At 35.1% G+C, this 119,761-nt stretch overlaps 7 protein-coding genes, 1 long non-coding RNA gene and 2 other non-coding genes across 15 annotated transcripts; 5 read left to right on the top strand and 5 right to left on the bottom strand.

Moving 5' to 3' along the window:
* The first annotated feature begins 2,021 nt into the window (after positions 1-2,021).
* Positions 2,022-6,125, top strand: LOC101254071 (protein ENHANCED DISEASE RESISTANCE 4). The gene is made up of 3 exons (XM_004235402.5): positions 2,022-2,303; positions 2,623-2,758; positions 3,062-6,125. Exons 2-3 carry the CDS (start codon positions 2,638-2,640, stop codon positions 5,740-5,742), a joined length of 2,802 nt encoding a protein of 933 aa, XP_004235450.1. The 5' UTR covers positions 2,022-2,303; positions 2,623-2,637; the 3' UTR covers positions 5,743-6,125.
* A 256-nt stretch (positions 6,126-6,381) lies between these two features.
* LOC101253462 (aarF domain-containing protein kinase) lies at positions 6,382-14,063 on the bottom strand. Of its 3 annotated transcripts, NM_001324300.1 has the most exons (11): positions 13,905-14,019; positions 13,726-13,834; positions 12,719-12,861; positions 12,092-12,205; positions 11,807-11,995; positions 11,539-11,694; positions 10,736-11,001; positions 10,558-10,655; positions 8,107-8,285; positions 7,417-7,533; positions 6,382-6,815 (listed from the first exon to the last, which is right to left on the bottom strand). In NM_001324300.1, exons 1-11 carry the CDS (start codon positions 13,968-13,970, stop codon positions 6,639-6,641), a joined length of 1,614 nt encoding a protein of 537 aa, NP_001311229.1. In that variant the 5' UTR covers positions 13,971-14,019; the 3' UTR covers positions 6,382-6,638. The 3 variants fall into 3 exon arrangements, with proteins under 3 accessions (NP_001311229.1, XP_025885573.1, XP_069150927.1); XM_026029788.1 differs by lacking the exon at positions 12,719-12,861 and having other exon boundaries at positions 13,905-14,063; XM_069294826.1 differs by lacking the exon at positions 7,417-7,533 and having other exon boundaries at positions 13,905-14,063.
* A 634-nt stretch (positions 14,064-14,697) lies between these two features.
* LOC138347764 (uncharacterized) lies at positions 14,698-15,540 on the top strand. The gene is made up of 2 exons (XR_011220295.1): positions 14,698-14,868; positions 15,111-15,540. It is a non-coding gene; the product is annotated as an uncharacterized lncRNA (long non-coding RNA).
* Positions 15,541-50,829: 35,289 nt separating this feature from the next.
* On the bottom strand, positions 50,830-50,901 carry TRNAC-GCA (transfer RNA cysteine (anticodon GCA)). Its single transcript has one exon. It is a non-coding gene; the product is annotated as a tRNA-Cys (tRNA).
* A 2,017-nt stretch (positions 50,902-52,918) lies between these two features.
* Positions 52,919-54,256, top strand: LOC138347665 (protein FAR1-RELATED SEQUENCE 8-like). The gene is made up of 2 exons (XM_069295968.1): positions 52,919-53,189; positions 53,277-54,256. Exons 1-2 carry the CDS (start codon positions 52,919-52,921, stop codon positions 54,254-54,256), a joined length of 1,251 nt encoding a protein of 416 aa, XP_069152069.1.
* Positions 54,257-54,322: 66 nt separating this feature from the next.
* On the top strand, positions 54,323-55,021 carry LOC138347666 (uncharacterized). The gene has a single exon (XM_069295969.1). It carries the CDS (start codon positions 54,323-54,325, stop codon positions 55,019-55,021), a length of 699 nt encoding a protein of 232 aa, XP_069152070.1.
* An 801-nt stretch (positions 55,022-55,822) lies between these two features.
* Positions 55,823-63,954, bottom strand: LOC101253759 (MLO-like protein 2). 3 transcript variants are annotated; one of them, XM_004235175.4, is made up of 15 exons: positions 63,696-63,954; positions 62,269-62,326; positions 62,032-62,186; positions 61,036-61,152; positions 60,698-60,758; positions 60,373-60,461; positions 60,181-60,255; positions 59,997-60,091; positions 59,844-59,893; positions 58,761-58,801; positions 58,481-58,654; positions 57,970-58,005; positions 57,832-57,899; positions 56,435-56,495; positions 55,823-56,321 (listed from the first exon to the last, which is right to left on the bottom strand). In XM_004235175.4, the coding sequence occupies exons 1-15, from the start codon at positions 63,831-63,833 to the stop codon at positions 55,986-55,988; spliced, it is 1,554 nt and encodes a 517-aa protein (XP_004235223.1). In that variant the 5' UTR covers positions 63,834-63,954; the 3' UTR covers positions 55,823-55,985. The 3 variants fall into 3 exon arrangements, with proteins under 3 accessions (XP_004235223.1, XP_010318227.1, XP_025885776.1); XM_010319925.3 differs by having other exon boundaries at positions 62,032-62,139; positions 63,696-63,943; XM_026029991.2 differs by lacking the exon at positions 57,970-58,005.
* Positions 63,955-65,794: 1,840 nt separating this feature from the next.
* On the bottom strand, positions 65,795-67,218 carry LOC101254068 (uncharacterized). Its single transcript, XR_002027365.3, has 2 exons — positions 66,974-67,218; positions 65,795-66,180 (listed from the first exon to the last, which is right to left on the bottom strand). It is a non-coding gene; the product is annotated as an uncharacterized protein (transcript).
* Positions 67,219-71,003: 3,785 nt separating this feature from the next.
* LOC101254366 (uncharacterized) lies at positions 71,004-110,921 on the top strand. Of its 2 annotated transcripts, XM_069295157.1 has the most exons (20): positions 71,004-71,419; positions 71,593-72,473; positions 72,564-72,770; positions 73,317-73,378; positions 74,549-75,038; positions 77,791-77,991; positions 79,422-79,677; positions 79,818-80,058; positions 80,131-80,300; positions 80,386-80,949; positions 81,653-81,819; positions 85,058-85,274; positions 85,435-85,638; positions 86,394-86,510; positions 87,496-87,738; positions 88,743-88,947; positions 105,307-105,512; positions 108,623-108,774; positions 109,633-109,897; positions 110,184-110,921. In XM_069295157.1, the coding sequence occupies exons 2-20, from the start codon at positions 71,677-71,679 to the stop codon at positions 110,457-110,459; spliced, it is 5,040 nt and encodes a 1,679-aa protein (XP_069151258.1). In that variant the 5' UTR covers positions 71,004-71,419; positions 71,593-71,676; the 3' UTR covers positions 110,460-110,921. The 2 variants fall into 2 exon arrangements, with proteins under 2 accessions (XP_069151258.1, XP_010318228.2); XM_010319926.4 differs by lacking the exon at positions 71,004-71,419 and having other exon boundaries at positions 71,459-72,473.
* A 3,016-nt stretch (positions 110,922-113,937) lies between these two features.
* Positions 113,938-117,004, bottom strand: LOC101254670 (alpha-amylase). Its single transcript, XM_004235178.5, has 4 exons — positions 116,716-117,004; positions 116,478-116,610; positions 114,865-115,670; positions 113,938-114,326 (listed from the first exon to the last, which is right to left on the bottom strand). Exons 1-4 carry the CDS (start codon positions 116,818-116,820, stop codon positions 114,009-114,011), a joined length of 1,362 nt encoding a protein of 453 aa, XP_004235226.1. The 5' UTR covers positions 116,821-117,004; the 3' UTR covers positions 113,938-114,008.
* Positions 117,005-119,761: the final 2,757 nt, after the last annotated feature.

Raw genomic sequence — 119,761 nt, forward strand, 5'->3', positions numbered from 1 at the left:
CAATTAATCATATATATATATATATATATATATATATATATACTATTTATATTTAAAATAAATGACACTGACTTGAGAGGTTATTTTCTGTTTAGGACCTACACTCCCAACCACACGCAGAAAAAGTTTAATTAGGGCTTCTTCTCTCTTATTATTAAATTCTTTCATTTTCCCAAATTATTCATCTTATCTTATTTTTGGTAAATAAATGTATAATACGAGTATCTCTAAATTGCAAATTGCCTTTCACTTACTATTTTAAAGTTCAAATGTGACGTTTAACAAAACTTTTCATGGTCATAAAAATACGTTTTTGAATATATTTATAAATTACCATTTCAAAGATAAAATAAGGACATTTTATTATTTTAAAGAAAATTCAAGTATATTATGGTACAATCTTCATTGATTTAGTAGTATAACTCTTATTTTATTTTCACAAGAATATAACAGTTTAACAACGTCACATAACTTAAACAACTCTGACTCACTTGAAAAATTCAAAACTTCACCAAAAATATACCTCTCTTCAATAAAAATTCTCTTTGCACCGTAAATAAGTTGGAGAACTAAAATATTTTGCACCTCTAGCTTACGAAGAAAGACCATTATTTATAAGTCTAGATTCTTCCATACATTTGAATAGTAAAGTAGTGAAATAATAATATTGTAAAACATGAGATTAATGGTTAATTATATTAATGATACATCATAGCACCACTGATTACATGCGTTACACCAAAAATAACCATCTTCTTCACAATTTATACCAACAAACATGCATAAACAATAATTGACTCAATTTTTAAGTACAAATGTACAATAACATTGAGGGGGAAAACAACTACATATGTATAAATTTATTAGAATTTTGAATTTGAATCAATTGTTTTTAAAAAGTACAACCAATTTAATGTAAAAAACATTGAAAATGAGAGTATCTAGATTGTTGGATTTATTATTAGAGGGTAGTATGTGGTGGTAAAAGATACTTTGTCCAACAATACTTATTCATTATTAATTTTACACAACTTTTAATAAATTATAAATAAAAAAGGTAATTTCCGTCCACATTTGTTTGATAGGAATATTAAATATAGATGTCCAAGATTAATTGTCAATTTAAACAATCAAGAAATAATTAGTTGTTTTTTCAATTCTACCCTTAATAATTACTCCATTTTGTTCAATTGAAAAAATATGTAGACTTTTGATATTTTTGGTATAATAAGGTTATATTAGTCAAATTACACCTTGTATTAAATTTTTCTTGAAGAAAGTGCATGGCCTTATTCTGACAAACAATTGTGGACGGAGGAAGTAATAAATACAATGACGTGAAAAATGTAATATAAAAATTATTATAATTAGTTATAAGAATATAAATTAGGAACTAAATGTAAAATTATCTAGAAAAAAGAGAAAAATATATCTCTGAACTATCATAAATGGTCGTCTGTAGATCATCTGTCATACTTTTATAACATTGATGCCTCTTGTCTAAAAACTACATCATACAAATCATTTATACTAACAAACATATACGTATCATAATTTTATTCATATGCTCGACATGTATTAAGTATCATATTGACGAATAAAATTGTGTCACGTGTTCCTATTTCGTCTTCCATTTGAGTGAAGAACGTATATGCTTTAGTTTTTGAACGATAGAGACACTAATATCACAAAATATGATTAAGGGTATATGCATATCATTTACGATAGTTTGAGAGAATATTTTTTTTTTCCAATTGTTCATTAATTTCATAAGTACTCCCTCCATTTAAAAAAGGATGACCTAGTTTGGCTTGGAATGAAGTTTAAGAAAATAAAGAAGACTTTTTAATCAAAATATCGTTTAATCTTGTGGTTTTAAACATGACACATGAAAAGTTAAAGTTAAAGTATTGCTAAAACAGAAAAAAGAATCAAATCACTTTTTTTAAAACAAACTAAAAAGAAAATAAGGACATGAAGTAAATATTATTGTTAAATATGTTAAAATAAACTTTATCTTTGTTACTATTCGTCATTAAATATTTGATCGCCGATTCCAGTTCTTCACCTTTCTTCCCTCCGTTCACAACAAACTAAGCTATTTCTATTTCACACAGAAAAGATAAATACTATATTGGAGAAGCACCTCTTTATTTTCTACACGCAAGGCCAGATTTTTCTCTCTCTCACAAGAAGTTGAAGAAGAAAGAAGAAGAAGTTGTTGATACTTACTATCATGCTATTACGCAAATACTTGCCGTTAACCTAAACTTTTTCATCTAACTAACTAATTTCTTTTCTAGGTTCGTGTTTCTTGAAAAAATTGTTTTCATAGTTCATTACTATTAATGTCATCTTCTGTATTTATCATTTAAATCTTAGGATCTCCGTCTCTATTTTCTGGATCTATTCTATAAACATATATGCTTTAATGAAACATTAGCTACTTAATTTCAACAGAAATATAATCGCCCTTTTGTTTTGTTTGTCTGATTTTAACTTTGATATACGATATGATTTAGAGTCTAGAGAAATTTTCGATTTTTTGTTTTTGGTAAGAGAATGATTCCATAGCCTGCTATTGTGCGTTTGGATTCTTATTATCTGTCATGTCTTTTGCAGTTTCTGCTAGCTAACATGAATAATCAAGCTACCACTAAAGTTCGCTTTGTTAGATGTCCCAAATGCCAATTAGTTCTTCCCGAGTTAGCAGATATTCCTGTCTACAAGTGTGGAGGATGTGGCACAATTCTACAAGGTCATTTTTCTTTCCTGTACAATTTTGTTTGTTAATGATAGGCCAAAATCGTCATGGGCTGCTTCATCACATTGTGTTAGCTTGTAAGAGATTTTTTTCCAATGCTCCCATCCTATGTTAATATGTATAGTGTTGAAGGAAAACGAAAAGATCTACGCTTGTTAAAGGATGTGGATTAAGCTCTCTTACTTGCGGCTTTACTAACTGAACTATCTGGTGTAGTCCGTATATATTTATGCCAGTAGAATTAGATATCTAATTTAAGTTGAAATTACTTCCTCACAAATTTTATCTTGGATGCAGCTAAGAATAGGAAAAAAGCTCCTATAAAGAAGGACGTACTTGATCAGAATGAAATACGCAACACAAGTGAAGAAGCTTCACTGAACGAGTGGAAGAAGTCAGATCAAACGGAAGCTGGAGACTGTAACAAGGAGCTACCTCGACAGTTAAACTCCACTGATGAGCTTCCAAGCTCTTCTGGGGTTAGCTGCCTTGAGAATGAAGATCCTTTAGCCAAATCTGCAGTACATAAAGGGGATGAATGCAGTTGTTCTTTGGATGAAAAGATAGAACAATATGAAAATGAATCTCGGGATCACCAACAGTTCGCAGGAGGAGAAAACTTCTCCAATGGACTTGCTAGCTCAGATCAACTTACTTCTCCTGAATCGGGAAGTCCAATTGTTGAAGCCAAAGATGACGCCGAAGGTTCAGCTATTGAAGAAAGAGAGAAACTGGAGCTGGATAAAGACATTGGATGTTCATCCCATGTAATTGAACAAGATATAGAAGGTTTACCCCTTGAAGTGACAGAGCAACTGGAACTGGATGAAGGCAACTTGGTGGATGACTGCACTGTAAATGATCAAAATAGAAGCGGAGTTAATCATAAGAGTAACTCGCTTGATGAGAATTCTACTTACTCTGGATGTGTCGTTCACAGAGATAAAGCGTCTCCTGGAAGTAGGGCACATGAAGATGGAATTGAAAGCAAATCTCTTGTGGAACAAATCATTGGAAGGGGCCAAAATGATTTCCAAGGTCAGAATGCAGAATCTTCTGAAAATGTAAGGTACACTAAAGAAACCTCTTTATCTGCTGAGATAGCCCGTGACTTTGAGAAGCAGTCATCTGCATGCTCTGACATGTTCCAGAGTATTTTGAATGAAAGCATCATGTCAGACACTTTGATGGCTACTGATTATGAGCAATTTGAGCCATTTCATAAAGAGATTCCCTCAGGTTTTGATCGTATAAGCTCTATGGATACATTAGAAAATCAACCGCTAAATATTTATCGATCTGAGCCTCCTGTCAATCGCAGAAATATGATCAGATCTCCTACACACAGAAGTTACTATGGCTATGATGGCAGTGCATCTTCATCTGATGAGAATGATCATATACCTGATCAGTACAATGACCAACCTGTAAGAAAGTTTAAGGAAGCATACCCTGTCAGCCCTGGTGAGTTTCTTTTGGATGGTCGAAGCCGAGTAAACCACACAATGAGCGGTGAGTCAAAGATGGTGCAGCGAGCAATGAACTTTTCCACAGTATTGCCAGGAAGGAGTCATCAAGCTACAGAAGGCAGCAACTGGAGTCAGAAGCCTCAGTCTAAAAAACGTGGTCAGGCCTCTGGAGGTAGAATGATATCGGACCAGGATGAGCATGACACAACATTTCCGTTTATTTCGACAGGTTCTCATGCAGGACATAAGCATGGAAACCCTTCAAATTACCGGAAAAATATGGCCCACCATTCTAGTCTTCTTCCACCCAGAATGCCCTCAGATTCAGAACCAGACAAAATACAATTGTTGAGAATGGTGTATGAACTTGAAGATCAATTGCGCCAGACACGTATTACTACAAGGATGGCCAATGGAGCCAATGGGCGGTTTTCTGCAGAGCCAATGAGGGATGAAGAGTATAACCCCTCATACTATGATCAGTTTTTGGAAGATGGTGGTGGTGATTTGAACTATTCCAGATATCCCGTAAGATGCAGTCATGGAAAAGGCTGGCCGCAACAACGTAAAAGCTCAAGAATACCTTTTTCTGCAGAGGTTTCACATTACAGGCACCCAGCTGATTGCCTGTGTTCACATTGCTCCCCTAAGGTCCGGCATTTCTCAGCGCAGCTGCATCCTTCAGTTTGCTATAACAAAGGCCGCGGGGTTGGCTATTCCAGCTATAACTGTTGCAATCACCTCCAGTCTGATTCTTCAAGCCCTCAGCATTACTCGAGCTCTGAGTATTCTCGATGGGACCATGATTCAAGGTCTGATGATAGGAGGCACAAAGATCATGAGATGAAGAAACTGTATTTGCGAGAAAAATACTCAAAAATGCGACATCTCCGACCAGTAGCTGGTGGAGCACCAATAATTTCTTGTTACTACTGCAACGAACTTCTACAGCTGCCTGCAGACTTTCTCCTTTTCAAAAGGAGATGCCATCAGCTTAGATGCAATGCTTGTAGAAAGGTGCTGAAGTTTTCTCTCCAAAATCAGATACATGTCGTCCCATTCCATGCAGAGGTTTTAGCTCCTCCACCAAGTGAGGTTGATGACAACACTGGTGTCTCTGATCATCAGAATCTGGCATATGAATATCATCTTGATTCTTGTCCCCGTGCTGAACGAATATCGTGTTCTGATGATTTGGGACCATCTTTCTGCAGAAGCGTCTCTACTGAAGGGGAGTCTTCGCTACCTCCAATTCAACCTCGTGGAAGGACCTCTTTCAATGGAGAGATATCCTCTAGTAGTTCTTCTGCTCCCCCAAAAGACGGAAAAATGAAATCCGTCATGAGGGAACCTCGTATGGGGACCTTTGGATCCCCACAGCCTTCAGCTAAGATGTCTAAGTGGGGAAAAGTATCATCTTCAGAAATTGAGGAAGTACGACCAAACGGGGGCTCTCCTCTTCATCGACTTATGGGTTATGAATCAGCAAGTGAAGTGATACATTGGTGACTGGATCAACTTTCAGCAACGATCAAAAAGAAACAGGCAAGTCATTAGGCCACAAAGAGCAATAGGTCGATCATTTTTGATAGATACTTGACATAAAAGGGATCGATTTTCTTGGTGTTAAAGACGTTGAAACACAAACAAGATTTCGTTCAGGCGCTCATCCATTTGTATATCCTGAGTATCATTTTTATTTCTCTATAGTTTTTCATTTCACACGCTATGTACAGCTGAATCAAAGTGGCATCTTGTAGGTTGTATAGAAAAATTGAGGTGTTCATGGTAGACGTGTCTGGGATGATAATTATATGTATTTAGAATAAAGGACATATTCCTCAGTTTTTCTTCTTTATCTTCTATAGTTCATTGTTTAATCCCCTTATCAATATTGTTGTATTCTTCTTCGTTTATCATACTGTTTGTGGTTGCTACTGTTCTTGTCTCCATTATTCTTTATATGCTCGAGGGTGTATCAAAAACAACTTCTCTACCTTTATAAGGTTGGGATAAAGCTACGTATAGAATAACGATTACTTGAGGACATACTTATTACAGTCTAACCATTAATACTTGAAATGGGTTTGGATAATACTGGGTATGGGTTGAACTATTGTTACATCAATTAGTCAGCCATCGGACATATTCTAGTTAATGGGCGTATAGTAATGATATTATTAGGGTAGAGAATGAACAAAAATTCAAAGTTCTCTTCCCACACATATGGGATACACATCAACCAACAACATACATCAGAAAATATGATACAATTTCTTTTCAAAGTTTGCTATTATATACAGTATATTAGAAAATCTTTTCTTTTGATAGGTTACAACTTACAGATTACAGTATATTAGAAAATCCCAGGAAGGGCAACAATCTCTTGATGTGACGTACAATCATCATTGGTATATGTTCCTTTGTTGTCTTTGCTTAGAGACGACGTTGATCCTCTGATCTCGATACATGTTCATGTTTGGAGCTAACAATCTGGTGTAGCGGTCAAAATAGAGAAGTTGCTTCATCAGAAGTGCAAACTCACGAGGAAATTTCAATCCATAAGATTCACCAACTCTAACCTGCCAAACATTGAAGAACATGGATCAGAAAATAGAGGTTACAGGGACAAGGAGAAAAATAACTGCATTTTACTTCATTTCTTTCATCTGTAAGTATGTTATTCCACAAAGGTGCATGAATATGTACAAGCAAAAACATAGTGTCGTCCCTTTATGAATGGAAGGAACTAAGTAATACAAATAAGGTGTCAGTTTCATAAACATTCTGCATCTTACATCAAAGTGAAAAAAGATATAAACATCTGATTTAAGCCTATGTACTAGTTCAGCATTTTTTTGTGTGATGAAAGATTTTTAGAACACAAAATGCAGCTCTTTTTGCTGCATTTATTTGACATTTCGCACTGGAGATCTAATAAACTGTTCATTTCACATATAATTAGCCTAATATTAGGAATCTTGACTACCACAGAAAGAAGAACAATAAAAATGTGATAGTTCTAGACAAATGGCCTTGTTTTTTATTAATCATGCAAACTTAAGACCAAATAGGAAAGTGATAGGGTGTCTTGAATTTGGTTACGTCATAATTTTGAAGCGCAAAGTCATAGCTGTGGAAAATAATATGTATAGATTAATACTAGAGCTAAAACTGCTTTACCACGTCCAGAAATAGTGCGTTCATTTGTCTCTCATCAAATGCTACATTGGCAGCAACAGTAGTAGCATTTGTATTTGTGTCCCTGGCAGCCGCAACAATGATTTCTGTATCTAGATCCTGTGTAATAATAACGATATGGGTCAGAAAATTAGTAGTTAAAGCTCAGCTAGTTCAATGAAATCGAAATTCTGTAGAGGTTCTCCAGACAGGAGAGCTGCCCAGAATGAAGACAATATCAATGACTTACCATCCAAAAGACCAAAACTAACAACTACTATTTGCCAGAAGGGCTTCCTCTCTCTTATCTTTTTACTTGACCAGGATTTTCCAACAAAGGAAATTCTATAATAAGACATCCATCATATTCGAAACTTCAGTCTATGAATTTACAGCTGACTAGGTTCAGGACAAGGATGACAGATAGAATTCAAAATCACCTCCATTTAATTCATTTCCGATTACTTTCTCGCTTATACCCTTCTATTTGTTAGTTAATGATGAAGAAATATAATAACTTTTTCCAGTCTTGCAACATAAAAAAGATGAACGATATGTAGCCAATAAACATTGACTAGCCGATCTCAACCCAAGGACAAGTATACACAGGAACTTTAAGGGAAGAGAAAGCAACAGCTGCATATAAAACTTCCATCAGAATCTACAGAACTTATGCTGGATCTTATATTTTACCTGAATCGACAAAAATATTTTCTCCAAGTCCCTCGCAAAAGCCTTCGTGTCCACATCCTTTCCTGTAGCACCCATGTCAATTAGAGCAGATGCCATCGACTCATAATCTTCAATTGCAATAGATTGCAGAAATACTTCCATAGCAGCCCATGTCTTTGGAGATATGCGACCAACAATTCCTGCATAGGAAATCCTGAACTTTTTTTAGTATTTCCGTTTGATTGAAAAGATGTTAACAGGAAAGTTTTAACTCAATTGGCATGCCCATTTTCGATATTTAACTTAAATTAGCATGCCTATACCCCAACCATAGGAAAAAAATAATGTAGAGTCTGCACAAGATCAGTACATGTGGTTAAATAAACAAACTAGCTGCTACTAACATTCTCATCGGGAAACTAGAGCTAAATAATCTATTGAAGTTTGACCAGGAATAAGACAGAACATGCTCATCAATGTCTACCCCTATTTGAGAGAATGATAGCTAGGGTGAAGTGCTGGACATTAAAGTTTCTATCGTATAGTGGCAGACTTCAACTCATGAAGAGTGTTCTATTTGAGATGCAAACTTATTGGGCACAAATATTTTTATTACCAAAGAAGATTATCACAATGGTGACAACTGTATGCAGAACATTTCTATGGACTGGTAGTAATAATTGTTCAAGGAAAGTACTGGTAGCTTGGATAAGGTTTGTATGCCCAAGGCAGCAGGAGGATTAAGTGTGATTGATGGGCATTTGTGGAATAAGGCAGCCCTATCCAAACTATTATGGGCACTACGACAGAAGAAGGACAAGTTGTGGATAGTGTGGATCCACACTTTCTACATCAAAAGAAAAGACCTCCTATATACGATGACCACCCCAAAGCAGGCATGTTGGATTATAAGGAAGATTTTTGATGCAAGGACATGGTATAAAGATGATGTTGGACCTATTGGAGGAAGGAAGAAGCCTGAAGCCAGCATCAAGAACCACTATGTGACACTTAGACCTCAATATCCTCAAGTTGAATGGAAACACTTGGTTCAGGTCAAGGGTATGATACCAAGACACCAGTTCATTCTGTGGATGACATTACAGAGGAAGCTTTCTACTGTAGACAGAGTCTTGAAATGGGGTATACAAGTGGATGCAAACTGTGTTCTATGCAATACTGGTCATATAGAGAACTTCGATCACCTATAATATGCTTGTTCTTACTCTTCATATGTCTGGAAAGCAATGCTGAACTGGTTAGGATATCACAGACAAGTAGGCAGCTGGGAATATGAAGTCAAATGGATGATCAGCAGGGTCAAGAATAGTAGACCAAGAGCTGGAATCTTGGGATTCTGTTCTGCAGCAATTATGTACAACATTTGGATTGAAAGAAATAATCAGAGGTTTAATGCCAAGAAGGGAAGCACAACACAGAGACTGAAGGAAATAGCTATACAAGTGCACATTGAAGGACAAAGGCACAGCAACAGGAAGCCTCATTTAGATCAATTGATAGGGTATCCTACTTAGATGTTTTCCTCATTATAGTTGGTAGCTTAATTTTTGAGTTATCTTATTTGTATTTCAAGTGTTAATGAGAGCTAGCTCTAAGTCCACATAGAGTTAGTTGTTTTGTATGGAGAATTTTGGTTGAATGAAAAATGTTACCGGTTGACCAAAAAAAAAGACAGAACATAGTTTTCTGAACCCTTAGTTAAGAAAAAGAATCCATGATGACTAGTTAGCAGCTTCTGAACCAGCAAATGGGTCAGATATTGCTTTGCCATCCAAGTTGGTAAACTATTTGCAAGCAAAAGTTGGTGATCCTAAGACTTCATTAACAATATAAGCTTCCTGAAAAATCAGGTAGATAACTAATACTCCCTCCGACCCAATTTATGCAGCATACTTTCCTTTTTAATCTGTTCCAAATAGAATGTCGTACTACCTTATTTAGAAACAATTTAACTTTAAACTTCTCATTTGTTCTTAAGATGATTTATAACAACACAAATCTCTTTGGCTTGTGTTTATACCACAAGTTTCTAAGGTCTTTCTTTTTTAACTTCCACGCTCAGTCAAACCCCGCCACATAAATTGGGATAGAGGGAGTATTCAGTAAAACTTCGTACAAAACTGAGTATCTTGCTAGATGTCAATTTTAACCAATTATTCCTTTTACTGAGCAGAATATCCACTAGGACATAAGTTCCGTATCTTGTGCATTTTCCTTGTAGTTTTTATCTGAAAACTATTCTCATGCACTTTCTTTCTCTTAAATGATTGTCATGCTGGCCCTGGGCTCAGATTAAAAAAAGAAGAAGAGAGAATTATATAATTTCTGAAGAAACACATAAAAAATATGAAGCAGCTGAGACCAATTATCCACTGCCCACACAAGATTTCGGCCTACTTAGTAGCCAAAAAATACCCAAAAGAAGGATGGAGAGAGAAGATGTGTGTGTACCGAAGTCAAGGAACCCAATACGCCCATCACGTAGTTGCCACAAATTGCCAGCATGTACATCGGCATGGAAAGATTCACAGGCAAGCAGACTTCCAAACCTGCATATGGGCGAACTCTACTGGTCAGATTTAACTGAACATAAAAACCAAACAGACTAAAACAAGATCAGAAGTGTTACCAAACATTAAGGGCAGTAATAAGACTGGTTTCTGGACTGGAAACCAGTGACTTAATAGAGTCTAAGTCTGTCAATGGTACTCCATATAGCCTCTCCATAGTCAGAATACGCTTAGTACTATATTGACGGTAGACTTTTGGAGCAGTGGCCTGCCTAGTTAGTCCCATGGCTTCTAAATAATTCCTAAACGACTCAACATTTGTAGCCTCCTTGTTGAAGTCAACTTCTTCTAGCATTGATTCTCGTATGTCTTTGACAATAGCAACCTGCATAAAAGTTGCAAATAAGGAAATTTTTTTGGGACAGGGTGGTGAGGAAGCTTGAGACAAAGAGAAAAGCACAAGTGTTGTTTATATGGAAACATTCTCCAGTCCCAACAAGTTCACATGTACTAGTCACCAAAAATAAAATTTTAAAATACAAAAATGTATAATTTGAACAATAGTATGAATAAAAGAGATACAACAGGGCCACAGCTTCAACCTATTGGCAAAATTTATAAAACATTGCAATTTGGTAACGTATAATCCAAGAATCCAACCAATGAGTAGAATGGATTTACATTTGACAGGTTTAAATTGCAGTTATGGTGTTAGAGATGCACATTACTTTAGTTTAGGTTGCTGTTCCAGAAAGTAGTATGTGTTTCAAAAATCACTCCTCTTTCCTTTTGTTGATGAAGAGGCAGGGGGATGCTTTTTCTTAAGAATTTGAGGTTAATAACTAGAGTAGAAACTCTAGAGGAAAATAATAATCATATCAGCAGTCAACAGTAAATTTGTTAAAAATTATATGTATTATACCAGAGATGCACGGCTTAGATCAGGACTCAAAAACTCCAGGATACGTGCTGCAATGTAAATAAAGTTCAGATCTGCTACCAAAATATCTTCTATTCCAGGTTTCAAAACCTTTATCACTACATCCTCCCCTGTGCCTCTTATTCTTGCACCGTGCACCTGAAAACTTAACATAGTTGAGCCATTTAAGAGAGCAGATGATAAAACATTTGGAAGGATGGAATCATCAATTTTATGAAACACAATACAAAAGAAAAAAAAAATCATGAACCTGAGCAATTGATGCAGAGGCAACTGGTGTGGGATCAATATATTCAAACACGGTATCAATTGGTCTGCCTAGCTCCTCACGCAAGATTGTTTGGATCTGTTCAAAAGGAACTGCAGGAGCCCTGTCAAAACAGTACTGGAATTCTTGAACATACTCCGGTGGAAACAACGTGGGTGCGGATGCAATAAACTGCAAACGGCATGGCAATAAAGTATAAGTCATGTGTCATTGGCATGTAATTGGAAGATCACGACAGCAAGTAAGATGATCTTGCTTCATCCTTACCTGACCTAATTTGATATAAGTTGCACCCATGCGTTCAAACAATTTCCTCAAATATAGGGGAGATAATAGCCCAAGCTGCAGCTGAGTTGGTAGTCCAGTGGACGAGTTTGCCGTCTAAAAAAGCAAATTATAATAAAATTAAAGAAAATTACACCTGTTAAGAGTCTAAATCTATGAAAGAACTTGGTGAAGTAGATTAGAAAGATAAGTCAAGAGAACAAGCAAAACAGATTCTTTCCTTTTTGTTGTGGGAGTAGGGTGCTTTAGTCTAAATATTGCGCAAGTACAAGTTGAATTGTGGATTCTAAATTTGCGTGGTTTTTAAAGCTCAAGGAGTTTGACTAAAGAAGCTTTGCTATAGTAATGACTACCACTAAGCTGGTATATGGTTTTACCACACTTACAAAAGTTCATTTTATACATTTGTAAGTAATTTAGTTCAGAACATCATGAACCTTAATCGGAATTGGGAAACAGCATATATTCAACTGTGAATTACCCCTTTAAGTATGTTGATAAAACTCTCAAAAAAAAAAAACCACACCATGAAATTTTCTTATTAGTTACTTATAAAATTTGTTTTTTACTGAGAATAAGTTGATAGTATTAGCACTTCGTAGTTCTTACCTTAGATACATCTTGCAGCCACTCACTGCCTACTCCAACTACAGCTTGGACACCCTGAGCTAACCTTAAGGCTCCACGAGGACCGGTGCTTAGAGATGTTTGGACAATATCCTCCACAAGTTTGGGCAAGTTCTCTAGACGATCTACCAGATGAAAAAAAAATAGCTCGAGTTAAGCTCAACAATGACAAACTACGAAGTATTTCAGAATACTTAAAATGCGAAGCATTTTCCAAAAGCTTCTTAACCCTTCAGGGTGGCCCAGTGGTTTGGGCTTGGGACTTCCATGTTGGAGGCTCAAGTTTGAAACCCCTTGCCAGCAAAAGCAAGGGGTTTGCCTTCTGGGTCGAGCTCGTCGCATCGGGCCTACGTAGTGCAGGTTACCTCTCCTATGTGATTTGTGAGCTATTGCATAGAAGCGAGGGTTTTACCCTGTGCACACCCAAAGTGTAAAAAAAAAAGCTTCTAAACCTATAAAAAAGTGTCAAACTGATTTTGTGCCGTTAATGAGGTGAATTAAAACATCTGTGCCAATTCAAAACTCAGAACAACCCAAAGCAAAAGGCATCTGGACTGTCAAATACAAATTAATAGAATAAAGTGGTCAAGTTCATTATACTGACTTTCTTTCAGGGATATTCTTCTTATGATAATTGACAACATAATCCCACTGAAGAAACTCAAGAACCCAAAATTTTCAACTTGTAATATGCTCTTTCATAAAATAATTTTCCCCTTAATTATAAAGATTTTGATTGCCCGGAGCACTAAACTCCCGTTATGAATGGAGCCGGAAAAGGGTTGGACCATAAGGGTACTATATCCTACACAGTCTCATCGTGCGTTTCTGCAAGAGGCTATTTCCGCAGCTGAAGTCACATGCCCATAACATAAAGAGAGATTTTTTGACAGACGTTGTAATTCTGCTAATGCTTGACTAATAGGGGAAAAGGGAATTAAACAGCTTATGAATGAAAAAAAAATTAAAGTGGGCAGAAAGTGAAACACCTTGAAGACGAGAAGTAAATAGATCCTGTGTCTGAGAATAACGAGCAAAAACTCGCAAAACATTGGGACGATTCCGATAAGCAATGTTTGTTGGTGTAACAATCGGAAACTGCAAAATAAATGAAATTGAATTCAAGATTCAAAAAACCCAGATGATAAAAGAGGTAGTAGAAGCAGACCTGAGAGTGAGTGAGTAGTGGTAAGCGGCCATGAGAGACGCCCCTCAACACTGTAACAACTGCCATTTTTTCTGAAATGAAGAAAAGAAGTATTTTCTTTAGTTTTAAATTCTCGCACGGAAACAGTGAAAGATAGGAAGGAGGCCACGTAGCATATACTCATTAGCATAATTATCTAATTATGATTTATTTTAGAGTTATATATCTAATTATGATTTATTTTAGAGTTATAGTTATATATATATATCTAATTAGAGTTATATTGATTTGCTATGTATCTATTCCTTTGAAGCTGTATATGATTGCTAGGTATTTATTCAATCTATATTTGTTGGATATATTGTATTTGTTCCTCAAATTTTATTGTATATTGATATGTAATTTTGTTGGACACATTCTATATAATCATTGGGGTAATAAAATTTAATTTAATTTAATTTATTTAAGTTTCTCTGTCCACTTATTAGCTCAATCTATTTTAATTTATTACAAGTTTTGTTAAAATGTAATTCAAATTAACTTGTGAGAAGTTTTGTCAATTTTCTTTTTTAAAAATTGATATGTTATATATAATCATAATAAAGAAAAACTAAAATCTCAATTTTGTTTTATTGGTTGACTTTATTCATACCGTTAAAAACAAGTTATTTTTATTCCTGCCGTTAATAAACTTAACAAATATACCCCTCTTTGAATGGAAAGCCCCAAATCAATTAACATTATCCAATTTTAACCCAACCCAACCCACTTAATAATATAACCAATTTCTTATCCAAATTAATTTTGCTTCCCACCACCGAAATCTCCTTCACCGCCTTGAAGGTCTACTTGACCCTAAGGAGCGTAACATAGAGTACAAGCTGGAGATTTTTTCCTGCAGTTTACCAGAAACTTTCAAGCAAAAATGTTGTGGTAGAGTACCCCATCAGTGAGGCTTGAAGATACAAAATTACAAAATAGTGATGTATGATCTCTTTGTTGCAAAACTACAAAATTAGTAGTTACTTTATAAAGTTTTGGCGTTTAAAAAATTTTGCTTTGAAGGCACAAAATAATATCTAGACAATTATTGGATCGCATTGAAACTTTGTTGCATATATATATATATATATATATATATATATATATATATATATATTCAATACTAATCGTGTATGTTTGATTGTATAATCATGTACTGAAATCATTGTTTATATTCTCCACTAGGGAATTGCTAAACCTAAAGAAGTGAGGAAGTTTACAGGTGAAGGGATGCCACTACATTATAGTAACAAGAAGGGAGATTTATATGTTAAATTTGAGGTTTCTTAGCTCACTTCCAGAGGCGGATCTAGGATTTGGAGGTCGGGGGTGTCACAACTTTCAAGGAAGATAAAAAGGTTCGGTTGTTTAATTTTGGGTTGCAATTCAGGTTATTAATTTTTTTATTTTTATAAACAAATCGATCAAATATGCATGTAGAATATTTTTTTTTAGATATTATGTAATTAGAGATAACAAAACAATCAATTTTTATTTCCTTTTTGGAATTAGATGTCTTATTCGTTGAAACTTTTAGGGGGGGAAATTTACGTTAAAATTTGAGCTTGTATAAACCATTTAACAGTATTAACATAATATATTCATCTTCCATTGACTTTATGTGTTGTTGGAGATATATAGTTGAGAAAGGAAAAAAAATTGTAGTTTCAGCATAGTCATCTTACAAAGCAAAAACATCGATGAAGATCGAAAGAACCTTTAAATTTAAAAAAAAAAATCTTTTTGAAACTTAATTTGTTTTTAAAACTACTATTTAAATATATTCTTAATAATATTTATTTGACGCTCATAATTCAGTATTCACTAATTGATAAAAAAATAAACACGTTATACTCATATCAAGAGATTTATAATTAGTGCAAGAGAAAGTTAAAAATAACAATCTCAAAATTAATTATGAAAAGGGGTCAATTTTAATTAATAAAGAATAGTACTCATAAATAAGAATGAATGTAGAAAAAAGAAAAGAAAAGAATGTGTCGATTTGAATTAATAAAGAATAGTAATAAAAAATAAGAATGAGTGAAGAAAGAGAAAATAAAAGAAAAAAAGGAGCAAGCAAAAAAGAAAGTCTTGTTAGCCAAGTTCGAACCCGCGATGGCTAGGTGGGAGATCCTCTACTTCGTCAATTGAGTTGTTCTGCAATACAGTTATTAGGTGACAAAACTAATATATTCAATTAATATACATATATATACAACATTTTTTTCGAGATCACTGGGTGTCGTGGCACCCCCACTGTGCCACATAAATCCTCCCCTGCCCACGTCATTGACGGAGGACCAAAAGAAACAGATCAAGGAGGTTCTTGGTTAGGATATATTATACTATTTGGTGATAATTTTGACGATGGTGGTGAAGGAGATTTTGGGGAGGGTGGTGGTGGGAAACGAAGTTGATTTGGATTTAAAAAATGGGTTATATTATTAAGTGGGTCGGTCGGGTTAAAATTAGATAATTTAAGTAAAATCGGATAATTCTAATTGATGTGGGGCTTTCCATCCAAGGAGGGGTGTATTTGTTAAGTTTATTGATGGCATGAGTAAAAATAACTTGTTGTTAACGGCAGGGATAAAGTCAACCAATAAACAAAGTTGAGGGGTAATTTTGATTCTTTTTCCAACTTAATAAATAATTGAGTTGGACGAGGTCTTGAGGTTCGGACATGTATCACTTGATAAATCTCTATACGCCTACTTTGAACTCCATCTATCTATACCATTTGCTTCTCTAGATTTCTTATTGCAGGTTCCTAATTTTTCTTATCAGTTGTCTCTTCACTTAATTAATCATGATTTTTTAAGCATATTTTTAATATAACTTGGTTGATGTTATGTAACAACCCTAAAACTGGATATGATAAGTAATGCTTAATGTGTCTAGAATGTCTATGATTAGACCAGGGTTCACACGAATTGATGCGCGTAGAACCAGACTTCGGAACCCTTATGACAGCCAAGCCAACTAACTTGGGGAGTTAGTTGAGCTAGGAAAGGTTGGTTCCAACCATGTAGAGGTCTCGAATACGAAGATTTACTCGAATGAGTCTTTACCAGACTTAAAAAGGAAAAATCATAGTTTTGGAGGGTCTAAGGATAAAATGATTTTTTCCAGGCTAAGGATAGTATTGTAATTATTCTAAATATATAATTAATTATTTAATTAATAAGGTGGAGGGGCATTTTGGAGAGAGAGGGTTGAAAATGGGCTCTTGAAGTTGGTAAATTAATGTAATTGATTAATATTTATTATTTATTGGCTGATTTAAAATAAAAGGGAAATCAGATTTTTACCATTTAATAAAACCTCATTTGACTAAGTCTTAAACTAGACTCCTAAGCCTAAGAAAACTCTCATCTCTCTCTCTCACGTCTCTATCATTCTCTTTCACGTTCTCTCCGCCAAAATAACGTACAAGAACAGAAAATTTACCAAAGTTCTTCACTGAAGAACTCACAACGAAAAATAAAATCAAACGCCAAGCAAAGTATGTTAGGCAAAGGGAGGGTTTTCCGTCGAAAGTTTGGTGTTGAAACTTGGTTTTGGACGTGAGTGTTGGAGAAGGTTTGGGCAGCAACTTCAAGGTTTGAACGTCATAAAAGGTATGGGTTCTCCTCTCTCTTGGTTCCTTTTCCAATAGACCCCTTAGGTTCAGTATATTCTAATCCGAAAACTAGGATTAATCCCCGCTGCATGTCCCTGTCACTAGCTCCCGTTGATTCGTAGGTTGAGTATGTTTGCTGGTAGATATTAAGCATGTAATGTATTTTCGTGATGAATATGTTCATGAATGTGTGTTTGGAATCGTATGAATGAGAATCTATGTTTTCCGAATATATGACTTACGTGCGTTTGGGTGTATTGCCGTGACTATTGGTCACAGATTAGGTTTTGAAATGGCATGTTAGTTCTTTCTATTTTATGTACAAATGTTTATGTAAATCGTGATATTCATATGAAGTATGATGTGACTGAATCGAGTGAGAGACTCTTGTCTAAACGAATCCATGAAAATGCACCTAAAATGTTATAAATGAACCATGAAATTTCCCTAATAACAAACGTGTAACTTGATGAAAAAGATGTTGAAAAATTACAAAATTTCCAACCATAAGTTGATGAAATTCGGTTAAGTTAAAATGTTTTAAAATTTTATGAAAAATGAAGAAAAATAAGTGAGGTCACTAAGGGTCGAACCCGTGACCTCACCATGTTAAAAACCATGAAAATAAGTGAGTTAAAAGTATTGTGGTGAGGGGGATTTGAACCGTGGTCTTGGCTGGAAAATGAAATCATGAAAATAAGAAATGAGAAGTGGGATTCGAACCCACAACCTCTCAGACAGACTTAAGGAAATTAAAAGAAAATAAATATTGAGGCATGTGGGAATCGAACCCACGACCTCTAGGCTGATTTAGGGATTAAAGAGAAAAATAAAGTGAGGCTGTGGGGATTCGAACCCACACCCTCATGGTCAACTCGAAAAAGTCAAGGAAAAAGAAATTAAAATAAAAAGGGTTTTGGGGTTCAATCCCACAACCCCTCGGTCAAGAAAGAGAAAAATTAAAGAAAAGAAATTACAAGGAAATGAAGGCGTTTGGGCTTGATCTTGGATCCCCAAGCCGTGTGGACCAAAACAAAATAAATGAAAAATGTAAGTGTTGTCCAAGGAATTCGAAAATGGGTTCCCTTGCCCAAATTTCGTATTGATACATAAGTCATACGTGAATTAAATGTTTAAGAACAATGCTGCCTACTTAGATCGAAATCAAAATCTTGGCATACATACAAGAGCATAAGTTTTGTACCATATAATCTTAGAAAGATATGAATCACTTAAACGAACTATGAATGAAGCCTCATGGATTGTGTGTATAGACCCATAAGTCTAGCATGCGTTTAAAAATAAGTAAACCTAAGATGTATGTAATGAAATGATGTAACCCTAGAAGGGTTAAGTACGAGTGTAAAATACACTAAATGGCCAAGTGCATTGGCATACGATGAAATGAATAGTATGTAATGAAATGATTAAACCCTAGAAGGGTTAAGTAATAGTATGAAACACACAAATGGCCAAATTCATTGTCATATGATGAAATGAACATTCACGTAAAAAGGGGTGAGTAATTATGAAAAGCAAATGTGCTAATGTTAATGAATGTGGTGACAACATGATAAGAGGCAAATGTGAAAGATGAGAGCAATCTCAAATGAGCCCAAGTAAATGTTACCAAAACGTACTCACCTATGAGAGTGTAAAGTTAATGAAGAGATCAGTCTCTATGAACACTCTAATAAAAGTATTGCGAATAATACTAATGATGAGATGAGAAATCATATGTTGAGCTATGATGTCCTCATACTAGAAGTTAGCTTCCATGACGTATGAGTTGAATGTAATGAAACTTTACACTGAGCATCAATAGGCTAGCTATGAGCGGTGATGCCTTCTTTCGGGAAGGGTGGAGGTTCACGTAACTCTCATGAGATGAGACTGTCCGGCATGCCGGGTATGGGTCTCCTTATATCTTTAAGTCTTTCAACCTATACTTCCAATATAGGAATTTGGCGGGGTTCGATTCCCATGTACGCTAGCATGTCTTGGGTCACATTGGCCAGTGATTCCACCTCTTTTCGGTGTGGGGGAGACACTAGATTTCATGATACTCGCATGATATATGTCGGTTAAAGTTAAAGTTCCCCATGAATGAATGAGGTCAGCCTCAAATGATGCACATAATGAAATGAATGATACCAAAGGTGTTAGGATAGGATAATCAAGAGGTGAGCTAGACTTAAGTAATGACACTAGGTCAATCTTGATCATTGCGCAACGAACCCGATGAAAGTCTTAATCTACATCCTAGGTATAGTTGGTGTTTACACTAGCCTATGAATGAAATGAAATGAAGTACGTATGAACGAATAAAGCAGACTCTGTGTTTGCTAAAGAAGGTTCCCTAATTGAGGTCTCATTTTCGGGAAGTCTTGATGTCAAGTCCATGATTCCAAGGTCTCATGGCATATGAACGAATAATATGAAAAATGTTATGTGCTATATGCAATATGTTATGTGTTATGTGTTAGATGTTATGTGTTGTGTGCAATATGATAAGTATGATGATACATGTTACTCTCATGGCATGACTTTCCTAATCCAAATTTGGAAAGTTCTCTCACTTTCCTAATCCAAATTTGGAAAACTCACCAACTTTCCTAATCCCAATTTATCAAGTCCACTGACTTGACTTTGCATAATCATGTTGTTAGGAAAGAGCTATTCTTACTCATGCATGTCCTTGGTGTGTGCTTGCATATACCCATTGTTTTACTTTTTTTTAAAAATACTATTTGTTTAAAAATGGTGAAAAAATGACTAGGTTTCAAAAAATCAATTACCGACTTTCCAAATTGCGGAGTCGCCACTTGATTTTTGATAAAATCAAGAAAAATTTTCAAAAGATTTAAACTCACATAAAAATCGATTGAAAAGGTTCGAAGTTCAATGTACATCCCGAGAAGGTGTTAGGCCCTCGGGATGCCCGCTAACTTGCGGTTGACCGGCGATTTGACTAAATGACTTTTAAAATAAATTTTTTAACTAAGTAAAGAGAAAATTCGTTTTAACATATTTTACTCTATTTTTATTTATTTCTAAAGGAAAAACATTTAAAGAAAATTAATTTAAGAAAAACTAAATGGTAATAAAAGTAAATAAACAAAATAAGTAAAGAAAATAATGAAGATTACGATACTGAAAAATGGCCACTCTTTAGAAGATTATTAAAATTCTACCAAAACACTAATTAATTCAAACAAATAATAAATAAAAAGAGAAAAATATTTAAACTTGGGCTTAATTGCTCAAATAAATTCATTAGGGCTTTGGCCCACCTGTCCTAAACTAATTTCAAAATTTGGGCCCCCTTTTCAACAATTCAAGAATCCTTCAAAACAAATGGCCTTTGGGCCTATTAATAAAAAAGTCTGAAGGGCCCTGGCCCAATTTCCTGAAAAAGAACCAACGTATACGAATGATGCATACTGTTGTATACAATGTATATTCAATCCATTTTGGACTTTTGAGCCCTGCATATTGTTGAATACGCTTCTCTCGCTATTCTCCGTGTATTTCCCATATTATTTCTGCGTATTTGTACATGTACCATTTTTAAACCTGTTTAACAATTGTATATCACTGCCCAAAATGTATACCAATGTATACGGTCTGTATCCTATGCACTTATTCATTGCCTATTCATGTATTTTATATTAATTTGACGTCCCTGTACGTTAAACATGCAATTCACATTTTTCACACATATTTATAGTATAGAGTCTCTGTATATCAGTGTATACAGGTTATATATCAGCCTGACTTTCAACTTTCGAAAGTTGAAAGTCCCTTTCCAGAAGCGTATTTTCACTGCCATTAACCCAGATTTCGAATGTGGCTTTCTGTACGTCTTTTATCTTGTATATTAGTGTATACAATAAGTATACAGAAGGTATACAGCTGCTCAAAATCTGCAGATTTGATTTTTTCAGCACTGAAGCTGCTGGTTTCGCAACCTGTACGCCATTTTTGAGGAATCTACGACTCGGGGAGGATGTTTTGAGCCTTTATGGCTCAAGGAAAAATGCGAGAGATGGGAGCGAAGTCCGTGGGGCTCGAAAATAGTTTCACATGCAAGCAAACAAGGCAAAAGAAAAGGAATGAGTTGGAATGAACTCAGGCGGAGTCCATACAGAATGAAAGGCAAAACAAACCACCAGTACATCAGATAAAGAGCTAAAATAATAGGATGAAATAAAATACGATAAGCTAAATTGACAATAATATATATGTAAGATCATTAACCAGCACAAACTCAGGCAGATTTGATCAAAAACAAGAAGAAATAACAAGAAAACATTAGTATTGCAAAACCATGATGACCAAAATGATGGAGCAGAAGAACATAAACAAATGTTGCTTATGTTAAACAGCAAGACTATCAAACTAAGTGGAAATTTGAAACTCACTCATTTCATTCAAACTTTCAGAAACAGAAATGTATCAAGATTAATATGAACAAGCTTAAACTCAACTATCATAAAGCTACTAGAGGAGAAGAGGGAACTTCATTCGCATTCGGCAAACATAGAAGGACATTATTGTACCATGGAAAACTTCCAACTTAGACGAGATAGTGAACTTAAGAGAAACTACAACTTCGAAGCCAAAGACACATTTTTGCAAAGAAGACAAATCACCAAACGAAGCGGGGATCGTTCCGTTAAGAAATAGCAAGAGAACTTTTAGGAAGGAGCAAAGGAAACAGAAAATGGAAACAGAAAAGAGAAAAAAAAAACTGATATCTCGGCTGCTCAAGAACTCAAGCTCATATGACAAAGAATACAAGACACAACCATGAAGCCATGTTAACTCGTAGGAGAAAATCACAACGCTGCACATATCTACGCTAAACTAGAAACACAACAAGGTTAAAGTAAAATCTGCCTGCAGGCAGTTTCAAATGGAGCATAAATACGGTTAAGACATATCATCATAGTCAACAACGAATCAATCACACCAAAAAATCTTTCGAAGAAGAGTATAGAAGTCGAAACAAGTAAACCAAAACAGTGACGAAACAGAGAAACCATCAACATTCATCGTGTTGCATTAAACACTAAAGCAAGACGTAAATAAAAGGAAGCATTACCTTTCCACAAGCAGCGAAACGGACAGTGATGGCGAAGGAGATGACACAAGGAAGCCTGATAACTTCAACGAACTCCAAAGACAATAAAGAAATAAAGACAGAACGAGGAAAATCCTTTCGAAAATTGCCCTTTTTCAAATTTTCTTGATTATCTGTGTTTTTATAACAAATGGAATTCCAACCCCCAAAAAAGAACCTCTGTATATCTCTATGTGATAAAAGTATATCCCAAAATTTTCCAACCTCAGGAAAACCGAAAATTTTTCAGAAGAATCCAAATTTGAAAGGGGAAAAGGATAAAATCGACTATCGACTCTCCTTCCAAAATTTGAAATTTCTTCAAAGGATCAGGGAGAACTAGCTGGAATTCGTACGAAAACGTACCAATCTCAACGGAACAATGCAAAAGGGTCGTCTGATCTTGATGCCCTCACGCGAAGATCGCGGAGATGAAGACATCTGGCCGCTAAAAGACGAAATAGAGCCGCTGGAATCGTACGAGGGTACAGTCGAAGGCTGGAAAGGGTAGAAAGGCGCGTCGCGCGTGGCTGCGGCTTGATGTCGTTGCTGGAGGAGCACGTGATTTTACCGCGCATCCTGGTTCTTCATGAGGAAGAAGAACAACCACGCGTTGTCTAATCTGAATGCACAAATGGACCTGGTTGAAGGAGTTTTCGAGAGGAGTTGGGCCTGGGAGGGAGTGGATTTTCAGTCGGGCTGATTGGAATTGCTGGAAATTTATTGGGGGCTTGGGGTTTGGGAAAAGTGTTCCGCTGGAAAGGGAATAGAAAGGAGAGCAAATGGGCTGGTGCTAAGGATTTAAAGTGAGATATAGCTTAGTGAATTAATAATTTAGCCAAATCATATTTCATTTGTAAAATTCGGTTAAATCTTAAATAAAACGAATTAATATTAATTAATTAACGAGCTTCCTAATTTTATAAAAAAAAATTAATTGTAAACTAGTGATAAAAAAACCTTAATTTAAACTAAACTAGTTTAATAGGATACTTACTACAATTAAAATATTTTTGAGATGGTTTTTTGAATAATCATAAAATATACTAATTATATACATAATTATGTAAAATATATAAAAGTTATAAGAAATGACAAAACTATTCAAAATAATGCAAACTTTATATTTTTTTATTTTTAAAAATTATAAAACTAATTATTTTAAATTGCTTGGAAAATTTAAGAAGCTCATGAATTAATTCCGATCGGAGAGGGTCAAAATTGGATGTTAGCACCCATACTTAGTACAAGTGTGTACTAACCCTATACAACTCTACAATTTTCGGTGCAGGCATAAGTGGGCGCTGGAGCTGCAGGTTGACGCTGAAACCAACGGACGTGGAACATTCATCCGGATTTGGTAGGCCCTCATGCTTTCGAGGATGCGTGCCCATTATATTCTAGCTTAGTTATAGGATTGAGCTAGTGGAGTATGTTCCACTAGCGTTTCTTTCCATTTTTGTTCATACATTGTATTGGTGCCATTTTGGCAAGTATACATTTAATGTTATATTAAACTATGTCTTTCATTTGATGATCTTAATGTTAGATAGTTGATGGTGAACAATTATGAATCTAATTGACTGATTAGTATGTATGTTAAGAAACAAAAAAAATTCAAATTTTTGGCTAAAATTAACTTAGACGAAGTAAGAATGACATAAGTAGGCTTGTATGCGACCTCTGAGAGGTCAACGACGCCGGACTCGTCTGGGTCTAGACTCCGGTCATGACATGTTAGGTTGCTTTGACTTATATACTCAATTCGATAAGCATTTTATTCGTACTTTTCACTCTATGAGCAGTTGGGTGGTTACACCAATTTTAATTGTACGTATTATAGTAATTTTGGTTTCCATCTTTTTAAGAAGTCCGGAACCAAAAGGACAATTTTTTCCTTCAAAAAAGATAAACGGTATGTCAAAAAGTATTTAACCAAAAGGGCAAAATCGCTCCAGAAGCAGCGATATCTTTAGTACAAAATTAACTCCGTCTGTGCCGTTAAAAAAGTTAAAATCGCTGCCCCAATAACGATTTTGTCAAAAAAAAATTTAATAAAAAAGAAACTTTGAAATCGCTGCATGGACAGCCAAATTTAGAAGAAAAAAATTAAATGCAATGCTGTTGTTATTTTTTTTAAGAAAATCGAAGTTAATTCTAAGAAAATCGCTGCATGTTTACACTTTCAATTTATTTATTTTTTGAAAAGAACACTGCTGAGGCAGCGATTATAGAAAAAAAGTTCAAAAAATCGTTGTTGGAGCAGTGAATTTAGTTTTAAGAAAGATTTTTTATTTTTTTGATCAAATCTTTGCTGGGACAGCGATTTTGCCCCAGCAAACAGAGTTAATATTGCACTTAAGATATCGCTGCCTTTGAAGCGATTTTGCCCTTTTGGTTAATTTTTTTTTGATATACCCTTTTGTGTTTTTAAAGAAAAAAGTTATCCTTTTGGCTTCGGAAGCATCATATACAACATTTACAATAAAATTAGTCCTACGTATTTTAGATAATGATTATGTTCACGTATTCCACACTAAGACAAAAAGGTGTAAAAAAATTATAAAAAAAAAAGTTCAGGGATAATAGAACCTTAGTTTAGTAAGACGTGTCTCTGAAATTTTGGTCATAGTCTAGGGGGTACTTGAGCACTTTCCCTATTTAGAAATCCATTTATCTTTCCTATCTAGTTCTTTAAATTGCTTATTGTAAGTGTCTAGTTTTTCATATCAGTTATCTTTACTTGATCAATCATTATCTTTTTCTCTATATTATTTGATTGAACATTGAACTGTGTACCCTTCTATTGCTTTTGATTTTTATATTAATGATGAAAAATATTTTGCCTTTGATTTCAATCTCATGAGAAATTTAAATGGTTACGTCTGTCTTAATTGTAATTGTTACCATAGATTTGATTATCATCTCTCTGTGAATTGCGAGAAAAAAAGCAGAAAGGAACCAGGGTGGCAAGGTGTGAAGAGAAGATAGCGTGCAACGAAGTAGCTAACTCATAAAAAGAGCAGGGGTGCTAGTCAGTTATAAAAAAAATCAAAATATTATAAATTATAAGTGTTACCACATTTATAAATGATTGTGTTGCGTCAGTCTTAATTGTAGGTGTTACCACATATTATCAATTATAATTGTGTTGCTAATTTTGTAGATTGGTCAATCTCGAATATGCATGCACTCTTTTTCACCACAATTCTCAATAAGTTGCTATTCATGCTAGATATCATCTTAGAGATTCAAGTTAGAAACACGTATAACTCAACATACGTCTTTTTCAAAGCTTAACCACATGTTAATGTTGATTCTAGAAATACCATCATATTTGATTTCAATCTCTCAATGATTGTGCGAATTAACACCTTATTCATTTGAAAGTAATGTACTGGACATTTTTTAAAGAGAGATTTGGACTTTTCCCATATTGTTTAAATCTCAATATCTCAATTTCAATATTTGAATATTCCGAAATGAAAAAAAAACTTTATGAATTTTTTTTGATCATTTTACAAGGTAATATAATTTGATGTTCATCCTTCAACCACCTTTTTTTGTTCTAACAAAGAAAAAATGGGAATAGAGTGATTCTCATATGATCAGTTGAGATTCTCTTAAACATATACGTTTCACTAATCTCTAAAAAATTCTTTGTGAATCCTCATACATGTTCAAGACTTGTAAGCTACCCCTTAGTGAGTAATAGTTGGATCGCATTAAATATTACTCAACTATACCTCCTCATTTGTTTGTCTAGTTGTTGTTTTATTACTAGCTACTTTTTGTTAATATATGTTTACTTCTTCTACTGCTTTTTTTTGTTGAATGCTTTAGATTATTTTTTCCTTGAGTTGAGAATTTGTTAAAAAAAAATTCTCTACCTTTGAGGTAAATATAAGGTGTGTGTACACTACTATCTAGGAGTGTTCATGGGTCAGTTTGGATTAATTATTGGTCAAAATCAAAACCAAATCAACTTAATCGGTTTTAAAGTTATCAAAATCAAATCAACTTAATCGATTTTAAAGTTATCAAAATCAAATCAAACCAAATAATATATATATATATATATATATATATATATATATATATATATATATAAATGTGATTGTTATCGATTTCGGTTTGGTTATTTGATTATTAATCATTGACAAAAATAAAAGAAACAATTCATTCAAAATGTGAAAAAGTGACAACAATCCATTTAAAAGAAAAATAGTTAGAATGACTTGTTGGGTTTTAGCAAGTGTGAATGGGAAAAGAAAAGAGAAAATATCAAAAGTGAGGGAACTACTTTGGAGAGAAAATGAAAAGTCATTTGCAAAGTGCAAATGAAAAGTCATTTCTTATGAATTTGCAGGTAACGGTAACATTCCAAAAAGTTGTTACTCTTTCCAAAAAGTCGTTACTTTTCGAAAAGTCGTTACTTTCCAAAAAGTAGTTATTTTCCTAACAGACACAAATTTTCGAAAAGTTGTTATTTTTTCCAAAAGACACAACTTTCTGGATAAAATGGGTCTGAACAGATTTCACTGAACAGACATGTTCCTTGCTGAAAATGGCTATAAAAGGAAGTCAATTTTTGATTTTTTAATAACTGAAAATTTTTTCTTTCTCTGCATTTATTTTTCTCTCAAATAAAATCAAAGTGTCGATCGACTGAGTCTGTGTGACTTGTTGCTGTTCTTCAGTTCGTTGAAGTTAAAGAAGTTTGAGGTACCGCTATTTCTTTAACAGGTTTAATTTGTTTTATCTTGGAAGAAATTAATCCATAACCTTGGGTACAGTGAGGGGATTAAATTTCTTAAGGACACACAGTAGTTTCTGTGGACTCGGATTAATTCTTCTATTTTAAATTTTTTCTGCTTCATCTTGTTTCTGTTTATGTTCATTAACTTCATAAATACAAGTTATTGTAAGAATAACAATCTTCAGAAATTTATCAGTTTCTGTATTTGAGGTTTCTGGAGATTAAAACCTTTATGGTTTTCTACTCTGCTTGAATTTTTAAAATTCATTCGATTAACGATTAAAAGAACATAAAAACTTTATCGTTAAATCAAAAACAGTTTGTGTAAAGATTTATTCTTTACTGTTAGTATTTTAAATACTTAATTTATCTGCCATTTGTGACAGAAAAAAAATGACTAATTCAAGTCAAACAAATGCTGGAATAGTAAGTGCTGCAACAACAACGGTTGCACATAATCGTTCAAATGCTGCCTTAGCACCGGCTGAGAAACCTGCAAAATTTTCTGGAGTCGACTTTAAGAGATGACAGCAAAAGATGTTCTTCTATCTCACTACGTTGAGTCTGCAGAAGTTCATCAATGAGAATGTTCCTGTTATGTCAGATGAAACTCCGGCTGATGAACGATTCTTGGTAACAGAAGCATGGACACACTCAGATTTTTTGTGTAAAAATTATATTTTGAGTGGTCTGCAAGATGATCTGTACAATGTGTACAGCAATGCAAAAACCTCAAAAGAACTCTGGAATGCTTTATAAAAGAAGTACAAAACAGAAGATGCCGGAATGAAGAAATTCATTGTGACAAAATTTCTGGACTTTAAGATGATAGACAGTAAGACTGTCGTCACCCAAGTTCAAGAATTGCAGGTCATAATCCATGATCTCCTTGCTGAAGGTTTAATTGTGAATGATGTTTTTCAAGTGGCTGCAATTATTGAAAAGTTACCTCCATTGTGGAAGGGCTTTAGAAGCTACTTGAAACACAAACGCAAGGAGATGACTGTTGAAGATCTCATAGTAAGGTTGAGAATCGAAGAGGATAATAAGGCTGCAGAAAAGAGGTCACGTGGTAATTCAGCAATATCTGGAGTAAATTTTGTTGAAGAAGATTCCACAAAATTAAAGAAAAGAAAGAAAGCATCTGGTCCAAAAAGCAATCCTCCTAAGAAGAAATTCAATAGAAACTGCTTTAATTGTGGTAAACATGGTCATAGGTCTAATGAATGTCGGGGTCATAAGAAGGACAAGAAAAAGAAGGATCAAGCAAACTTGGCTGAATCCAAAGGAGAAATGGATTATCTCTGTGCAATGCTTTCAGAATGTAACTTGGTTGGAAATCCAAGAGAATGGTGGATAGATTCTGGTGCCTCATGCCATGTTTGTGCCAACAAAGAATTATTTTCATCATATACTCCAGCACTTACAGATGAAAAATTGTTTATGGCAAACTCCGTTGTTGCAAAGGTGGAAGGAACTGACAAAGTCCTATTAAAAATGACATCAGCCAAGGTGGTGACTTTGAATAGGGTCTCATATGTTCCAGAATTGAGAAAGAATTTAGTTTCAATTCCAGTTCTGACCAAGAATGGATTTAAATGTATATTTGTTTCTGATAAAGTAGTAGTAAGCAAAAATGATATGTATGTAGGAAAAGGCTACCTTAGTGATGGCCTTTTCAAACTCAATGTAATTGCAGTTGATATGAATAAAGATTTTGCTTCTTCTTACTTGCTTGAGTCTAAATGTTTATGGCATGAACGTTTGGGACACGTTAATAACAAAACCTTGCGAAAACTGATTAACTTAAATATTTTGCCAAAATTTGAGTGCAATAGATCAAAATGTCAAATTTGTGTTGAATCTAAGTATGCTAAGCATTCTTATAAATCTGTTGAAAGGAATTCAAATCCTTTAGAATTGATTCACACTGATATTTTTGACATGAAGTCAACACCATCACGTGGTGGGAAAAAGTATTTCATAACTTTTATTGACGATTGTACTAGATATTGTTATGTCTATTTGCTAAATAGTAAGGATGAAACAATAGATGCATTTAGGCAATATAAAACTGAAGTTGAAAATCAGTTAGATAAAAAGATCAAAATGATCAGAAGTGATAGAGGTGGAGAATATGAATGTCCATTTGCAGAAATATGTTTAGAAAATGGAATAATCCATCAAACTACTGCTCCCTACACTCCTTAGTCTAATGGAATTGCAGAAAGAAAAAATCGAACTTTAAAAGAAATGATGAACGCATTACTTATAAGTTCAGGTTTACCACAGAACTTGTGGGGGGAAGCTATCCTTACAGCAAATCAGATACTTAATAGAGTGCCTCACTCAAAGACAAATGTAATTCCATATGAGAAATGGAAAGGTAGAAAACCCAATTTGAAATATTTCAAAGTGTGGGGATGTCTAGCCAAAGTCCAAGTTCCTATACCTAAGAGGGTAAAAATAGGACCTAAGACTATGGATTGTGTATTCATTGGATATGCCACAAATAGTAAGGCATGTCGTTTTTTGGTTCATAAGTAAGAACATCCGGATATTCATGATAATACGATAATGGAATCAGATAGTGTTGAATTTTTTGAACATATCTATCCGTATAAAACTAGACTTGAGCCATCTAGTGGGGGATCTAAACAACCCAGAGATGAACCAAAAGAGAATGAACAAAATGAAGAAAGTCCAAGACGCAGTAAACGTCAAAAGACATCTATTTCATTTGGATCAGATTTTGTAACATTTCTTTTTGAAAGTGAGCCTCAAACATTCAAGTAAGCAATGTTGTTTAGCGACTCAACCTCTTGGAAGGAGGCTGTTAATAGTGAAATTGAATCAATCTTAAGCAATCATACTTGGGAGTTGGTTGATCTTCCTCCAGGGAACAAACCGTTGGGTTCAAAATGGATCTTTAAAAGGAAGATGAAAGACGATGGAACTATTGACAAATATAAAGAAAAACTTGTTGTCAAAGGTTTTAGACAAAAAGAAGGTCTTGATTATTTTGACACATATTCGCCAGTGACTAGGATTACATCAATTTGGATGTTAATTGCACTAGCTGCAGTATACGATCTTGAAATTCATTAAATGGATGTGAAAACATCATTCTTAAATGGAGAGCTTGAAGAGGAAATTTACATAGAACAACCTGAGGGTTTTGTAGTTCCTGGTAAAGAAAAGAAAGTGTGCAAACTTATTAAGTCACTTTATGGGCTAAAATAAGCACCAAAACAATGGCATGCAAAGTTTGATCAAACCATGTTGGCAAATGGATTTAAGATCAATGAATGTGATAAATGTGTTTACATTAAAGATACTCCAAATCAGGAAGTTATTTTATGCCTATATGTAGATGATATGCTTATAATGAGCAAAGACATTGCTAATATAAAAGCTACAAAGTGTATGCTTGCTAGTAAGTTTGATATGAAAGATTTAGGAGTTGCTGATGTGATATTAGGAATTAAAATTCTTAAAACTCCTAACCGTCTAGCATTGTCTCAAACTCATTATATTCAAAAGATACTTGAAAAATTCAATTTTTTGAATTTTAAAAGGGCAAAGACTCCAATTGATGTAAATCTTCATCTTGCAAAGAATAAAGGTGAAAGTCAGTCTCAATTGGACTATGCTATCATATTGGGAAGCTTAATGTATGTCATGAATTGTACACGACCAGACATAGCTTGCGCTATCAGTAAACTGAGTCGATACACAAGTAATCCTAATCATAATCATTGGTTAGCAATGAAGAGAGTTTTGGGATACTTAGATGACACTCAAAACTATGCTTTACATTACAACAGATATCCAGTCGTTCTTGAAGGATATAGTGATGCAAATTGAATTACTGGGTCAACTGAAACAAAATTCACAAGTGGATACGTTTTTACTATTGGTGGAGGAGCAATATCTTGGAAATCATGCAAACAAACATGTATAGCTCGCTCTACAATGGAGTCTGAATTCATTACTTTAGACAAGGCAGGTGAAGAAGCTGAATGGCTCCGGAATTTCTTAGAAGATATTCCATTTTGGCCCAAACCAATGGCCCTATATGCATACATTATAATAGTCAAGCTGCAATAGGAAGGGCTGGAAGCATTATGTATAACGACAAGTCTCGTCACATAAGACGAAGACATAATGTAACGACCCGTTTAGTCGTTTTGAGCAACAGACTTCAATTCTGGGAAAACTAGCAGAAGCGACGGACCCCACGACGGAACGTCATGGGCACGACGAACCGTCGAGGGGGTCTCGTCCCAAAATACATAGAAAATCTGAAATTGGGTACTGAAGATCAACTCTCTGAACTTTGTGACGGAATGGCAGGACGGACCGTCACAGGTGTGACGGACCGTCGTGATCCAACGTTTCAAAACACTTAGAAAATCTGAAATTGGGTACTGAAGATCAACTCTCTGAACTTTGTGACGGAATGGCAGGACGGACCGTCACAGGTGTGACGGACCGTTGTGATCCAACGTTTCAAAACACTTAGAAAATCTTACATTGGGTACTGAGGATCAACTCTCTGAACCTTGTGACGGAATGGCAGGACGGACCGTCACAGGTGTGACGGACCGTCACAGACCCTTGGTGGAAATCTGGGTCTCTGAACTCTGCGACGACCTGCAGGACGGACCGTCGCAGGCACGACGGCCCGTCACAGGTTGCGCAAATCCCAGGCAGAGTCGGATTTCTGGTGAAGTTGTAAGGGACGTTTTTGGACTATTCTTCCTTAATTATAGATTTCGTGGGTTTATATTAATAACTCAAATTCTTGAGGGTTAAAAGAGGTAACCCTAAGTTAATTAGTGGGGTGTTATTGCCATCTTTTATTCTTAATTATATACTAACGAGGGTAAAAGAAAGAGGGTTTGAATAAGAAAATAGAAAGAACCAGAAGGGAGAGAGAGAAACGATCGAGAAGGGGAGGAAAACACCAAGCTTTGAGGATTAACTTGCTTGATTTAAATTCTTCGGTGGAGGTAGGTTATGGTTTTCATGCTTTCATAGTAAACTCTTAATAGAGAATGATATGTATTGGTAGTATTGTAAACCCTACTATATGCTTAATTGCATGTTTGCATGAATATGATTATGTGTTTGTGATAAGTTAAGCATGATGAAAATATTGAATCCCAAATCGTGAAAAGAAACTTTAATATACATCATTAATGATGATGCCTCGGTATAGAAGAAGGCTTGATGATTTACAGAATGATATTAGTGGATCGGGTGTCACGAACCGACACGTAGAATTAGGGGATCGGGTGTCACGAACCGACACGTAGAATTAGGGGATCGGGTGTCACGAACCGACACGTAGAATTAGGGGATCGGGTGTCACGAACCGACACGTAGAATTAGGGGATCGGGTGTCACGAACCGACACGTAGATTTAGGGGATCGGAGTGTCACGTACCGACACAAGAGGAATAATGAATATGAGGGAGCGGAGTGTCACGTACCGACACAAGAGAAATAAAGATAATGAATCTTGAAAGATGTTAATATACTCAATCTAACGAACATGATTCCCAAATGAGTATGATATTGGGGCTTGAGTCCTCACGTATGAACTTGATGGTACTTATTGATGATTATAGTACTTGTTGTTGTTACATGTTAAGTTGTATAGTTGATTTATGAAAATACTTGATATATATTGTTCCCTATTTTGAGTTGGCCGATGATATCTACTTAGTACCCGTGTTTTGTACTGACCCCTACTTTTATTGTTTTCTTCTTGTTTAATTGTGGAGTGCAGCAAACGTGCCGTCATCTTCGACTCAACAGTAATTCAAGCCAGTCTCGGTCACACCGGATCTTCAGGGTGAGCTAACACTTCTAGCTTGGACTGGATCTCCTCCGTCATGTCTTGATGCCTTGAACCTCCGGGACGGACTAGCTTCTTATGTATTTTTAGCTTTTAGAATACTCTTAGTTTAGTCATTTGATTGTAGATGTTCTTGGGGTGATGACTTCCAGATTCTGGGGATAATGATAAGTTTTTGAGTTATAGAAGTTGATTATTTATGAGTTTAAGTCTTCCGCATTACTTTCTGTTTATATTATATTGAAATGTTAAGGTTTAGATTGGTTGGTTCGCTCACATAGGAGGATAAGTGTGGGTGCCAGTCGCAACCCGGTTTGGGTCGTGACAAACTTGGTATCAGAGCATTAGGTTCGTTGGTCTCATCACACAAGAACAGGTCTGGTAGAGTCTTAAGGAACAGTAGGGGGATACCTTTACTTTTCCTTGAGAGACTATAAGACTTTAGGAAAAATTTCACTCTTTCATTCTTTCTTTCATGCTACTACTTGAGTCCAATTGGTATCTAGGCGATACGAATTGGTATCTGACCATCTTCATTCTCTTTCGCAGATGGTTAGAACTAGAGCAACGACTACGCCAACACCAACACCGGCCAGACAAGAAACAACTGAGCCAGCCACTGGGGCTGTGGCTCGAGGAAGAACAGCGGCAAGGGGCCGTGGTAGAGGTCGTGGGAGGACGTCCTCTAGAGGAAGAGGACGCGCACCTAGCCCATCTGATACTAGGGCAGTGACTCCTCCACCGACTGAGGAAGTAATGAGAGAAAGGGAGGATGGGGAAACTGAACAAGTGCAGAATGAGGGATTGCCACCCCAACCTACCCCAGAGATGATCAATCAGGTGCTGGCTTATCTTAGCGGGTTGTCTGATCAGGGCCAGACACCCCCAGTGTTCTCTGCACCAGCACCTCAGGCTCCGGAGGTACAACATGCGGCTACCATGGCTCCCCGCATGGATGTTCCATTGGAAATAGGCACGTTTCCACGTCTGACTACTGGGCCTATAATGACAAGTGATCAGCATGAACTTTTCAGTAAGTTCTTGAAATTGAAACCTCCAGTCTTCAAGGGTGCGGAATCTGAGGATGCTTACGATTTTCTGGTTGACTGTCATGAGCTACTACACAAGATGGGTATAGTAGAACGGTTTGGTGTGGAGTTTGTGACTTATTAGTTTCAAGGAAACGCCAAAATGTGGTGGCGGTCACATATCGACTGTCAACCAATAGAGGTACCACCTATGACTTGGGCCTCATTCTCTAGTTTGTTTATGGAGAAGTATATCCCCCGGACTTTAAGGGATAGGAAAAGGGATGAGTTCTTGAGCCTAGAGCAAGGTAGGATGTCGGTTAATGCTTATGAGGCTAAGTTTCATGCACTATCCAGATATGCCACTCAACTCTGTTTCAGTCCTCAAGAGCGGATTTGCCGGTTTGTGAAGGGGTTGAGGTCAGAATTGCGGATTTCGGCCTTACAGGTAGCGGCAACGGCAAAATCCTTCCAAGAAGTGGTAGACTTTGTGATAGAAGTAGAAGGAGTGAAGCCAGACGACTTCACCACGACATCGACATCAAAGAGGTTTTGAAAGGGAGGTGAGTTTAAGGGTTCTTACTCTAGAGGACAAGGTTCCGGAGGTTACTCGGCTCGACCCATTCAGTCTTCACTACAGACTGTAGTTGGGGGTCCACCTCAGACCAGTCAACATTTCTCCGAGGGGCCTATGAGTGACTCCAGAGAATGTTATGGATGTGGGGAGATTGGACACATTAAGAGAAATTGTCCCGGACCAAGTTATAGACCCCCAATAGCTAGAGGTAGAGGTGGTCATGGTAGAGGCCGTTATTCTGGAGGACGTGGTGGTCGAGGTAATGGTGGTCACCAAAACGGCAGAGGTAATGGGCAAACTGGGGCCACTACATCACAACATGGTAGGGGCAATGGGCAGACAAACGATAGGGCCCATTGTTACGCTTTCCCTGGGCGGTCTGAAGCGGAGGCATCTGACGCTGTCATCACAGGTAATCTTCTGGTTTGTGATTGCATGGCTTCCGTATTGTTTGATCCTGGATCCACGTTTTCTTATGTATCTTCCTCATTTGCTAATGGTCTAAATTTACATTGTGAATTTCTTGATATGCCTATTCGTGTTTCTACTCCGGTGGGTGAGTCTGTGGTAGTTGAAAAGGTGTATAGGTCTTGTCTGGTGAGCTTTGTGGGGAGCAACACCTATGTAGATTTGGTTATCTTAGAAATGGACGATTTTGATGTGATTCTGGGTATGACTTGGCTTTCTCCGCAATTTGCAATCTTGGATTTTAATGCTAAAACGGTGACGTTAGCCAAGCCTGGGACAGACCCGTTAATGTGGGAGGGTGACTACACTTCCAATCCGGTCCGCATCGTCTCCTTTCTTCGTGCTAAGAAGATGATTAGTAAAGGGTGTTTAGCTTTCTTGGCACATCTCAAGGATGACACTACCCAAGTACCTTCGATTGAGTCGGTTTCGGTAGTTCGTGAGTTTTTGGATGTGTTCCCTGCAGATCTTCCTGGTATGCCACCGGATAGGGATATTGACTTCTGTATTGATCTTGAACCCGGTACTTTCCCCATTTCAATACCCCCTTATAGAATGGCTCCCGCGGAGTTAAGGGAGTTAAAAGCACAACTTCAAGAGTTATTGAACAAAGGCTTCATTAGACCAAGTGCGTCTCCTTGGGGTGCTCCGGTGTTGTTTGTAAAGAAGAAGGATGGGAGTTTTCGGATGTGCATAGACTACAGACAACTGAATAAAGTAACTATTAAGAACAAGTACCCTCTTCCCCGCATTGATGACTTGTTCGATCAGTTACAAGGTGCTTGTGTATTCTCTAAGATTGATTTGCGATCCGGTTATCATCAATTGAAAATACGGGCAACGGATGTGCCAAAGACCGCTTTTCGAACGAGGTATGGGCATTACGAATTTGTAGTGATGTTTTTTGGTCTAACGAATGCCCCTGCTGCGTTCATGAGCTTGATGAATGGGATTTTTAAACCATATTTGGACCTCTTCGTGATCGTATTTATTGATGATATATTAGTATACTCAAAGAGCAAGAAGGAACATGAAGAGCATTTGAGAATGGTATTGGAAATGTTGAGGGAGAAAAAGCTTTATGCCAAGTTCTCTAAGTGTGAGTTTTGGCTAGATGCAGTGTCCTTCTTGGGACACGTGGTTTCTAAGGATGGAGTGATGGTGGATCCTTCTAAGGTTGAGACAGTGAAGAATTGGGTGAGACCTACTAATGTGTCAGAAATAAAGAGCTTTGTAGGGTTAGCTAGCTACTACCGTCGATTTGTCAAGGGATTCTCTTCTATTGCTTCCCAATTGACGAACTTGACTAAGCAGAATGTTCCATTTGTATGGTCGGACGAATGTGAGGAAAGCTTTCAGAAGCTCAAGACTTTGTTGACTACCGCACATATCCTTACCTTACCAGTAGAGGGTAAGAACTTCATTGTTTATTGTGATGCATCCTATTCTGGTTTGGGTGCAGTACTAATGCAAGAGAAGAGTGTGATTGCTTATGCTTCAAGGCAATTAAAAGTACATGAACGTAACTACCCAACTCATAATTTGGAATTGGCTGCGGTAGTGTTTGCATTAAAGCAGTGGAGACACTATTTATATGGGGTTAAGTGTGAGGTCTACACGGATCATCGTAGCCTTCAGTATGTCTTTACTCAGAAAGATTTGAACTTGAGACAGAGAAGATGGATGGAACTACTGAAGGACTATGACATCACCATTTTGTATCATCCGGGGAAGGCGAATGTTGTGGCGGATGCTTTAAGTAGAAAAGCGGGAAGCATGGGAAGTCTAGCTCACTTGCAAGCCTCTAGACGCCCATTAGCTAGAGAGGTTCAGACTCTAGCTAATGACTTGATGAGATTAGAAGTAAATGAGAAGGGAGGATTGTTGGCTTATGTGGAGTCAAGATCTTCTTTTCTTGACAAGATTAAGGAAAAACAGTTTAATGATGAGAAACTAAGAAGAATTCAAGATAAAGTATTGCGAGGGGAGGCTAAGGAAGCACAAATCGATGAGGAAGGTGTTTTGAGAATCAAGGGAAGGGTATGCGTACCCCGTGTTGATGATTTGATCAACACTATTCTGACAGAGGCTCATAGTTCAAGGTATTCTATACATCCGGGTGCAACCAAGATGTATCGTGACCTAAAACAACACTATTGGTGGAGTAGAATGAAGCGAGATATTGTTGACTTTATTGCTAAGTGTCCAAACTGTCAACAAGTAAAGTATGAACACCAAAGGCCCGGAGGAACACTTCAGAGAATGCCCATTCCGGAATGGAAGGGGGAAAGAATTGCGATGGATTTTGTGGTTGGTCTCCCGAAGACAATGGGTAAGTATGACTCTATTTGGGAGATTGTCGATAGGTTAACTAAATCTGCTCATTTCATCCCGGTCAAGGTGACTTACAATGCAGAAAAGTTAGCCAAACTTTACATCTCGGAAGTGGTGCGATTGCATGGGGTTCCACTATCCATCATATCAGATAGAGGTACGCAGTTTACTTCTAAGTTTTGGAAAACATTGCATGCGGAATTGGGTACTAGGTTGGACCTTAGTACTGCGTTCCATCCTCAGACCGATGGTCAGTCTGAAAGGACGATTCAAGTGTTGGAGGATATGCTTCGTGCGTGTGTGATAGAGTTTGGTGGTCACTGGGATAGCTTTCCACCCTTAGCGGAGTTTTCATACAACAATAGCTATCACTCAAGTATCGATATGGCCCCATTTGAAGCATTGTATGGGAGGAGATGTAGGTCTCCCATTGGTTGGTTTGATTCGTTCGAGGTTAGACCTTGGGGTACTGACCTTTTGAGAGATTCGATGGAAAAAGTGAAGTCTATTCAAGAAAAGCTTCTAGCGGCGCAAAGTAGACAAAAAGAATATGCAGATTGAAAGGTTAGAGACTTAGAGTTCATGGAAGGTGAACAAGTCTTGTTGAAAGTTTCGCCCATGAAAGGGGTGATGCGGTTTGGAAAAAGGGGTAAACTAAGTCCAAGGTACATTGGACCCTTTGAAGTACTCAAGCGAGTAGGGGAGGTGGCTTATGAGTTAGCCTTGCCCCCAGGGCTATCCGGAGTATATCCGGTATTCCATGTGTCTATGTTGAAAAGATATCATGGGGATGGAAATTACATTATCCGTTGGGATTCAGTTTTGCTTGATAAGAACTTGTCTTATGAAGAGGAGCCTGTTGCTATTTTAGATAGAGAAGTTCGCAAGTTGAGGTCAAGAGAGATTGCATCCATCAAGGTGCAATGGAAGAATCGACCGGTTGAAAAAGCCACTTGGGAGAAGGAGGCGGATATGCGAGAAAAATACCCACATCTGTTTACAGATTCAGGTACTCCTTTTCGCCCTTGTTTTCCTTCTTTTGATCGTTCGGGGACGAACGATGGGTAAATTGGTATCTAATGTAACGACCCGTTTAGTCGTTTTGAGCAACAAACTTCAATTCTGGGAAAACTAGCAGAAGCGACGGACCCCACGACGGAACGTCATGGGCACGACGAACCGTCGAGGGGGTCTCGTCCCAAAATACTTAGAAAATCTGAAATTGGGTACTGAAGATCAACTCTCTGAACTTTGTGACGGAATGGTAGGACGGACCGTCATAGGTGTGACGGACCGTCGTGATCCAACGTTTCAAAACACTTAGAAAATCTGAAATTGGGTACTGAAGATCAACTCTCTGAACTTTGTGACGGAATGGCAGGACGGACCGTCACAGGTGTGATGGACCGTCGTGATCCAACGTTTCAAAACACTTAGAAAATCTGAAATTGGGTACTGAGGATCAACTCTCTGAACCTTGTGACGGAATGGCAGGACGGACCGTCACAGGTGTGACGGACCGTCACAGACCCTTGGTGGAAATCTGGGTCTCTGAACTCTGCGACGACCTGCAGGACGGACCGTCGCAGGCACGACGGCCCGTCACAGGTTGCGCAAATCCCAGGCAGAGTCGGATTTCTGGTGAAGTTGTAAGGGACGTTTTTGGACTATTCTTCCTTAATTATAGATTTCGTGGGTTTATATTAATAACTCAAATTCTTGAGGGTTAAAAGAGGTAACCCTAAGTTAATTAGTGGGGTGTTATTGCCATCTTTTATTCTTAATTATATACTAACGAGGGTAAAAGAAAGAGGGTTTGAATAAGAAAATAGAAAGAACCAGAAGGGAGAGAGAGAAACGATCGAGAAGGGGAGGAAAACACCAAGCTTTGAGGATTAACTTGCTTGATTTAAATTCTTCGGTGGAGGTAGGTTATGGTTTTCATGCTTTCATAGTAAACTCTTAATAGAGAATGATATGTATTGGTAGTATTGTAAACCCTACTATATGCTTAATTGCATGTTTGCATGAATATGATTATGTGTTTGTGATAAGTTAAGCATGATGAAAATATTGAATCCCAAATCGTGAAAAGAAACTTTAATATACATCATTAATGATGATGCCTCGGTATAGAAGAAGGCTTGATGATTTACAGAATGATATTAGTGGATCGGGTGTCACGAACCGACACGTAGAATTAGGGGATCGGGTGTCACGAACCGACACGTAGAATTAGGGGATCGGGTGTCACGAACCGACACGTAGAATTAGGGGATCGGGTGTCACGAACCGACACGTAGAATTAGGGGATCGGGTGTCACGAACCGACACGTAGATTTAGGGGATCGGAGTGTCACGTACCGACACAAGAGGAATAATGAATATGAGGGAGCGGAGTGTCACGTACCGACACAAGAGAAATAAAGATAATGAATCTTGAAAGATGTTAATATACTCAATCTAACGAACATGATTCCCAAATGAGTATGATATTGGGGCTTGAGTCCTCACGTATGAACTTGATGGTACTTATTGATGATTATAGTACTTGTTGTTGTTACATGTTAAGTTGTATAGTTGATTTATGAAAATACTTGATATATATTGTTCCCTATTTTGAGTTGGCCGATGATATCTACTTAGTACCCGTGTTTTGTACTGACCCCTACTTTTATTGTTTTCTTCTTGTTTAATTGTGGAGTGCAGCAAACGTGCCGTCATCTTCGACTCAACAGTAATTCAAGCCAGTCTCGGTCACACCGGATCTTCAGGGTGAGCTAACACTTCTAGCTTGGACTGGATCTCCTCCGTCATGTCTTGATGCCTTGAACCTCCGGGACGGACTAGCTTCTTATGTATTTTTAGCTTTTAGAATACTCTTAGTTTAGTCATTTGATTGTAGATGTTCTTGGGGTGATGACTTCCAGATTCTGGGGATAATGATAAGTTTTTGAGTTATAGAAGTTGATTATTTATGAGTTTAAGTCTTCCGCATTACTTTCTGTTTATATTATATTGAAATGTTAAGGTTTAGATTGGTTGGTTCGCTCACATAGGAGGATAAGTGTGGGTGCCAGTCGCAACCCGGTTTGGGTCGTGACAAACTTGGTATCAGAGCATTAGGTTCGTTGGTCTCATCACACAAGAACAGGTCTGGTAGAGTCTTAAGGAACAGTAGGGGGATACCTTTACTTTTCCTTGAGAGACTATAAGACTTTAGGAAAAATTTCACTCTTTCATTCTTTCTTTCATGCTACTACTTGAGTCCAATTGGTATCTAGGCGATACGAATTGGTATCTGACCATCTTCATTCTCTTTCGCAGATGGTTAGAACTAGAGCAACGACTACGCCAACACCAACACCGGCCAGACAAGAAACAACTGAGCCAGCCACTGGGGCTGTGGCTCGAGGAAGAACAGCGGCAAGGGGCCGTGGTAGAGGTCGTGGGAGGACGTCCTCTAGAGGAAGAGGACGCGCACCTAGCCCATCTGATACTAGGGCAGTGACTCCTCCACCGACTGAGGAAGTAATGAGAGAAAGGGAGGATGGGGAAACTGAACAAGTGCAGAATGAGGGATTGCCACCCCAACCTACCCCAGAGATGATCAATCAGGTGCTGGCTTATCTTAGCGGGTTGTCTGATCAGGGCCAGACACCCCCAGTGTTCTCTGCACCAGCACCTCAGGCTCCGGAGGTACAACATGCGGCTACCATGGCTCCCCGCATGGATGTTCCATTGGAAATAGGCACGTTTCCACGTCTGACTACTGGGCCTATAATGACAAGTGATCAGCATGAACTTTTCAGTAAGTTCTTGAAATTGAAACCTCCAGTCTTCAAGGGTGCGGAATCTGAGGATGCTTACGATTTTCTGGTTGACTGTCATGAGCTACTACACAAGATGGGTATAGTAGAACGGTTTGGTGTGGAGTTTGTGACTTATTAGTTTCAAGGAAACGCCAAAATGTGGTGGCGGTCACATATCGACTGTCAACCAATAGAGGTACCACCTATGACTTGGGCCTCATTCTCTAGTTTGTTTATGGAGAAGTATATCCCCCGGACTTTAAGGGATAGGAAAAGGGATGAGTTCTTGAGCCTAGAGCAAGGTAGGATGTCGGTTAATGCTTATGAGGCTAAGTTTCATGCACTATCCAGATATGCCACTCAACTCTGTTTCAGTCCTCAAGAGCGGATTTGCCGGTTTGTGAAGGGGTTGAGGTCAGAATTGCGGATTTCGGCCTTACAGGTAGCGGCAACGGCAAAATCCTTCCAAGAAGTGGTAGACTTTGTGATAGAAGTAGAAGGAGTGAAGCCAGACGACTTCACCACGACATCGACATCAAAGAGGTTTTGAAAGGGAGGTGAGTTTAAGGGTTCTTACTCTAGAGGACAAGGTTCCGGAGGTTACTCGGCTCGACCCATTCAGTCTTCACTACAGACTGTAGTTGGGGGTCCACCTCAGACCAGTCAACATTTCTCCGAGGGGCCTATGAGTGACTCCAGAGAATGTTATGGATGTGGGGAGATTGGACACATTAAGAGAAATTGTCCCGGACCAAGTTATAGACCCCCAATAGCTAGAGGTAGAGGTGGTCATGGTAGAGGCCGTTATTCTGGAGGACGTGGTGGTCGAGGTAATGGTGGTCACCAAAACGGCAGAGGTAATGGGCAAACTGGGGCCACTACATCACAACATGGTAGGGGCAATGGGCAGACAAACGATAGGGCCCATTGTTACGCTTTCCCTGGGCGGTCTGAAGCGGAGGCATCTGACGCTGTCATCACAGGTAATCTTCTGGTTTGTGATTGCATGGCTTCCGTATTGTTTGATCCTGGATCCACATTTTCTTATGTATCTTCCTCATTTGCTAATGGTCTAAATTTACATTGTGAATTTCTTGATATGCCTATTCGTGTTTCTACTCCGGTGGGTGAGTCTGTGGTAGTTGAAAAGGTGTATAGGTCTTGTCTGGTGAGCTTTGTGGGGAGCAACACCTATGTAGATTTGGTTATCTTAGAAATGGACGATTTTGATGTGATTCTGGGTATGACTTGGCTTTCTCCGCAATTTGCAATCTTGGATTTTAATGCTAAAACGGTGACGTTAGCCAAGCCTGGGACAGACCCGTTAATGTGGGAGGGTGACTACACTTCCAATCCGGTCCGCATCGTCTCCTTTCTTCGTGCTAAGAAGATGATTAGTAAAGGGTGTTTAGCTTTCTTGGCACATCTCAAGGATGACACTACCCAAGTACCTTCGATTGAGTCGGTTTCGGTAGTTCGTGAGTTTTTGGATGTGTTCCCTGCAGATCTTCCTGGTATGCCACCGGATAGGGATATTGACTTCTGTATTGATCTTGAACCCGGTACTTTCCCCATTTCAATACCCCCTTATAGAATGGCTCCCGCGGAGTTAAGGGAGTTAAAAGCACAACTTCAAGAGTTATTGAACAAAGGCTTCATTAGACCAAGTGCGTCTCCTTGGGGTGCTCCGGTGTTGTTTGTAAAGAAGAAGGATGGGAGTTTTCGGATGTGCATAGACTACAGACAACTGAATAAAGTAACTATTAAGAACAAGTACCCTCTTCCCCGCATTGATGACTTGTTCGATCAGTTACAAGGTGCTTGTGTATTCTCTAAGATTGATTTGCGATCCGGTTATCATCAATTGAAAATACGGGCAACGGATGTGCCAAAGACCGCTTTTCGAACGAGGTATGGGCATTACGAATTTGTAGTGATGTTTTTTGGTCTAACGAATGCCCCTGCTGCGTTCATGAGCTTGATGAATGGGATTTTTAAACCATATTTGGACCTCTTCGTGATCGTATTTATTGATGATATATTAGTATACTCAAAGAGCAAGAAGGAACATGAAGAGCATTTGAGAATGGTATTGGAAATGTTGAGGGAGAAAAAGCTTTATGCCAAGTTCTCTAAGTGTGAGTTTTGGCTAGATGCAGTGTCCTTCTTGGGACACGTGGTTTCTAAGGATGGAGTGATGGTGGATCCTTCTAAGGTTGAGACAGTGAAGAATTGGGTGAGACCTACTAATGTGTCAGAAATAAAGAGCTTTGTAGGGTTAGCTAGCTACTACCGTCGATTTGTCAAGGGATTCTCTTCTATTGCTTCCCAATTGACGAACTTGACTAAGCAGAATGTTCCATTTGTATGGTCGGACGAATGTGAGGAAAGCTTTCAGAAGCTCAAGACTTTGTTGACTACCGCACATATCCTTACCTTACCAGTAGAGGGTAAGAACTTCATTGTTTATTGTGATGCATCCTATTCTGGTTTGGGTGCAGTACTAATGCAAGAGAAGAGTGTGATTGCTTATGCTTCAAGGCAATTAAAAGTACATGAACGTAACTACCCAACTCATAATTTGGAATTGGCTGCGGTAGTGTTTGCATTAAAGCAGTGGAGACACTATTTATATGGGGTTAAGTGTGAGGTCTACACGGATCATCGTAGCCTTCAGTATGTCTTTACTCAGAAAGATTTGAACTTGAGACAGAGAAGATGGATGGAACTACTGAAGGACTATGACATCACCATTTTGTATCATCCGGGGAAGGCGAATGTTGTGGCGGATGCTTTAAGTAGAAAAGCGGGAAGCATGGGAAGTCTAGCTCACTTGCAAGCCTCTAGACGCCCATTAGCTAGAGAGGTTCAGACTCTAGCTAATGACTTGATGAGATTAGAAGTAAATGAGAAGGGAGGATTGTTGGCTTATGTGGAGTCAAGATCTTCTTTTCTTGACAAGATTAAGGAAAAACAGTTTAATGATGAGAAACTAAGAAGAATTCAAGATAAAGTATTGCGAGGGGAGGCTAAGGAAGCACAAATCGATGAGGAAGGTGTTTTGAGAATCAAGGGAAGGGTATGCGTACCCCGTGTTGATGATTTGATCAACACTATTCTGACAGAGGCTCATAGTTCAAGGTATTCTATACATCCGGGTGCAACCAAGATGTATCGTGACCTAAAACAACACTATTGGTGGAGTAGAATGAAGCGAGATATTGTTGACTTTATTGCTAAGTGTCCAAACTGTCAACAAGTAAAGTATGAACACCAAAGGCCCGGAGGAACACTTCAGAGAATGCCCATTCCGGAATGGAAGGGGGAAAGAATTGCGATGGATTTTGTGGTTGGTCTCCCGAAGACAATGGGTAAGTATGACTCTATTTGGGAGATTGTCGATAGGTTAACTAAATCTGCTCATTTCATCCCGGTCAAGGTGACTTACAATGCAGAAAAGTTAGCCAAACTTTACATCTCGGAAGTGGTGCGATTGCATGGGGTTCCACTATCCATCATATCAGATAGAGGTACGCAGTTTACTTCTAAGTTTTGGAAAACATTGCATGCGGAATTGGGTACTAGGTTGGACCTTAGTACTGCGTTCCATCCTCAGACCGATGGTCAGTCTGAAAGGACGATTCAAGTGTTGGAGGATATGCTTCGTGCGTGTGTGATAGAGTTTGGTGGTCACTGGGATAGCTTTCCACCCTTAGCGGAGTTTTCATACAACAATAGCTATCACTCAAGTATCGATATGGCCCCATTTGAAGCATTGTATGGGAGGAGATGTAGGTCTCCCATTGGTTGGTTTGATTCGTTCGAGGTTAGACCTTGGGGTACTGACCTTTTGAGAGATTCGATGGAAAAAGTGAAGTCTATTCAAGAAAAGCTTCTAGCGGCGCAAAGTAGACAAAAAGAATATGCAGATTGAAAGGTTAGAGACTTAGAGTTCATGGAAGGTGAACAAGTCTTGTTGAAAGTTTCGCCCATGAAAGGGGTGATGCGGTTTGGAAAAAGGGGTAAACTAAGTCCAAGGTACATTGGACCCTTTGAAGTACTCAAGCGAGTAGGGGAGGTGGCTTATGAGTTAGCCTTGCCCCCAGGGCTATCCGGAGTATATCCGGTATTCCATGTGTCTATGTTGAAAAGATATCATGGGGATGGAAATTACATTATCCGTTGGGATTCAGTTTTGCTTGATAAGAACTTGTCTTATGAAGAGGAGCCTGTTGCTATTTTAGATAGAGAAGTTCGCAAGTTGAGGTCAAGAGAGATTGCATCCATCAAGGTGCAATGGAAGAATCGACCGGTTGAAAAAGCCACTTGGGAGAAGGAGGCGGATATGCGAGAAAAATACCCACATCTGTTTACAGATTCAGGTACTCCTTTTCGCCCTTGTTTTCCTTCTTTTGATCGTTCGGGGACGAACGATGGGTAAATTGGTATCTAATGTAACGACCCGTTTAGTCGTTTTGAGCAACAAACTTCAATTCTGGGAAAACTAGCAGAAGCGACGGACCCCACGACGGAACGTCATGGGCACGACGAACCGTCGAGGGGGTCTCGTCCCAAAATACTTAGAAAATCTGAAATTGGGTACTGAAGATCAACTCTCTGAACTTTGTGACGGAATGGTAGGACGGACCGTCATAGGTGTGACGGACCGTCGTGATCCAACGTTTCAAAACACTTAGAAAATCTGAAATTGGGTACTGAAGATCAACTCTCTGAACTTTGTGACGGAATGGCAGGACGGACCGTCACAGGTGTGATGGACCGTCGTGATCCAACGTTTCAAAACACTTAGAAAATCTGAAATTGGGTACTGAGGATCAACTCTCTGAACCTTGTGACGGAATGGCAGGACGGACCGTCACAGGTGTGACGGACCGTCACAGGTGTGACGGACCGTCACAGGTGTGACGGACCGTCACAGGTGTGACGGACCGTCACAGACCCTTGGTGGAAATCTGGGTTTCTGAACTCTGCGACGACCTGCAGGACGGACCGTCGCAGGCACGACGGCCCGTCACAGGTTGCGCAAATCCCAGGCAGAGTCGGATTTCTGGTGAAGTTGTAAGGGACGTTTTTGGACTATTCTTCCTTAATTATAGATTTCGTGGGTTTATATTAATAACTCAAATTCTTGAGGGTTAAAAGAGGTAACCCTAAGTTAATTAGTGGGGTGTTATTGCCATCTTTTATTCTTAATTATATACTAACGAGGGTAAAAGAAAGAGGGTTTGAATAAGAAAATAGAAAGAACCAGAAGGGAGAGAGAGAAACGATCGAGAAGGGGAGGAAAACACCAAGCTTTGAGGATTAACTTGCTTGATTTAAATTCTTCGGTGGAGGTAGGTTATGGTTTTCATGCTTTCATAGTAAACTCTTAATAGAGAATGATATGTATTGGTAGTATTGTAAACCCTACTATATGCTTAATTGCATGTTTGCATGAATATGATTATGTGTTTGTGATAAGTTAAGCATGATGAAAATATTGAATCCCAAATCGTGAAAAGAAACTTTAATATACATCATTAATGATGATGCCTCGGTATAGAAGAAGGCTTGATGATTTACAGAATGATATTAGTGGATCGGATGTCACGAACCGACACGTAGAATTAGGGGATCGGGTGTCACGAACCGACACGTAGAATTAGGGGATCGGGTGTCACGAACCGACACGTAGAATTAGGGGATCGGGTGTCACGAACCGACACGTAGAATTAGGGGATCGGGTGTCACGAACCGACACGTAGAATTAGGGGATCGGGTGTCACGAACCGACACGTAGAATTAGGGGATCGGGTGTCACGAACCGACACGTAGATTTAGGGGATCGGAGTGTCACGTACCGACACAAGAGGAATAATGAATATGAGGGAGCGGAGTGTCACGTACCGACACAAGAGAAATAAAGATAATGAATCTTGAAAGATGTTAATATACTCAATCTAACGAACATGATTCCCAAATGAGTATGATATTGGGGCTTGAGTCCTCACGTATGAACTTGATGGTACTTATTGATGATTATAGTACTTGTTGTTGTTACATGTTGAGTTGTATAGTTGATTTATGATAATACTTGATATATACTGTTCCCTATTTTGAGCTGGCCGATGATATCTACTCAGTACCCATGTTTTGTACTGACCCCTACTTTTATTGTTTTCTTCTTGTTTAATTGTGGAGTGCAGCAAACGTGCCGTCATCTTCGACTTAACAGTAATTCAAGCCAGTCTCGGTCACACCGGATCTTCAGGGTGAGCTAACACTTCTAGCTTGGACTGGATCTCCTCCGTCATGTCTTGATGCCTTGAACCTCCGGGACGGACTAGCTTCTTATGTATTTTTAGCTTTTAGAATACTCTTAGTTTAGTCATTTGATTGTAGATGTTCTTGGGGTGATGACTTCCAGATTCTGGGGATAATGATAAGTTTTTGAGTTATAGAAGTTGATTATTTATGAGTTTAAGTCTTCCGCATTACTTTCTGTTTATATTATATTGAAATGTTAAGGTTTAGATTGGTTGGTTCGCTCACATAGGAGGGTAAGTATGGGTGCCAGTCGCAACCCGGTTTGGGTCGTGACACATAACTCTGTGAGACAACTACTCTCTAGTGGAATTATCACAATTGACTATGTGAAGTCAAAAGATAATGTGTCGGATCCACTTACAAAAGGCCTAAATAGAGAGGGAGTTGAGAAATCATCGACGGGAATGGGACTATGGCCGAGAACAAGTCATTGTGGCGGTAACTCTACCTAGAAGACTGGAGATCCCAAGATCTAGGTTCAAGGAGATAAAACAAAGTCATTGATGACGGTTCAACATTGTCAAAGGAAAAATAAAATAAAATATTATTATTATTTTATGGTCCATTCTCATGATGAGACAATGTTTAGTAACTAGGATAAAGACATAAGGACTTTTTAATGGTTTCTAAGTTTGATACAAGGAATATCAAATGGTGTATTTATGGGATAACACATTTAGAAATCACCTATGTAAGTGTGAAGTGTAAGCCGCTTCAAGGAGAATCCGGTAAGGCCAGTTCTTTAAGCACTTACTATCCAAGATGTGTTCATGGCTGAAACGAACAAAACAATGAGAACTAAGAACAGTTCAAGGGTTGATTGTGTGACATATGTTGTCTAGGTATACACCAAAGCTCGACGGTTCAAAGATATCAAATCTACCGATTGACCGAGTATATCCGATATATGTTCACTACGGAAAGTTTAAAGGAAAACCTACTTATCCAGATGCGATTAACCTTTACCTACAAGACACACAAGTTTTTTCATGCATATGTTTTAACAATAGCCTTCCCCATTCATGTGGGGGATTGTTGGGTTTTAGCAAGTGTGAATGGGAAAAGAAAAGAGAAAATATCAAAAGTGAGGGAACTACTTTAGAGAGAAAATGAAAAGTCATTTGCAAAGTGCAAATGAAAAGTCATTTATTATAAATTTGCAGGTAACGGTAACATTCTGAAAAGTTGTTACTCTTTCCGAAAAGTCGTTACTTTTCGAAAAGTTGTTACTTTCCAAAAAGTAGTTATTTTCCTAACAGATACAGTTTTTCGAAAAGTTGTTATTTTTTCCAAAAGACACAACTTTCTGGATAAAATGGGTCTGAACAGATTTCACTGAACAGACATGTTCCTTGCTGAAAATGGCTATAAAAGGAAGTCAATTTTTGATTTTTTAATAACTGAAAATTTTTTCTTTCTCTGCATTTATTTTTCTCTCAAATAAAATCAAAGTGTCGATCGACTGAATCTGTGTGACTTGTTGCTGTTCTTCAGTTCGTTGAAGTTAAAGAAATTTGAGGTACCACTATTTCTTTAACAAGTTTAATCCGTTTTATCTTGGAAGAAATTAATCCATAACCTTGGGTACAGTGAGGGGATTAAATTTCTTAAGGACACACAGTAGTTTCTGTGGACTCGGATTAATTCTTCTATTTAAAATTTTTTCTGCTTCATCTTGTTTCTGTTTATGTTCATTAACTTCATAAATACAAGTTATTGTAAGAATAACATGACTAACATTACAGAACTTTCCTTCATTGAATTTACTATGAATAAAACTTCAAAATTCATTATTTTGGCCTTGAAGAAAGAGATAGTGATAATTTCAATCTTATAAAGAATTGTCTACACACGCTCATATATATAACACCAAAAAGATATATATTCTCACCTCGATCTTAAAAATTGTTTATATAAATAAAGAAAAAGGATCAAAATGCCCTTTGTTTATAGTTTGGCTCAAAAATGCCCTTATAGTCAATACTTTGGCTAAAAAATGTCTTTACAGTCAATACTTTAGTCCATGAATGCCCTATATTTACAAAATGAGTCAAAAATGCCCTTCCAAATAATATATATATTTTTTTTTAATCACATCTTCTTCCTAATTAAAATATTATTAAGGGAACACTATTCTTGTTTACTTTCTTCAAAATTCACTTTAACAAATAAAAATGTAGGAAATATTTTTTTTTCTTATTAATCTCATTTATCAATTAAAATAGAATAATTTCATGTACCCGTTCGATTGATAATATATGCCATACATATAAGATCATAGTATATCTATCATAAGTTTATATTTATAAAACGATAAAAACTATACCGATAAAATAAAAAATATTTTCATTTTTTATTTTTTTCTGAATTAAAGTAAGATAAACATTTTCTAATTTTTTGAGAAAACATTAATTAAAAAATGTGTCAAAAAGAAAATAATAATATATTAATTTGGAAGATGAACTTTTTTGATCCATTAAATAACAATAAGGGCATTTTGGTCCAAACTACAAACGGGGGCATTTTTGTTCCTTTTACATAGTTTAAGGACATTTTTAAACCAAAGTATTGACGATAAGGACATTTTTGAGCCAAACTATAAATGAAGGACATTTTTTTTCCTTTCACATAGTTTAAGGAAATTTTTATCCTTTTCCCTAAAAATAATATTTTGTGTATGTATAATAATAAATATATGTATGTAATTTGTCGGTTCGATTTAGTTATTTCTTCGAATTTTTTGAACAAAACAATAACCAACTTATATACTATCGATTTTTAAAAATCTAAAACGAAACCACACCTAACCCAAAGAAAAATCGATTTAGTTTAATTTTTCTATTAGCATCCATTTTTATCCAAATAGTGAACACCCCTACTACTATCCTTATATCTAATTTTGTGAAACTATAGCATGTAGAGTTAATCAAAATAAAAATATCCGACCACTCTAATTTAAAAAAAGTTTTAGAGAAGGTTTAGGGCCCAACCGGGTTCGAACCGGTGACCTCTTGATCTGCAGTCAAATGCTCTACCACTGAGCTATGGACCCAAGTTGATGTTATGATTTCAATTATATTTTACTATTCATTGTTAAACAATTCTTGCTTCTACCTAAGGAATGACCAAAATCATAATGCACGTACAATGATTATGAAATTTGATAGTGAAAAAAATATTAATTCATAGAAGAATAATAGGAGATATGAATAAAATATGTTCCTCCCCGTTCTTACCTTAAAAATCATGAAGAAAATATGATAGCGACACGATCACACTAAATTAATCATTTCATAAAATATGCAACTTTTTATCATTATACAAAGACAAATTTAATGATACAATACAATAAAATTTAAGTTACAAACATAACAAATATAATATTTAAATTAACAACATAATGCAATAGTTAACAACAATCCAAAAAGTATTAAAGATCATAACGTGTTCTAAAACTAAGTTAAAAGAGTGATAATATAAGCAAGAAAATACACAAGAAATATATTAGATAAGAGCAATACAAGTATATACAGATGCGCAAGAGATGATTAATTTTCTTATCTTCCATGTAGTCAAGTCTCTACGACAGCGGTGGAGCCAGCGTACATTAAGGGGGTTCATCCGAATTTTCTTCGGTAGAAAATGTTATTATTTATATATTTTTAAACTATTTTTTTTTATGTATGTATAATCCTCATTTGATAAGTTCGTATTTTTACCTTTATAGATGTTGACCCCCCTTTTTAAAAATTCTAGCTTCGCCACTGCTCTACGATATGAATCTTATACCTCTATTTATAGTATTACATAGAGGCGTGCAAAAGGTTTTTCATAAACATGACATTAATCAGAGTCCGAAACTCAAAGGGTAAAAAATATTAACAAAAATTCCAAAACGGTATATAAAATTTTATATAAACCAAAACGGTAAAATCGCTGCCGACGCAGCGATTTACTTCAACTGAAAAAGTAAAATCGCTGCTGAGGCAGCGATTTTGCCAAAAAAAAATTTTTTTAATAAAAAAATGAAATCGCTGATCAAGCAACGATTTCAAAATGTTTCTTCTTACAAATCGCTGCCAGGGCAGCGATTTAACATTATTTTTTAATTTTCTTTTTTTTAAAAAAAATAAGGTATATCGCTGCTCTGGCAGCGATTTACGAAGAAAATTTTTTTAAAAAAAAAAATCGCTGCCAGTGCAGCAATTTATAAAAAATATATATATATATATTTTCCAATATAAATTGCTGCCTTAGCAGCGATTTATAAAAAAAAAAATTTGATATAAATCGCTGCTCTAGCAGCGATTTACAAAAAAAAAAAAAATTATGTAAATTTATATTAATTTTTTTTTTTATAAATTGCTGCCTAGGCAGCGATTTATTTTTAAAAAAAAAATTTTTGTTATTAAATCGCTGAGCAATTTTTTAAATAAAAAAAAAATTTAAAAATGTTAACTTATGTTTATAATTTATAAGAAAATATACATTATTTTAAAAAAATTAAAAATAAGTAAATATATTTTCTTTCTAAAAAAAAGATATTATATTGAATTTAAATTTAAATAATATTTGAATTCAAATAATTAATTTAAAATTAAATGAGAAAAATTATTTAATTTTTTTTTAAAACAAAATTATATACTTTTATATTTATATATATATATATATATATATATATATATATATAAAGTGAAAAGGATCACATGACAATAGTAAAATTTATTTTTTTATCGTAAATAGTTGAAGAAGTTCACATGTAAATAGTACATGAGACTTTCAATTCTATAAATTGGAACTTATCCTTCATATTCATATTACTTTCAATCTTCCAATCTACCAACAATTTTAGGTAAAAACATTTGAATATTATGGGAGAGTCTAGCCAAAATTTCAGTCATTTGAATTGTTTCTCATCGGATTCAACTAATAGGTAAATAAAGTAATGTTTTCTTATTTCTTAAAAATTATTTTTCTTATATGTAATATATTTATATTATTATTTTTATAGGTATGATCAAATTCAAAATGCAGTGAGTTATTGTACACAAATTGTAAATAATAATGTTATGGGTGATGAACGAGTTGGTGAGTTGCACAATGATGAACCTTCCGAGCATGAATTAACAGACAGTGATGATATATATGACGACGATGATAATAATGTGGATAATGCACCTAATGCATCCATTGAAGATCAAAGTATTAATTATCATTCTACAGCGATTCCATACTTAGATCACACTGACGAAAATGCAGAAGATTTTATGTACACGAGAGATGACGGTTCCATTCGAACGGCACTTTGGAATTCAAACAATCCTAAACATATCCAGTCAGGTTCGATTGTTGAAAACTAAATATTTTATAGTTGTTTATTTATTTATTTATTGCATGTTGATTAATTTAATTTGTATATGCAACTAGGTATGTTATTTATGAATAAGATGCAAATGAAATCTGCAGTAAGAGCATATAGTCTTGCTATTAAAAAAGAATTTCTTTGTGATCAATCCAAAAGTAAAAGTTGGAAAGTTATTTGCAAGCGTCATGAGTTAGGGTGTGATTGGATGATTCGGTTTAGAGAGATTTCAAGCGGTATGTGGAAGACAGGAAAAATGATTGAACCGCATACTTGTCTTACAGATAACTATAAGGAGGATCATTTCAATTTGAATGATAACATGATTGCCACTTCATTAATACCATATGTTATGCAAAATCCGGACATAAATATTAAGATGATCCATGAAATTATCAAAGGAAAACATCACTATACTCCTAGTTACAGAAAAGCACAAAAAGGTCGAAGAAAAGCATTTCGAATGGTTTATGGTGATTTTGAAAGTTCATTTAAGGCATTACCTCGATACATGGCTGCACTACAATTATTCAATCCAGGCACTATTATCGAGTGGGAGCATCATTCTACAACAATGCAAGGTGAGCAAATTTTTAAATTTCTTTTTTGGGCTTTTAAACAGAGCATTGATGGTTTCAAAAGTTGTAGGCCGGTCATTTCTATCGACGGCACACATCTTTATGGTTTGTATGATATCAAATTGTTAATTGCGGTTGGAATTGATGCGAATGGAAATATTTTTCCACTTGCATATGCTTTAGTTGCACGTGAGAGTTTTGAGTCTTGGTCATGGTTTCTCAAGTTATCATGGACACATGTAGTTTGTGAACGACAAGGAATTGGTCTTATTTCTGACCGTCATCAAGGAATCTTGCAGTGCGTTCAATCTTATGATTGGTTGAGTCCACCCAACACATATCATAGATTTTGTGTTCGACACTTAAAAGCAAATTTTAATAAAAAATTTGTTAATAGTGAACTCGAAAATCTAATGTGGTTGGCTGCTACTGAGCATCAGGAGAAAAAGTTTATGCAACGGATGTAACAAATCAAAACATTGTCTCCTGCAGCATATGAATGGTTAAATGAATTTCCTTTGGGAAAATGGACGATGTATAAGGATGGTGGTCGTAGATGGGGTGTCATGACGACAAATGTGTCTGAGTCATATAATGATTTATTGAAAAAAGCTCGGGGGCTTCCTGTGACTGCCATGGTTCGAATGACGTTCAAAGCTCTCGTTGATCGTTTTGTCGAAAGAAACAATCTTGCAATTGCATTACTTCAAAGTAATATGCCATGGCCACTTGCGATAGATAAAAAATTTAATGATTATTATCAAAGAGCTCAAGGACACACAGATATGATGACTTACAACACAGGTGATGGAGTTTTTGAAATTCTTACTTTTGCTCATGATGGTAAAGGTGGAAATGTCCACAAGGTTACTGCAAAAGGTAAGAAATGTTCTTGTGGAAAATGGAGAAACTATCATATGCCTTGTTCGCATGCCATCAAATTTTGTGGACTTCGCGGAATCGAGCCAAAATCTTATGTAAGTAAATTCTACAGTGCAAAATATAACAAACGAACATACAGTGAGACATTTAATCCAGTGGGTGATGAAATGTATTGGCCACCAGCTCCTTTTAATTTAATTGCAAATACTGAATATTTGCGGACAAGTGGTACGCAAGGAAGAAGCCGACTTAAGAATGATATGGATATAGCTCCGGCTCGCATGACTAGAAAATGTAGTGTTTGTAAGGAGACAGGTCACACAAAGGCACGATGTCCTACTCGATTTTAAATATTTTGTATATGTTTTTAAGGTTAATGTGTTTTTATTATCTTGTTATTAATATTATGATATATCTTTTATATTTATTTGTTGACATGAATTTAATTTGTCTTGTGCATTTTAAATATTGTACGTAAAAAATAATGATTTTACCTAATATAAAAAGTATTGATTTGACCTAATATAAAAAGTATTGATTTGACTTATGATAAAAAAAAAGTAAATCCTGCAAACTTGTTCAAACATACAAAAATGTTGACAAAAAGTATTGATTTGAGATAAAAAAAAAGTAAATCCTGCAAACTTGTTCAAACATACAAAAATGTTGACAAAAAGTATTGATTTGACATATGATATATCTTTTATATTTATTTGTTAACATGAATTTAATTTGTCTTGTGCATTTTAAATATTGTACGTATAATATCTTTACATTATTATTATATTACTAATTTGAACTCTATTAAAAAATAATGATTTGACCTAATATAAAAAGTATTGATTTGACATAACATAAAAAGTATTGATTTGACCTATTACAAAAAGAAAAGTAAATCCTGCAAACTTGTTCAATGAAGACTGTTCAATTCCTGACCACCATATGGCTACGCCATTGCTTGTGTTGCTTGTATAACTCAAACCGCCCATTATATAGACTTGAGAATCCAACTAGAGCCCTATTTTACTATTTTTATTTTAAATTTATTCTTAAGCTCGTATTAATTAAGCTAAGATAATATCGATACACCTAAAGACTTCAAATCCCGAGTAGTGAGCTAGATCACTTTTAACATAAGAACCAACATAATATATGTGCAACTTGCAAGTCCATAAATGTACCAAAAATACATTCACACACTTGGCGCTTCATAGCTCAGTTCCCACATACAATTATACAAAAAGATTTCAAAGGTAAACACGTACAAGATGCACTACTTAACTATATACGTACATGGATCAGACCCTAACAAGTTCAACTTAATTTGTTTTCAAGTGATAAATCATTCAAGGTAATTTCAATTTCAGATTGCTCATGACTTCCATCATCAAAGATTTGCCTAGAACTCGATTCTGGATTACCTCCACTCCTCCTACGCGAAGGATTAGGTGATGGAGGATATAATTGCCCGTGTTTTTGTTGAACCGGAGAGGAACCTCCACGCAATGGTGACACTGCCCTGCTTCTCACTGGACTCGCATTTTTCGACGGACGCCCGTCTTTTGCCCGTTGCTTTGCTGTCTGATGCCATGTCCGTATCGCGTATGCCACGTTGTCACCAAAGATAACTGGTTTCATTGTTGATCCCATCTGCAAAATTTTACAACAAGTTAAATATATTCACTTTTTTTTGTAAGTATGTATAACTTAAATATTTCTAATTGTATATTCATGGATCGAGGACAGATGAAGAGAATATATACCTGAGTAACTAAGGCATATAGGGGGAGTGTCACGTAGCTGCAAAGAACTTGAATGAGAGCCCTAATTATAGCAACATCAAAATCCAACAATAAGTTAAATATGCTTTTTTATATAATGGCCACAAAAATAGAGGAAATATAAGACAAAGAGGGTTTTAGCTAGAGCTGTCAATATGGGTTGATTCATTTTCGTTCGGGCTTTGCAATTTGATGGATTAGGCTGGGTTAGCCCATTTTTATGTGGGTTAGAAAATAATCGGCTCAGCCCACAAGTGTATGGGCTATGGACTTTCAGCCCTCTTTTCTTAAAAGTATATTTTTATAAATTTTTTATTAAATTATAATTTAAAAATATTACTCTCTCTATTTCTCAAAGAATGGTCTAGTTCGACTTGACACGAAGTTCAAGTAAATAAAAAAGACTTTTAATCATGTGATCCTAAATTGAATTTATGTCAAATGTACAAAATTGTCTTTTATTCTAGTAGTCTTAAACATGCCACGTGAAAAGTTGTTACCGAAAAAAGAAAGAGGTCATCTTTTTCCGAACAGACTAAAAAGGAAAAGAGGTCATTCTTTTTTAAACGGAGAGAGTTTCATAAATATTGACTAGTGTTATTATCTTGTTAATCAACTACACAAGTAAAATTATCTATATAATATTTATTAAGTTTGATTTCAAGTAAAAAAATAAATAGCTAAATAGAAATATTAATCTAATTGTTTTTCAATGATCATAATAAAACACAAAAAAATAGACCTATGCAGTGACTCCCTAGAAATTTTAGGAACTTTATTATATATAGTACATATTTTATAAACATAGTTTGTATTTAAATTGTAATATTCTAAACTTAAAACAAATTTTGGTGTCTGTTATTTTTAATACTCTATTTTATTTTTATTTTAATTAATTGTTTTAGACTCACGAGTCGGTCTCATCTATATTTCTCAAGCTCCACAAATCGACAAGCTTATTCAGGCTAGGCTGAAAAACCTTTTTCTTAAATGGACTTTAAAAATCATAATTCATCCCTACCAAATCACGGGTTAAGCCACACCAGCCTAACAGATCTAGCTCATATTGACGACTATCGTTTTAATCTTTGTTTAATTAGGTAAAAGTAATAAGTTATAAAATTTGAGTTATAAAGAAAAGATAATGAGTTTTTCCGCATAAATCTAAAAAATAATGAGATATTTTTCTATATTAAGTAACAATTTAACTTTAAAATGCTTATTTTATTTTTAATAAAATGATTTATACACATACAATCATCTATACCTTATTTAGACCACAATCTCAAAAGTGGCTCTTTCCCTTTTAAACTTTCATGCATTAAATTAAACTAATTCATATATAAAATGAGACCGGAGGGAGTAGTAAAAATGCTCACCCCATGGAAAGTGTTATGGCTATGTCTGTTACATTTTTGTGGAAGCAAGATGGTAAATTAAATTTCCACTGCACAAAAAAAAAAAATGATGATACATATATATAATACTAGTTAAAATTCAATAATTAAGCTACTTACCCAGCTCCAAGCAAAGAAAGCAAGTTGATATGCATTCTGGAAAACCAAACAAAGTAGTAGTAGTAGTAATTATTAGACAAACATATTATCATCAAATTCTCAATTCGGGATTTGAAGTTGAAATTTATACAGATTGATATCATAAACAAACGTTGATTTCGGATCCATTAATTAGTAAGTGTAATTAATTATTGACATAAGATATATATTGGATCATAAACTTGATTTCAAATTTTAACGTTGACCTTCAATTTTCATAATGCACAAACAGACACTTTAACTATCCAACTTTTAGATAAATAAACTCATGAGTTCTACATGTAACAATACATGTAGGACATTACGTAGGACAAAAAATGACATGTAAGATGACACGTAGGATATGTGTATCTATTTGTTCAACTTTATACAAGTTTAAATATCCATTTGTGCATATCCAAAATTAAATGGCATAAATGTAATTTGAAACCAAGTTAAAAGGCACATTTATGTATTATGACTTAATTATTACCTGAAAGAGAACAAAGTGAATGAAGAAGTGCAAAAGATCAGGACGATTAAACCAGAAAAGATCATCCCCTGGTTCAACTAATGGTGTTCCTTTAACAATGTCTCCTCTTTCTTTAATCCTTAATCCCATTTTTGTTATAATCACTTGTAATTTTGTGCCCACCAGTAATATTATCTGCAAAAAAATTACTTTAATTACATAATGAAACACATTAATTAATAGTAGAATTAGAAATTTTAATATAAGAATAGAAAATATGTGGTACTCTGGATTGACTTACAATTAAAGGAATGAACGGCAGCCAATAGTATGAATACCAACCTGAAGCACAAATCTATTTAGTAACAATTAAAATATATGATCCAAAATATTTTGGGTCATTTAGTTATGGAGATATTAAATTATGTATAAGTAATATCATATTTAATGGTTGTTTAAAATGTTTAGGGTATCGTTTGGTGACTGGATAAAGTTATACATATATTAGTAATGTGAATACTAGTTATGCAAATAAATAATGGAAGTATTAGTTATGTTTGTACTAGTTGTGCAGATATTAGTTATGCAGGTATTAGTTATATAAATATCAGCTATGTAGGTTTATTATGTGGAGTTTAGTTATGCATAAATTATTTGTTTGAATGTCGTTTTTATATATTAAAAATTAGTAAAATTATATTTTTTTAAATTAAAACATTTTATTTTACAATTATATTCTTTCATTCTTTAACTTTGTATCAAAATTAAAACATTTCTTTAATTATGTAGAAGAAGAAAGTAATCAAGTGGGAATGATAAGATCTGTCATTTTAACTTTTTATTCATGTGTTAGCCGTACTTATTAATTATTTCACTTTTTACTGCGCATAAATATTACATAAATTTTCTGGTAACTTATATATATATTAGTTATGTTAATTTTAAAAATTGTTAATCAAGCGTTGTATTAATTTTATATATGAATTTTTTTTTATCTATCTATCAAATGTCGTATTAATTTTATGCATGAATAATTTTTTTCTTATCTATCTACCAAACATCGTATCGACTATATACATGAATAACTTTTTTGTTATCTACCTACCAAATATCGTATAAGTTATACAAACTCGAATATATGAATAAAGTTTATTTTATGCAATTACTAAACGACCCCCATAAGTTATTAATCAATTATAAAATAGATAGATAGAATGAAGGGTGGAATAACTAATACTGATATAGATTCCCTCATAGCTAATTTATACATTACTAATATCATTAAAACTCTTCTCAGTTATCAAACGATTCAAATCAAAATTAATCATTTTTATTTCATTCATATAATTAAATCCAAACTTTTTTTTATCTCAATGTAGCTTACCATTGGTAGTAGTGAGAAAGTAGAGGACTGCAAACATCCATAACAGTGGACTGCCACATACAAGAGGGTGAAATTCTCATGAATAATATATACTACATTTTTTTTACTATTTGAAGAGAAAAAAAAGTAATAATTATGATTTGTTTAGCTAACCTTATTCCCACAACATCTTTAAAATCTTCTTCAAGTGCTCTATTTATATACAATTGAAAATCAAAATTCTTTTCTTGCTGAGGTGCTAAATGTGCCTGTCATCATCCAAAATAATATCATCAATATTAAAATTAATATTTCCCACTATCTAATAATTTTAATAAGTTGTATCAAAATTAATTACCATAGCAAAGCCATGTCTAAGGGTAAGATAGTCTACTTTTTCAACTGATGCATAGAACTGTCTGAAGAAACAAACCTGGAACAAATCAACCATATTTTTAAAAAAACAAACATTTTTAATTAACAAAAAAATTTAAATTTTATAGCTTTTAAATTAGAGGAAATAAAAAAGAAAAAAAATATTAAATCATACTATCCAGAGAAGAATTGGAGAGTTGCTCCAGAAATGCAAATGTTTACGTCCAAATGATGTTTCTCTTGCAAATCTAAATCTCTCAGGATCTGCAACAACAACAAAAAAAATTATGATATTTTTTTCTCTTTTAATTTGTATATATTATGAACTCACCAATCAAAAAATGAAGTGAAAAAGTGAAAATATGTTTTAAGCATATGTAATGTGGAACTATAAAATAATTGAACACAAAAAAAGTTAATTAGAATAAATTATTTTAAGAAGTAATTTTAATTAAATATTAACAAGAACATTGCTCTGAATCCTGATCAATAAAACTAACCGTTATAGAATTGGTATTCAATTGTTTTAGATTCATCCTCCCAAGCTCTCCATGTCCTCATCTGCATTTCAATGTACACAAATCATTAATTACCGTCTATTTTGTTACAAAAAGAATGATCGTTTTTTTTTAAAAAAAAAATTATTTAAAATAGAATGACCATTTTTATTTTTTAACAACACTTTAATTGCAGTTTTTCACGCGATATATTTAAGGACATAACTGTATTTTAGAATCATAAATTTTATTCATTTTTTTTTTAGAAAAAAGAGTGAGTACTTGGGATAATTATTATTATATAAAAGAAACGGAGTATTAAATATATCTTAAGAAGTTACCCTTAGTTTGCCAATTCCCAAAGTGGTAATACAATACAACACATGTGCAACGGCTAACACAAAGATAAAAATGTGGAGTTGGTGAATTGCATATTTTGAAGCAAATTGGAGTTTCCCCTGCATTTCAATCAGAATATATAAGGCAAGTCAGCAACATATTTATTCTATGGTCATATTAGATCAATACCAAATATATGTATTCGACTTTAATAAAAGAAGGAATCATTTTTTTTTTGTTTACCATTTCTTAACTGACACTCATTAATTTTGACCTGATTAATCTAAATTTTCGTTAGTAATTAACAAATGTCTAAGAACTCGAGTCAGTTTCGGGGTGTGGAGCGGAGAGAGGCCGGAAGGATGATTTATTTAGATCAACGAGCTCTATCTTGGTATTCAAAGTAGAAAAAAAAGATATTCAAAGTATAATTTTTTAAAATCAATATACATAAGACATTTCTCTTGGTTAATTTTACTCATAAGTATTGATCTTTATAAACTATTAAATTATTTTGCTATTAAAATAACTACACTTTGTCCTTAGAATAGTAAAAAAGAAAATCAATATTTGTTAGCAATTGAACTATCCATTATAAAAGTGAAATTATAAAACTTCACCAATTATAACAATAATAAAGTCAATCTTAATGGTATGTTTTGACATTCTAGTAAAGTGGAGTGGTTTTGATGTTATAGTGGCTAGAGTTTAGATTTGTGTCTTTACTTTTATAGTAAGTAAAATTTAGAGGTTGGGTTGTCTAGAGGGTTAGTATTCTCAATAAACAATTCCTGCCAATATCCACGCCAAGAAATTAAGAACATAAATTCAGTAGCCCAAACAAGATGTCCAAATAAGAACATCCATGCCCAAACCGATAAACTATTCATACCAAAAGGGTTATATCCATTGACAGAGAGATGTCTTTGATCAAGAGAACACAAAGGGTGTAAGCTCTTAGAAAGGGGTAACCTTTGAGTTTCGATTTAAAAAAATACCTTAATTCTACATGGATCGAGATATTGGTCATCAATATGTTTGTTTATGTCACATGGATGCCAAGAGCGTCCAACACTCCTAGGAATACATATCTTAGACATAGGATCCTGTACAACCGTCAAGAATAAGGATATAAACCCTAATAACATGAGTTCTGCACCACGATAAATTTACAAAATAAAATTATTAGTCCAAAAATCAATGATTTTGTAATGAAAAAACAAAATTTCTTTTACCTGACTTGATCTTCTCAAGTGCTTCATACAATGGTCTCTTTTGTTTCTTCCATAACCACTATAAAAACATTAAGAAATATAAAAATGCCAACCATATGATATTTGTAGAGAGAGAGAGGGGATAACACTTTTATTGAATATGCAAGCGCCATAACCTTAGGTCTTAATATCATATCTCTCGTAACAATTTTAAGGGTTCGCTTAATAGAGTATACAAGATTAATAATGCTAAATAGAGTGTATTAATAATGTTTGCCTTAATAATGCATGTATTAGTTATGCTTGTATTGATTTTACATAGATTATTTTTATATATTGTCCGATTTGATGCATTAAAAATATCATGCATTGCATAAAAAAAATTATTTACAAAGATATCCTCCAAAAGATATAAAAAAAGGTTTTAAGGGCAATTACCTCTTTAAACATGCTAATGCATACATTAGTTATACATAAATTTAAAAAAAACACCAAACAAAGTTTTATTGATTCCCTGCCCCTTATCGATGTATTGAATTTTTAGACTAAACCCAAGACCGCGCTCTTCCCTTTCGAGTCTGCTCTTAATCAAACCAAACGACCCTTATAATCTAACCACTTTATTACTTGTGACTACGTGACAACAAATTCTTGACGTCAATGACAAGGACATAAAGTATTGACAAATATAAGGTATTCTTTTCAATTATTTTATTTTACGTTATGTAATATTGTCTTACATTATTTATATTTTTGCATTTTATGTTAAGTTTGGATTAAAATAATTATATTCTCTCTATTTAAAAAAGAATGATCTCCTTTTCTTTTTGATTCGTATAAAAAATAATGACTTTTTTCTTTTTTGGTAATATTTTAATTCCAACTTTCTGCCTGACATGTTTAAGACCACAAGATCAAAAAACAATTTTTTACATTTAACCAACTTTAATTTAGAATTACAAAATACAAAAATCTTATTTATACTCTTTAACTCCGCATCAAGTCAAATCAGGTCATTCTTTGTGAAACGAAAAGAGTTAAAAAGAATACGTTTTGAAAAAATGATGAACCAATAGCCCTAATCCACTGCCCACATAATACTGGGGTTGACTATTTTAAGGCCTATTAAAATAGTGAGCTGGTCCAATTAGCTCGTCAAATTTCAAAGCCACGGCATAAGCTGAGGAAAGTTGGTCCATATTAACAACTCTGTACGTTAATATGATATTATACTATATTTACCTAAAACAAAATTGCATGTAGAAGTTTTTAAGTTTTGCTCCTTGCTACTTTTCCTCTTAAAACATTTTGGTCCCCCTCCACCTAAAAATTTGTGTTTTCCTCACTGATAGCAGCATGGACTTGTATAAACACAAATCATCAAAAGGCAACATATAATTTTGTGATTCAAACATATATAAAAATATGAAAGGTAAATGAATGTTTACCTCTCCAAGATGATGAATAAGTTGTTCAATGAAAAGGGAGATTACAACTAATACAAAGCAAACCATGGCTACAGCCCATGTTGGTGTCTCATCTAGAGGACGTTCATCACACGTTCTAATACAGCCTGTGCTAGCCATTAAGCTTCAGTACTATACAACTTTTTTTTTGTTTTTAATGATAAGGGAAATTTGTGAGAGACTTCTTTGAGAAAAAACAAAGACTTTATATTTTAAATATACATGTAGATATGAGCTATATGGTATATATTTGTATTTATAGAGAAAACATATTGACGACTTTTCAAAGCTCGAGTCAATTTAAAGAAGGTACTCGTATATTATAACATGTAAAAGTGTCCTCTTAACATTTTAACAATGATAATTTAAAGTTTTAATAATTAGATTTTATGTTTAATATTTGTACATATTTAATAAACTTTTTTAATACAAATATATAATTTAAATAAAAGTACTAATTTCAATCCAACTTGTAACAATTACAACCAGTCAACCACTATGCAAATATCTTTTAACATAGAAGAATATTTAAGGTAATTACTCGTATATTTTCCACCAAACATTGGAAGAGAAAGTCATAGTACAATCAGCTGAGTCATGACTAAACTTGTATATAAAAACAAAAAATAACGTTCAATATGTTTAGTCGTTATTAACATGTAACATTTTGTGATGTAACATATTTGTATCGTGTCCAACAGTAAGAAGTGGATGGTAGATATGGATATCAAATACACCAATAGCTTATTAGTTTGAAAATTCACAAGAGATTAGTCTTTGGCACTATTATAAAGTATTGAGTATTGACAGATGTCAAGCTTATAATAGAATGCGTAATTGACCATTTTCATCCTAATTTGGATTTTGATTAATGACCACTATATTTTGGTTTTACGTGTCTACACACGCAATGATTTATCTTTTTAGAAATATAAGATGTCTGTTTGAATGATTTTTACACGTATTGTATTTTATTATATTATTGTAATGAATATATTATTTGAATAGATTGTATCGTTCTTTGTTATTATATAACATCATACATCTATAATTTGAATGATAATTTATAAGAGAAGAAGAGTACAATCTAGAGTTACTATAAAAAAGTAGGATAAAAGATGATATATGATTAATAAATGATAAATAAGGACAAAATAAGAAGAAAATATTAAGGTAACGATGTGATCACATCAAATCGATTGTTACATAAAATGCATCTTTTCATTGTTATCTGATCAAGAATTTAAACGATACGATACAAATAAAATCTAAGTAATAATTAAAATAAAATGTTGTATTTTAAACTAATAAAATAATACAATATAAATCGGTAACAACCAGCCAAACAAAGGTGTTAGAGAAGTAGCTTTCATAGCTTTTTGATATTAATTTTAAAGATGATCAATGAATACATACAAAAATTTAGTTTGATATATGTAAAAACTATGTAAACTTAAATAAGGTGAAACTTTTTTGTGATGTATTATAAATATGTTGCAACAGTGTTAGTGGAAAATTTATGGTTTGAATGGAAAAAGTCAAGAACGGATACTTAAATATCAAATATTCCGAAATAGTAAAAATAAGGATGTTTTCAATGCTTGAATCGAGACCTCTAGCTCGTGGGTAGTCTAAAACCCAAAACTCGACTGTTATCTCTGACAACTATGACAGCCGCGGTGGGCAGCCATTGCTTGAGGCTGCTCAGTCACTTTGACACCCCAACCACCGATACAACCCTTAACAAGAGAGCTCATGATAATATGAAATGAAAAGTAGGTGGAATAGATGATTATATGTGAAGATCTACAGGTACATAGTTGTTGAAAAATTCTCCTATGGTTAGCTAAAATATAAGAACCTAGAAAGTTAATTCCAAAACAATATGAACTGAAAGCTGAGTGTAACATAGGGCTGTTAAGCAACGTGTATGTGTTCATTCGTTTCACGTCGCTAGAAGATTATGTAAACACCCATATGAACTTGTCATACGCTATGTGCATGCTGAAGTGAGATCCTTTGTGAAGGTAGAGAGACTTTGTACGATAGACCCTCAACTCAAGTAAAACATATCAAAATCGTCAAACATCCAAAGGAAATACAGTAACATATCTTGCATCACAAATTTTTATCGACATTAGGCAAAAAAGCTAATCAGACATTAGTATGTGCTCATTGACCTTAATTCATAACAATGGACTGCCACATACTAAATGTCTTTACACCTACTCTCATATGCAAAAAAGAAATGAAGTGACAAATGTAGCAAAACATGGATCAGGGATCGGTATCTGAATCAGACTCTGTTTCCGACTCCTGTTGAAAGGGATTTAATCTGTTCGTATTGGCTTCTAATGGAGGGAGTCCATCATCACTTGAGTCTTCACTTTCATTCATCTGGAAATTCTGTGATTGCGTATTATCCTGTTTCGAACTCTCTACTGCTGTGGATTTGAAGATCTCTGGCCTACACAGGGATTACACACAACATAAGAAAATTTCTGAACAAAAACTATTTGAGGGAGGAGAGCTGTAGACCATAGTATGACCCTTCCTGAGGAGCATCCACTGACAGACTCTTACCAGCCAATTGGACAGCACTGCACAGTGGATTGAAGTCATTACGTCTTAGCTAGAGGAATGTCGTGAGGAAGTGTGATGTCTCAATTAGGGCCGAACCCACAAAAAGTTACCCTCTATTTTGCAAATATTACGTGGCAGACCAAAGTATCACTGAAGTTAGCCCGTTGGAAATATAAATGACAAACTGCGTCAAAATCAACACTAAACATACTCCGCGGAGTAGTGACTGAGAGGCTTCATCTGTATGTAAGCTGATTGACATATTACAATGTAACAGAAAAACCTACAGACTTGCTAGAACAAGGTCGAAGGTGGATGTTAAAACACAAAAATTTAAAATGTTGTATATCCGATATTCCTACAACCCATATGAGAGTTAAAAGCATAAGAATACAACTTCAAATCATCATAAGGAGATTATCTCCTGTTTCCATACATCACTGATCATTCTTAAGCTCAACAATCTTTGTAAAATATGCTAGTTGCACGTTCACAGCTCACAAGCTAGAAACAATTTATCCATTTCGATAGAGATTTAAAAATCGACTCATCGACCATGATGACCCTACTTCTTTTCCAGTTCAAAAGAGATTTTAGAATGAAAACAATCCCCTGCTCTTTCCCAAAATCCATAAAAAAGGCGAAAAGAAATAGATGATTGAATTTCAAAGTCTCACCATTCTGGTGATTTTTGAAGCACACGAACTTGATCATAATAGAGAACCTGTGTAACAACACATCCCACTTTTCTACCTGATTCAGTAGCTTCTTCTCTACCACTCTCATCAACTACAACAAAATTGCCTATTGATCCAGCGAAAAAGAAGATCAAACACAAACGAAAACACTTTACGTAATTCTTACCTATTCAATATCAACAAAATAAATGCATAAAATCAACCACAATGATGAATCATTGGATAAGAAATTACCAAATCAAACCTGTTTTTATCCACATTGTAACGATTCAAAAAAAGAAAATTTTATCAATAAGAATAAATAAGTATTTAAGGGCGTAATTGTCCTTTCACGTTTTAAATGAATAAATAAATAAATAAATCAAAAACAGATTTGTATTTATTTATTTTAAACGTTATTTGACTAATTCTTGAATTAGTCTCCTAATCCAAATAGTCCTCTCTCTCTCACGCTTCTTAACTCCCTCTCTCACGTTCTCCATTTTCCTCACATTATTTCTGCCAAAACATCAACAGTTTTCATGCTTGAAGAACTAACAAAAATTTTTAAGCAAAAGAAAAAGTAATCAAAACGTCAAGGCTAAGAGAGGTTTGTCGAGAGAGGTGTACGTTGAAGTGAATTGGGAGTGGTTTGGAGGAGTTTTCCGGGCAGCAACATTAAAGTTTGAACATCGATTAAGGTATGGGTTTTCTTCTCTCTTGGTCCCTTTCCCAAGAGACCCCTTAAGGTTCAAGATATTCATTCCGAAAACTAGGGTTGTTCCCTTTTGTATGTCCTTGTCACTAGCTCCCAATGAATTTTAGGTTGGGTATGATTGCTGGTAGATTTAGAGGTATATTATGTTTTCGCGATGAATATGATTATGTTTGTGTACTTGGAATCGTATGAATGGCAATCATGTTTTCTTGAAATTAAGTATGTTACGGTGAATGAGGTTCTCTATGTAATGCTCCAAAAGTTTAATGTAATATGATTGTATTTATTGTGTATTTGATGTGTATAATGGATGTACAAGATGATGTTCATTATGATGAAGTATATAGTAATTGATTAACAATCTTTTAGCCAAACAAACCCATAAAAGATGCACTTAAAATGTGTTATAATAGTCTACGAATTTTCTTAGGAATTCAAGTGAAAATATTGATAAAAACGAATAGAAAAATGACCAAAAATTCCAGAAACAATGCAACTTTAATTTAGACTAAAGTTTAATGAAGGAAATCTGGAAATTTATTAAATTTTAAAGGAATGAGGCCGCCAGGATTCGAACCTGGGACCTCACCTGTGAAGCTGCAGTAGCTCGCAGAAAAAGAAAAAAAAACGGAGGGCTGGGGGATTCGAAATCGGGTACAGGAAGAGGAAGAAAAGGAAGAAAAAAAAGAGACGCTGGGGGCGGGAATCGAACCCCCGACCCCCAGTTCGCGAAAAAAGGAAAAGAAATGGGACTGAAGGGAATCGAACACGCGACCTGGGGAAAAGAGGGAAAGGGAATTAATTCAGTAAATTAAATGGGAGGCGTGGGATTCGAACCCACGACCTCCAAGTGCGCGCGAGAGAGGGAAAAATGGGAAGAAATAAAGCGTGAGGCGTGGGAATCGAACCCACGACCTCAAAGACTGTAGCAATGTAAAAAATAAAATAAAAAAATATGAGGGGCTGTGGGGGTTCGAACCCACCACCTCACAGCCTCCTCTTCAGCGAAAAAGAGAGGAAAAATAAGGGGCTGTGGGGGTTCGAACCCACAACCTCCCTATTCAAGCGGATTTAATTAAAGATAATAATAATAATAATAAATTAAAATTCTAATTAAAGTTGGAAAATTAATTCTCTCATGTAAATATTGAGATTTAATTTAGAATTTTAATTAAAATAGAATATTAATTCTTTTATGTAAATATTGAGATTTAAATTAGAATTCTAATTAAATTATAAAATTATTCTTTCATGTAAATGATTGAAATTTAATTTAGAATTCTAATTAAAATAGAAAAATTTATTATGTCACGAAAATGTTGAGATTTAATTTAGAGTTCTAATTTACGAATATTAGAACTAAAGTCAATGAAAAATATAAATGACATCCAAATAATTCAAGATTTGGGTTCTCGTGTCCAAACCTCCGTATTGATACATAAGTCATACGTGAGTGAAATATTCAAGAGTAATGTCATCTACTTAGATCAAAAATCAAAGATCTTGGCATATATACAAGATACATAAGTCTTGTAATACATAATCTTAGAAAAATAAGAATCACTTAACGAACTATAAATGAAGTCCCATGGCTTGTATGTATAGACACATAAGTCTAACATACGTTCAAAAATAAGTGGACCTAAGATATACGTAATGAAATGAAGAATGTGGTGACAACCATGATGTGAGGCTAATGTATATGATGAGAGCAATCTCAAATGAGCCCAAGTAAATGTTACTAATATGTACTTACCAACGTGAATGTGAGATAATGAAGAGACCAGCCTCTATGAATACTCTAATAAAAATATTGAGTTTAAAACATTTAATACTAATGATGAGATGAGAAATCATCTATTGAGCTATGATGTCCTCATACTAGAAGCAAACTTCTATGATGTATGAGTTGAATGTAATGGAACTTTATACCGAGCACCGATAGGCTAGCTATGAGTGGTGATGCCTTCTTTCGGGAAGGGCGGAGGTTCACGTAATTCTCATGAGATGAGACTGTCCGGCTTGCCGGGTATGGGTCTCCATACATCTCCTAGTCTTTGAACCTATATTGCCACTATAGGGATCTGGCGGGGTTAAATTCCCATATACGCTAGCATGTTATTGAATCGCTTTGGCCGGTGATTCCACCTCTTTTCGGTGTGGGGAAGACACTGGATTTCATGATGCTCACATGATCTATGTCGGTTAAAGTTAAAGTTCCCAATGAATGAATGAGGCCAGCCTCAAATGAATCATATAAAGAAATGAATGATACTGAAGGTGTTAGGATAGGATAATCAAGAGGTGAGCTAGATTCAGGTAATGACATTAGGTCATTCCTGATCATTGCACAGCAAACCCGATGAAAATCTTAAACTACATCCTAGGTATAGCTGGTGTTCGCACTGGCCTATGAATGAATTGAAATGAAATACGAATGAATGAATGAAACAGACTCTGTGTTTGCTAAAGAAGGCTCCCTAGTTGAGGTCCCATATGTTGAGCCCTCATTTTGGAAAGTCTTAAAGTTAAGTCTATGATAATAAGGTCTCATGGTATACGAATGAATAATATGAAAGAAAGTATGTGTTATATGTTATGTGTTATATGAATATGTTATGTTTTGTGTGCCATACGATAATTATAATGATGCATGTCACTCTCATGGCATAACGTTCCCAATCTCAATTTGGCAAGTCCACCGACTTGACTTCCAAAAATCATGTGGTTAGGAAAGAGCTATTCTTTCTCATGCATGTCCCTGGTGTGTACTTGCATATACCCATACTTAGTACAAATGTGTACTAATTCCATACGAACATCTACTTTTAGGTGCAGGCACAGGTGGACGCTAGAGCTACAGGTTCGTTGTTGCAGCTATCCGGACGTCAGTATTCATCCGGAGTTTGGTAGGTCCTCATGCTTTCGAGGATGCTACTGTTTTACATTCTAGCGTAGTTTTAGAGTTGAGCTAGTGGAGCATGTTCCACTAGCGTTTCTTTCCTGTTTTGGTTCAGACTTTGTATTGGTGCTATTTTGGCCGATATACGATTAATACTTAATGAATTATTTCTTTCAGCTGCTTATCTCTTAAATGTTAGATGGTTGATGATGAACGATTATGAAATGTTAAGAATATTCAGCAAGTATGATTAAAAAAAAAATTCAAATTTTCCGCTAAAATTTATCTATGTAAAGTAAGAATGACGTAAGTAGGCTTGTATGCGACCTCTGAGAGGTCAACGACGCCGGTCTCGTCTGGGGTCTAGATTCCGATCGTGATACACATGCTCTTTTGAAATTTAGCCGGAAATATTGCTAATGATGTTTCACCTTTTGCATCCCTTACCTTCACATTCCAAAGAAAATGAAAAACAAAAAGTTTGATGCCAAAAAAAATTCATACAGAGAACGAAAAACAAGTTCGTACTTGAATAAGATTTGAACCTCGAAGGTCCAAAACCTGCATAATACTTTGCCCTTTTTGAAGAGTCAAAAATTCTTCCGCAACAGCCCTTTTCAAATTCTTCCTTCCCCCTCTCATGCCTTCTTCTTCTTCTTCATTCCACAATACTGCAAAACCCTAACCCCCTGTTTTGTCTCCTAATTTTAAAATGTGAAATGACCTGAATACCCTCATAGGGTATACTTACATAAACAGATGAATCCAATGTTTCGAATATCCTGACAGTCCTACAACTCGAAGCTCATACTCGCGCGAAATTGAGGTTTTCCTTCTGTCGCTTGTGCTAGTAGAGTAGTTTTTTTTTTTTTTCAATTCTCTACAGAATTCACCTCGGAAATTTTGTAGCTTATTTCACTTCTATTGGTTTTCCGAGAAACCGTTCAAATTATGTACCAAATATTTGTTAGTTCATGTGAGACTCTTTATTATTTACAGGTTCTTGGTTGTTCGAATAAGAATAAAGGATTGATTTTCATCCATTAACCGCATTGCACTTTGTATATCTTACTTGTTACTGCAATGGGTCGGAAGAAATCTAAGCCAAATCGTTCTGTTGGAATTTTGGAAGCAGAAGTTCCTAAGGGGAAATTAAACGGTGAAACAGATGCTGGAACTGCGGAAAAAGATGAGTCTTTTGTAGTTGATGTGCCATTTTTTGTTGAAATTGATAGGTCTAATTGGTTATCGGACAAACATATGGATATTTCTGAAATTGTTTTATCAGACTTGAATGTTAGTGATGAGTTTGGTAATTATGTATTGGATGAGGATTTTTTCAGGGATTCAAGGTATTTATTGAGGTTTAGGGTCAGTAATGTTAATGAGCATCTTACTAGGATAAAGTTGGGTCATTGGCCTGTATTATCTGCTACTAGTATATGTCTTGAAATTGTAGCAAAGCAGGAGAAAGAGGGTTTGGAGGAAATGGTTGTGTTGATAGAGGGAAGTTTTGATGGACCTGATGAGGGTATATCAGGGTTAGTCCATCTGGCTAGTTTGAAGTTCTTCACATTGAGGCCTGTTATTGTTCCGAGTTATTTAGCATCTATACGGATGAAGGTCGAGATTTTGAAAAGTGCCTTTGACGGGTGTGAGTCACTTCTGGATACATCCAGACAGCTATGGAAAAAGAGCATGATGAATGTGATGGCTTGGCTACGTCCAGAGGTTGTCACAGCAGAGGCTAGATATGGATACCAGGTGGCAGCACATGCGGATATTGGTCTAGCTTCGGGGCTGGATGAAAGTTCTTCTTCTGCAAGGAAACTTTCTAGGTTTGATGTAGCTAGTTTCTATGAAGCTATTAAGCCATCAAAGTGAGTGGTTCTGCTGACTTAAGTTTCAATTTATGTTGGATATATGCAAATTTCCTCATACTTGGCTTTCATTTGTGATGTTGTCTGCAGGGAGGAGCCGATGCTTGATGATGACCTCCCCGGTTTGCTTCCTAAGCTTAGACCTTACCAGCGCCGTGCTGCTTATTGGATGGTGCAGAGGGAGAAAAGAAATTCCGATGGCTCCTTGCTAAGCAAAATAAATCACTTTATTTCTCCTCTGTGTATGCCACTGAGTTTAATTGACACCCCTATAACAATATATTACAATCCATTTTGGTATGTTTCTCTTTCTATGATCTACAGAAAATGTTATCATTGGATTCACTGTACTTCTACCATCCGTTGAAGTTTTTCATCCATGGTTCATCCATTATGTCCCTTATGATAAAATGGACACTTTCAACTGTTGGCACTAACTGAATTTGATTTTGCTATCGTGCATTTTATGAATTCAAAATGTGGATGATCAACTTCTCGTCATCTTTTGTTCTTTGGATTGGGGTGTGACTTGCTATGTACATCCCTAATTCCAGAACAAGTATCCATGTTCCCCTTCTTTTTTCTTGCAAATATGAATGGTAAAATTCGTCTTCCTGATGGCTTAGGTCACTATTGATTGGTGCTTCTTCCTCTTTCTTAAGTACACAATTCTATTGTTCTTAACTCAAAATACAAGGGGTCGAAAAATTGAAATAGAACCTTTTCAGATTGAACTGATATCTCTCTTACACATCTCTTTTGTTAAGTTATATTCTTCATACTTTGTTAACCGTCTCAAGAAGAATTCTTATTTAATGATCAGTTTCTGATGTTACTTTTCAGTGGAAATGTATCCTTGCATCCAGAGAGCACCCCACCAGTTGTTCCTGGTGGTATATTAGCTGGTAAGTTAAATGACTGAATTTTCCAGTCTTTCATCGTTGATCTACCTTTGTATGTTATTTCCTTCAATCCACAGGAAGACAATTAAAAATGTGTTGGACATCGCAAATACTTTAAGATAGATAGGATCATACATTATTTTATCCTTTTTTTTGGGTTTTTCTTTGCGATGGTTGATCCTCTTTACATATTAGGACCTTCTTTAATTCAATTCTAAATTACGGAATAGGAAAAACAAAGAACGGAAATTACGCAAGGAAGAGAAAAAGGATAGAAAGGTAGGCACAAAGTGGAATCAAAGGCAACCAAATCTATTAAGAGAATCGACCTCCTAAGAATATCCCAAGGGCACCTATCCTATTAGAAAGATCTATAGGCATTTAGATTCCCAAGCTACCTTCTGTTCCAGATTCAACACAATCAAAAGCTTCAACAAGCTCACAATGGTCTCAAAGAGTATTTAGTATTCAATAGTCAAGGTAATTTCCGTCTAAAGGGAGCTTTTTCCAGTATTTATAGCCTAAGCTAATTATTACAAAAATACACTCAATGAAATAAGGGTCATCTTAGTCTAGAGGCTTGCATTTCAAAAATAGCCATTTGCATTCATAGCTTCTTCCTCCCAACTTTGTGTAGTCTTCCACGTGTATCCTTGTTCTTCCTCTTTAGCATGCTCTCGAGCTTCATGCCTTTGTTCCAAGAACCCTCCTTGTCTCCAAGGAAGCGACTTGACGACAAGTCTACGAACTCCTTAGCTCAGCTTCGTGTGTAAGGTTTTGATGGAACTCGGCTTGCATCATTGTTGGTGCTGTTCATTGATGAAATCTTACCTTGTCGATTAGAAAATGTCAATTTACATGTGATACTGATCGCTTTGGATAACAAAATATTTCTTTGAAAGAGTTCTTTTTTCCTTCATTTTTCTTTTGTATTGAAACACTTCCCTCATATTTAGTTACTGTATCACTGAGTTAGGGGATGGATTTCTTGTTTTCTGATATAATTTCAGTATAAGTAAATTGGCTTATCCTTTGAATGTTTTATTATATATGATGTTAGGCAATTCTGCAAATATTAAGTACCTCAACTGTGAACATCGCCTTTCAACATTTTACAGTCATTGAAAGCCTTACTTAGCTTTGACTGCTTCTTCTGTTATTGTTATATTACAGATGAGATGGGGCTGGGAAAGACTGTTGAGCTGCTTGCTTGTATCTTTACACATCAGGTGGCATCATCTTCCATTGGCAATTTTACTGGTGAATTTCTGTGTGATGAGGGTCAGAAGAATAGTCTGAAAAGACTGAAAAGAGAGCGTGTTGAGTGTATATGTGGTTCTGTGAGTGAAAGCATCAGATATAAAGGATTGTGGGTTCAGTGTGATGCTTGTGATGCGTGGCAACATGCAGATTGTGTGGGCTACTCAGCTAACAAGAGATATAAAAAATCCAAAGCAATCTTAACTGAACAGCAGTCAACTGGGAATATGCACAAGCATGCTAAACGCAAAAACGGTGTTAAAATAGTTGAAATGGAAGACGGCTATATCTGCCAGCCATGCTCAGAACTGATCCAAGCCTGTGTAGCACCAGTTGGCTCAGGTGCAACTCTTATAGTGTGTCCAGCTCCTATATTGCCTCAGTGGCATGCTGAAATTGTTCGGTATTCATGCTTATCCTTTCATTTTCCTTGTTCATATCAAACATGTCATTTTCCTTTGATTTCCTCAATATTCCAATATTGTATAGTTCATGAAAGGTATAACTATACATAAACCAGTTGACATAGATGTTACCAACCAAAACAGTTCCTTACATGTATGCATTATTTGTCATCAAGAGAACTTTTGACCAAAATAAGGCATTATTAAAATCAGTTCACCAAAACAGTATTTTTTTTTTGAAATTTATAGAACTTGTATAAACGTACTTGTCAATAACGTTTAGGCTATATTTTATTCAAAAGAATTCAATGACAAAAAGACAAAAGTCTGACGGAGTAACAAACATAAAAAGTTACTATCAGTAACCTTTTTTAATTCGCTCTAATACACGTTTTACGGCTAAAGTATTACTCACGATAACTTTTTACTGAAACACCTTTTTGGTATGTAATACAGGGACATGTTATTTTTGGAAGTTTTGGTTCCGCAACATGCCTTTAAAGCTACCTTCTATAGACCAAGTAGGGTTAATCATGTTCCTGGAAATTGTAGCCATGTCGAGTTCATGGATAGAATTTTAATTTCTATTATTGACCGATGAATAAAGTTCGATTCTAACTCCCAGATTAAGATCAGAAGCGTACAATATATGCAGCAATAACTTTAAGGAACCAACTAAGAATGCCAATTATGCAAAAACAAACACTTCTTTGAGTTAATGGTGAAATATCCATCAGACTTTCCTCGAACTAATTTATTCTTAAGGAGAAGCAATTTGATATAGATAGATCGTCACTTAAATAGGGGTTCTAGTTTTAAAGCATATCTGATATGCCAACAAAACAAACTACTCAAAGAATGGAATGGAACTAAATAGAGAAGAAAAGATACAGATTATTCTCAAAACAGACAATACAGTGTGCCAGTAGAAGAACACTTGTGTCTTAACAACTAAGCGAAATTCAGTTTTAATGTTTCATATTTCGTAGCTAATTTCCCATTTTCAAAATTTGAGGTAATAAATAGGAGTAACTCATTTCCACCAATATACCAAACAAAGTGTTCCAGTAAAACATTATTGTGAGGAACGTTTTTGCCGTAAAACGTGCCTCAAAAAACGTTACTAACAATAAAGTTTTATGTCTGATTATTTCATTAGACCTTTGTCATTTTGTCCTTGAATTTTTTTGAATAAAATATAGCCTAAAACGTTACTAACAAACACGTTTATACTAGTTTGGTAAAATTTTAAAATTTGACCTATTTTGGTGAATTTTAACAATGGCTTATTTTGGTCAAAAATTCTCAGGAGCTATAAGTTATTGCCCTTCTCAGTTGGTATTTTTTTGGAAAAAAATAATCTCTTGATCCAATGTTCAGAGCCCCTTATATTAAAGATTTTAAAGGATTTAACAGTATTAAACTCTGATTACGAAGTTTAAACCTTGAGACAGTAGTTTATTGTTGTCTGTGAATCAGTTTGCAGATATGCACTAGTATATGTTTTATCATAAAATTAGTTGTTGCTTTTTATTTTTAGTTGCTTTGTTTTCTTTGCATTACTTGACTATATGTTCAGTTAGTGAATATAACAACCATTTGATATCCATACTCCCTCAACTCAAAAGTGATTTTTACCAGAAATATGACATAGAAGCACAAGCATCATAATGACTAGACTGTAAAACACAAGCAACATTATTACTAGCAACAGATGTATTAGTCTGATCAACAAAGACTACCTGTGGAGATGACTGCTTGCTCCTTCGACGTTGAGGGAACTCACTATATTTTCCTTCAGATAATTACAACCCCTAGTTAGATACCTGCAGTGTCAGTCTGTGCAACATGAATAATTTTTGGGTGATCAATCATGAAAAGATAATATACTTCATGAGTGTTTCTAAGCTTATTATTAAAAGCTACACTTGGATCGAGATCTTCCAAAAAGATATCCTCCTCACTGAATTTCCATAGTTTGAGATATCTGATTTTCTATCGTCTGAGATGTGAGAACAGAAGACTCAATGGTTGGTGATCAGACTACTGTGCTATTAGGTGGCGGAGCAAAAAAAGTAATCAAGAGAATAGTTCATCAATTGTAGGAACAATAGGACTAGCCAAAGTTTGGTTACACACCAAATAAAGGTCATTAGGAAGTCCAACAAGTGTAAGAGCTAGAAATATCTTCTGCAGTTGCTCGTGTTGTTTCTCAACTCTAGCAATAACTGCATCAACTTTTCAAGTTCCTCCATGACTGCCTATACTTGTCCCAAGTATTAATAAGTAAACATAAGATATGAGTACTGTTTTACCGTTAGATGACCAGTATTGCTGATATAAGAGAAGTAATCACTCATAAGCATGAATGTCTAGTTGGTCTGATGTGGTTGATGAGTCCACTTTTGTGCTTTAGCTGTTTTGTAGAGAACTCAGTGAAACTTTCTTCCTTTTCCTTAACTTCTGGGAGTGACCTGGGGAAACTGTGAAAAAAGGAGCTTTGGTTTCCTTTTTCTAATGGTCTTGGCTTATACAGTCACTTGTTGGTTGACCTTACACTTTTTCGTAATGTGCTCTTCTTCTTATGATGACTAAGAGCAGGTTGTTTTTCATGGCAATGTGAAATAGGTTTAGTGTTAGTTTTCTTTCCTTTCTAGGCTACATATGGTAAAACTTAATTCTATTCTTTATTGAATTTTTATTCAAGTTTCTTATCTGGATTGCTTACCCATCATTTCTTCCTATTGCTAGTCATACAAGTCCTGGTGCTATGAAAACATGCATTTATCAAGGAGTGAGGAATAACTCTTTATCACAAACACCCCTGCCAGATATAAATGAACTTCTCAATGCCAGCATCGTTTTGACAACTTATGATGTACTAAAAGAGGACTTATCACACGACTCTGACAGGCACGAGGGTGATCGTAGAGCTCTGAGATTTGAGAAAAGGTATCCTTCAGCCTGCAATTTCCTTTTTCTGTCTTTTGAGTTTGCTTGGATAGAGATTTGAATTAAGGTAGAAGTGCTGCTCCTACTGTTTTTTTTTTATCAGTTCTCAATGCTGAAATCAAGGCATCATTACAAACTCCTGCATGATGCTACAGCTTACAAGAATCATACTGGAGTCCAGCTTTAGTAGAGTTACTGGTTCTGTTATTAATTCAAAAGTGTCGTTATGGATCTACAACCTTGTCACTTCTTCAGAGCAGAGTCGTCCTTCTCTTTGAGTGATTGAACTCAATTAGTTCTATCTGTTAATTGGTTTTGGAGAGACGTGAATGTGATGTTGAATTTGTTGGTTAGTTCCTAAATGTATTTTATTACTATTCTAAAACTGACGAATGTTTCCCTTGTTTGATTCTTATGCACTATCTGTCTGGTGCTTGTCCCCCAGTGCCTATCCTTTATTTGCTCTACGACAACTTCAGAAATGTATTTGACTGACTATCAGCTTATTGGTTCTGAAACTGTGTATGGTAGGCATGCTGATTGCATTTTCTTAGTTTTGTATGTCTCTTTGTTGATGTTAGGGACCTTGGGCTTAAGCTGGACATATGGAGTGTGACAATTTAATATGGGGGTTCAACATCACATAACAAGAATTAGGATGGGTCCTGCTTTGATACCATGTTATGGACCTTGGACCTAATTTAACCCAAAAAGCTAGCTCAAGAGCCCCTTATAATTTTCCTTTTTTTGTATGAGCTATTGTTCTTAGTTTACGTTTGCTGAACAATCTTATTACCTTCATTAGTTTCACATTTGATGATAATGACCATGGATGTGTGGTTTCTAAGGATCATACATGTGCATTTATGATGCAACTAGTGCTTTTTGCTAATTTTCCAGACTGATGAGAACTCTGAAGCTATAGCAAGGTGTCTACAGCTTCTACTATTTGAAAATGGTTGAGGCTTTCAGTGTTTCCTTGATGTTTAGGAGATGCCTGAAACCATTACTTCTGGTCAAATTTCAGTCCCCTTTTCTAATTCTTTCCTTTCTTGTGTTCTTTTCTCTGGAAACTTGGTGGAAAGAGAAATAATGTTCTCAAAAGCACTTACAATACTTGTTAAGAGGATCATAGGTATGTGTTTTGTTCATGGCATGACCCCTGACAATCTCGCTCGAATGTAAGGTACTGTTCAGGCTTACAGATCTTTGGAGAGGTGATTATGTACACGTCTGGCTTGGAACTTTCAGTCCATAAAGATATTCTTGAGTGATGATGATAATGCTGGTTTTTGTCTATTGACCTTTTCATCCAGGATCCATTTGTCTAGGAAATCTAACCAGATTGCTGTGTTGGTCTACTTATACCTCATTTTTTGGCCTTCGTTGTTTCTAGATTGAGGATAAATCTCAGTTGTTTCATGTGGCAGATATCCTATCGTACCTACCCTATTAACCAGAATATTATGGTGGAGGATATGTCTGGATGAAGCTCAAATGGTGGAGAATAATGCTGCTGCTGCAACTGAAATGGCCCTAAGACTACATGGAGTTCATCGATGGTGCATTACAGGGACTCCCATACAAAGGAAACTTGATGATTTGTTTGGTCTCTTGAGATTCCTTAATGCAAGTCCATTTAATACTTTAAGATGGTGGACTGATGTTATACGCGATCCTTATGAGGTCTGTGCACTGGCCTTTCTTTAACAATCATTGAATATACTATTTACTGCAACTGATGCTTATAAGTTCACTTATCTCATCTTTCTGTTTCCTTTTTCCCTTTCTCACTCCCTCTCAGAAATCTCTCTTTTCTTTTCCAGAGGGGAGATTCCAGAGCGATGACTTTCACGCATGATTTCTTTAAGCACCTAATGTGGAGGTCATCAAAGGTGCATGTTGCTGATGAACTGCAGCTTCCACCTCAAGAAGAATGTGTCTCTTGGCTTTATCTTTCACCAATTGAAGAACACTTTTATCAAAGGCAGCACGATACGTGTGTGAATGATGCTCGTGAACTTATTGGAAGTTTCAAAAATGACATATACAAGAGAAAAATACCTGGTTGTTAGATATCTTCTTTTCATTCATATTACTATTGAAAATAATGGTTTCTGAGATCTACTTCAATTGCAGGTTCCCAATTGGAAGATGCCGCAAGTGATGTTGTTATCACCAATATAGAGGCTGCCAAGCTCTTTAACTCCCTTCTAAAACTACGCCAAGCCTGTTGCCACCCTCAGGTTGGGAGCTCTGGGTTGCGATCGCTACAACAGTCTCCCATGACTATGGAGGAGATCCTGTCGGTAAGTTGTTAGTCAGGGTCAGAAAACTGTTCTTTCTCAAAATCTGTTTCCAGTCAAACGTGTATATAAAAGGTACACTTTGTAGGTTCTGGTAAGCAAGACTAAGGTGGAAGGAGAGGAAGCCCTCCGGAGATTGGTTGTTGCTTTGAACGCGCTGGCAGGTATTGCTATAATTAATCAAAATTATACCCAAGCCGTATCATTGTACCAAGAAGCAATGGCTTTAGCAGAAGACCATTTTGAAGATTTCCGATTGGATCCTTTGTTAAACATCCATATTACACATAATCTTTCTGAGGTACTCCCACTCAGCTCTGATAGTTCGCAAAAGCTTGAATGTGCACCTGGAAGCACAAGAGGTGAAGTATCCAACATAGAAGATGCTGAAGAAAGTGATAAAGGGGCTCTACTCAGGGAAGACAAAGTTAAGGAAGAAAGCATGTTATTGACTAACTCTAACGGTCCATCCAACTTAATGTCAAATTCACTGGAAAACTGTTCTGTTGACGAAAATTCTGTCAACAGGTTAAACTTTTTGTCCAAATCTACAATGACAATAGCATGTGAAAAATTGAAGGAAAAATTCCTATGTGTTTTTAATTTGAAGCTGGCAGGGGCCCAACAAGAGTTCAAAAAGTCATATGATCAGGTAATATTCAGGATAGGCCTTCATCAATGTGGAAAACCTTTTGCTATACTTATTGCTGTGAACAGACCTAACTTTTTGCACAGAAGATATCTGTAATTGTTTGAGGATGCTGTTTGTTCTTGAGTGCTTCTGTCAGAAAACTGTCTTCTTAGATGACGGAGGGTATCTAACTAAGAAATATAACTGCCAAGAGAAGGTCCTGGGAAAGCTCTTGGCTCTAACAGATATTTGGCCTGCAAAGTCTCCAAGGGCAAAAAAGAAACTATCTGTTCCAGCCAACAGCTGAAAAAGAAAATATGTTTTACCACCAACAGCTTAAACTTTTACTTAAGAAGGAGTTTTGAAGATAATTTGAATAGACCAAGCAATATGACAACTTTTTGGCAAAATATAGACTAATAATTACATAGAAGATGTTTCATTTTTCATATTCAGGAGTATTCTCAAAAACTGTGCAGCATTAATAGACCAAAAGTATCTAATTTTGGTGTGAGTAGTGGTGTTGTGAGACTAATTAGTTCATGTGTTATAAGATGATAGTTCGGACTTTGTCTACAGTCATGATGAGCTACTAAACTTGAGGTGCTTGGAATTTCTTGAGTCAGACCCCTCAATTGTTTCCTATTTCTTGTTGTACTTGGTCTCTGTCTCTATACAAGCTTTCCAAGTTCCTCTTACATTTTCTTTTATCTTATATTTGAAGGTATGTAATGCATTCAGTGATAGAAAGAATCAGTATACTGCTTGGTGGCTGGAAGCTTTGCATCATATTGAGCAAAACAAGGACTCCTCAAATGAATTGATTAGGAAAATAGGAGAAGCTGTTTCTGGGACTCTGAACACCTCTAGGGCATCCAAAGTTGCTTCCTGGTTAGTAATGGGTTTATTCTTTACTCTAGCGTCTTTTCTTGTCCATCAAAATGATTTGCTATCATTTGGAAACTGTTTGGTGGCAATTGCTGTGAAGAACACATGCATTGGCATCCTTATTGCAGTATGAAGAGTAACTAATTCTTGCATCTCTTATGGATTCTTTGTTGCTATCAACTCTATTGTTGTTTTATATGTAAATATGGTACCAAGTTTCTTTTGAATTTCTTTTTTCTTTTCCTGGAATCATCTTCTCTAGTGCTGTCTTATTTGGCAGAATGGTTGGGTTTAAACATAAGTAGTTTTGTCGAATCAGTAGCTAAAGGTTTGTTTGCTAAAACATCTGACACTAATATGCTGTAAATGCTGAATAAATGTAGCCATTGCGTATCTTGTTTCCAATTTGTGTCAGATCCCTGGATGAAGTGCTATTTGTGAAAGGTAAGTCTGAAAAAACAATTATAAAACCAACAATATTATATGTACTATATGTTGGGCCGCTAAAGTCCAACATATCCATAAGTTAAGTGTTGTAGAGATGCGGATGCTAAGATGCATGTGTGGTCATACAAAGATCAGATATGATAAATAAATACCAGGCCAGAAGTGTAAGTAGCACACATTGAGAATAAATAAGAAAAGGTTGCTTGAGATGGTTTGGTCATGCGTTGCATCAATCTACAAATATACTGGTCCATAGGTGGAATCTGTGGTGAGTTTAACTGCTAAAAGGTGACGAGATAGTTGTAAAATCACATGGAAGGAAGTTGTATTGAAAGACCTACAATTTCATTGAATTAATTTAGACTTGTTCTAAAGATTGGACACTAATGGAAGAAAAGATCCATTTTAGTGAAACCTACAGGTTGGGAATATGTTTTAGTCTAGTTAATATGCTGAATTTGAACCTATTACTTTTCTAGGGGTAATTTTGAACTTGACGTAGATTTATATGGCAATAAGAATATAGGGGACTTTGGAATGAAGTGGATTACATATGGTAAAGCAGTGGAGGGACCCAGCAGGTGGGGTGGCCTTGGAAACAGATCTGGAAGACCAGAATCCCTTTCAAAGTAACATGCTTTGCCTTGCTGCTAGCTAATAAAGTATGTCATCCATGAGAAACTTCAAAGATGGGGCTGGCAAATGAGCTCAAGGTGCTTTCTTTGCAATAGAGCCCAGGAAGACAGTAGTAATCTGTGTTTGCACTGGCTCTGCACTGCAGAGCCACTGATCAACTGTGACAATTTTTCTGACCTTGAGGAAAGTGAATTGGGTGATGCCAATGCGTACTTCGGATATACTAAGGTTCTGGAACAGTGAGGGGAGGAATGTAAATAACAAATAATGGTAGAGGGCTATTCCAGCTTGCATCTGGTGAACTGTTTGGAATGAAAGAAATGCTGGGTGTTTTTATGACAAACACAGTTCTTTACAGAAGATTAAGCTTCAATGTATTTTGTCTTTCCATTTCTGGTGTAAAGAATTTTTTGTAGTAAAATAGTGTCTTTATTACAATTTTGGAGTCCTTGTAGGTAGGAAAGGATTGTAGGACTCATCGATCTCTTCTATTAAGTTGGATGATATATGAGCCACTTATAAAATAAGTACAGGACATGGCTTAATCTTGTGATCTAGTTGCAACAGGAGTTGTCATTGTTTGAGGAAGGGTCTATAAACATAATGCAGTTGTACGGCTGGCGTAGGACCATCAAGGCCAGTCATAACTTGCACTGGTGGGTCTCCAACCTAGCTAGTCAACTCAGACCACAGGGCCAGCATGTAAATATATTGTTCTGCTCCAGTCTCCATGATTTTCTTTTGGAGGTGAGAAATCAAGCAGCTGCAGTAGGACTACATTAGGAATTATACGAAGGATCCCTTTGTTTTTTCAGTTTTCCATAAGTTTGAAGGTAAGGGGGAGGGAGAGAAACAGAAAATAGTTTCCGAAGTTTGGGATTTCACCCAAAATGGTCCATAGTGTATAAGGGTGAAGCACTAATTATCCTCAAGTTCCCAGAAATGGTATACTGTAAAATAGTCTCCTATCTTTTTCATCAACATCCGTAGCCTGTTTAGCCAAGTGGTCCTGAATGCCTTGTCCCTTGCACCATAACTAAATAGGGGAAGCTAATTTTGGTTCATGTAGCTCCTTAAAGAACACAAAATATTAGAGTTATATGATTCGAGGAGATTGTAATATGTCTAGATTGTAGGCTGACTTAAAAAATAAAGAACTTCCTTTTATTTGCTTATACTCTTTGTTGAGAATATACTTAAATAATAAAAGTGTGCTCCCTCTAATAACTTAAGCTTCTAAATGAGATGGTCACACACTTCAACATGGTATCAGAGCAGGCAGAGGTCCTGATCGAATCTCACCTTCACCCATATCAAAAAGAATTTCCATGTGCTTAGCCCATGAAAAAAGAATTAGGCTGGCACGTGATGGGGCGTGTTGAGAGTATGATTAAATAATAAAAGTGTGCTCCCTCTATAACAGCTTTTAGATGAGATGATCATACACTTCAACACTCTTGAAGAAAGAAAAAAGTTCCACTTCGTATAAATAGTTGAATTGATTTATTAAAAGCTCAATACCAAACACTAGAACTTTTGGTACCATCTTGGTGCAAAATCATGAAATAACTTTTTATTATAAAAACCATCCTACTATTTTGTACGTATTTTCAAATCTACTTTTAAAATGCTCAAGCTTTTAACACATGTTTTTGATAAAGAATGAGTAGCTATAGCTTTTTGAGTATGTAGTGGGTCTTGTCCGTTTTTCTGTTCAAAGATGATTTTGATCATACAATGGACATATATAATGTTTGTGACTTCATAGCACTGCTATTTACTCCTTTCTAAAGTTGTCTTGCGGTGGATCATACGAACACAACACGCTAGGTTTCTACCGTGGACAAGCATACGCTATAAGACAGTCCTGATTCTCCCTCCCCTTCTCATTCATTTTTTCGGTGCTTCTCTGCTCTTCTTTTAGTCGATCCTTGGTTCTTTCTTTGAGGGAGGAACCTGTTAGTGGATCTGACAGAAATAATTAGCTTGCCTCTTTATTAAAAAAAAATCATAAAGACATCAGCCTTCCTTTGTTCCTTTCAGTATTCCCTGTTTATAAGTGTGTCCTTCCAAATTTATCTCAGAAGGTGGAACTAGCAATTTATTTGTCCCAATCATTTTGCTAATAGTGTACTTTCCTACATTGTTTTCTCTACAGTTTCCACAGCATTACTGCTTTGAAGATCTATATTCAGAGTGGTTTAGATTCACTGGAAAGTTCGAGGGAATCTTTACTTGTTAAGCTTTTGGAAATTGACCAGACAATGGGCAATCCTAGGAAGGAGGATATTGCTCGTGTTAGATACTGTCCAAAATGCTATGCTGATTCTGAAGGGCTATTATGTGTTCACTGTGAACTAAATGACTTGTTCCAGGTCTGATTTTCTAGTTTCTTCTTCCTTTGTTGACTATTCAAGTTATGCAATTAGGTATCTAAATATTGTGATGCGTACTATATTCTGAGATTTTCCTCCCTTTACCTCTGTTGGGGTTAATGTGGTGTAGTGATGTTTGCTGTTGTTTTACTTTCTCCAGGTTTATGAAGCCAGACTTTTTCGTCTTAACAAAGGGAAGAGTGGGGAGGTGATTACATCTGCTGAGGAGGCTGTAGATCTGCAGAAGAAGAAGTCTCAACTGAATCGTTTTTATACAACTTTAGCCCGAACAGACAGGAATTCAGGATCAGCTACCATTGAGTATGAAGATTTTGGAAAGAAGAGAGACTTAGAAAACATTGTGGTACGTAATGATTGTATTTCTGCTTATTCCTAAAATATATGATTGTTTTCGCTTCAGCTAAAGCAGCAGCAGCCTTTGTGCTTTTCACTGTGTCAGTCTAGTTCTTAAGACTGCCAAAGATTGGAAGAAGTTAGAAGTTCTTTTGAATTTTATCAAATTCTGGTGTTCGTACTTCATAGTAGTATAAGCTTTCTTGAACCAATGATTGAAAGAAGCTACATTTACATCCAATTATGAAATGTGCTTGTAACTTATAAGAGCTCTAATGAAGGCAAAAAGCTCTGGTACTTTGCTGCTGTTAATTCCTCTTTCACCTTCTCTGGTGAGATTGCTGTTAATGTTGCTCAACCTAAATGGTTTCGTTCTTTTCCTTGTATGAGTTCACCTGAAACTCTCACATCCACCCTGCAGTCAGAAAGTACCATATTATCAAGTTCATATATTTGATGAAGAGAAATTCGGCAACATACTTCTTTGAGCTGCAAGAAGACATAGTTAATGTTATGACGGCAAGTTAATTGCATCTCGTCTTCCACGGAGTCTGATTTTGCATTTGCAAATTGTGTTCCCTGATATTACATATATTTGAAAATTTCTGTATCTTTTGACTGGAATAATATGGAAATTCAGATTTGAGAATAAATTAGGTATTATCTCTCCATCTTTGGTTCTCTGATTCCTGTCATCGGTCAGGATAAGACCTACATAGTTCTAGCTTTCTTGTACGAAATTTTTAATGATTGTGCATTTAATAGGTGTCCAAAGCTCCATCTGATTTGGAAGTAGTGTTAGTGCTTATCAAGAGCAACTCCAGGGGCCTGTTAGATGCTGAAGGTGTATCGGCTGCCAGAAAGCAGCTGCAGCTTCTTGAGGTATCTCTGAATTAAAGCCTTTGTCTGAACAGTTTTCTTAGGCTCATTTGTTTTCATTAAGATTAACGCAACACATCTGAGTCTGAAAGCACATCTGAATGATTAAGATGTTGTATATCTGAACACTGAATAATTAAGACGACATTTGAATATATTGAATTAATAGATTATTAAATATAAAAAATACAATAATATTAATAAACTCAATATTATTCACAGCATAAAATTTAAACAATATAGTAATTAAATATTAAATCTTTAATATATTTGAGAAAAGATTAATATAACATAATAAGACCACTAAAATAAAATATGAATATTCCATTATATATCATCAATGTACCAAATTAATCAAATATTTTTAAATCCACAAATTTTTAAAACTATTGAGATTTTTTAACTGAATATTTGGATTGTACTTATCATTATTTTTTATTACTGTTCTTGTTTTTTTATGGCCACAACATTAATTAATTTATTATCCTCCAATAACAATACAAGCAAAGACAAAGATAGAATTATGTCTTGAAATAAGACAAAATATACTACATCAGTTATGTGGAAAGGCTGCTTTGAAACCCACAACATATTTAGATGATTAAAATAAAATCAGTTCATCATATTGGATTCAACTGAGCAATTAATGCATTAATCACCTACCGGCGAGCGCTGAAATGAGTTTCAGAGTCCATCTCAAATTTGACCATTCAGATGTATAAGACCCAATAAGTGGTAGAATTTTAAGAAAAACAAATGCACTTAATGAGTATCATTTGAATGATTCAGTGTCAGACCTTCACTAAGTGCAAACAATGAGCCCTTAGTCTGGTTTGCCTTCGAGATCTTTTCCATTCTCTAAAGAAGGGAACTTTTCTATTTATGGGCATAATAGTCTAGTAATGTCTGTTCAAGACAAAGCCTTCATGACAGCATCTTGACAATGTGTATCTTTATGTAAGGTAGTTCATTCTATAGTTCTTTGTAGGGGATGCGGAAGGAGTATGCACAAGCAAGGCTCCTGGCAACAGCTCAAGCCCATGTTCTACGTGCTCATGATGAGATTATGATGGCAACTTCTCGACTACGCTTAAAAGAAGATGAGAATGACAAATCCATTGATGCCTTAGATCCAGGAGAACTAGATGCAGCCAATGTTGAATGGTCTAGCGAAAAGTTCTTATTTTTATCTTCTTTATCGAGAATAAAGGGGCAGCTTCGCTACCTGAAGGTAACTACAAAAGGTTCAGAGTTCTCTTGTGTTCTATATGAAGGTTATAAAATTCAGTAGTCATCTGGATGTGAATTCATCTATGCTTTCAGTAATAAACATTACCAGAACTCGACATTTTGCAACTAAACTAATATGGTCTATGAACTTATCCCGTTCAGTTTTTTGTCTATCTCGTTTGTATATTGAGCCACTTCCATAGGAATAATATAAGTCCAAGAAGTAATACTCCCTCCATTTCAATTTGTTTGACTTAGTCCTATTTTGATTTGACACGGAGTTTAAGAAAGTAAAGAAGACTTTTGAATCTTGTGATCTTAAATAAAAAATATGTCAAATGTACCAAAATGCCCTTTGATCTTGTGGTCTTAAACATGCCATATGGAAAGTTGGAAATAAAGAGTTGCTAAAAAGGGAAAGAGACATTCATTTTGAAACGTACTAAAAAAGAAAGTAGGACAAACAAATTGGAATGGAAAGAGTAAGAAATTATTCAAAATAGGAACCGTGACTACAGTTTTCAGAAGTTGCAAAATATTAAGACTATGGGTCATTTGTTGGTGAGGTGCCAAGTCTAGAATCATTTCTCCTAATTCTAGAAAATATGTTTGATACTCCTGATGTTTCCATGGTATTGTTTTCCTAAATGGTCCTGAAATGTATGCAAGAAAAGAAATGATGAAAATCACTTTGAGTCTGTTTGTGCATGTATCCTTTGACTTTAGGAACAATTTTTTTATTCTTCTTTTGCTCCCCTATTTTGCTTTTTTAAAATTTTAGAGGCGGGTACATCTATTGTCCATCATTACTTAGTCTTTTCTTAGAAGTGCAACGAGAACCAACTTATTGGTGACTTTGGATGTCTATTTGTTTGACACCGGAATCATATAAAGAGGCGTCACCCATTTACATTTTAAGTTTACATTCAACTGCTTATTATATGCGTTAGCTTGTTTCAAACTTATTTTTTGTGTTCACATTCCTGTGGATATTATCTTTGACAGGGTTTGGTACAATCCAAACAAACTAACCATCTTGCAAGTAGTGAAAATTCAAATGTAACTCGAGCCACAATTGTCACAGCGGCTCATGCAGAAGAAAAAAAGGAACACCAAGCCATTATTGAGGAAGATACATGCCCTGTTTGTCAAGAGAAGCTCAATAATCAAAAGATGGTTTTCCAATGTGGGCATGTCATTTGTTGTAATTGTAAGTTTCTCATGACCTTGTATCCTTATTTCTGCTTCAAGTCACTGTAATTCCAAATGTACTATTTATACTACCAAGTTATATACTATTTATGTTACCTAGCATAACTGCATTTTGTAACTGAACTTCTCGGTTCTAAAAATGCTATTGCTGGCAATCTATATATTGTAACTGCATGCTTTTTACCTAAGGATTCTAGAAACTGAACTTTCTCCTTGCTAAAATGTACTTATATTCCTAGGATAGGACTAAATAGTGTCACCATGAAAATGGAACTTTCAGTTAATCTAATATAAGATCATTTTTACTTTACTAAGCTTAGTGCATATACAGGACTACTTTCTTCTTCTTCCTTCTCCTTCTTTATTGATAGGTGGTATTCTTCCACCTTAGTGAATGAAAGTTTGATTAAGAAAATTACCCTACTGAGCAAAAGAGTATAATTTGTAAAATAGACATGTTTGAGATACATGCATATTTTTTTTAGGATAAAAATACATGCATATTCTGAGTTGATATAAGTTTAGAGCAGTTATTTTCACTTTGAAAGTATTATAGCAATTCTTTATTGCGACAATGTTAATATTGTGAGAAATATTGGAGAAAATATTATTGAATTGCGTATCTAAATTGTTACATGAAGACCCTATTTATAGACACTACATTGGAAACCTTTTCCAACTAGAATTTCTATTGTTATTCCTATTCTAATTCCTATTCTAAGTAAGAAATACTTATTCCTATTCTAACACTCCCCCTCAAGGTGGTGAGTTCAAATCATATGCACCTAGCTTGTCACAAATGTAATTAATACGAGGACATGTGAGAGATTTGATGAACATATCTGCAAGCTGATCATTTGACTTCACAAATTTTGTAACAATATCCCCTGACAGAATCTTTTCTCTGACAAAGTGACAGTCAATCTCAATGTGCTTAGTCCTTTCATGAAACACTGGATTTGATGCGATATGAAGAGCCGCTTGATTACACACACAAGTTCCATCTGATCAATTTTGCCAAAATTTAGTTCTCCCAGTAACTGTTTGAGCTAAACTAACTCACAAGTTGCTGTCACCATTGCTCGATATTCTGATTCTGCACTAGATCGAGCAACCACATTTTGTTTCTTACTCTTCCACGACACCAAATTACCTCCAACTAAAACACAATATCCGGATGTCGATCGTCTGTCAGAGGGTGGTCCTGCCCAATCATCGTCTGTATATCCAATGATATGCTCATGACCTTGATCCTCAAAGAGTAGTCCTTCGTCAGGGGATGACTTTATATATCGAAGAATACGAACAACTGCTTTCCAATGACTATCTCAAGGGGAAGTCATAAACTGACTTACAACACTCACGGGAAAAGAGATGTCTGGTCTAGTCACTGTGAGATAATTCAACTTTCCAACAAGTCGTCTATACCTTTCAGGATTACTAAGTGCTCCCCCTGTCCCGGAAGAAGTTTAACATTCGGATCCATCGGAGTGTCAGTAGGTTTACATCCCATCATTCATGTCTCCTCAAGAATGTCTAGGGCATACTTATGTTGAGATATAACAATGCCTGATCTAGACTGAGCAACCTCAATACCTAGAAAATACTTCAATCTGACAAGGTCTTTAGTCTGAAAGTGCTTAAAAAGATGTTGCTTTTTAAATCGGTGATACCATCTTAATCATTACCGGTGATAACAATATCATCAACATAAACAACCAAATAGATACATCGACCTGGTGCAGAATGTCGATAAAACACAGAGTGATCAGATCCACTACGAGTCATGCCAAACTCCTGAATTACTATGCTGAACTTCCCAAACCAAGCTCGAGGAGACTGTTCCAGACCATAGAGTGACCTAAGCAATCGACATACAAGACAACTAGACTCCCCCTGAGCAACAAAACCAGGTGGTTGCTCCATATAGACTTCTTCCTCAAGATCACTATGCAAAAAAGCATTCTTTATGTCCAACTGATAAAGAGGCCAATGACGAACGGCAGCCATAGATAAAAAAAGACGAACAAATGTTATTTTAGCCACTGGAGCGAAAGTTTCACTATAATCTAGCCCAAAAATCTGAGTATAGCTTTGGCGACAAGGCGAGCCTTAAGACGATCAACCTAACCATCTGGACCAATTTTGACTGCATAAACCCAACGACAACCAACAATTAGATTTACCTGCAGTAAGGGAGACAAGCTCCCAAATACCACTCTTATGTGAAGCAGACATCTTATCAACCATAGCCTGCCTCCGGCCAGAATGAGAAAGTGCTTTACTTGTAGTCTTAGGAATGGAAACAGAGGACAAAGACGACGCAAAGGCATAATGGGGTGATGATAGACGATGATAACTTAAGAAGGTATAATGCGGGTTAGTATTTCGAGTAAATCGTATACCTTTTTGAAGTGCAAGCGGTGGGCTAGGTAGAGGCAACCGCAGTAGGAGCAGGGTCTGGCGCATGACATGAATCATCTGGGACTAGGGTTGGACGTGGACGGCGATGGTAAGTTAGTAGTGGTGGCACTGCAACTGGAGGTGTAGACGTAATTGTAGATCCCTCAAAGGTTGGCACAGGTAAAACTTGAGGTATGGGTAAGACCATAGAGACATCAGTATGATCAGAAGATGTATAATAAGGCTGAGACTCAAAAATGTAACATCAGCGGACATAACGTACCGATGAAGATACAAGATGTTTGGTGAATGATTCCGTAGTGAGACATAAATTGCTGAAATTGAGATTATAAGTATTCTAAGGCATTATCACTACGAAAAGTACGAATAGAAACACCAAACTGATTTTGTATTTCAGCAAAGAAACTTTTGAAAATAGAAAATAACTCAGAACGATCTTTCATTAAAAAAACCCAAGTACATCTTGAATAATCATCAATGAAACTAACAAAATAACGAAATCCTAAGGTGGAACTGACTCTACTAGGACCCCAAATATCAGAATGAACTAATGAAAAAATAGACTCTGAACGACCCTCAGTACTACGAGAAAACGTAGCACGAGTGTGTTTTCCAAGTTGACACGACTCACAATCTAATGTAGATAAACTAGACAAACTAGGCATCATTTTTTGCAGTTTGGATAGACTCGCATGTCCCAGATGTTTGTGAATTAGATCTAGGGAATTTGTAACGGAGCATGCTGTCAAGGAATTTGAAGAGGTAAGATAGTAAAGGCCTTGTGATTCATGTCCTGTTCCAATCATCTGTCCCGTACTGCGGTCCTGTATGAGAAAAAAATCATCAGAAAAAGTTATGCTACAATGTAGGAATTTCGTCAAACGACTAACAGATGAGATTAAAAGGAGAACCAGGAACATAAAGAACAGAGTCTAGGGTGACAACCTTTTGGTTTTGTCTGGATTCCATTGGCTAAAGTAATAGCTGGAAGAGATTGCGAATAAACAATATCGGATAAAAGTGATTTATTACCAGAAATATGATCATAAGCCCCAGAGTCCACGACCCATGTTCCAACGGTACTAGATTGCGACACACAAGCAAAAGAATTACCCGTGACTAAGGTTGGCAAACGGACAGGATTGAGTCAACAGGACCGGTTTTATCGGTAACCGGACCGGTACCAGTTTTTTCTTACCGGTACCGGATTTTACCAGACCGGTTTTACCGGAAAAGTCTCCCTGTTCCGCCCGGTCTAGTAACCGGTTTGGAACCGGGTTGGACCGGTTTGGAACCGGGTCTTACCGGTTCTTCCGTTTTTTTTAAATTTTTTTTTTAATTATTTTAATTATTATATAATATTATATATTTATATTAAAACTTCAATTGAAAACTTTAAAGTTTATATAAGTTTGAAATTAAATTTATCCTTTAAAGTTTCAAATTGAATTTAAACTTTAAATTTTATATTGAATTTAAAGTTTTAATATAAACTTTTATTAAAATAATTAAAAATTAAATTTATAAAATGACATGAATTAAATAGAAGAGACTATTATAAAAGAAAAAATCAAGGTGAATAGCCGTATATTTATTCAAATAAATAAATTATACAATACAAATATTAGAAAGAGAATAAGAGTACATAATTTAGGAGGAATTGAATAGTAAATTAGTAATTATTATACTAACAATTCCATTTTTTTAAAATTCTTTTTGTAAATTTTGTATCATTTGAAAAGAAAGATTTTTTGGAATTGGCATTTGTCGTTCTTCTTCCATTGCTTCCATGCCATCATCACTATTCTCACCAAATATTTCATCTATTTGGTCTTCTATATGACTACTTAATAGTGGTAGTCCGGTGTTTTTTCTTTCGGCATTGACCCAATCTCGAAACAACACCGATATTTCCAATCTGTCCTTTGCAAATGAATATCGATGATCTCCAATCATAAATCTCGCTGCACTAAAGGCTTGCTCCGAAGCGACCGATGATGCTTGAATCGCTAGCACATCTCGAACAATCCTAGAAAGGGTCGGAAATTGTTTTTCACGATTCTTCCACCAATTTAATATTCGAGGTTGAAGTTCTCCTTCTTCACGCCTAATCTTTTCCCGTGCCTGGTTGAAATATAAATCAAAATCATTATTAGTTTCATCACTTTCAAGCTCAAGATATTCATCCATCATATCATCTGTATCATCACTTTTAGGCTTAGAAGATGAAGGTTCAACTATTGGAATATTTTTTTCCATAACTTTATATGCATTATATAAATCTTTAACTTTTGTATAAATGCTACTTTTACATTGTTCAACACTAGGAGTTTCATCATCTTTAATTTCTAAATTTTTATAAATCTTTTCAACCATTCTTTCAACACCTCTTAATTTATAATTTGGGTTGAAAGTAGTAGCAGTCAAATAGATTTGAGGAATAGGGAAAAAATATTTTTTGAATTTTTCAATCATAAAAGCAACTGAATCTTTAAAATGTTCTTTTCCTTTATATTTAGCAAATTCAATTGAAATAGCACAAATATTTACTAAAACAGAAGAAATAGTAGGATAGTATTGACCAGAACATTCATTTGTAAAAAACTTTTAAAAAATCAATCAGTTCTTTTGTATTTTGCCAATCTTCAAAGCCAATTCTTAAATTTGGATCCGCATTATGAGCATTAAAAACTAATCGTAGCGGTTCTTGATAAACATAAGTAACTTGAAGCATTTCAAATAAAGAATTCCATCTAGTGCATATTTCTTTTGGAATTTTTCTATATGCAAGTCCACATTCATTACAACGATTTTTAAATTCAATAATTCTAGTTTTTACTTTAGCTTTAAAAATCCAATTACAAGCAAGTCTAATTTTTTCACAAGAAATTCCAAATTGAGAAATACCATCTTTTACTATTAAATTATAAACATGTGCGGCACAGTTAATATGAAAACAACCATTATCAATTGGACAAAGTCTAATTTTAAATAATCAACGACACTTAAATTATTAGAAACATTATCTAAAGTGACACTCATTATTTTATCACATATTCCATAATATTGTAAAATAGAGCCTACTTTTGATGCTATATAAGAACCGGTTTCATTTTCTTCAACATATTTATACGCTAATATTCGTTTTTGCATGTTCCATTCATGGTCAATCCAATGGACAGTAAGTGTAAAATAATCGTTACCATTAGGACTACGTCCCATATCAGAAGTAATAGATAACCTATCATCATAATAAGCAAATAAATAACAAAGAAAATGAGAATATTCTTTTTGATATTTAAAAAGATCACTTTTAATTGTATTTCTTGGAATACCTTCATAATCTGGGTTATATAATTCTCGAATATAATGAACAAAACCAGGATGAGAAGGAAACGAAAAAGGTAAACCACAAACAACAACCATTTTAGCTAATTCTCTACGATCTTTTTCTTTACTATACGTGCGGTGTGTGCTTCGACTAGCCGGGTTAGACATATTTAATACACCTTGAACCATATTAGAACCTCCAACACCCATAGAACTTTCGGGTATGGGTGTTCCATTTCTATTAGCTCTTTCTATATCATCTAGGCGAGCAAATTCTTTATTACACTTTCGTAAATGTGTTCTTAGTCGTCCCGTTCCCCCTTGTGTACCCGTAGTTACATGTTTCATTACCAATTTACATTTAGTGCACGTAACAGTAGTTTTCTCCTCATTTTGTATCAAAAATTTCCATACTAACGATCTTTTAACACGTACGACGGCGACATTGAAAAAGTAGGTAAAGAGGAGACTTCGGTAACCGGACTAGTCGGGGTAGGGGTCTCTTCATCTTCCTCATTTATTTCTACTTCTTCTAATTCTTTGTCAAAATTAGTATAATGTCTATTTAAAGACTCATGATCTACTTCATTTTCAGAATTAAATTCAATAGGTCTTGGTGACGTAAAAAAAGTTTCATTAACACAAGTATAATCATTAGTATTAACTAAATATCTAGGTGGCAAATTTTTAGAACAAGAACTACTTACTCCTCCCTTTTTATTTTTTAATTCCGACATTGGTCTTTTACCACTATTTCTTTCCGAATTCATGTTAAAATTTAAAACAATTAAATATTAAGAGAAAAACAAGCAAAATAATATAATAAAAGAGATAAAACAACTAAATTAATAAACAAATAACAATTAAAATTAATAGTTGGAACGAATGTACCAAACGTCTATGTAAAAGTAGACGTATAACCAAAGCCGGATTTGATAGATGCCTATTGTAGCTTCCGAAATTCAAACTTCAACTCAATATCACAATATAATAATTAATAATTTATGAGAGATTTATAATTGAGAGTTTGAGACTTTGAGAGATTGTATAAGATTGTATAAGTATTGAATTTATGATTTAAAATGGAAAAAATGGTATATTTATAGTGTAAATGGGTTAGAAGGGGGTGGGGGGTCATATTTGACCGTTTTGGGCCCCAGCCCAACGGCTAGAAGGGCCCAACAGTCATATAACAAAAAAGTGAGAAGGATTTGCTGCCGTTTAGAAGCACAACATGATGCATATCCGCTCTTAGTACAAAGACGTGCAAGACTTTAAAACGGTAACATTAAAAATATATATAAAAAAACCCGGCTAAACTGGTTCTTAGCGGATCGGATCGAACCGGAACCGGTTCTTACCGAACCGGTTCAACCGGATAAAAAACCAGGAACCGGTCCTGCATACCAAAAGACCGGTTCCTTACCGGTTCAATCGGTACCGGACGGAGCGGTACGGGAACCGGACCGGACCGGCCAAAAACCGGTCCCTTTGCCAGCCTTACCCGTGACAGACACTTAAGGTTGTGCGACTGAAACTACTTGTGGAGACGTTTGTTTATTTGCACGATACTGAAGGAACTCATCATATTCTATCTGAGCAATATGAGCATTATTGGATGGTTGATTAGGTTGAGCACCATATGGTACTGGTGGAGATGACTGTTTACTTGCGCGATTTCGAAGGAACTCATTATATTCCTTTAGAACAACAAGATCATAGCTGGGTAATGGACCATGCAAAATATGACATATGTCACGAGTGTGTCCAGACTTATGACAATGATTACACTTGGATCGAGGTTTCCCAAAACGTCCTCCCCCTTGCCGATTCTCCGTAGACTGATATGTACGCCTTTCAAAGGTTTGAGATGCGAGAATAGAGGAGTCAACAGTGGGTGATGAAACGACTTTGTGACTAGGAGGTGTCGCAAGACGAAGGAGGCGAGAGAATAATTCATCGATTGTAGGTTCTTTAGGACTAGCTAAAATCTGATCACACACAAAATCATTATTAGGAGGAAGTCCAGCAAGAGTAAGAACTAGAAACAATGTTTGTCTATGTTCTTGTTGTTTTTCCACATCCGTAGTTACTGGCATCAACGTGTCGAATTCCTCCATGACTGACTGTACCTGTCCCAAGTAAGTAGACATATTGGATTCTTGTTTCTTTAAGTTGGTCAATCGAGATATCACATCATAGAATCGAGAGATGGCATTAGTGTATAAAGCACGCGCCTTTTCCCAAACTGTATAACACGTTTGGAATGGGCGAAACAAGGGCATCAATTTGGAATCTATCGAACGCCATAGGAGACTACATAATTGAGCATCTACTTTCTCCCAGTGTGCTTTGACTTTTGCATCTTCCTCACTAGTCTTAGCCTTTACATCTACCACATAAGTCTTGTTCGTTAAGTGATCGTGCACTCCTTGACCCTTGCACTACAATTCAACTGAACGAAGCCCAAGATAAATAGTTTGAACTTCCCAATAGAAGTTCTAAAGTGATTATAGGGCTAGAATTTCCAATCCCTATATTTTTAGAACCAAAAGCATCACATCCAAAAGGCATTATCCTAAATTTGTCTCAGAAACAACAAAAAATCTTGATTATTGAGATCTGATCGTCAGAAAATTCAAATCTCGAAATAATTGCCGGAAACAGCCTGAAAATTGTCGGAACCTTTTTTTTGGCTATCGAATTTGGTCGGAATCAGAAAAAAATTACATAGTCAGCCTCGGAATGAAGAGGCGACTCAGATAGAAGAAAATTATCGAAAAAACTGGCCGGAAAAAGTCACACGCGCCGGCGCATGGGTCTGACAGTTCGTCGGCGAAAATCCTACCGGCGGCGCGTGTAGCACTGGTTTCCGGTGGGGATGACTCAGCTTTGCTCGCAGGGAAATTCCGCAACTAGTGGTGGTGTCAATTTTATGAAAACAGTGACGGAAAATAATAATTATCCGGACAACAACTAGGTTACCGGAAAATATTATTTTTTTAATTTTTTTTTCTCACAATTGCTTTGATACCATGTGAGAAATACTGGAGAAAATATTATTGAATTGCGTATCTAAATTGTTACATGAAGACCCTATTTGTAGACACTAAATTGGAAACCTTTTCCAACTAGAATTCCTATTCTTATTCCTATTCTAATTTATATTCTAAGTAAGAAATATTTATTCCTATTCTAATAAATATACATAACAATTAGTACGCTTCAATATAAAGCTAGTTTAGATCAACTATATGAATCCTCTATGTACATTCCATTCTGTTAGGCCCATTTCATTCAAATACTCAAATTTATTGTTTGAGGCATTTTAGAGGTTCTCTGACTAAATATCTTCTACAGTTCATTCTTATCCCTACAATAGCATACAAATCTATGAATATACTAAAAACATTTCTGAAAAATACCCTGATTGATGTGGGCATGCCAACATGGCTGAACTTTAATCTCTACTAGTTAGTGTCGTCTGTATATTTTTTTCTTCGATTGGGCTTCCTTCTTAGCTAAGTCTGTGTTGATTCAAGAGATTGTAGGTAAGCGTGTCTCATCCACTCAAGTCTCGTTTGAGTTTATTGGAATCCATATTGGTCAATTAGTCAACCTATGGGAATTATCAAACTAGTACGCATATGAGGAGCTAGCCTCCCTAGTTTGCATAAGGCTGACATAGTATGCAACTTTTTGGATTCTGCAGTTCAACTCGCAATTTTGAGTTCTTTGGTTATCCCTTTTGGTATACAGTCAATCTTATCATCCACTGTCATGACCCAAAAATGGTCGTGATGACACTCATCTTATCCCGTTAAGACAAGTCAGCTTAAAATTCAACTAATACAATAAATGCGGAAGTAGAACAAGAACATAGACTAACACCATCTAATACTGTGGGAAATTTCAAAATAAGACCCCAAAACCTGATTGTCACGAGTACAAGCCTCTAAAGTATTACAATGGGAAAAGACATAGATTCCCCCTCAAACTTGTACCGAAAAGTCAGTTACACACTAAACTATCATGACGATCTCTTACACGGCTTTGCTATTTAAAAGTGAATTAACCCCCTAAAGCTGACATGACAAAATAATAATAATTTCTTAAAAAATCAGCATGTCAGAGCGTCAGATAATTATTGAAATTAAAAAAATTAAAAAATCAAAATATTTCTTAAACCAACCCCCACATCTCTTCTTCTTCACACACCACCCTCTCATCTTCTTCACACTCCATTAACAAAAACAAGAAATAAATTACTTCAAAAAGGAGTTAAATTTCAGGAGGTTTCAATTGATTGAGCTTTGGCGGACATTTTTTATTATTGAGTGATCGATTGAAAATGGTAAGAAACTTATTTTTCTATTATCTCTATTTTTTAAAAATCTCCAGAAAGAACATGAAAAAATAACTAGTTGAAAAATATTTACAACTAAAATCCGCAACAAATAACAATGAAAACTTAGTTTCCATGGCCAATCAATGGAAGAACCTGAAGCAACCTTTTTGAGGGTACATTTTGAAATGAAAAAATTCTTTCACTCCGAAATCAACTCCAGATTGCGGGAAATTTCCTTGGTGGTCATTGCTAAAAGTTCTTTCCCATTTTGCAATGAAGAAGATAGAATTATTAGAAAATTTTAATAATTGATTAGAAATTAATTAGTGTAAGCTATAATTAATAAAATAAAATTTAAGTAATAAAGAAAAGAAAGTAAAAAAAAAATCAAAAGAATAGAATTTATGACATGGCGCTGACGTGTCAGCGAGTGTAACACACCACATACTATGAGAGTGGTGTTGCACATAGCAGGGTGATATTAATTCACTTTTGAATAGTAAAAATGTGTAATAGGTTGTCATGATAGTTGAAGCGTGTAAATGACTTTTTGTGACAAGTTTAGGGGGGAATCTATGCCTTTTCCCTATTACAATTGATTCGGAAGTAAAATACAAGTCTCAAATGACTTTGTTTCTAGAATAGAACAAGATCATAAATAAGGAACAAGAGGGTCCGTTGAGATGACAATCGACTACCTCACGAATCTCCATAGAAAGCCTCAGTCAAGGAGAGAAGAGAGAGTATCACAAAGATCTGAGCTCGTAATCTACACAATTGTAGAAGCAAAGGGTGAGCATCAAACCACACAGTACTCAACAAGCAAACTCCTAAATAAAAGTAAGAGCATACAATGTGGGTACTCCTACCCCTCTAACCGAACCTCCACAAGTACAATCTGTATAAAATCAGCTCAACCTAGCAATTCACAATTTACATAACACATGGTTCAATAAAAATACTCCAATAATTATAGATCAGCAATACACAATTACAGATTAGCAACATACGAGATCAAGTTCCTCAATCACAAGTTCCATAGAAGGCACTCACAAGTTCATAAATGATAAAGATATGCAATGTAGTGAAATGCAACGCCAAGTATAGTGATGTATGTTTGACCTAGTGATACACACACGCTATCTCTCCGTCCGAGATCCACGAGGGACATATCTGTCCGTGCATTCGTCGCGGTGTGCGACATGTCCCTCGATAATAGAATCCATCGCAGCGAGCAACGCGTCTCTTAGTAATAGAATTTGTAGCGTTCCTTGAATCATATATATCTATTGTGGCACGCGACACGTCCCGCAAAATTGTACATCCTTTTTAATTTCTTATTCTTCCTCAATTCACATAACATTTGTCACAACCATGTCTCAGAACCAATGCAAATGACATGTTCACACAATTAATGAGGAGATGACCATTTCCATAATAATGCACAATTCACAACAACAACAACAACAATGAATCAATAAGTCTTTCATACCATTCTCAACACATCACACACCAGTAATTAATCATATTGCCTTTTATTACCCGCTTTTCATAATTATAATTTTTCAATATGGACAAGTCAACCCATTACAAAGTTTCATTACTCCTCAAACATACCACAGGGAAATACATGATTCTATATACTTAACAAGGGCCGGAAAATTCACTTGCCTCAAATAATCGGACAATCACTCCAAAACTTGAGTCTTATCCTTTGTGCTTCCAAATCAATACAATCTATTCAAATAAATAGTCACAATAAGATTTTGAAACTAACAATATCACATTACTATATCTCTAGCGTAGATCCGAGAAATCACCCAACTATATTATCAAGTTCCTAATCTTGATGTCAATTAACATGTCAACTCTTATATTTTCTAAATTCCAATCCTAGGATTAAGTTTCAATTTCTCCAATATCAATAATTTAATGATATTCATATAATACAATGCTCCTAATATTTAATCAGATATACCAATATTATTTGAACTTGAATATTTATGTGATAACCATGAACTTGATTTGTTGTTTCTTTTTCTTCTTCTTCTTTTTTGATTGTCGTATAAAAATTCAAGTTTTAATAATATTGGTGTATGTTATTAAATATTAGGTGTATTATATTATATGAATATCATTAAATTATTGATATTGGAGAAATTGGAACTTAATCCTAGGCTTGGAATTTAGAAAATATAGGAGTTGACATGTTAATTGGCATCAAGATTAGGAACTTGATTAGAGAGTTGGGTGATATTTTGGGTTTATGCTAGACATATAGTAATATGGATGTTGTTAGTTTCAAAATCTTATTGTGATTATTTATTTGAATAGATTGCATTGATTTGGAAGCCCAACAAAAGGTAAAGACTCAAGTTTTGGAGTTATTATTTGAGACAAGTGGATTTCTCGACCTTTGTTAAGTGTATAAAATCGTGTATTTTCTTGTGGTATGTGTTGAGGAGTAATAAGACACGGGTTGATTGGTCCATATTGAATAATCCTAATGATGAAAGGGGGTAATAAACGCAATGTGTTTATTTACTGGTTGAGAATGGTTTGAAAGACTCATTGTTGATGTTGTATTGCGGTTTGTGTTGTGAATTGTTATGGAAATGGTCATCTCGTTGTTAATTGTGTGAATATGTCATTTGCATTAGTTTCGAGTCATGATTTTGACAAGTGTTATGTGAATTGAAAATGAATAAGAATTAAATAGGTGTACCATTTCGAGGGATGTGTCATGCACCGCGACGAATATTATGATTCGAGGGACATATCATACGTCATGACGAATTATATTATCGAGGGATGTGTCGCACGTCATGACTGATTCTATTATTGAGGGACATGTGGCACGCTACAACAGATGCATGGATAGATATGTCCCTTATGGGTCCCGCAGGCAATGAGTGTGTATCACTAGGTCAGACATGCATCACAATACTTGACATTGCATTTCACTACATTAGACATCTTTATCATTTGCTATTGAGGAACTTGATCTCGTGTGTTGTTGATCTGTAATTGTTGGAGTGTTGTTATTAAGCTGTGTTATGTAAATTGTGAACTGCTAGGTTGTGCTAGTTTTATTCAGGTTGTGTAGGTTCGGTTTAACGGGTAGGAGTACTTGTATCCTATACTTTTACTTTGTGTTTAAAAGTTTGCTTCCTTAGTACCGTGTTGTTAGGTACTCACCCCTTATTTCTACAATTGTGTCGGTTACGAGCCCGAATTTTTGCGATACTCTCTCTTCTCTCCTTGTCTGAGACTTTCTGTGGAGATTTGTGAGGTAGTGTTTGCCATCTCCGCGGATCCTCTTGTTCCTTATTTATGATCTTGTTCTATATTAGAAACATTGTTGTTTGAGACTTGTATTTTTCTTTCGAATCAATTGTAATACTTTAGAGGCTTGTACACGTGAAAACTAGGTTTTGAGATTTTATTTTGAGTTGATTATGATTTCTACAATTTTAGATGGTGTTAGTCTCTTTTATTGTCTTAATTCCGCATTTACTGTATTAGTTCAATTTTAGGCTGACTTGTCTTGGTTGGATAAAATGAATGTCATCACGTCCATTTTTTGGTTGTAACAAAATGGTATCAGAGCCTAGGTTCATAGGTCGTGCACAAGTATAGTAGAGTCTCAAAGATCGGCGCGAAGACGTTTGTTGCTTATCTTCGAGAGGTTATTATGATTTTTAGAAAAAATCTTCACTTCTTAAATCTTTATCGTACATCTTTAGTCCGTTCTGATTTGTATCACTTCATTCCATTCTCTCACTTATAGTGATGAGTTGTGCGTGGTTCCTTAAGTGAGCCATTTGTGTGTCTTGATATCTTGGATGTTAGACCTTATACTAAGGTGGAAGTGATAAGATTATGAAAAGGATGTGTGGTCAGAGTTAAATTGTTCGACAATTTGAAGGGACCGAGTAAGGTGATAGCTCGATGATGCATTTTGAAGATATTTGAATGATGAGGTTGACCAAGGGTTTGAGGGACTTCATGAATGTGTAATCTTTTCTTTTGGTTAGTTACCTAGTGAAGGGAATAGTACTTGTGTGGTATAGGTAATATCTTGAGTTGTTCGACAATTGGAAGTGGAATGATTAAAATGATTTCTAGATTATGAACACAGTAACTTTGGAAACTACAGTTAGTAAAGTTGTCACAACATATATGAGTTGCTTAGCAAATGATGAGAATGAAGTTGCGTCAATTAAGATCAGAATCTCTATTATGATTTCATAGATTGAGTATATATCAAAGAGGGTCATGATGCAACTACTACAATGATATTGATGCTTACTTGATTGGAGTTATAGAGCGTGTTACTTCTGTCATCGACGTGATCTTAGAAAGAATGCATATCGATTAGGCTAGAGACGGAATGGATTTGATAATGTTTTGTAGTTATTCAATGTGTAGAAATGTGTGGGTTGTTTGGGTACGATCTTCTCGATATGTATGAGTGTTCTAGCGGTGGATCTAACGGACTTTCATGATGTGGTACTAGTGCTATTTGGAAACGGATACGTCAATGGTCAAGTGTGAATACTAACTACTTAAAAAGTTATCACTTTTGTCACATGTTCATAATGAGATTCCATGTTGCATTCATTTGAGAAACCACATAGTTTGTTACTACGGACACCTGGGTTAAAACATCATATATAAGGAATATTTTAGGCTGACTTGTCTTGGTGGGATAAGACAAGTGTCATCACGTTCAATTTTGGGTTGTGGCAAAATGGTATCAGAGATTTAATAAATGTGGTACCATATTTTAAAATTTGATTAGAGGAAGAACAAAAATATAAATATGCGTCCAGCTGCTAAACTATACGTCCACTATTGGCTAATCCCCATTCCTTAATTTTCGTCCAATGATTATCTCATGACCTATTATTATTTTTCAAATTGACAAGATCACTGTTAACAAAAGAATTTCAAATTTTAGCCTTTCAACTTATTTATTTTCAATTTCCGATTCTCTCCTCCTCCTTTTCAACACCCATCAATATACTAATAAAACAATAATATGACCTCTAGGCTCTATTTATATACATAGAGGGTACAAATTTATTCTACAGAAAAATAAACAAACTAGAAATCAGATGCCTTGATTCTAGGAGATTTGTGAATCAAGGGATGATTTTATTTGATCTAATTCCTAAACTATTTAATAGCATACCATATATGATTTTATCAGTAGTGCTCCCCTTTTTCTCCTTCGTATCCTCACCTGTTTCTCAATACCATAGCTTTGTGACAAGTTCCAAACTCATATAGTGTAGAGTTTCCTTCAAACTCCCAAAACTGCCCTTTTTTGCTGATTTTTCTCGCCCCTGCACTGCGTGCTCGTGCAGCTCATCCCATTTCTTTTCGGCAACGTAGTCTCGCAAATTCACACATTTTTATGTTCTTTTCATTCCTTAAGCACTCCTCTTGGGTCTTTTTTTCCCACTAATCACATTCAACACTTGAATAAGCAACACCTTCACTATAAAATTAGAAGAATAATAGCAAAATTCACATCCAGCACTGTCTGGAATTAGCTTAATTCAATGCCCATCATGTCGTTAAAAGAATGTCACCTTTCTATAATTTAAAATGACTTAGTTTTAAATTTTTCTTTTTACCCTTAATGAAATGTTTTTTTACAAAATATCTAATGTTTTTTAAGATCACGAGTTTTAAATGTCTTCCTTTTATTCTTAAACTTTGTGTCAAGTTAAAAGGTATCACATAATGTAGGATGGAGGGAGTATTTAGTTACAACTTATTTTTTATTCCAGAATAGATTTAGAGATCCTGCCCATTTAGATGTGGGACACTTTCGTAAGCATACGTCTGTTTTACACATGTGGCTATATCTAATCAGCTATCTAATTTGACAGTTGATATGCCCTTCTTATCTGCACTTTCTGTATTTCACATTTGTGCTAAGAATTTTGTTCCTAACATCTATTTTATCCTTGTGTGGTTTTCTTTTTTATTGTTTTGAATGCCCCTGAAATTGAGGGTTTCGTACATTGCCAGAAGAGAATAGAGGATAACCTTCCTTTGTGCATAAACAACATTTGAGTTAACACAGCTTGGGCAAACTAATTTTTTGTGGGGTTGTAGAAAGTTACAGAACCTGCATATTCATGTAGCTTTAACTTGAATAAATGCTATAAACATTTTTCTGTTATGTGAGGAGTGCTAAAGGTGGATACTATGCTCTAACTTTGATGGTTGCCATTGCAGGTTTGTTTGCAATGACTGAGAAGAGATTAGCCCTTCATGGGAAGCCTCAGGTTAGCTGGTTAATGTGCCCAACTTGTAGGCAACATACTGACTGCAGAAATATTGCTTATGCTGTTGACAGACGGAATATGTCATGTCCATCTTCTTCTATAGCCTCTGAGAATTCTGAAGCTTCGACAAATGTCCAAGGTTCATATAGTACCAAGGTATTCCTTATTTTCTTACTCAAGACGCAAATTCTATCATTTATCACTGAATTGTACTTTCTCGGCAACTTCATGTGTCCCAATATTATTCAATCTACCTCTTTCCTCCCATAATAGCTAACTTATAGCCTATTTGGCCAAGCTTCTTGGAGGCTAAAAGCAACTCTTTTAAATAAGAAACACACTTATTTTTGAGGTTTTTGACCAAATGAAATAAGTACTTATGAGCTGCGGGAGAAGTAGCATTTCTGTTGTTGAGAAGAAACTACAAATTTCTGCCTTTTCCATGAAACAGAAGCAGAAATTTAATTTTTCAAGACAAAAATATCCTTTCCTATATTTACATTTGTCAAACTTCCCTTCATTAATTTAATACATCTTTCTTTCAATTAAATACATACTCTTTTTCCTGTTTCTTTTTTATTTCTGTCGTGTCTTTCCCCGTGTTCTCCATCTTTCTCTTCTTCTCCTCTTCCTCTTTGTAATAGCCTGTCAACTTTAAATACAGGTTTCTTTCTCCCATTTTTTTACAGTCTCTTTCCTCTATCTCTCCATTTTTCTCTTTGAAATAGCAATGTCATCACTATAAACAAAATACAAGTTAATAATTTGCTCTTAACTTTAATGTTTTTCATCCTAAAAATTTTATATAATTTCTCTGTTAAATAAACTTGCTTTAATGTTGTTTTTCTCATAATTTAATACGCCAAAACACTTTTTAAAATGATTGGTCAGCACAATTGACTCTTCAAATTTCGACCCAAAATAAATTGTTTATCAAAATACTGAAAGAAGTACTCCCACCGTTCCTTTTACTCGTCACAATTTCCTTTTTAAAGGTCAAATGATATGAACTTTGACTAAGACTTTAAGATGTATTTATCCATCATATCGATATGAAAAAAGTTGTAATCATGTATAGTTTTTGAATATCTAATTTTTTATTTTAAAATTGTACTAATATAATCTAATTTAGCTTTGAAAGTTAGTCAAATTAACTCTTGAAAAGCGCTATGTGACAACTAAAAAGGAACGGAGAGAGTACTTCTCAAATGAATTGGTCAAACACAAATTTCCTCTCTCCAAAAGTACTTCTCAAAATAAGCAGCTTTTGGCACCTTGGCTAAATAGGTTCTTACTTAGTCTGAATAAAACAACATTTACAACTATGCCGCAATACCAAGCTAATTGAGGTCGGTTGTATAGATCTTCAATATCATATATGTGTAGTAGGTCCATAATATGTCAATACATGTACTTAAGTATTATCTACCTCTAGGAGCTCTCTAGTGCTTATTTCTCTAAATATTTTAAGGTTGTTCTAGTAAGCACCAGTATTTTAGTTGGTATCATTTATATGGATTTTCAACTTCCATTGCTTATCTAGATCTTCCTAGGTTCTGGAATATATTTTATGATAACATTTTCCCACGTGATTTTAGGTCTTCCTTTCCATTTTTAGCAGTGTCAATCATTATGTTTTAAGCGAGATTCTGTCATTCTATCCTCTAAATCCGCTATTTGTACCTTCTAAGATATGTGAGAGTTTTTATCTTTTTAAAATTTTGTTTGACTGCACATTCATCATAACATTCGCATCATTGAGGCACTTATTTTGTGAATATGTTGGGCTGTAGAGGCCGAACATTCACTCCCATACAACATTGTTGGCCTTAAAGACTGTTAAGGTCCCTGGTTATGGATCTCGTTATGGGACGCTGGAATATGAAATCTGAAGTTTTCTTCCTACGACCTATAGTGCTGGTTCGTTAAGAGAGAACCTGCGATCTCTTGAGTTTGAAGTACTCAAAGACTTGACTAATTTTCTGCTTATCGTTTCACTGAATTCAAATACATTAAATACAATACTGACATAAGGAAAATAACTGTCTACTGTCTAATAAAACTGCCTACTACAACTGAATGAGAAAGTGGAGGAATAACTTCCTTGCTGCAACAACTTATAAGCTGTTCCAGTAAATAACTAAAAAACTGTAATAATCTACTACAAACACTGCCGGACAGAAATAAAAAATAAATAACTTATAAGCTGATGAATTCTACTTTCAAATTTCCTTAAATATTCCATGTGTAGACCATTGGTAGACTAAAAGGGTGCTAACAAAGACATTGTATAGAACTTGCCTTTCATTGGTATCTTCCTATCACATAACACTCTTGTGGCTTGCTTCCATTTCCACCATCTTACTTAATCCTATTCACAGCATCTTCATTTATCATTCCATTTTCCTGGGACATTGAACCTAGATATCTCAACTATTTACATTTAAGTACCTCAATTCCGTCTGATCTCACCTCAACTTCACTCCTATTAGACAAAAGTTGCAGAGCATGTATTCTGTCTCACTCCTACTTATCCTAAATTCATTACTCTGTAAAGTTCTTCTCCATGGTTCCAACTTCTGATTGACACTCTCACTGACTTCATCAATTAACTCAATATCGTCTGCAAAGAGCATGTGTCATTGTATCTTATCTTGAACACTGTTGTTTAGCTCATTCGTAGAAGGATAAATAGGTATGGCCTTGGTCTGAATATTGAGGATATTAATAGTCGAATATTCAAATAAATTATTTTATTGAATTTGATAAATAAATGATTGAGATAATGATTTGAAATGGGAAGACTGAAGAACGGAAGTTAGTTGGGAAAATTTCAAATCAAATAATACAATTGGAGTCGAAGTTCTTCCATTTAAGTTGTATCAATCACCTTGCAACAAAGGAAGTACTTGCTATACAGAGTCAACTTTCCAATCAAATAATATAGAAATATAAACTATATCTGATCAGAATGATGGAGAAGTTCTTCCATTTAAGTTGTAGAAGCACCTTGCAACAAGAGGAAGTACTTTATAGACATAGAGTCTGCTAACTTGTTAGGACTAAAATCTGTAGTTGAATCATTGCATGTTGTTGCAGTTTTGATTAGTTTTACTTTTAATACATAATTCCTTAACTAAACTGCAAACTGATAACTTGAACTGAATATGGAACTGTATCATTCATTTTAGGACAGTAGGAATTTGTGTATGTAACAACAAAAGTTGTAATGCATTTTCAATTTATTGATGAATGTTGTATTCTAGATTGAAGCTGTCACCAGAAGAATTTTATGGATCACTTCCACAAATCCAGTAGCTAAGGTTCTTGTCTTTAGCAGTTGGAATGATGTGCTGGATGTATTAGAGCATGCGTTTGCGGCTAACAACATAACTTTTGTGCGGATGAAAGGAGGAAGGTAATAGTTTGCTTATACCTTTTTTGGTTCTTTCAAAGTTCAAAAATAGTGGTTTTCTAGGAACAGAAGGGAACACTTATTTTTCACGATTATAGCAACCATGAGACTGAATTCATATTTTCCTGCATTATCTGAAGTCTCTGTTTAAAGAAAGGAGTTAATTATAGAAAAGAGCCACTCGGCTAATTTATATACAAGAAAAATGGCCGAATTAGCCATTCGGCCATAGCTTTCTCTTCTTCCTTTCACTTTAGCCATTATCCTTCCTCTTGTTTTTTCATCTTCTTATCCTTCTTCGGATTTTTCTTCATCATCATCTTCTTCTGCTTCGTCATCTTCTTCTCTTCTTTTTTTTTCAATTCGACATACCGCAAACTTAAATCGTTTCGAGCGAATTATATATCAAAAGTATCCAATTTGTACAATCCAAACTATGTTGCTCTAGTATGGTTTTCGACAAACTTAATGTTGTAAATCAGCTAAACTTCATAAACTGTCTTCCCAACATTGATGATGTCAGAACTAAGCATTAATCCACTCTTGCTTTTCTGCTTCTTCATCCTCTTATATGTTAGCAAGCTCCATTATTTACGTTTCAAAATATTTCTTGTCCATGGCATAGTTTGATTCAGCTCACTAGTTATATCTTAATTATGATGCTAATGTGAATTTTAGCAGTGTTGGGCTCATACTGAAGCTAATAGTTGGAATGAAGTCACTGCATATTCATAGTTCATTCCTAAAATCGGTGAAGGAAGCAGCTCTTGATTTTATGGCCAAATAGTTCATGTAGCATGGCTTAAGAGTGTGCTATGACACATTAGTTTCAAGTTTTAAATTTAATTACTGCGTTCACAGGAAATCACATGCTGCCATCAGCCAATTCAGAGGCCACAACAACAATGTTGAAGAAAATGGCAAAAGACATGTGGGCCAACCAGAAACTAGATCCATTCAAGTGTTGCTGCTCCTGATCCAACATGGAGCCAATGGCCTCAATCTTCTGGAAGCCCAGCATGTTATACTTGTTGAACCATTGCTGAATCCTGCAGCAGAGGCACAAGCCATTGGCAGGGTGCATCGAATTGGGCAAGCACATAAGACTCTTGTTCACCGTTTTATAGTATGTATCTCTATCGAAACTTCATTATAATTGAATTGGAAGTCGAAACCTAACTCTGTGTGGTAACTGTGTTATATCTAAACTTTCTGGTACAATGAACCAAAAATTGTAGTATTGTTTTCTAACCATCGGTTGAGCTTTCTTCTACATACAAAATGTGTCGTTTTATGTATTTTGAAGTGAAGACCTACTTTCCAGTCTTATTTTTCAATGGTTGCCGCGTATAATACATCCTTCACTGGGGGTGATTCATTAAGATCTCTTTTTGTTGTCTTTTTTATAATAGGTGAAAGACACAGTTGAGGAAAGCATATACAAGCTGAACAAGAGCAGGAATATTGGTTCATTTGTTAGTGGAAACAGAAAGAATCAAGATCAGCCCATTTTGACGCTAAGAGATGTTGAATCCTTATTCAGGGTGGCACCGGCACCTTCCACCGATGAAGAGGCAACGGAGAGCTTGAACCATTTTCCACCTTCTGTTGCTGCTTCTATAGCTGCTGAGAGGAGGCTTAGGGAACAAACATCTGGTCAAGAGCCACAGGAGAATTGTTGCTGTTGAAGGGACAACTAGGATCATGATCCTACTCCATTCTTTTTTTGTTTCGACATGTCAAGACCTGAATGAAGGATTCATCTGTTAATCATGCTATCCATAAGCAATGAAATGTCCTGGAGAGGAGATTGTTGCTGCTGGTAAATTTCCATTAGCAGCTTACTTTGGTCATAGTTATCTTGTCACAGGGGCATTTGGCGTCAGTTTCTTTGACATGGAGCACATATATACACACACACTTGTATATGAATATATAAATGTACGTATGAATATCCTCTAAAAATTCAATAAATGGTTTACCTGTATCCATAAGTTCATAAGTAGAATGGATTTAGTGTTAAAACTTTAAATCATGTATGCACATCTCTATGTTTTTTGGTACACAAGGTATAACGGTTGTAGATAAATTCCCTGCCATAATGGATCCACCATTGTATGGATAGATAGATTTATCATTTTCATGCCCAAGCCTCTATTTTATTCTTCTCTTTCATTGTTTTTTGTTAACCTCCCTCTTTGATCTTAAATTATATTAGGTCTCCTACAAGAATTAGTCACTTGCTTGTAGTGTGAACAAACTCATTGAAAGTACATTGGCAAATGAGTTGCGTTGCGTGTGGTTCTTCTTTACTTTAGATTAAAAGAGAGGGAAACACTAATTTATCGTTCCTTCCGTTCGATATTAATTGATCATTTTATTTAAAAATTAGTTGTTTCATATTAATTCAATTTTTTTTAATATTAACCTTGCAATTAATTATTTTTGAAAATATTTTGTAAAATTTCAAAAAATATTTTATGGAGTGAAATAAAATTGCTTTCTTACACTTTTATTTATAATTTTTTATCAAGCATATAAAAAATAAGATGAATTAATATTAAAAGGAGAGAATATTAATCAATCTTGATTTTTTATTTATTTTAGAGAAAAGACTCAAATATGCCATTGGATTTTAGAAAAGACTCATTTATGCCATTAGTTAAAAGTTTAACTCATTAAAGTCATTACCGTTGAAGAAAAACTTATTCGTGCCATTATTTTTTAACCATTTTTGACACGTGGTCAATTATAATTCATGTTATCAATTTTTTTAATAAAAAAATCAAAAAATAAAATCAAACTTTTATTCAGAATTTTGATTTTTTAAATAAAAAAATTTAAAAAAAATTGAATATTGTTTTTCTTCAAAATTCTGAATTTTTAATTAAAAATTAATGATATGACTGGATTATAATTGGCCACATGTCAAAAGTAATTTTGCAAAACCATTATCAAAACTAATATCATGAATGAATTTTTTTCTGAAACAATAATGACATAAATAATTCAAATTTTTATTAAATAACGTAAATAAATCTTTGAGTTTTTCAAAACATTTTATTGAAAATTGATTACGATTGAGGGACGGTGGAAATAGAATAGGGATAAAGTAGGAGGAGGCTTAAGAGAATTCAGAAACGGCTCCACTCGGTAGCCCGCAACCGTTTTTGCTACCGCTAGCACGCCACGTGGCATCACTTTGAGAAGCGTGCCGCTTCTAGTACCTTCCACGTGATATTGTCAGTTCAGCCACGTGGCCACTATCCTTCAGCTAATATATCCCTTTCTAGATCGCCAAAAATTTGCAGCTTTTTGATTTCGATTCCCACGAAATTTGTTCTAACGGCTATGGCGTCTTTTGTCCCTCAATTTCTGATTCCCAATTCCGACATTTCTGCAACTCCTCGTTATTATAACCTTCAAATTCCAAGCGGTTATGGTAATAATGCCTATCGAATCCGGCAGCCATTTTCATCGAATGAGAAGAAGGAAAGGTATCTATTATGGTCCAAGTGTGGAAAAGGAGATTCGATTGAAAAGAGATTGGAGGAACAAATTGATAATTTGGGAAGAATGTCAGGTAAGTGTAAAGAAGGGATGGGTGGAATGGTTGAGTTATTGGAGTGTTTAGAAAGAGAAGCAATAATGGGAGATGATGAAGGTAAAGCACCAATGGATTACAATAGGAGAGCACAGATTTTTGACAAAAGTTCTAAAGTCTTCCAGGCTCTTAAAAAAACAGCAGAAAAAACAACTACTACCAGTAATGATTAATTGCAAAAAAATAACTATATTTGCATTTGTGGTTACATGAAAATAATGTACTATCATATGATTAGTATTACTGCTTTACAAATAATTAAAACATTAGCTGTTAATATATAGAAGTATTCATGAATGATTTGGAACCCATATTATTTTGACTTCTGCATGTTTTATTTTGTTCAAATTGAACAAACTCTTTTTTTTTTTTCATTTGATACACAGCAAATTTGACGTCATCTTTTTAATATCACATAAAAATCTAAATAAAAAATGAAAAAGCCAAGCGACCATAATCTTCCTTATTATTTGAAATTGAAGTTTTTTGTTTGGACATGTAATTTTTTTTAAAAATAGTTATGTTTTTTTCATAAATATGAGAACTTCACAAGTAGTAAGTTAATTAAAAAGTATTTGTGTTTATGTAATTTTGCAAAATGAGCGAACATAATTAACAAAATATATCGAAATATTAATAAATTGTGTATTTTCATGTTTAATTTCATAAATAGATATTTATGATTATAAAATTTTAAATACACATAATTTCATAAAAAGTCAATAACAGTAATAACAAATGATATTTCATGAGTCTTTTCCTTTTACAAAATTTTAAATAACAGTTTTCTTTAACAAAATTAAATTTATCATCAAGTTTTACGTTTAAAAAAAAAAACGAAACCACAATTTGATATTTCAAATCATATTTTTCACTATAGAAAGATTTCAAATCACATACTCAAATGACGCTAAATTTAAAACCACGATCGACTTCATATATTATTGCATGTTCAAAATAGGTAAGTCTCCTAAAAATATTTAAACCAAAATACCTTCAAAGTAGGTCATCCATCTCCACACGATTAGATATATATAAAGCAGCTTCGGTTCTTTTTTAAAAGTTGAGCTTATAAAATATCCCCATACATCAAATCCTAAGTTTATTTTTATTATATTTCTTTAAAGTTTAGCTTAGACCTCATATTTACCGTATGTTTATACTAATGTATTCAAAATCTTTAAATCCTGAGTTGCCCTCTGTCTATTCATATGCAGGAGTAGATACAATTGTAATACCACTCTGCTCATTATTCGCAATAACACAATTTACTTTTCCTTTTCATTTTCTTCTTCAAAATTCCTCCAGTAATGGATTTTGAGCTTCAAACTCAGATTTATCAAAGGAAGTGCTAATTCTATTGATTCGCATTTAAGTATAAATATGATACAAAAGTACGTCATTTAATTTGATATCGGCTCGCATTTATGTCATGTATAAAATTAAATAAAGAGACACACGTGCTATGCAACATCTTACTAAACTTTTCTATGCGACATCTTACTAAAACTTAAGATATTGAGTCCTAGATATTGAGTCCTGTTATTTCCTGAAATGAGCCGTAATGGTAAACTGCATATAATTTCTTGATTTTTTTTGTCTTGATTATGTGTTTCTGATATACATTACATTTTCAGTCAAATGACATTAAACACTGAGAACCATTTTGTACATGGTGACATTTAGTATGGTAAATGAATGCCTTTTTCTCCCATACAGCATAATCTTGTCCAGAAGTTGCCACCTGATAACTAGGTGGGATAAGATTTCCAAGATCAAGTTTTGGCCCAATTTTGACAATAATTTTCTGATCAATCATTGCTATATAAAGATCAGAATCAGAAGCCAAAATCTGCACATTGCTTGTTGCACAAATCCCACTCCTCTTCCTAATAGAGATTAGTGCTGATATTCCATCCTTCAAGCCCCAATCAAAGAAATGGTCATAAAACTGCAACCAAAAACAAGAATCTAACTCCTCAGCTACTTGCAAATGCCTCAACTCAATCAAGTTAGGGTTGGCTGTACGAGTCATATTTTGCAGGCATAATACATAAACAAACAACTCAAACTTGGCCTCAGGTTCAGCTGACAAGCAAGTAATCCAACTGGAGAGTGCACATCTAGACACCACAACTTGGTCGCTGTTTTGAAGGTGTCTAGATGATCATTTCATAAGTTGGAGTGTTCAACTGACACAGTGTAGACGAGTTGAGATGTCTAGATGTGCATACTCAAAATTAAAATTGGAGTGCTGACTTGCCACCAGAGGCCTAATTTGGGTCTTTGTTATGCATTATGCCTATTCTGTACTATGAAAATTGATCATTAGCTTAACTAATTTTATCTTTTCTGTCAGCATACTACTGAGATTGGCATTGTTGGCTAACTCACACAGGATAAGTTCCTCAACTACCCGGAAAAGCATACAAAATTCTTGTAAAGTAGACACAATGAGAAATGAGGAAGGAATTCTTTTTTTTTTTTACCACTAATGGAATTCCTGGATGAGTAAGAATGTATGCATATCCTTGCATAACTTTGTCCGAAGGGAATGGCCACATATTTTGTGTCGATCCAGTATCATGATTATCGATAAAAGTCACAGCATTTTGAGGCAAAACACCTATCATCCCAGGGGGTTTTCCATGGGAATCTTTCAATCTCCATAACTCTCCTTCAACTGCAGCTTGAAGAATTCCCTTAGTTGTGAAATCAAAGGCTGTTACAGCCCCACCCCCATTTTGAACCCAACCAACTAGCTCATTCCTATGATTGTCCTGGTTATAGTCCGGTTTCCCGTCCTGTCCATATGCAAGAGAGTTCCAAAATTCACCAACTGCAAAATCCGGGGACGTGTTTCCCATGTAAATCTTGGTGATGTTAGGTGCATATCCCCTAACAAAATCGAAACGCCAGCCATCAAATCCAATTTCAGACTTGAGCCAATTCATCCAATCAGATAACTCTTTCTGCACTCTGATATTAAGATGATCGATATCAGGGGCAGGTTCAAAGTCCAAACCCGTGTCTAGGTTCCCCGTGCCATCAGAATATTGTATGTCGTCCTTGCAAATGAAAGACGGACCCCAATCAAGCCGGTCATCTGTTGTTCCTCCTTCAAAGATGCAGTATATTCCCCTGCTATCTTTTTTATCAGCACATCGATGATTTATTACTATATCAGCAACCGATTTGATCCCATAGTCACGTAAAGCCTTAATAAGAGCTTTCAGTTCTTGCTGATTCCCAAACTTGGAAGCATCCAAATCATACAATCTTCCTGGCATATAACCTGGCATAAAAGATCATATACGTAATCCCGTTTGTAACAACTACATCACTTTTAATCTGGGCAATCTTTCAAACATGTAAAATGCATTCCATTTATAAGACAATTAGCTCAAACTCTAGTCTTTTAAGTTATGGATTCCATCCACCTTCCTATCATGGGAAATATAACTATGATTTCTAACAATTGAACATGAATACCACTCCCACGCGTCTCGGGTTCGAACCCTGGGTATGAAAAAATTCATGTTGAGAGTGCCACCCCCAGATGGGCCTTCCAAAGCGCGCTCCGAATTTAGTCGAAGCTTCAATATGGGAGCCACAAACACCAGATGGAAAACCAAGAAAAACATGAATACCACTCTTTTCTTTTTTCCATCAGTTGTTGCGTTCAGGGTACCTTACATGTGTCTGAACTAGTGGTATCAAATCGGGTCGTTCCATTATGTGAAAATGAGCTGAGTTAAATGATTGAATGGATATGATCCACCTAGTTACTTAGGTTGAATAGATTAAAAACACATCATAACCCGACTCATTCAAATTTTTTCCATGTTTTTATAATTTTTTTTAAAAAAAGGGATAAAACTAACATCTCTTTGATTTACTAACTTTATAAAATCGTCTGTTTCTAAGAAAATATTAAAAAATAAGGACCTAAGGGTCAATTTGAGCTATATATATCAATTCAATTTTATGGGTTATACAAATCATATTTTCATAGGCTATTGGCCCTAGACTCAACTAAAATCCGTTGAGTTGAACGAGTCATAAACCCTGATTTTTATTGATCACTAATTCGCAAAATTACCTTGAGGAGAAACAGAGTGAGATGATGGTGGTAACCAAACATGAGTAACTCCAGCATGAGCCAAGTCTGGTACTAAATTGATGAGAGAATTGTACCAACCACTTTGCTTATTACTCGATTCCCAATTGAACCCCTAAAAAAAATAAAAATTACATTTTTAAAAATAAATATATATGTAAAGCAAGTACATAAACATACTAAAATTTTGAGGAAATTAATTAGGGTTATTTGGGGATACCTGAAACAACACCGTGGAAGAAGCAAACATAGGAAGAAAAAAAGAGAAAATTAAACAAAGAGGAAAAAGAGAATTCATTTTTGGGAGCAAAAGGTTAGCAAACATCTATTTGGAAATTTCTAAAACATTAATCAACTATGTATACAAAATAACAATATATTCGATATAATATTATAAATAAAATAAATAGAAAATATTGTGGGTACGTAACCTTAAACACATGTCTTTGAAAAAAAGTAAGACATCTTAGAAAACCACCAACACTTTTTGGTTGATCAGATACATAAACTGATAAAATGTAATTTACAATGATAATTCCATTCTTCTATTCTCAAGGACACTATAAATTATTGAGAATTATTATATTATATAAATGTAATTATAAGATAACTATTTTTTATTTCTTGCTTTTACTCTTTTTTTGTTTTAATTTATTTTTATTTCTATTATTTTAAATACTTTTGTTATTTTAATATTTTTTAAAAGTATAATTCTTATTCTATATTGTTTATATTTCATTTTCTTCTCATGGTACAATTTTTTGTAATATCTATTTTTTTTTATTCCTGTTTTTTTATTAGCATAATTTGTTTGTGTTTCAACATTTAAATCGGAAAAGGGTCAAAAATATTTTTGAACTATCAGAAATAGCTCAAATATATCCTTGAAGTATATTTCGATTCAAATATACCTTTATCGTCAAACTATTGGGTCAAAAATATCTTTCTCATTAATAAAATCGATTAAACGTCACTTAGATGTCATTTGGATGTCACATACCATGCCACATGAGTTAATAGAGTTCCATTCATGCAACGTGGACTAAGCTTATCCCTAATTTCCCCCAATTTTCTCCATTTTTCATAGAATTTAGAAACGATTTCACTGAAAAACATAGAACCCCTTTTCCTCATTTCTCCATTTCCTTAAAACGATTTCACAAAATATATAAGTTCTAAGGGAAGGGTATTTTTGACCCTATAGTTTGAGGGAAGAGTATTTTTGAGCCGAAATATAGTTCAACTGTATATTTGAGCTATTTCGAAAAGTTAAAGGGTATTTTTGACCCTTTTCCATATTTAAATTTAAGTAGAATTTATTGTCGGATAAGGTTATAAACTTAGGGTTTTTTTTTTTTAAAAAAAACATATGTATGTATGTATGTATGTTTATGTTGAAATGACATAAAAGTAATATGTTAAATTTTTTGTTTTGAATCTAAAACTTATGTTATATTTTAGGTGTCATTCGTTTAAGTAGTATTGACTTGATATTCACGTGCAAACCATTTACATTTTTAGTTAGCTTTGATAATGTTAGGTAGTGGAGTCTGATTAATATAAATGTACCTCACCGTCGTGGAAGTTTACTCACGGGGTGTTACCACGAAATATTGAGTTTTCTCTTTCTCTCTCTAGATTTTTCATCTCTTTCTCTTGAAAGTTCTTGTGTTTTTCATTCATCTAGTGTGTGTGCGTGAATTCGATCCTAACAGATAGATTATATTTTTGTCGTATGTTTTAATAATTTTATGATATTATATTTATAATATTAATATTTTGTCTAAAATGCATTTCATGATATTCATATAGAAATCTTGTTCATTTTGCTTTTATTCAATAAAGTGGCAATGTGCTCAAGAAACTTCATGAGAAGGATTAGTACCTAAATATAACGAAGCGATGAGATCTCAATAAGTTATATAAATCGCATTATGAGTCAACACAAATGATATATTATTGAGAATAATTTTGATACAATATAACACAATATTATAAGAGAATATGACGATCTAAATTCTATGGTCTATAAAAGCATGATGTTGTTGAAGTGTTTATCAACTGAAATGGAGCATTTTGGATAACTTGTACTCTTAACATTAGAGAATGACATGCATTTAATATTAAAGGTTGATGAAATATTCTAAAAAATTCAAAAATAGCTTAACACAACTTTTTGCTAAATTTGTTTATAATCCTCATATAAATTAAATCAATCAAGAAAATATTATATTTTTATACAAATTAATGATTTGAACTAAAACTTTTGAAGAGTTTTCGAAATTTGAGAAATTTGCAAAAGGTTTGGTTTTAAAGTACTATATTCAATTGCAAGTCTTTGTATGAGATTCTGTTTAGCTTAACTTAACAAATAAAGTAGCTTTTTAAAAGTAATATTTAAGAAGTAATCTTTATTAATTTATAAGTTAAAAAATAGAGAAAAATCAAATTATAACTTTTAACATTTTAAGTTATTTTTAAATTATTTAAATTATTTTTAATTTTGTCAAACACTCCTAAAAACTAAAATGATTCAATTCAAATACGTGTATCATAGTAAACTTTGTTAATTTTATGAATGTACAAAGTATCGATTTAAGCGGCAAAAGCTGTGATCTTGGACATGCCAGATGTTTATATGTGGGAGCTCTATTATATATCGACAATCTACAAAGCAGTCAATGATGACTACTACAAATCATGATGAGATAATAATTATTCATGAAGCAAGAGAAAAAATATTGTAATTGTAGGCAACGATGCAACACACATAAAACACAAGATTGGGATGGAAAGATTCAATATTTGGATTGATGTTCTCATCTTAATTTGTGATGTATTTGTTTTCCATATAAGGTTTCTATCCTGATTAGTTTTCCTCGTAAGGTTTTTACAGAGACATCCAAAATGCTATATATGCACACTCTTTTCTCTTCTACTAAAATTTTTTCTAGTAAATTTTTAACGAGTCATGTAATCTATCAAATAGACATCCAAGGGAGAATATTATACACATTTGTATTATCATAAATGTCTATTATATAGATTCCTTTGAAGAAAAGTTAGGAACCTCTTACTTTGGGATCAAAGTCAGTGTTCCTCTACAAGTAAAAGAGTTTCCTCATTATAAAGAATCCCTCAATCTCTAATCCTTCAAGAGAAATAAAAAATCTTCTATCTACTATATTCTTCTTATTGCTTTATATAATTTAAGAATAATTTTCTATATGTAAGGAAGAATCAGATATTTATAGACAACAAGAACA

The sequence above is a fragment of the Solanum lycopersicum genome, chromosome 3 (assembly GCF_036512215.1).
Source record: "Solanum lycopersicum chromosome 3, SLM_r2.1".
Taxonomy (NCBI): domain Eukaryota; kingdom Viridiplantae; phylum Streptophyta; class Magnoliopsida; order Solanales; family Solanaceae; genus Solanum; species Solanum lycopersicum.

What these genes read in the sequence shown, in the direction of transcription:
- LOC101253759 (XM_004235175.4), bottom strand. Translation starts at nt 63,833, where the DNA reads ATGGCTAGCACAGGCTGTATTAGAACGTGTGATGAACGTCCTCTAGAT. An exon ending in CTCCAATTCTTCTCTGGATA is followed by an intron (nt 60,256 to 60,372) that starts GTATGATTTAAT and finishes GATTTGTTCCAG; the next exon opens with GTTTGTTTCTTCAGACAGTT. An exon ending in TTCACTTTGTTCTCTTTCAG is followed by an intron (nt 58,006 to 58,480) that starts GTAATAATTAAG and finishes TTGGTTTTCCAG; the next exon opens with AATGCATATCAACTTGCTTT.
- LOC101254366 (XM_069295157.1), top strand. Translation starts at nt 71,677, where the DNA reads ATGGGTCGGAAGAAATCTAAGCCAAATCGTTCTGTTGGAATTTTGGAA. An exon ending in TTATACGCGATCCTTATGAG is followed by an intron (nt 79,678 to 79,817) that starts GTCTGTGCACTG and finishes TTTCTTTTCCAG; the next exon opens with AGGGGAGATTCCAGAGCGAT. An exon ending in GTGCGGATGAAAGGAGGAAG is followed by an intron (nt 108,775 to 109,632) that starts GTAATAGTTTGC and finishes CTGCGTTCACAG; the next exon opens with GAAATCACATGCTGCCATCA.
- LOC101253462 (NM_001324300.1), bottom strand. Translation starts at nt 13,970, where the DNA reads ATGGCAGTTGTTACAGTGTTGAGGGGCGTCTCTCATGGCCGCTTACCA. An exon ending in CCTCTGCATCAATTGCTCAG is followed by an intron (nt 11,695 to 11,806) that starts GTTCATGATTTT and finishes TTAAGTTTTCAG; the next exon opens with GTGCACGGTGCAAGAATAAG. An exon ending in ATTACTGCCCTTAATGTTTG is followed by an intron (nt 10,656 to 10,735) that starts GTAACACTTCTG and finishes GCCCATATGCAG; the next exon opens with GTTTGGAAGTCTGCTTGCCT.
- LOC138347665 (XM_069295968.1), top strand. Translation starts at nt 52,919, where the DNA reads ATGGGTGATGAACGAGTTGGTGAGTTGCACAATGATGAACCTTCCGAG. An exon ending in TCCTAAACATATCCAGTCAG is followed by an intron (nt 53,190 to 53,276) that starts GTTCGATTGTTG and finishes ATATGCAACTAG; the next exon opens with GTATGTTATTTATGAATAAG.
- LOC101254071 (XM_004235402.5), top strand. Translation starts at nt 2,638, where the DNA reads ATGAATAATCAAGCTACCACTAAAGTTCGCTTTGTTAGATGTCCCAAA. An exon ending in ATGTGGCACAATTCTACAAG is followed by an intron (nt 2,759 to 3,061) that starts GTCATTTTTCTT and finishes TCTTGGATGCAG; the next exon opens with CTAAGAATAGGAAAAAAGCT.
- LOC101254670 (XM_004235178.5), bottom strand. Translation starts at nt 116,820, where the DNA reads ATGTTTGCTAACCTTTTGCTCCCAAAAATGAATTCTCTTTTTCCTCTT. An exon ending in CTTCCACGGTGTTGTTTCAG is followed by an intron (nt 116,611 to 116,715) that starts GTATCCCCAAAT and finishes TATTTTTTTTAG; the next exon opens with GGGTTCAATTGGGAATCGAG. An exon ending in ATCCAGGAATTCCATTAGTG is followed by an intron (nt 114,327 to 114,864) that starts GTAAAAAAAAAA and finishes TTTTGGTTGCAG; the next exon opens with TTTTATGACCATTTCTTTGA.
- LOC138347666 (XM_069295969.1), top strand. Translation starts at nt 54,323, where the DNA reads ATGTATAAGGATGGTGGTCGTAGATGGGGTGTCATGACGACAAATGTG.